The sequence below is a fragment of the Mus musculus genome, chromosome 7, assembly GCF_000001635.26.
Source record: "Mus musculus strain C57BL/6J chromosome 7, GRCm38.p6 C57BL/6J".
NCBI classification, from domain to species: Eukaryota; Metazoa; Chordata; class Mammalia; order Rodentia; family Muridae; genus Mus; species Mus musculus.
This window is the reverse complement of record NC_000073.6, coordinates 30700214-30838338: the sequence shown is the minus strand read 5'-3', so window position 1 is coordinate 30838338 and position 138125 is coordinate 30700214. Positions and strand designations below refer to the sequence as shown.

The window sequence follows — 138125 nt, the reverse complement described above, 5'->3', positions numbered from 1 at the left end:
CGTAGCAACGAATCTGCAGAGACACCCAGTGTCCCTTCCCAGGCTTTCCACTGCTGCTGAGAGCAGTTAGTGAGTGTCCCTTCCCACAATCCTCTTCCACGCACCAAACTGAATCCACCTTTGCTTCCCCTCACTCTCTGTTCACCATTCTGCATCCCGACATGGCTTATGGTCCACAGGATCCAGGTTCTGCTGACTGCCTGGACCTCATTCTCATATCTCTGCCCCATTCAGGCTCCTCATGGACACTCTGGCCTCCCTGACTGCTTTGGACAAACCACGGCTCACTCAGGACTTGCTTTCTCTATCTTGCAGATGTCCCCAGACAGCTTCTAGCTCCTACCTCACATCCTCTAAGATCATCTGAGTGTGAACTGTCCCTCCCGGACTCATGTGTTTGAGTACTTGGTCCTCAGTGAGAAGAGCTGTGTTGGGGGTTGTGGAACATTCAGGATGGAGATCGTGGTTTGTAAAGATATACAACTAGGTTGGCCTCTAAGAATGATGACCCTTACTCTCTTCCAGGCCCTTCACTGCTTCCTGCTGTGATATAAGCAAGTCATAATCTCCTGCAGTCATAAACTGAACCCCCAGTTACCATGTTTCCTTAGCATAAGGGACTGTCTTACTTAGGGTTTTTTATTGCTGTGAAAAGACACCCTGGCCATCATTAACTCTTATAAAGGAAAATGTTTAATTGGGGCTGGCTTACAGTTCAGAGGTTTAGTCCATTGATGTCATGGTGGGAAGCATGGCAGTGTGCAGGCAGACATGATGTCTGGCAGGCAGAGGTAGCTGAGAGTTCTACATCTAGATCCACAGGCAACAGGAAGAGAGCTGTCACACTGGGTGTGGCTTGAGCATCTGAGACCTCAAAGTCCACCCACAATGACACACTGTAGAGAGAATTTTTTATAAGCATCACTAGTCAAGAAAGAAGCTGATGGTCAATGAGCTGAGGCAGGAAATAGGAGGTGGGACACTGGCAGGAAGAGAGGATTCTGGGAAATAGTGAGAGAGTAAAAGGAGATGTCATAGTGTTCATGGAAGCAGATACTTTACTGATGGACACAGACTGTTTATCATCTTTTAGTGTCACAAAATTGCAAAAGAACAAGCCAAACATACACTGACAGACATAGGCTGTTTGTAATCTTTTGGTGTCACAAGATTGCAAAAGAACAAACCAAACATACCCTGATGGACATATTTGTTTGAGCACATGGGAAAGTCCTCCATGAAATAACTGGCAGGTGTCAATCTATTGGGTCAAATAGGTGCATACCCTACCCTCCTTTTACTTTGTTGTTGTTTTTGTTGAGGTAGGCTCTTGCTAGTGTATACCAAGCTGGCCTGGCACTTGCTGTGTAGCCCAGATTCTCAAACTCATAGTAATTCTCCTGTCTCAGGGTCCTATGTGTAGGTGTGCACCACCATGCCTAACTGGAAATTTCCATTTAAAGCTATTAAATTGTGTCCTTCACAGGAGGCGGTCTCAAGTTGCCTTTTAAAAGGGACGTTCTGCAGCTGTGTGGGGAAAGGTCCAGGGGGGAAGCCATAAAACAAAAGTCCACCTAGGAAGTCCCTAAGCAGCACAGGTAAGAGCTAGTGATGACAACCTAATGACCTCAGATGTGCCGCCTAGCAGTCAGACACCGGATGTGGCTCGTAGAGCTGATAGGATCAATGTTAGATAAGAGTGAACAGTGTCTCTGTTCACTCTGGCCCAAACATCAGAAGAATGATGCGGCCATGTCTGTATCATGGAGAAGGATGGGTATCACTCGAGAGATGTCGGAAACAAGGACGTGGCACAGCTGGTGTGGGTAGTGCCTGGAAATCCTGCTTCAGTAAGTGACGCTTCCTGACCGTATCCCATTGGTGGCTTCACAAGAGGAGTGGTCAAGTTGAAGATGGAGTCGCTGTGTGGAAGGCTCAGCTTACAGGTCAGTGGGAGACACATGGCTGGGCACAGGCAGTGGCCTTTAGCTCTTTGACTGGCCGGGACTTCCTTTCTCCGTTCTTTTTCTCCTTTCTCCTTTTCTTCCCTCTGTCCTTCCCTCCCTCCCTTTCAGAAAGGGTCTCACTATGTAGCTCATACTGGCCTGATCCTCTTCAGCCTGAGTGCTTGGATGGCAGACCTGCACTGTCATAGCTAGCTCAGAGTTACTAGCTGTGTCTGACCTTGCTGCAGCTGGTGCTGATAGATGCCCAGTTGAACACTGAAGCCCTGTGTGGACTGCGATCTGAGAGAGCTGCAGGCTCTGATTGGCTGGTAAGAGGGAGCTGTGGACTTTGGTTGGCTGGGAAGAGGGAGCCTTGGACTCTGATTGGCTGCTGCAGCTCATCAAGACTCATCAAGACGAGAAAAGAAGATATGACATGGAGTGGACATAGGGATCACACTTCTAGTTTGCTTTTCTGCAGCCTCCTTCAGTTCTAGAGGGTGGGCAGCCAGTTCAGGTTCCTGGCTCAGCCATAGTGGCCCCTTCTTGCTTCTCAGTGCAGGAAAGCCTGTACCTGCTGCAGGGTCAGTCTAGCTAGTTTAAACCTAGATGTTCTCCTCAACATCTCCCGAGACTTGAGCACCCCTTTCCCAGCTTACCCCAGATAGCTCTTATTGCCACCCAGTCTGTCTGTCTGTCCCCTTGCTCAAGGCCTATCTTGCTCACTCATGTCTCCAGCACTCAAAATGGCCTCCCTTGCAGAAGAAAGGCGGAGCATATCTGATGAGCGGTCAATGGTAGGGAAATACTGTGGGTGTGCTTTTTGCTCTTCTTTATTAGGTTCTTATATCTACCACCCTCCCAACCCTTATCCCACCCTTGTGATGGCTATTCCTGGTTGTCAGCTTGACTATATCTGGGTTGAACTACAATTCAGAATAGGAGGGCACACCTGGGATCTTGAGCCATAGTGGCCATAAAAAACTTAGGCCCAGGCAAGGTAGTGAAAGAACCTAGTGGGGAAACCCCCACTCAATTCCCGATTCGGCATGCTCCCAAGGATCACGAACAAACAGACCATCTTGATGTAAAAACATGAGGCAGTTTAATGGCAGAGCTCCGGGTCAAAACGTATCTCACGCAGGAGACAGTGGTTTCGACCATGAGGCTTGGAAGCTAGGGGTTTTTATAGAAAAGGGGCTGGGGCTGGGGCTGGGGCTGGGGGAGGAATTGGCGCGGTTTCACATGATTGGTTCATTCAAACATCAGCAGCCTGTTAACATTTAACTTAGGTCAGAAAGACGGGAGATAGGGAGGTGCTGGGCCAGTCTGGCATGTCATTCTCTTTATCTCTCTTTATCTTTATGGCCAAGCAGCCTCAGGAATGTCTTAACGACCCTGCCTAGGCATGTCCTGGCCTGTTCTGCTATGTTCTCAGCCCCAGGTTTCAAAGCTCACAAACAACTCTTTGGGCTATTTGACATTAATTACATGAATCACAGGTCTCAAGTTTTATTTTCTTTCATTCCCCTCTTCTTCTACTAAGTAATTCTAATCTTAGAATTTTAGAAGTCTATATCTCTATGTGGAGAATAGAAATCATAACATGGGCCAAAGGTTAAGGACAAAAACAGAATAAGAAGGGATAGTAAACAGAACTAGGCAGGGACCCTTCTAGTGAGGCTTGAGGGTCTGGGCATGATGTAGGTGTACATAGATCAGATCTCTGGTGGAACTGGTGAGATGTCTTTTGTGGTACCCGGCTCGTTCGCTGTAGCCAATTGTGACCAGCCTTCTTTCTGTACCACCTGCAAGCCTTTTAACTTAGCATACAGATTATTATTACAGCAACATGTAGGTTTAAACACATGATTTAAGACAGTGATGGGCATGGGGAAGGAGCACCAAGTCTGCACCAGTCTCTTTTAGAATTCTATTCATCTTTTCTACCTGTCCTGAGCTTTGGAGCCTGTATGCACAATGTAACTTCTAATCAATTCCCAATATCTTGGCCAGTCCCTGATTTACCTGGGCAACAAAGGCAAGTCCATTACCTTGGGAAGACTTCTTCTAGGATCTTCTTGACTATCACATTGGCCATCTCAGTCCTTCAACCGCAAGGCTACTGCCATCCGTGTACCAGCTCAAACTCTCAGGACAAGGCTGATCTGATCCTTCAGATCATTTCAAGTACCAGTTTCTTCTGCCAGAACGTCAGCGCAGTGATGAGTAGGTAAAGTCTTGGGCAGTAGGGTAGAGAGATTGAGGACAGCAGGTGGAGCAAAGATCACTCGTCCAGTCAAAAAAAAGCTCTGATAATGTGTCACAGGAGTGTTGGTCGTCATCCATCAGTCAGGGGGCTTTCAGATAATGCTTTCAAGAGTGTGGGGTGCCACTATAGCTATTTGCTGTCCCAGAGTGAGCTTATCAGCATCCTTGACAAGCAGAGCTATGGCAGCAATAGCTTTCAGGCAAGAAACCACCCACTGGCAACAGGGTCTAACTTCTTGGATAGGTAAGCCACTGGCCTTTTTCAAAGTCCCAAAGTCTGAGTAAGGACACCTCTGGTGACTCCTGATCTCTCTTCCACATAAAGAGTGAAAGGCTTGGTTAGGTCAGGCAAAGGCTGGCCATCAGTAGGGCCTTTTTCATTTCTCTAAAAGCTTTCTGGTGATCTGGGGTCCACACAAACACTTCCCCTTCCTTGGTTAGTGGGTACAACGGGCAGCTAAGGTCACCAACCCAGGTATCTAGAGTCTGTAGAAGCCAGCGGTACCCAAAAATTCTCTTACTTGCCTTGGTGTAATTACAGTCTTTTTCTGGCTTCTTTTAGCCACTGTTTTCCACCTCGAATGGTGTATCTCAAATAGATAACTTGAGTCTGACACAGCTGAGCCTTTTTAGCTGAGGCTCGGTCTTCTGTTTCCCAGGTTTCCTGTATAGATCCTGTCTTTTCTTTCTCTCCTACCACTGTGGCCAAGTTTCTAGTCAAATTTCTTTCTTGTCTACGACCCCTCCTGTTTTCTCTTTCTTCTGCCTCTCGCCTTTTGCCTCTCTCTCTCTCTCTCTCTCTCTCTCTCTCTCTCTCTCTCTCTCTCATAATACGCCTTCTCTGCCTCTTACTGGTTCTACTCTAAATATTTGTCATTCGGGGTATCTCTCTCATCTCAGACCTCTCTAATTTCTTTCATCTCTATTTTCACTGTCTATCCTGAGTCTGCTGGAGCTTTGCTCTTCCTTACAGTCTAAGCTCACCTTTTTCTAGACCTGTATACCCATTTGTCAGAGCCTGGTGATTAGACTTGTAGGTGCTCCTTACCTGGGACAGAAGTTTTAAGTGGGCAGATGTCTCCCTCACTGGTTAGCAGCTTAGGGCGGGGCTGCCCTAGAAGAGAAAACACGTGGGGCAGGGAAGGGAAGGCAGCTCTCACAGTTCTCAGAGTTGGCTACACCGGGCCACTGATATCTCAAGGTGAAAGCACTTTTTCTGTTAACAAGAGACAGGATGCAGAGGAAAGGGAACAAGAAGCAGCCAGGGAACCTGCGGTGCTCTTGGCCGGCCACTCTCACAGTGTCTTCTTTTTCTTCTCGTCTGTCCGTCCCATGGAGGTGGGGTTTGGGGTCAGGGGTGGGGGAGGTCCGCTCATGGCACTGGCTCCTGGGGGCGGGAGGAACCAGCAGGCCCACGGCGGGGGGGGGGGGGCAGGAGACACTGGGGGGGGGGAGAGCAGCAGAGGTGGCATCACAGCCGCTCTACGGAGCCAGGCGGGGCCGGCGCAGGGGCCCCACGGGCCTTGCCCCTCTTCTCTTGCCTGTCCTGCAGGCGGCGAAATGCATGGTGGTGGGGCACCTGCAGAACCCAGAAGTGAGCAGCAGGCGACTGGAAGGTTTGTGAGCTGTTTCACACCAGCTCTAGTCAAGAGCCCTAGCACTGCTCCACCAAAGCGGGAAGTTCCCAGTCCATCACTGCGGCTGCATCACGGAGCTCCTTCAAGCGGCCAGGGACACATGCCGAGTTGTTTTTCTTAACTATCACTGACAAATTCTGTCCTAACGTCAGTCCGAGTCCACAGTCAGAAACAAAGGGTTGACACACACACAGTCTGTCCCATGACGAAAACCACAACAGAACAAGCAGTAACAGAAGGAAAAAAACCCCACCAGTATCTAAGCACACTCGTTCCTTGAACCCACAATCTCAGAACTGTAAAACCAAGACATGAGGTGGGACTCGAACCCACAATCTCAGAACTGTAAAACCAAGACACGAGGTGGGACTTGAACCCACAATCTCAGAACCGTAAAACCAAGGCACGAGGTGGGACTCGAACCCACAATCTCAGAACCGTAAAACCAAGACACGAGGTGGGACTTGAACCCACAATCTCAGAACCGTAAAACCAAGACACGAGGTGGGACTCGAACCCACAATCTCAGAACCATAAAACCAAGACACAAGGTGGGACTCGAACCCACAATCTCAGAACCGTAAAACCAAGACACGAGGTGGGACTTGAACCCACAATCTCAGAACCGTAAAACCAAGGCACGAGGTGGGACTCAAACCCACAATCTCAGAACTGTAAAACCAAGACACGAGGTGGGACTTGAACCCACAATCTCAGAACCGTAAAACCAAGGCACAAGGTGGGACTCGAACCCACAATCTCAGAACCGTAAAACCAAGACACGAGGTGGGACTCGAACCCACAATCTCAGAACCGTAAAACCAAGGCACAAGGTGGGTCTCGAACCCACGATTGATCTCAGAACTGAAAAACTAAGACACAAATTCACTTAGACAACTAGCCACACTTAGACAACAGACACGAACCCACGATCTCAGAACTGTAAAACCAAGACACGAGGTGGGACTCGAACCCACAATCTCAGAACTGAAAAACTAAGACACAAATTCAGCGGTGCCACACTTAGACAACAGACAACATGTAAGATGCACACAAACAAACGTACCTCCAAGGGGTCTTTCGGGGTTCCTGGGTGTCACACAGATCTCACTGGGGACTCCAAATGAAAGAATCTAGTGGGGAAACCCCCACTCAATTCCCGATTCGGCATGCTCCCAAGGATCACGAACAAACAGACCATCTTGATGTAAAAACATGAGGCAGTTTAATGGCAGAGCTCCGGGTCGAAACGTATCTCACGCAGGAGACAGTGGTTTGGACTACAAGGCTTGGAAGCTAGGGGTTTTTATAGAAAAGGGGCTGGGGCTGGGGCTGGGGCTGGGGTTGGGGCTGGGGCTGGGGCTGGGGCTGGGGCTGGGGCTGGGGCTGGGGCTGGGGCTGGGGCTGGGGCTGGGGCTGGAGGAAGAATTGGCGCGGTTTCACATGATTGGTTCATTCAAACATCAGCAGCCTGTTAACATTTAACTTAGGTCAGAAGGGCGGGAGATAGGGAGGTGCTGGGCCAGTCTGGCATGTCATTCTCTTTATCTTTATGGCCAAGGAGCCTCAGGAATGTCTTAACGACCCTGCCCAGGCATGTCCTGGCCTGTTCTACTATGTTCTCAGCCCCAGGTTTCAAAGCTTGCAAACAACTCTTTGGGCTATTTGACATAAATTACATGAATCACAGGTCTCAAGTTTTATTTTCTTTCAGTAGTACATGCCTTTAATTCTAGGAGACAGAGGCAAGCAGATCTCTAATTTCAAGGCCAGTCTGGGACAGAGCAAGTTCCAAATCCAGGCGTGATGGCACACACCTTTATACCTTCTACTGGAGGCCTACCTAAACAACAGAAAGAGGAAGTGTTTGCTCTTTTTCATCTGCTTGCACTTACCTGCTAGCACATCAGTTAGAACCGACTTATTCAGGATTCCAACTTACACAGAAACACCCAGTCTCGTGGGATTGAGCAACTACTAGATTGTTGGACTTCCCATCCACAGCTACCTGTTGTTGGGTTAGTTGACTACAGACTATAAGTCATTCAAATAAATTCCATATATATATATATATATATATATATACACATTCCATAAGTTCTGTGACTCTAGAGAACCCTAATACAATCCTTATCCCTTCCAAACCCCAACAGTAGTAGGATAGACAGAAGGTTAGACAGGAAGGGGGCACAGACCTCTTTAGACGGCTTCCTACTGCTTAGGGATGTCAGGTTCCTGGGGAAAAGCCCAATCTTCATCATCAGAACATCTCCAACTTCTTCTCATCTCTTTGCTCAAACCACTTGACAAACCACAGCAGCAGGAACCGGCAGCAGCCTCCTCTGAGAGTGCACCCTAGGCCCCTCCTGGAGTTCTCCAATTTACACCCTCTCAAAAGTTCCCAGAAGTCCAAACGTAAATGTTCTGCTGCTGGGCAAAAATCACACCTCTCCTAGCTCATGGCATAAATCAGTCACCTGCTGTGAAGCAGCCCCATAGCCCACACCTGGGATTAAAGCAAAAACATATTCACATAACATAACTGGTTTTCATACTATAACTGGGGTTTTTCGTTTGTTTGTTTGTTTTATTTTTTAGGGAACCAAAATTCTCACTTCACACCGCAGCTAATTCTAATGCTCCAGTGAGCGTGGCCACACTACCTAAGTTGTCACCAAGCGGAGAGGTAAGATGCTGCATTCCTGTGATGCAGCAGTGAAGGCCTAAAACCAGTCTCCCCATTCCACACAGAGCCTTCAGTGCAGTTCTGGGTTAGTGACGTCACTTAACACTGCAACCAACCAAATAACCACCATGAGAGACACCCAGAGGGAGGACAGGCTTACCTTGGCTCACAGACTCAGGGAATTACCATACATCATGGTGGGAAGGGCTCTGTGTTTATGGGAACCTGCTGAGGAAGCTCCTCCCTGAAGGTGAGGGCCCTAGAGAAGACACCAAGGCTTATGCCCCCTTCCAGGCCCCCTCAAAGGGCCACAATCTCACTAAATAGCAACAGCAGCTGGGGTCCAAGTTCGGAGGCTGCCACAGACCCTTTTGGTCCCTTGTCTGCGTGGAACGGGTCTCTAGTGCAGGTGGACAAGCAGTCGGCGGGAATTGACAGACAGACTCGACACAAGGGAGTGTGGATCTGAATGTAATTTGTCAAATCGAGCATCAAACTTTTTATACAGAAGAAAATAGGGAAGTTGGGTGACAAGGTACAAAGAGGTTACTGGATTCTTACACAAAACAGAGGAATGCAAACAGGGAAGAACTGGCAGGAACCAACTGGGGTAAAACTCAATGTTAACAACTGGGATAAAAAACAGCTCCACCTAAGGTTCACTTAATCTTAGAAGCCAGGGGCTTGTGCCCTTGCCATAGTTCCTACTCTAGTCTATTGTATAGTTCACCTTCCCCCAGGCCATTGTAAATTCTTGTGTATGGGTGTAACTCAACTATCTATAGTTCTAAGTATCTACTCTGGTTCCTCTTTAGGTCACAAACTTCCTTCTTCCTAGATAATGGTAAATTTCTGTGTAGGGCAGTGACTTAGCTATCCAGGCCCAAGGTTGGATCAAGGACTGCCTAGAAACTAACTTAGCTATATGTCAAAATATCAATCCTTAGGAGCACTTGTAATAAAGCAATATTAAGGGAAAGCACACAGATCCGTTTGCCAACTAAAGCAAGGACATTGGAGCATTCTTTATACAGGATGCCATGATTCCAGGAGACTATAAATTTCTGTGAACTTTTCTCCTCGGGACAGTGCCCAGGTTTTCAGGGCCTGTCACGCTTGTCACTACTGGAGTGGATGTAGCAGGAGGCTGCATTATCGGAGTAGGGGAGTGATGGGGTTGGGGGTGGGTAGGGGGGGTGGGGGTGGGGCAGTGGGGTTGCATTTCACCTATATCAGTGATCCTGGATCCTCAGCACCAAGCCTTTTACCTATCTGTGACTTGGATTTTTGTAACGAAATGGGAATAAAGGACAAAGCGAAAAGTGCAGGCCCTGGGCTACTTTTGCTTGTTCGTCTGTGGGAAAGCGCTCATGCGTGGGCTAGCCCAGAGTTCACTGTCAATGGAGAGACATCTGGATGCCTGGTGCAGGCACGGGTCCTAGATAGAGTTTTAGTTTTCCCTAAGGATGAAAGTCCTTCCAGAGGAGCCTACCTTACCCCACCTCAATACTGACAGGAAGCGTTGACAAGTCCCAAGGATAAACGGGTGCCTGCTGAATATTCCATTGGTCAATCTGTACGGTAGTCTCATGCCATTTTCCCAGGCTGACGTTGATCCCCTGGGCTTACACCAACCTCCTGCCTCAGCTTTCTGAGTATCTGGGAGTTGTACATCGCCACAGTCTGCCCCATCTTATATATGGGACTCGAGCATCTGTGAAGTTTGAGGTCTTCAGGGATTCTTGGGACCAGGCCTTCCGGAACACCAAAGAACAAGTGCATTCACTGTGGCATATACATCATACACATATTTGTGTTCTCACACAGACACATGATTATATGTGCATGTATATGTACACACATGTACAGACAAATCCATGCTCACTCTGGCCTCATGGCAACCCTACTATATAAGTGGATTGTCACCCCCATTCCACAGGGGAGAAACTGAGGCTGGAGAACATGAGCTAGCCTGCCCAAGGTTATGAAGCCACCCAGGTTCCAGCCTCCAAGCTGGATAACTCAGTCTTGGGAATCCGCTTTAGGTTGGGTAACTTGACAGAGCCACCCGAGAGCTGGTAACCAAGCCTCGAGTCCAGCTGCTCTGACTCCTCAACCTGCATATGGTCTGTATGAGAGTGGCCCCCACAGGCTCATAGATTTGAATGCTTGTCCCTGTTTGGTGGAACTGTTTGGGAAGGTTGGGTGGGTGTGGCCTCATTGGAGACTCGTGTCGTGGGTGTGGGCATAGAATCTTGCTAAATTGTCCAGGCTGGTCTCAAACTTAGATCTTGCCACCTCACCCTTCCTAGCAGATGGGATTAGATAGATACAGACCCCAGGTCCCACTACCTTCTGTTCTTAGTCAGGGCTGGGAAACACACCAGGGATCAATATATAAATATTTCTGGGCTGGTGAGATGGCTCAGCTGGTAGAAGTGCTTGATACCAAGACTACCAACCTGAATTAGACCCCTGAGACCCACATAGTGGAGAGTGAGAAAGAACTGAGAAGAGAGAGAGTGTGTGTGTGTGTGTGTGTGTGTGTGTGTGTAAGTATTTTTGGGTCTAAGAGATGGCTCAGGAGGTAAAGGTGCTTGAATCCAAGCTAGACAACCTAGCTTTGATCCCCTAGGACTGACCAAGAGATATGATAAAACAGGGCTGCCTCTGGCAAGTTGACCTCTGACCTCCACAGTACACAGGCACATTCCCTCCATGCTCTCAAATACAAATAAATAAAATCCCCTAATACTATGTAGGCTGGTGGTGTGGCTCTGTGGCTGAGCACTTTTGAAGTACTCAGGAGGCCCCGAGTTCAAGTCCCAGCAATGCAAAATTAAAGAAAACCTCATGTGCAGGGATGGAGAAGTCAGTTTGTAGAATGGCTTCCAGCAGCTGCAGGGAAGATATGTACACTGGATAGGGAGGGGTGGAACCCGTCATAGAGGCGAGAGGTTTCTCGGTTTTAACAGACCAGAGGCTTGTAAAAAAAAAAAAAAAAGAAGAAGAAGAAGAAGAAGAAGAAGAAGAAGAAGAAGAAGAAGGCGGAGAGGCTGACCTGGAAATCAGTAAGAACCCCGCCCCGCCCCGCCCCGCCCCGCCCCACACCTCAATTTGGATTTTTCCTTCTCCACCTGCACCTCCCAATCCTTCCTGGTTTTCCAGGCTTACCAGCTGGACAGGAGCAGACCAGAACACAGGAACAGCAGCCAAGGTTGCCAAGGTGGTAACTGGTAGAAAGGCACCAGCACAAGTTGGAAGGTCACGGGACCTGCTGAGGCTTGACCTCTGTCGAAGTGTTGAGAATCTGGGCCTGTGGTCTCCCTGTATAGGCAACAGTGGGTAGAGAAGGAGGCAGAACTCAGTGGTAGGGGTGGGGTGGGGTGGGATGGGATGGGGTGGGATGGGGGTGGGGGTGTGCTTCTGTCCCAGATATTTTCTTGACAAGAAGTCTGTGGCTGTCTTAGTCAGGGTCTCTATTCCTGCACAAACATCATGACCAAGAAGCAAGCTGGGGAGGAAAGGGTTTATTCGGCTTACACTTCCATGCTGCTGTTCATCACCAAAGGAAGTCAGGACTGGAACTCAGGCAGGTCAGGAAGCAGGAGCTGATGCAGAGGCCATGGAGGGATGTTCCTTATTAGCTTGCCTCCCCTGGCTTGCTCAGCCTGCTCTCTTATAGAACCCAAGACTACCAGCCCAGAGATGGTCCCACCCACAAGGGGCCTTTCCCCCTTGATCACTAACTGAGAAAATGCCTTAGAGTTGGGTCTCATGGAGGCATTTCCTCAACTGAAGCTCCTTTCTCTGTGATAACCCCAGCTTTGTCAAGTTGACACAAAACTAGCCAGTACAGTGGCATTCATTCAAATCCAGAGATGTGAAAAGCTATAGAAAAAAATAGAAGTGAGACAGATGAGAAACCCAAATGTGCTGTCAGTCAAAAGATACAGGGAAGCGGGGAGAGATGGCTCTGGAAAGTTGACCTCTGACCTTCACAGGCACACTGGAACATTCCTTCCATGGCCCTTTCTCCTTATAGCGTATGTAAGCAGTTAAGACTGCTTACTTGAGAGTTACTCTTAGACAAGCCAACCTGCACATCAGGCTCTGAGACAAGCTGAACTAGGTTGAAGAAGCTCAGACCAAGCATCCTGGAAGAAGCAGAGACCAGCTGTGGTGGTTGAATGGGAATGGTTCATATATATTTAAATGTTTAGCCATCAGGAATTGGCGTTATTTGAGAAGGATTTTGAGAAGGATTCGTAGGTATGGCCTTGTTGGAGTAGGTATATCTTTGCTGGAGGAAGTATGTCTCTGGAAAATGGGCTTTGAAGTTTCAGAAGCCAGGCCCAGTATTTCTCTCTGTTTGTGGATCACAACATAGCTCTCAACTACTTTGGTCCATCATAAGTTCCCTATTTGAGGTTCACATCTCCCCAAGAATAGTGTCACACAGCTTAAGTGCACAGCCACTTTCTGTTATACAACATATTTGAAGCCAGCTTTGGCTACAAGAAACTCTGCTTTAAAAAAAAAAAAAGTGTCACGCTAAGTTTAATCCCAGGGAGGCAGATCTCTTGAATCTGAAGCCAGCCTGGTCTACACAGTGAGTTCCAGGACAGCCAGGGCTACACAGAGAAACCCTGTCTTTAAAACCAAGAACCAGATTGTTCATGCCTTTAACTTGAGCACTCAGGAGGCAGAAGAAAGCTGGTCTCTAAGTTCAAGGCCAACCTGGTCTACAGAGTGAAGTCCAGGACAGCTAACGATAAGCAGAAAAAACACTGTCTCAAAAAAAAAAAAAACAAAAACAAAAACAAAACAAAACTGTTGCGGCCGACCAGCAGCTCGCAACGAACGGTTCAAATGAGATGACACTCAGTTATGAAGGAACGGGGAGGGGACCCGATTCCCGCCAAATAATCTCGGAGTCCAGTAGCAGGGTGAGCACGTGTGTGGCTTCAAACAGCAAAGCGGCCCTGTCCAGCAGTGGGCGTGGCAGAACGAATGAGCAGGAAGCTCCACCCCTGAGCAAGCAGGTTTCAGGCTGGGGGAGGGGAGACTACACAAAACAACAAACAAAACAACAACAAAAATTTTTAAAAGAAAGGAAGAAAGAACCAGCACTTGGATTTCTGGGAGCCATCAGTGAGCGCTGTAGAGGGCAGTGTCCTGAGGAAGCAGAGTGGCCAGGTCTCCTCTGAGGAAAGCCTTGTCACCCCAGCACTGGGGCCACTGAGCTAGAAGGCTCAACCTGTTACATAGTAACAGGGAGAGTAGTGTCAGGTTTTTTTTTTGTCATGATTATGACAAGTGCCCTTTGACCTTCCCTTGGATGGACTGTCGAAAGCCCTCTGGCGTGGTTAGTTTTATGTCAACTTAACACAAGCTAGAGTCATTTGGGAAGAGGGGGATCTCAATTGAGAAAATGCCCCCATCAGATTGAATTACAGGCAATTCTACATTTTTTTCAATTAATAATTGTGTGTGGCGCCACCCTTTGGCTGGTGGTTCTGGGTTGGGTAATTAAGCTTATTGAGCAAACTCTGAGGTACCGCTAGTGAGCAACATTCCTCCACAGTGTCTGCTTCAGTTCTTGCCCTGAGTTCCAGGCCTGCCTTCCCTCAATGGTGGACAGTTGAACATAACATGGCATAAGCCCTTTTCTCTCCAACTTGCTTTTGGGCATGGTGTTTTAGCTTTATTAATAGAAACCCTAACTGAGCAACCCGATTCAGAGAAGTATCAAATCCCCCGATGTCATTCTTGGGGACTACCTGTCAGGTATCAGTGTCAGCACAGAGCGTGGGCCGTGAGCAGTAACGGAGATGGTGAGGCTGCCTGACCTGCCTCACAGCCATGCTCACAGGGACCCATGGAGACTTGGGCAGCCAGAGGCTAGCAAGGTTCCTGGTCACGTGGGAAGGATCCGTCTTTGTGAGATTAAGCAAACAAAGAAATGAGTTGATTCAGGGACGTAGCACCCGCGGGTGCTCCTGCTGTTGCTCTGATTCCCGTGGGAACTCTGGCCATGTAGCCGATGGAAGGAAGAGGTGGCCGAGAGAAGGAGGGAGTCGGAGCAGGCAGCGGACGGACGCGGGTTAGGGAGTGTGACATGTGGAACATCCCAGGAACACATGTGATGGCTGGAGCTCCAGCTTCATTTTGGTTGGACCGTGAAGACATGGGCTGCCCTGGGACTCGTCAAGGAACTTTGAAAATCATCCAACTCAAGAGACAGGGTCTTGCTATGTAGCCCAGACCAGCTGCAAACTCGGGATGCTTCAGCCTGCACTCCTGAGTGCTGGGATTACAGGTGTGTGCCATAATGCTTCACATCTACTACCCCCTTCCCAGGCATCTCTGACCCCAGCCCAGGGCAACATCTCTGACCCCATCTTGCCTCCACTGCTTTGACACCTGCCTCTGTGGGCCTGGGCTCATGCCTGGACCAGCACTGAAGCACACAGCAGGTTCACATCCTGCCACCACCTGCTATGTGGGCATTATCGCTTTGATTTTGGAGCCCCAGGCCCCTATATTACACTGTTGTGGATGATTGGATTCCTATATTATGAAATAGTGTCATGTCTCAATTCTGCCCAATTACAGCAGCTAGGGTGCCGCCTAACATGATGATGGGTCTAATTGTGTGTCTCAGAGGCAACGCTGACAGCTGTTTTAGGCCTTGATTTAAATCTCATGCCAGGAAGGACTCCCAGGGCCATAGAACCCGAGGTCCATGCGGCTGTTGGCTCTGGCTTTTGTGCTGAGGGCTTCCTCTGTAAATCCCATGAGCCTGAAAAGTGATGTCTTGCTATAGGTGACACAGTGTTGTCACAGAGGGAAGCATAAGGGGACAGGCAGAAAACAAGGGATTGTTCTGTTTCTCCAGCCTGGCTTTCCAATAAGCTTCTACTTTGAGGTTAAATCTGAGTTTTCATGAATATTTATTTAAAAAATCATGAACACAAAACCACACTAGCAAGGAACAGCAGGTTTCCTCCTTAATTCTCCTGTGCTATGTATGGTGTGAATCTGAAATGTCTCCTGCAGGCTCCTGTTTCTACTGCTGGGTCCCCAGCTGCCTGAGGACTATTTTGAAAGCTATGGAGATTTTAGAAGGTTGGGCCTGGCTAGTATAAGTAGGTTACTAGGGGAAGGCCTTTGGAAGTTTTAAACAACCCACTCTGGTCTGAGGACAGTGAGGGGCTGGGGGCGTGGCTCAGTGGTAGAGCCCCTGCCTAGAATTCCCCCGTGAGGGGGCTGGGGCATGGCTAGAATTCAAATGACTCTAGAACCCATCTCTAATACTAGAAAAAGAAAGACAAAAGGGAGGGACAGAGGGAGAAAGGAAGAATGGGGAAGGAGTGGAGAAGGCAACATGTTCTTGCCCTTGTTTTCTCACGTATATGTTTTGGGGGATTTTTCTTTAATATATATAAGTGTTTTGTCTGCATACAGCATGTATGATCAGTGTAAATGGAGGTCAGAAGAGACCGTCCAATTTCCTGAAACTAGACATTGTGAGCCGCCATGCCGTGTGGATGCTGGGAACTGAACTCAGGTCCTCTGCAAGAGCAACCAATGCTCCTAACCACTGAGACATCTCTCCAGCCCTGTGGAGGCCTTGGGAAGACTGGCTAACTCGTAGGTAACTAAACAGGTCAGAGGAGAGGACATAGAGAAACCAAGGGGTGGGAGAGAAGAGGAGGAGGAAGGGGAGGATGCAGAGCGTGCAGCTCTTCTGAGAGCAGCCACAGGGGACCCCTTACAGAGAGTGAACCTCCCTGCCTGTCATCTGTAGCCTAGCTGGCCTTAGCCTGTAGAGTAGTTAGGATTCAGGCCTATGTATGGCCCCACTCCTAACTTTCACCTTCTAGGAAGGTGTCAGAGGCTTGAGGGAAGCACCAGGGGCCCTGACCCTGATGCCTCATGCCTCCAGCCTCACTGGATGGCCCTGGATGTGCAGTGCAGTTAGGATTCCCATGCTCGCTTGCAGAAGGAAAGGAAAGTTCATAAAATCTGATCTGACCCAAAGTTCCCAGTGCAGAGACTTGGATGGCAGCCCGCAGCAGGCCAACTGTGCACCAAAAAACAAGACACAAGCTAGGGAAAGCCAGTCTGTCTCAACAAGGCCGAAGGAAACTTGGGGTGGACACCAGGAGACCACAAAGAAGTTAGACAAGGGAGGAATCACAGGAAACGGGAAGCCTCGTTCTGAGAATGACATTGACCTTCTAGACATTGCTCTGAAGAAGCCAATCAGAAGACAGAAAAGGAGCTGACAGGGGTAGGGGGTGAGGGTGGGAGCGGGTGGAGAGGCAGGTGGGAGGATAGGAGGGGGGCAGTGTCTCAGGGTTTGGGGGCAGGGAGACAGGAAGTAGGGTCAGAAAAATCTGTCAAAATCGGAATAGAACAGATCTCCAGGGAGAGGACAGAGCCGCAGCACCCCCCCGCCCCCCACCCCCACCCCCCCTTTGGGTTTGAGAGGAAATACTGCTCAGTTACTGACCTGCCTCTTTCTCTCTGGTCATGTGACCCATGCTAGTATAAGATCTTCCCACCAACCAAGTTCCTTATGATTTTTGGCTCCCCCTCCTTTTTCTGTATGAAATTGGCTGCAATAATTGCTAAAACTCCTCTTGCACCAGGAACCCCCAAGAAACATTCTCTCTGAAACCAGGCAAGGCAAGCCAGTGTGGTGTGTGCACGCAGGGGAGAGGATCTGAGGAGCAGCTGTGGGGTGAGGAGGAGGCTGCAGGATGTCTGTCAGAACACAGACCCGGAGGCTGAGGGTGGAGGTGGGTGTAAGGAACCATAGACCTTGAAATGAAAAGGACCGGGAGAGAGTGACTATTCGTTTGTAGCAAGAGTTACTAACCAAGTGGAAACAAAGTCACCTCCTGTAGAGGAGGAGTCCTGGATACAGTCAAAGCACCAAGCTTAAGCCAGCCACCTGTGCTCTCTGGGCTGTGTATCTAAAATTTGGAGGTTGGGGGGGACAAGCCATAGAGCAAGGAACTGGCTACCCTAGCTCCCCGGTTTTGGTAGGTTCCACAGCACTGGACCAGAGGAGAACCAGGTAGAAGAAACCCCTGAACTTGCCCAAGGAGGTAAGCTGACAGGTTGGGAGGCTGGGGAGGTGGCAGGGGGTGGGCACCTGAAGCTGAGGAGAGCGAGGGTTAGCAGGGTTGGTTTGCCTTCTGGAAGTTTCCTTTTTCTCCCGAGACACACACCTACCTGATCTTTCCCAGCTTCTATGGCTGCCTTCCCCTCTCTCCCACCAGGCTTTAGCCCCCAGCCACAGTCAGCAGCAAGAAAGGGAACCGATCACAGCTACTTCCTATTACCTGTGAGGCTACAGAGGAAAGGGGCCCTAGAAAGCAGAGGGGAAATTCCCGTGGGAAGTCAACTTGGTCTCCCCCAGAGACACAGGATGGCAAACGTAATAACTGCAGCTTAATATCCCGCCCAAGGCTAAGTCAATAATTGCTCTGGGCAGTTCTGGCAGGTGGCTTGAGCAAGCGGTGGTGAAGAGCAGACAGCTTTGGACTGAGGACAGGAGAGAACCAGAGAGGATGTGAGCAGTCAGAACTCTCCGGAAAGAGGGTCTGCAGGCTGTGTGCACTGCAGGTGGGGAGCTCTTGACCCTACACCTTTCCCCCCATCTTCCAGAATGACCCCAGACTGGCACAGTTCCTTGATCCTCACGGCCTACATCCTCATCTTTCTTACTGGGCTCCCTGCCAACCTGCTGGCCCTGCGGGCCTTCATGGGCCGGGTTCGCCAGCCTCAGCCTGCCCCTGTGCACATCCTCCTGCTTAATCTGACCCTGGCGGACTTGCTCCTGTTGCTGCTGCTGCCCTTCCGGATCGTGGAAGCAGCATCCAACTTCCGCTGGTACCTACCAAAGATCGTGTGCGCGCTGACAGGCTTCGGCTTCTACAGCAGCATCTACTGCAGCACGTGGCTGCTGGCGGGCATCAGCATGGAACGCTACCTGGGAGTGGCCTTCCCGGTGCAGTACAAGTTATCCCGCCGGCCACTGTATGGAGTGATCGCTGCTCTGGTGGCCTGGATCATGTCCTTTGGCCACTGCACCATCGTCATCATCGTTCAGTACCTGAACTCAACTGAGCAGGTGGGCACTGAGAACCAAATAACCTGCTACGAGAACTTCACCCAAGAGCAGCTGGATGTGGTACTGCCCGTACGACTGGAGCTGTGCCTGGTCCTGTTTTTCGTTCCCATGGCAGTCACCATCTTCTGTTATTGGCGCTTCGTGTGGATCATGCTCACGCAGCCCCACGTTGGGGCTCAGAGGCGACGCCGGGCAGTGGGCCTGGCTGTTGTGACGCTTCTTAATTTCCTGGTGTGCTTTGGACCCTACAACATGTCCCACCTGGTGGGGTTCTACCTGAGGCAGAGCCCCTCGTGGCGGGTGGAGGCTGTGGTGTTCAGTTCCCTCAATGCCAGCCTGGATCCATTATTGTTCTACTTCTCCTCCTCCGTGGTGCGCAGAGCTTTTGGGAAAGGTTTGCTACTGATCCGCAATCCTGCCTCCTCTATGCTGGGCAGGGGAGCCAAAGAGACAGTGGAGGGGACCAAGATGGACAGGGGTGGAAGTCAAGCAGAAGGGGTACAGAGTTCTGAATTTGTCACCGAGTAGAGAGTCCCCCGGATCTTCCCGAGCATTTGGGTCACCCAGAAGTTGGTCTGGTTAGCAGAGCTCCTGAGACTTGGTAAAAGATAAAAGATTAAGAAAGAAAGAAAGAAAGAAAGAAAGAAAGAAAGAAAGAAAGAAAGAAAGAAAGAAAGAAAGAAAGACACCTCCACCCATCTGCCACTGCCCTCTCAGCTCAGCAGAACCACTTGACTGAATTTTCCTGCCCAGAGAAGCATAGCTCCAGGATACAAGAAGGAATGGCTACACCCTTACACTGTATTTTCACAGTGGGGTCAGGGGCTCAGAAGCAAGGTGACTAATAGGGGTGCAGTAATAAAAGTAATTTTTTTCCTCGAGCTTGGAAATGCCACCTAGAGACAGTGATCTGGCTGGTGATGCTGGAAAGAAGCCAATGGAAAAGATGGGGGGAGATGGGGGGAAGAAGAGGAATGCCGGGAAAGCTCTAAGCCACAGCCTTGAGGCAGGGGCTGAGGGCGGGCAACACACAGGGCTCCCATCTCTGGTGATCTTGGCCTTTCTATATCCGATTGAGCTGTCCTTTGTACATGTGCTCCGCTGATTTTCATATTTTGGTCTTGTCTCCACTGTTATGCCGGGATCTGGGTCACATGCTTATCCTCTGTGTCACCAGTCACTGGGTCTAGGAGATGTCTTGGTACCCGTCTGTCTGACATTGACAATGACCTGAAAGGAAGGATTAAAAAGAAAATCTGGTTTGGCAGGTAAAAATAAAGATTATGAAAGTCTGAAGCAAATGTTCACGGGTTTTGGCAGATACCTTCAAATGACAATACCGTGAGGGCCAAGGGGGTGAGGGCGCTGATAAGGTCCTGTTGGATATGGGTGAGTCCCACCTGGGACTGCTGATCCACCAGGCAGCTTTGAACCTGTTCCTTCCTGCTCAGAACCCACAGCTCTCTTGTATCAAGCCTCTCTCTCCAGAATGCAGATGGCTGCAGGCTTTTGCCTGCCCTGTGCCCTCTCCCCCTTCTTCATCCACCTGCCTAACTCATTTCCCCGCAAGGAGCCCAGTGACCTTCCTCCCTAAGGCAATTAATTCTCTAACATGCCCAGCACTGCAGAAGTTGAGACAGGAGGTTTGTGAGTTTGAAGCCAGCTACGGGCTACACAGGAAGACCCTGTCCTTTTAAAAAGTAAGTTAACTCAAAATCGTCAGAAAAGAAAAATTGTTGAGACAGAGTCTTCTGTAAGTGGCCGAGGTTGGCTTTGAATTCCCTGTGTAGCCAGGAGTGATCTTTAACTCATCCCCCTGTCTCTACCCTGCCCCCAAGGGTAGAATATAGGCACACCACCTTGACTGTCCTGGAAATAATATATTAAACCCAAGGGCCAATGAAATTGGTTCAGCTGGTAAAAGCACTCAGTTGTATAAATCTAACGACCTGATTTTGATTCTTGGAACCCACAATAGGTAGGATGTGTTGATGTTCACCTATAATCCAAGCTCTGCTGAAGCAATGGGCGGTAGAGACAGCGGCCAAGCTAAGCCTGGGCTACGAACATGGCAGAGACGAGAGATCTACCTACTCTTTACAAAGTGGAAGGAGAAAACAGACTCCAAAGTTGTCCTCTGACCTCCACATGCATCTCTATGGCACACATACACACAGGCACAAGCGCACACATGCATACACACACAATAAACTAAAAGCGTATTTATTTTTGAGGCAGGGTCTTACTGTGTAGCCTTAGCTAGTCATAAGTTCATTATATAGACCAGGTTGACCTCAGATTTGCGGAAACCCACCTATCTCTACCTCTTGAGGGCTGGGGTTAAATCATGACTTGTTAAAAGAAAATAATTTAAAAGCCAAGTATAGGCTGATGTGGCAGGAGAGAAACTCAGGCAGTGTTCTAGCTCTCAGTGAGTCTGAGGCATGGTAGCTTGGCAAATGAGCTCATCTGGGAGCGGTCGAAATGACTGGGTGGGTAAAGGCACTTAACTGCCAAAGCTGACGACCTGAGTTGGATCCCCAAAACCCACACCTTGGAAGGAGAGAACTGACTTGCACAGGTTGTTTTCTGACCTCCTCCTGTGTCCCATGGAATGTGTATACACAGTCAAGTGCACATGTAAACATACAAAACCAACCAGCATAAAATAATTTTAAAGCCCATTTGGTTTGGGCAGCATTAAAAGAAAGAATAAAAGTTAAATTGGCAACAGCACAGCACTGTCACTTAGGTCTGATCTGTAGCCTGCTCGGAACTGAGAGGCAATTAATTGTAAGCACAGTAACTCAGGGATTCAAGCGCCGTAAAATCGGGTAGGATGCTGAGGGCCGGAACATGCTTCAGAGTGTTAAACACACAACCTGCACAGATCAGAGTTTGGATCCATAGCACTCACACTCAAAGGTCAGCTATGTGGTACGCAGTTGTGATCCCAACACTCCTGGTGCTGTTTCCAGTCAGAGATGGGAAGATCCCCTGGGAGCTCGTGAGTGAGCAACTATCCTGCAGATAGGACAGGAGAGAGCTTGCCTGGACAACATGGAAGATGAGAACACACTCATGCTGCCACACGCACTGGGGCACACCCGTCTCCTAACATCTCAGTGACAAAGGGAGGCACAGCCCTTCCAGTGTTCTCGCTGGGGAACCAAGGAGTTTATTGGGCTTCCTTACAGAGCTAAATTACAAGGGTGTGGGTGCTGCCCCCCCCACCCCCCAGCAAGCTGTCCCTGAAACGTTTTATCCAGCTTACCTACAGTCACATAGATGGAGATTCCCTCTCCTCACCACCATCCCCAACACTCTGCAATATAGTCTGGCCCCTTCCTAAGACCTCACTCAATTAAAGCAGGGTTGCATACAACCAGTGGTAGAGAGAGGCTGGGTACTCAGGCCAGAGTCCCTCCATGAAGGGTATGGACAGTCAGGAAGGCCAGCTGGGATGACCCTTTGACAAGGGTGCTCCTTAAGGAGGCAGTTGCTTGCCACAGAGGTTTGGCCCTTGTAACATCCAGATCGCTACACACAGAGCAAGTGTATAGCATCTAAAAGCATGAAAGTTAACAGCACTGGGAGCTCGCTGATAATATGGATAGAATTAACTGTGAGGCACTGGGATAGAGAAGGGGCTGGAGAAGGTTTCGGTAAAGATCACCAGGTTAGGAGATCAAATCTGAGGCCACAACCCACAATGCCTGCTCTTTGCACCAGAGTGGTCTAGCCATTTGGCCACGTGGCTGGGACATGATAATACCTGTTTTATGGAAGACGCTGTTCAGCGTGGCCCCACAGGGTAAAGCAAAGAGCATGACAAGAAGTCATGTCTCCAGCAGTTCAAACACATTAACTGCCTCAGGAAGACGGTCACTCCCAATTTCCACGAATGTTGGAGGAAGAGACAGCAAACACACACACACATGGACACGGACACGGACACTGAGTAATCAGACTTCCGATAGGCACTGAGCCAGCTAATTGCTGGACCTCCAGCCCTGCCTGCCATCCCTGGGTCTTTAGCAACCACATCCACATTTTGCTAACTGTGAACTATTTTTTGTTGCTAGGACAAAACATAAAAAAGGTCGGTCCCCAGCTCTGGGAAAAAAAAAAAGACAAAAAAAAAAAAAGGAAGCCTTTGGAAGATGGCTCAGTGGTGAGAGTCTTTGCCGTGCAAGCATAAGGATCTGAGTTCGAATCCCCAGCAGATGCATAACATGCCAGGCATGGCTAAGTGTGCTTGAAGGACAGAGGCAAACCAATCCTGAGAGTTCGTTAGCCAGGCAGCCTAACCAAAATGGTGGACTTCTGGTTCAATGAAAGTCAGTCTCTTGGCAATAAGATGGACAGAGGAGGACACCCAAAGTCTTTCTCTGGCCTCTCTGTGTATACACCACACACATACACACACACACACACACACACACACACACACACACACACACACACTCAGAGAAGAGTTTACTTTGGCTCCTGAATTGAGGGAAATAGTCCATCCCAGTGGGGACACAAGGCAGTGGGAGCATGAAGTGGCTGGTCACATGACATCGATAGTCTGGAAGCAGAGAGAGAGATGAATGGTGGAGCTTAGCTAATTCCATTTTTATTCAGCCCTTGATCCTTCAGACCATAGAATGGTGCTCCTCGCCTCCCCTCCCCCACTCACAGTGCGCCTTCTGGAAACACAGACACTCCATGTCAAGTTAACAATGAAATCTTACCATCAGTCACACTAACTATGTACAAAATGGAGTCACTTTGCTCTCAGCAGAGGCCCAAGGAAAATCAAAGAGAGTTAAGTCTGAGATAGTACGGAGGAGCTGTAGACATTCATTCACAAGGAATTAGCATTCATGATCACTCTCAGTATTGTCAGCCCAAGAACTCTGGAAAATAGGGACTTATTTGAGCAACAAGTATGGATCGATTACCCCAGAAATACCTAGTAACTCAAGTGTCAACCAGCCATGGTGGCCTGTACCAGTAGTCCCAGGACTTGGGAGGAAGCCAGGGTAAGGACTTGGATATGGCTCCACGGGTCAAGTGCTTGCTGGGCAAACATGAGGACCTGGCTTTAGATCCCCAGAGCCCACATAACAGCTGGGTGTGGTGGCACACATCTGTAACTCCAGCACCAGAGAAGGGGTCCTGGGGGCATGCTGGCCAGGCTGGCCCAAGCACCAGACCTTAGGTTTAATGAAAGACCACATCTCAAAAACTAATGTGTGTGTGTGGGGGGGGGGGGCTGGAGACTCATGTTAGTGGCAAAGAACATAGACTTCTTTTCCCAGTGCCTACATGGTGGCTCACAAAATCCTGTAACAGCCCCAGGAGATAGAGCCCCCTCTTCTGCTTCTGTAGACACTGCATGCACCTAGTGCAGATTTATACATGCAGACAGAACACCCACATACATAAAAATTAAAGTAAATAATTGTTTAAATTAAAAATAAAACTAATGTGAAGAACCATTGATGAGGTCACCCAGTGTTGACCTCTAGCCTACACATGCACTCACACAAATGAGGGGTTTGTTTCCCTCTACACAGGGACACACACGTGCACATACCTCACACATTAAAAAAATAAAGAGCAAAAGAGAAAGAGGGGGAGTCTGAGAGAGACACAGAGAGAGGCAAAGAGAGAGAGACCAATGGAGACTCACAGAGATAGAGACAGGCAGAAAGACGCCAAGAGACAGAAAGAGAGAGAGAGAATGAGAAAAACACATACATACAGGGAGGGAGGGAGAGGGTGGGGGAGAGGGAGAGGGGGAGGGGAGGGGGAGGGGGGAGAGGGAGGGAGAGAGAGAGAGAGAGAGAGAGAGAGAGAGGGAGAGGGAGAGGGAGAGAGAGAGAATATGCACTTACTAGAATATGCACGCTTAGAGGCACAACACTGAGCCTTGGTTGTCCCCTGCATTACTCTGGGGTTATCTGGGAGCTGTGGCCAGCTGCCACAAGGAAGAATCACACAGCATACATAGCCTAAGAAAAGTCAAAATTCATAACTGGAGTCAAGTTTCTACTGAGTATATTGCTTTCATATCAATTTTGTTTGTTTTTTAAAGATTTATTTATTATATGTGAGTAGTCTGTAGCTGTCTTCAGACACACCAGAAGAGGGCATCAGATCTCATTATGGATGGTTGTGAGCCACCATGTGGTTGCTGCGATTTGAACGCAGGACCTTCGGAAGAGCAGTCAGTGTTCTTTACCTGCTGAGCCATCTCTCCAGCCCCAACACCAATTTTGTAAAGTCTAAAAATATCATTGATTTGGGTCATCTCAGATCCGGGACCTTCATAGAAGCTAGACACTTAGCTGAGGGGATGGAGATCCTGAGGACACAAAAACAAGGCTCCTGTGCTACCTGGAGGCTTCTGTAGTCAGGGAAGAGAGTAATTAAAACCTATTTAAAGGCAGAGAGATGATAGTTTGATGTCTAAGAGAATACACTTACAGAAGATGGAGTTCAGTGCCCCAGCACCCATGTCTGGTGGGCACAGTCACCTGACACTCCAGCTCCAGGGGATCTGACGCCCTCTTCTGGCCTCCTTGAGCACCTGCACACACGTGCGCATATCCACACACAGACACACACAATTAATTAAAAGTAAAATAAAATCTTAAGAAAAAAAAAAGACTCAAGAACCAAAAATAGTTAACAAGTAGGTCTGTGTATTGGGGCTGCAGAGGGGAGGGGAGGTTGGAGGGAAGGAAAGGCCCCAGTTTGCAGCTCTTGTCAGTTTCTGGGTCCTATAAACACTTCACCCCTGGGGCCAGTTTTTGCCAAAGTTAGGAAACTGAGCATGATTTTGTTAAGGGCTGCTGATGAGCAACTCATGCACACTAACCCGGCAATCACACCCCTACAGAGGAAACTTCCTCAATCCCTAGCAACAGGCCGCAGAGGGTCTGGCAGAGGGTTTTCAACACAATAAGCATTAGTTCGGCCTTGCCGCCTGTGCCTCCTCCAAGAGCATCTGGGTGGCTGTAGAATTCTGGGGCTCTGTCTGTATCCCCTTCCCTGCTACAGGATGACAGATGGGTAAACAGAAATATTAGTGCCTGGTTAATGAGTAACACAGACAGCAGCTGCCAGCAGGAAACAGAAGTGGAGGGAGCTGGAGGCAGACCTGCAGGAGTTGGGTAGGGGTGGGGGGGGTGGAGAGGAGAAGTGGGGTATCACTGAGCCCCGGCTTCCCCTTTGAGATGCCACCATACCCCAAGCTCCAAAACCTCTGACCACAGCAGAGTTTGTGTACACAAGATGTGGGCATTTTGGTCCATGTCTGTGGTTGCAGACAGTTGGGGGATGGTAACGGTCCAGAAGAAAGGATATTCCACTGGCTGTGGCCTCCCTGCCTCTCAGCCCCGGGCCTCTGAACGTTTTCCCTCCTTGGCCTTGCTTCTTACCTCCTGGGGTTAAAAAGACTTTTGCCCTGTTTTCTTTTCCTTCTCGTTATTTTCCTATAGTTACAGGAAGTGAGGCCATTTCTCATCTACAAATTGCACATCTAACCAGGAAATTGGGGCAAAGATCGCAGAGCCACCAGTAGCCTGCATCCAGTTACCCACTTGGCAATGGGTGGAGCGTCTGGTCTGCTGAGGCAGAAGACTTGATGGGGGTGGGACACTGTTCCGGACCCTATCAGCTGTGGTCTTGCAGCTTACCCAAGGAGAGGCTATCCTCAGCACCAGGGTAATCTCAAACTCCCTCTCTCTACGCCCTGCCACCCCCTGCCATCTGTCATCCTGAGTGGTGACGAGCCTCAAGGAAACAGCAACTTCAATACACAGGTCCCAAGCTTAGCTGTGTTCACTGTACATGTGTGCTGCTGTGTGCCGTTTCTATGGTGTCATGACAGACACAGGTTCATCCACAAACTCTGGCCAGGGCCAGTACGTGTCAGGTCTGATCTCCATGCTAGCGACCACGCAGTGGATAAAAAGCCTGGGGTCCTTTTTACAGGTGGCTTGCACTCAGTGGGAAGGCAGACAGACAGCAAATACCTCACCTCAGGGGACACGGAGGGGAGGGGCCCAGGAGAAGAAGCTATGATGATCCTTGTGTTAGAAGATGCTATGAGGGCTGGAAAGATGGCTCAGCGAGTAAAAGCACTGACTACTCTTCCAGAGGTCCTGAGTTCAAATCCCAACAACCACATGGTGGCTCACAGCCATCTCAATGAGATCTGACGCCCTCTTCTGGTGTGTCTGAAAACAGCTACAGACTACTTACATATAATAATAAATAAATCTTTTTTAAAAAAGATGATGGTATGATGATTGCTGTTAATGTGTATGCAACCCCCCCCCCCCGAATGAACAAAAGTATGAAGACAAGATTTTTGAAAAAGAGGAGGTGACTTTGGAGGCAAAGGCAGGTGATGGCCTGCGGCGGAGTGGCCTGGGGTGGAGTGGCCTGGGGTGCACTGGAAGATCTTGTCTCAAAAAAAAAAAAAAAAAAAAAAAAAGAAAAGAAAGGAAGGGAGGGAGGGACGGAGGAGAAAGACAAAAGAAGGGGGAAGAGGATATGGACATAGAAGGAAATGCAGGGAAAGAGTCCAGGGAAGGAGGAAAACCTAAAAGCCTGGAGCATACTGTGAGGTCTTGCCACAAAAGCAAGAGAGCAGGAAAACAGACAGAAGACACTCAGAGGGGATGCCGAACACTGTGAAGACAGGAAAAGCGAATCCAAGGTGGGAAATGGCTTCTCTGGGCACAGTGGGCAGCTACTTTTAAACAAGACGGTTGAGAATGATGTGGAAGAATCTCACCAGTGGAGAACCGGAAAAGTTAGGCTCCAAGGAAAGAGTCTAAGACCAACCCGCCGCCGTCTGAGCGAGGTGAGCGAGTGCCTTGTGGGCCGGGCCGAGTATGGCGTTAGATCTGCAACAACCAAGGTGCCAGCGATTGTCAGATGTCAGAGGGTCTCTAAGGATTATGACAACAAGCACGTGAACCACCACACCTGACCTTTCTTGTTAGTTTTAGAAAACATAGGTAAGGACTGGAGAAGTTGCTCAGTGCCTGTTGCTCTCACAGAGGACTTAGGTTCCGTTTCCTGCGCCCACACAGCAGCTCAGAATCACCTGTAGCTCTAACTGCAAGGGGATTCATCGCCCTCTTCTGGCCTTTGAGAGAAACTGCACACACACAGATTCCCTATACTAAGCACACTAACAAGTCAAACTGCTGTGAAATATTACCATCCTTAGCCCTATGCAACATGGCAATTTCCCTCTTTCTAGTGGCAGTCGCTTCTGCTTCTGACTCCTTTGAAGGAAATATTAACTTACCCTATCTTTAAGAAATGTGCTGGCTTTATTATAATTCTTAATATCATCTTAATAGCCATCATTCTTAACTTTTAATATCGGATTTGATCTCTTAGCTACATGCTGGTGATAATGATTTAACTTTTTTTTTTCTTACATAATGAACACGGTGTGGGTGCATGGTCCTTCCAGCCTGCATCTTCCCAATATGTCATAAAAATGTCAGAATGACATCCTGTGTTCACATTATCCTGACTGCATTAGGTCCACTCAGAAGGAAGCACTACAATCAACTGCAGGTCCTTTTTCTGCCCTACACATTTCCCCTTTGTGTTTCTCCCTCCACCCCTAGAATAAACAATTCCCTGGGGTTTTTTGTTTTGTTTCATTTTTGTTTTTTAAGATTTATTTATTTATTTGAGTACACTGTCACTGTCTTCAGACACCAGGAGAGGGCATTGAATCCATTACAGATGGTTGTGAGCCACCATGTGGTTGCTGGGAATTGAGCTCAGGACCTCTGGAAAAGCAGTCAGTGCTCTTGACCGATGAGCCATCTCTCCGGCCCCAATTCCTTGGTTTTTTTATTTGCATCATTTTCTACAGACTTTGCACTAATTTCTTTTTTTTTTTTTTTTTTTTTTTTTTTTGGTTTTTTGAGACAGGGTTTCTCTGTGTAGCCCTGGCTGTCCTGGCACTCACTTTGTAGACCAGGCTGGCCTCGAACTCAGAAATCCGCCTGCCTCTGCCTCCCGAGTGCTGGGATTAAAGGCGTGCGCCACCACGCCCGGCAGACTTTGCACTAATTTCAATCTCTAACTCTTTGGCAGTTGTATAATCTCTCATGGCCTTAGGGATATCACCAAGGTATCAATTTCATATTCTTCATTGTTTTGTTTTGTTTTGTTTTTTAACAGGGCGTCTTAGTTAGGATTCCATTGCTGTGAGGAGACACCATGACCACAGCTACTCTTATAAAGGAAAACATTTGATTGAGGCTGGCTTACAGGTTCAGAGGTTCAGTCCGTTATCATCATGGCAGGAAGAGAGTGACACCAAGCCTGGCTTGAGCATCTGAAACCTCAAAGCCAGTGATGATTCCTCCAACAAGGCCACACCCACTCCAATAGTGTCACTCCCTATAAGCCTATAGCAGGGGTGGGGGGCATTCAAGCAGCCACAGAGGGTCTCACTAAGAAGCCCTGGCTGTCCTGGAGCTCACTATGCAGACCAGGATGGCCTTACACTCACACAAAGATCTGCCTGCTTCTGCCTCCCAAGTCCTGGGACTAAAGGCAAGCACCACCACTATGCCAGCTGGGTATCATATTCTTAAAGACATCTCTAGACCAGCTGGGCAGTGGTGGCACACGCCTTTAATCCCAGCACTCAGGAGGCAGAGGCAGGCGGATTTCTGAGTTCGAGGCCAGCCTGTTCTACAAAGTGAGTTCCAGGACAGCCAGGGCTATACAGAGAAACCCTGTCTCAAAAAAAAAAAAAAAAAAAAACCCACGTGCCAGAAGGAAAGAAACCAAGTCGAGTATGTTGTCTTCAGGTGACACATACCCCCTCCCCACACATCCACAAATACATAAAAATGAAAAATATTTAAACCAAAAAATAAATAAATAAATAAGTGTGGTAGTTGACAGGATTCAGTTCCTGATAGCTAAGTTGATCACTTTTGTAAGCTGATGACAAGTGCCCGGAGAGATCTACTCAGAGAAAGAATGCTTGGCATTTCAGCCCATCACATGAAGGACAGCATGGTGGACAGCTCAGGTCTGCCCACAGGCATGGGAGAGCGAAGTGGACCACAGCTTAGGGCCAGGCCTGAGCTATTTATTTCTGATACTCAAGCCCCACCTCCTTCTAGCACCAGAACCTCCCCAAACTGTGCCACCCACAGGGGAACAAGCATCACAATACGGGGAGCCATCTCAAGCTGCAACAGCAGGCCCTGCGACCCTGCCAGCTGTGGGGTAAAGGGCCCCCTCACTTCCTAACCATGGGGGCCTCTGTGTGAGGCAGGTGATGTCCACCAACGTGAATAAGCATGAAGGCAAGAATGAAGCCGGGCAATGGTGGCAAACACCTCTAATCCCAGCACTCAGGAGGCAGAGGCAGACGGAGCTCTAAATTTGAGGCCAGCCTGGTCTATGGAGCAAGTTCTAGGACAGCCAAGGCTATACAGAGAAACCCTGTCTCAAAAACAAAACAAAAACAAGCAAAAAAAGCAAGCTTGGCAGAGAGGGAGGTGGTGTGGTCTCCCCACACACCTTTCTAAATGCTTTTCTGTAGTCTTTTCTTAGCCCATTCTTGAAGGGTGTTAATGGCACCAGTGAGACCCTCTGGGCATCTTCTACAACATTGCAGGGTAAATGGAGGCTATAAACCTGAGAATTAGGCTTCCACATAGCATGATTTGACCGAACTGTGGAGATGGGGAAGCTCTGATGTGCTTGAGATTTTTCTTCTTGGGCCAATCAATTTTTCCAAAAAAAAAAAAAAAAAAAAAAGAACCCTTGAATTTGCTATGGGGGAAAGTTGGGCTTCTAACAACTAGGAGTCAAAACACTAACAAACAAACAAACAAAAACAACCCAGGAGCGTCAATATCCAGCTTTCTCCCCACCCCCTCCCTACTCACATGACACGCCCCCTTCCAACTGTTCCACAGCCAGCTGTGCCGCCCTCCGTTGCTTGGTGCGAGCAATCAGCCTCACATCCCACAAAGCGGGGAGAGTTCTGTGTGTCTGGATGCCTGGACTGGCCCGTTTTAACTGTCAACTTGACAACGTACAATTACTTAAGAAGTGAGCCTCTGGGCTGGAGAGGTGGTTCAGCGGTTAAGAGCACTGACTGCTCTTCCAGAGGTCTTGTGTTCAATTCCCAGCAACCATATGGCGGCTCACAACCATCTGTAATGGGATCCGACGCCCTGTTCTGGTGTGTCTGAAGATAGCTACAGTAAATCTTGGGAGGAAGAGGAGGAGGAGAAGGAGGAGGAGGAGGAGGAGGAGGAGGAGGAGGAGGAGGAGGAGGAGGAGGAGTGAGTGGAGGAGTTAGCTAGATCATGGTGGCCTGTGGGCGTGTCTGCAGTGGGAGCGACTCTATTGATTGATGATTGGCCCAGACCTCGGTAGGCTAAACCATCTCAGGGTTGAGCCTTGAACTGCATAAAAGTGAAAAGATACTGAGATACCCCAGTTCACCTTCTGTTGTAATAAAGTCATGACCAAAAGCAACATGGGGAGGAAAGGATTCATTCACAATTTACAGCACATCATTTGGAAAGTCAGGGCAGGAACCTGGAGGCAGGAGCTGAGGCTGAGCCCATGGAGGAATATGGCTTTCTGGCTTGCTCCCCATATCTTCCTCAGCCTGCCTTCTTATACCCCTTGGACTACCAGCCCAGGGTGACCCCGCCCACAGTAGACTGGTCCTCCAGCACCAATTAGCAATTTTAAAAAAGAGTCTACCAGATGTGGCACTGGTTCAGTCTGATGGAGGCAATTCCTCAGGTGAGGCCCCCTCTTCCCAGGCTGACTCTGGGAAGTTGACCTCAGAAGCTGACCATGATATAAGCATAAGCAAAGATGTGTGGTCTGTCTTTGCTGTGGATTGAATGTGCTCAGCTGCTTCAGTTCCTGCCTTGACTTCCCTAAAATGATGGGCTGTACCTTAGATTTCCACGCCAAACAAACCCTCTCCTCTCCTATGCGGTTTAACAGACATGGAGCTTGAGTAATGTGTTACCTTTGTGTCATTGTTGCTCGGATGGGAGCCGTGTCCTGGTTACCACCCTTAAATCTCATCTCTTTTTTTTCCCTGTTTATTTATTCATTCATTCATCTATTCATTCATTCACTTTACATACTGATTGCAGCCCTCTCCGCCCAGTCCCCGCCTCACGCAGGCCCTCCTCCATCCCCTTCTCCTCTGGAAAGAGGTAGGACCCCCTGGGTACCAACCCACTCTGGCTTATTAAGTCACTGCAGGACCAGGCACAGCCTCTCCCACTGAGGCCAGACAAGGCAGCCTAGTTAGGGGAACAGGATCCACAGGCAACAGTCATGGTAAGCCCCGGCTCCAGTTGTTGGGGAACCTGTATGAACACCAAGCTGCATAGCTACCTATGTGCAGGGTTAGGGGGAGGTCCATCTCTAATAGAACCACTTCCTCAAGCCAAGTTAATGCCTACTAAACCCTCTGCACGGTTCCCAAACAGCGCCCCCTGCTGGGCATTGGGTGTTCGACGCCATGAGTACACCTGGCATACAAACCACAGCTGATTGTCTAGAGACTCCATGGCCACAGCCAGCTCCCGGGCCTCCTGTGGAATTCACAGTGGCCTCTTGGTCAGTGCTTGGCTTTTCCCACTATTAGCTTACAGTCCAAGGGTCTCTAGTCAGCCATGCCCATTACCAGTTACCGCTCAGTCAGAAGTTTTCCAGCTTCCAGCTTTCCCGTGCTGCGTATCTTCTTACATCCTCCCTCAATTTATGAGTACCTATTTCTAAGCAGTTTACTGTCATTAGATGCCAGTTTCAGGGGCTGAAGAGATGGCTCAGTGGTTAAGAGCACTGATTGTTCTTCCAAAGGTCCTGAGTTCAAATCCCAGAAACCACATGGTGGCTCACAATCATCCATAATGAGAGCTGATGCCCTCTTCTGGTGTGTCTGAAGACAGCTACAGTGTACTTACATATAATTATAAATAAATCTTAAAAAAAAAAAAAGAACAAGTCCTAGGTTCTGGTTTCAGGGGCAATGAAAGGAAATACATGGGGCTGGAGAGATGTCACATCATCTTAGAGGGCTTGCTGCTCTGGCAGAGGACCAAGTTCAAGAGAGGACCAAGTTCAGCTCCCAGGCCCCACATCAGACAACTCACAACTGCCTGTAACTCCAGCTGCAGGGGATCTAGCACCCCTTCTGGCCAGTGCAGTCACCTACACACATGTGGCAAATACTCAGGCAACATGGAGAGACACAAACATAAAAAATAGACCTATAAAAATGAATCATGCATTGAATATAATTTTTATAATAATTTTATTATACTTTATTTATTGTGGGGTGATACATGCTACAGAGTACAAGGTGGGGTGGGGGTCACCATGTCTTGAAGAGGTAGGATGTGTGGCCTTGTTGGAAGGGGTATGGAGAGTTTAAGGACATTTGGAGTCTCTCTACCTAGTTCTAGCCCTCAGCATCCTGCTTCTCCCAGATGGACTCGTAGTCCTCAGAAACCGTAAGCCCAAATAAACCCTGGCTTCTCTAAGTCACCCCCACCAGAAAAGCAACATACTACAGACACTGTTCTGGGCTGGCCAGAGTCAGTCAGGCCCTCTGCCAGTCACTCATCCCCAAAGCTCTGAGAGACCCTCCTCCACACCTTACCAAGAGTGGCATGGGGTTGAGCTTGTTGGCTGTGTTCTAAAAAGTTCCTTCTTTCTATGTTTATCGTGTATCTCTGTGAACTGAGCTCAGCTCTGAGAAGAAAAAGCCACACCCGTCTTAAAGACTGGTTAGAACTTCCTGTGGAGGTTGTGGAGGGTTGGAATGTTGCAGACCCAGAGCCAAATTATGGGCTATCTCTACCTTTAAAAGCCACTCGTTGCCCAACTCTGCCAGATGTAATATCCTTTGTGCTGCGTGACACTTAGTATATAGTTCTGGCTGGTCTAGATTTATAGCCCAGACTAGCCTCCAAGTCAGAGTTCCACCTGCTTCGCTGTCCCTCGTGCTGGGATTAAAGGCTCATGCCACCATGCCTGGCCAAGTCTTAACATGTCTGTGCCTATGAAGTGAGACCTTTTGCAATGTAACTTAGCAGATCCCTGGCTTCTGCCAGGTTAAGAATGCCTCCAGACAGTATCTTAGGCCCACAACACAGGGCGTCTCTGTGTTGCTACCCTGCCTACCTGACACTTCCAGCAATATATTCAATAGCTATCTTGATTTATGACTTTCTTTAGTTATGTAACTGAAAAAGCTGTGACCGCATTGGACCATGGAATCTGGGGCAAGCTAGATCTGTGTTTCTAGGCCACAGCCATTGCTAAGCTCACTTCCTTAAGGGGGCAGGGTGTGTGTATCCACCCTTCCAGCAGGGCTCCAGGAGGCACTCGGCTCTTCCCACGGAAGCAGTCTGTAGAGGATGTTTGCACAGCTTTCCACACCCGTCACTGGGCTAAGAGTCTTCAATGAAGCCCGGCACTGCCCCAGCCACCAGTGAAAGCTGTTCTCCAGCCTTTAGTTCTCCAATTGTCATATCAACAGGTGTTTTCAGAGAGAGAGAGAGAGAGAGAGAGAGAGAGAGGAAATTAACACTAATCATATAGAACCCAGTGTGTCCTGAGGTGCCACTTCAGAATGTATTTGATAAAGAGCTGTTTAGAAGTGGGGAGTGATGCTGTAGTTGGGAGGTTAAAGCAGGAGGCAAGAAAATTCAAGGCTAACCTGAGCCACATAAGAAAGCTCTGACTCTATTTATAGTGTGAGTGTGATGTGTGTTCATGCCTGTCTGTCTCCTCTTCTGGTCGTCAAAGAAGTCTTTCTTTTTTTAAGATTTTTTTTCTTTTTTGCTGGTGGGGGTGGGGGGGGGTGCTGGAGAGATGGCTCAGAAGTTAAGAGCACTGTCTGCTCTTCCAGAGGACCCTGAGTTCAATTCACAGCAACCATATGGTGGCTCACAACCATCTGTAATGGGATCTCATGCCCTCTTCTGGTTTATCTGCAGCACTCAGGTACATAAAATACATAAATAAATCTTTTTTTAAAAGTTTTTTTTTTTAACTGTACATGAGTCTTTGCCTGCATGTATGTCTGTGTACCACACACATGCAGTTTCCAAAGAGACCAGAAGAGGGTGTCAGATCCCTGGAACTGGAGTTACAGAGGTTGTGAGCTGTCATATGGGTGCTGGAAACCAGGTCCGTCCTGTCTCTTGCGAGAGCAGCTGATGCACTTAGCCACTGAGCCATCTCTCCAGGCCCTGGTGCTCTTTACATTTTTGTTATAAGGTAAGAACAGTGGTGCTTCCTACCACACCCAGCAGCACCCGGAGGCTGAGGAAGGAATGATACATTTGAGGCCAACCTGGCTATATAGATTGTTCCAGAACACCCTTGGCTGCACAGCTACATCCTGTCTCAAAATAATGTATATCAAAACTTTAGGGGCTGGTGAGATGGCTCAGTGGGTAAGAGCACCCGACTGCTCTTCCGAAGGTCCAGAGTTCAAATCCCAGCAACCACATGGTGGCTCACAACCATCCGTAACAAGATCTGACTCCCTCTTCTGGTGTGTCTGAAGACAGCTACAGTGTACTTACATATAATAATAAATAAAAATCTTTAAAAAAAAACTTTAATTTTTGAAAATTTAAAATACACAAATGTTAGACTACGGTGTGGCGAGCCTTTGTGTATCTGCCATACAGCTTCCATAATTAGCAACTTAGCTCAGTGTCTTCACCATTCCAGATGATTATGACACAAATCAGTTTGTCACTAGATCTGTAAGTTGTATTATTATAAACTCTTAAGGTTAAAGACATTTTAAAACTATAATAACTCTTAAAATTAATAATATCACTGTGTGTGTATGTGTGTGTGTCTGTCTGTCTATGTGTCTGTGTGTCTGTGTATATGTATATGCTATAGGAGAGTCAACCCAGGCCCACCCACATACAGGATAGGTGCTCTATCACTGAGCCACATCCCAGCCCCTCACTGGGGGATTCTAGGCAGGGGCTCTACCACTGAGTCACACCCCTGCCTCTCACTGGAGGATTCTAGGCAGGGGCTCTACCACTGAGTCACACCCCCAGCCCCCTCAGACTTAAGCTGCTAAAGCCTCTAAGCTGCACATTCTTAGACTTTGACATATGCCCGAAATACTTGTGAGCCTGAGTACATAGCACACATGCACACAAGCACATGCTCGTAATTATAAATAAAAATTGTCTCATATGGAGGTTCACAAGAGGCATGATGTCAAATACACGGTGGGAACAGGCAATTCTGCAAGGCTAATAATCTAGAAATGATTTTTAATGAAATCAAAGGTAGTTTGCAGCTGGGTGGTAGTGGCAAATGCCTACAATCCTAGTACTTGGGAGGCAGAGACAGGTAGCTCTCTCTGGGTTCCAGGCTAGCCTGGTCTATAGAGTGAGTTCCAGGACAGCTACAGTGTACTCTAATATATAAAATAAATAAGCCTGGGGAAAAAAAGGTACAGAAGATCTTTATGCAATTGAATGTTCTTATTGATTTTTATAGACCAAAGCCAAGAGGAAGATGGATCAGTGATGGACTAGTAGCCCTGAATAGGACTGTTACTTAGTTACAAAGACCTCTTACCTTTGATTGAAGCTTAAACCCTTTGTTAGGACCCTGAGTGTGGACTTGAGTGTGGGTCACTGTGAGGTAAAATAAGGTAGAAAAAGTCTCTCTCTCTCTCTCTCTCTCTCTCTCTCTCTCACACACACACACACACACACATACACTCGATGAAGACTGGAACAAACCAAACTGCTTGTAAAATGGAGCCCCTCGGGGCAAGAAACAGTCTGAAAGACTCCCATGTTACGACACATGGGCTCATTTAGGGCAGGGCACTGCCTGATCTCAGCACACCACTGAGTCCAGCAAGGTCACACAGCACATAAAAGTGCTTGTCACACAAAACTGACAACTTGCTTTGATCTCTGATGCTGGCATTGGGAAGAGAAAGCCGGTCCCCAAAGCTCCAGAGCTGTCCTCTTGACCGTACATGCACACTATGATGCTCTCCAATGCACACGTGCACACAGAACTCCTGAAGGACCTGCGGCTTTTTGTAATCCTAAAGCGTACAGCTTGAGCGGCTATCCTTGGGGTGTCTTAGGATGCTAACAAGACAAGGGTGCGTGACATTGTATGTAGAACGGCATGCAGTGGTGAGCTAGTGAGCAAGAACTCTCAGCCATGCAAAAGCCAGAAAGTCTTCAGGATGTGATGCAACGGCTCTGTCTTTACCTTTGAGCTGCTGAGCTTTCTCCCTGTTCTGCAGGCCTTCTCCCTGGGAACTGACTGCATCATTTGCTAATACACCGTTCTTCCTTTTGAAATATCCGCTTGTCTTTGTCGGAGTCCTTTGCAATTGGCACATTAAACCCTCCTAGTGAGGACTCACTCCAAGCACTCAAAGATTATTAATAAGGAAAAAATTCTTTAATAATAGCCATGTGGCTGGTTCTCACTAATGCCCAAAGAGGAACCACCCCCGATAGAAAGTTGTTACCATTTATATAGGCATCTGCAGGTGGCTTTTTTTAAGTCCCCACCCCAAGTTATGATCTGAACAATTAGGCAGGGATCCTTTAAAATATATTATTATTATTATTATTATTATTATTATTATTATTAGATGTATATGGATGTTTTGCCTGTATGTATGTCAGTGCATCATGTGCATGCAGTACTTGGGGAGGCCAGAAGAGGGCACCAGATCTCTGAAACTGGAATTACAGATGGTTGTGAGCAGCCATAAGGTGCTGAGAACTGAACCTGGGTCCTCTGCAAGAGCATCATCCAGTGCTTTTAACCATTGAGCTATTTCTTCAGCCCCAACTAGACAGATTTTACTGAAGCCAAAAATACAAGGTTTTTGTTTGTTGTCACAAGTGGGCAAATAGGAGGAGTCACAGGACAGAGGCCTGTCGCCGTTACCTTTGACACAGACCAGAACTGTTTTTCCAGGCAGCGGCTAGCCTGGCAGATTTATGCTTTTCCTGATAAGAGGATTAATGAGCATCCTTGTCAAGCAAATCTCAAAAGAAACATACTCTCAGTGAAGCTAAGCTCTAGCTATGGTAGGACTCCAGGCCTCTGTTCCCTAACTTAGAGTTTCTAAGAAGGCTGGTTAGCACATGGCTTATTTTGAGTTGGATCTGAGGCAGAGCCTCAGCCCCCCTTCAGCTTGTAATTTACTATTTCTTAAGCAAGTGAATTAGTAAATCCTCTATGACATTGACTTACCAGGTTTATTTTTTTTTCCTTCTCTCTATCCTGGCACATAAGAAACTGGAACCCCCCTATGCCTTTAGAGCTGTTAAGGCCAGAGTGTCCGCCCTTGGCAGCTCTAAGGAGCTGGGCTCAGCCACAGTCAAGAAGCCAACTAAATAGATGAGTAACAGAAATTGCAGTAAAAATTTCTGGTTTCTTTGGAGACTCAGTTGTGCCGTGTGATGTTTTTCTGGAAACTGTCTTATGAGAGGATGTTTTTTCTGAAGCAGACACATGGTGTATTTCTGGAACCTGTCTGGGAAAAGGGCATGTGATGTTTTGCTAGCGCAGACACGTGAGAGAACTCATGATGTTAGGAAAGGGTATAAATATAACCCAACAGACAGTGGTCGAGGCTGTGACATTGGCTCACCTTGCCACTCTTTGCTGATCATCTTTTGTCGTGACTTCATAGAGAGAGAGAAACGTACCATTTGTGTGATGTTCTGGCAGCTTCCTCCCGCTTCTGCGAGTACCCGGGCTGATTGTCAGACCCTCTCCGTTTCTCCTGCCATTGCTGATTTGTGAGTGGTGTTTGCAAGTGGATTGAGCTACCACTGCTGCTGATTCGTGTGAACTGACAAGGGAAACAGAATCACCCGAAAAGAACTATCTCTAAACAGCCCACATCCTCCTTTGCCCTCCTAACCGCTCCTTTCCACTGCCTCTGGTGGGTGGTGGGCTAGAAGGGAGGTTAAAGCATTTAAGCACACTTATTAAAGTAGGTTTTGAAACATCTAAGCCTACAATAATTAGAAGTGGAGAAAGATTTATTCAACATGGCTGCCTTGAGAGGAAGAGAAACTGAAAAAGCCCAGTATAATCCTCTGTCCCGGTCTACCTTAGGGGTCTGACCTGAGGGCAAGGGATGCTTGTTTGTTTGTTTGTTCTGTGTTTTTTGTTGTTTTGTTTTTCCAAGACAGAGTTTCTGTGTATAACCACCCTAGCTGTCCTAGAACTTGCTCTGTAAAACAGGCTGATCTCAAACTCACAGAGATCTGCCTGCCTCTGACTCCCAAGTGCTGGGAGGCGCTGGCCACCATGCCCAGTGAGGTCAAGGCTTGAGAAGAGAGTCATTCTCTGCTCTCTCTTGCAAAGTGTGCTGACAACTGTGTGGAGTCTCTCCAGGAGACAAGCTCCTCCTCTGGCAGCCCCGGTTTTTTCCTTCTAGCAGGAGGCTCCTGGGAAAATGGGGGCTTCTTGTGAACCAGCTTTCCAACAGCTTGATAACTGAAGGGAGGGTCCCAGGCGTCCCTCTTTAGAGCACATTCAGGCCTGCTACATCTGGACAGTTACATCCTCAGATGCCCACCAAACCCCGATTTCCACTGATATCTCTCATGGACCAGCCAGGAAACAAGATCATCACTTCTGATTTCTGAAACATTCAGCTCTGGGGGCACCTGGAAGGAATCACTCCCATTTGCAGGCACAGATCGGGCTATTACACACTATCACGGGGCCTGCTGCTGGAAACTCCGACAGCAGGATAATCTGATCAGGAGCTGAGGTTAGAAATGAGCTCTCAGCAGATAGATGCAAGAAGCTCAAGCACCAGGACTCGACAGCATCTCTGCCTGGCCGGCGGTGATCACAGCTCCCTGGAGAGGGCTGATAACTTCAGCCTGGCTGGAATTTCTGTCTCTCCCCTAATGGCTTTCCTCCCTTAGCAGCTGCTCCTTGGCTTTGTCTCCTAAGTCAGTCTCTCATCACCCACAGGGCCAGTGAGCTGGGGTTCAAGGCAGGGAGGGTACCATTTGGTTTCTTGGGAAACTTGGGGGTGTCTTTGAGCTCTACAGCGGCCTCAGATAGGCTCAGACTCCAGAGTGAGGGTGCAGTGGTCACACAAAGCCTTCCAGAGTCAGTAGCCTCTTGGTTTTTGTCCCATAATTTGAAGAAGAAAATGTACAGACCACAGTGAGTGAGTTTTAGGGGGAAATGTATTTAGATTCATGGGTGGGAGCTTAAGAGACAGCGGGAGCCAAGGTCCTATGGGACACAAATAGGTCCCAGGAAATTGGCTTCTGTTGAGGTGTGATCGGGGAGCTTTTGTTTTTAAAACTGTATTTGTTTTGATTTTATGTGTATTTTGCCTGCATAAAGGTCTGGGTAGTACAGGAGTACATACCTGCAGAGGCCAGAAGAAGGGTTAGGACGCTTTGGAAGTGGCATTGCAGAGAACTGTGAGCCACCATGTAGGTCCTGGGAACTGAGTAACACGTGTGTGGGGGCTTTCTATTATCTATCCATCTACTTACCTACCTATCTCTCTACCTATCTACCATCTATCTACCTAATTATCTATCTATCTATCTATCTATCTATCTATCTATCTATCTATCTATCTATCTATCTAATGTGTCTATGTATTTATCTACCTATCTATCTTTTCTTTTCTTTTCTTTTCTTTTCTTTTCTTTTCTTTTCTTTTCTTTTCTTTAGACAGGGGTGCACTACCACCCCTAGCCCTGGGTTGAGTTTTTATTACTTTTACTACTCAGGGTCTACTCAAGTGATTAGGTTAGGCTTTCTGTCAATGGAAATTTAAGTTATCTACTTTGGTTCTATCAAGAGCTATCTCTGTGGAAATACACATTTTGGATTCAGAATTGATTGATGCTACTCAGGGAATAGATCAGCAGCCTAACATAAGAATGAGGAAGAAAACAAAAACAAAATTAAAAAAGAAACTATGAATCTCAACAACAACAAAACAAAAACAGGCCAGCGGCTGGAGAGATGGTTTTGCAGCTAAGAGCACTAACTGCCCTTACAGAAGACCTGGGTTTGGTTCCCAGCACCCGTAAGGAAGCTCACAACCATCTGTAACTCTAGTTCTAGAGGATCTGACGCCCTCTTCTGGTCTCCACAGGTACTGCACACACATGGTACGCAGACACCTGGGAAACTCTCCGGGTTGGTAACTACTGTCCTGATCTGTGTCTTTTTTTTTTCTTTTCTTTTTTTTTTTAGAATTTTTTTTATTAGGAATTTTCCTCGTTTACATTTTCAATGCTATCCCAAAGGTCCCCCATACCCACCCCCCCAACCCCCTACCCACCCACTCCCCCTTTTTGGCCCTGGCGTTCCCCTGTACTGGGGCATATAAAGTTTGCAAGTCCAATGGGCCTCTCTTTGCAGTGATGGCCGACTAGGCCATCTCTGATCTGTGTCTTAACTCTCCTTCTTTTTCTGGTTCCAAGCTTCAATGCAGATTCATCAGGAGGACTTGTTAAAACAGATTGCTGAGCCCCACCCTGAGTTTCCAATTTAGTGGATCTGGGATGGAGCCAATGGAATTAAATTTCTTGCAGTTCCCAGGAGATCTGTTGCTACTGGTCCTGGTAAAACAGGGATTCTGAGGCTGTGTTTGCTAAAGACACTCCCTGTGCAAGGAGGCTGCAGATGTGTGGTGGGGTAAGGCAGAATAAGGGCTCAGGGGGTGAGGTTTCCTCTGCATCTGTCACAGATCCTGCTCAAATCTGAGCTTGGTCTAGTTAGTCACTTGAGTGTGTTTAGGTCTGGATACCCTCTTAGCTGAAGGTCAGGTCCAGTCTCTAACATTAGTCTTGGATTCGAGGGCCAGGATCCTGGGAGAGACTCTCCAGCTGCAGGGCAGATCAAGGTGGCCTCTCACCAGATGTGCAGAGCAGGGCATTGCTCTCAGTGTCTGCTTATACACTGTCCCTGTACGTCATGGGGTTCTAGGACTGTGTCTGTTTGTCTTGAGTGAGTGATGTCACTGGGTCTGGTTATCAGGTGTTGCCTTGGGTGTAGTGGGGTTCCTTGACTAAACTGTTTTTTACATGTCTAAAGGGCATTTTTTACTATGTTTATTATACACTCATACACACAAAACAAATACATCTAAAATATATATATATAAAGATGGATTGTTCAACTCCAGCTGGTAATTCTCTGCTTCAAAGGAGAAAGCAGCAAGGTGAGCAACTAACACGCTTCTGAGATTCACAGAGACGTCACAGCCAGCTGTCTTAGTTTGCATTCTATTGCTGAGATAGAATGGCACAACTGGAAGTAATCGAAGGGGCAAAGGGTTTGTTTGGTTTACACGATACAGTCCGTCAGCAGAGGAAGACAAGGAAGGAACCTGAAGGCTGGAGCTGAAGCAGAGACCATGGAGGGATGCCCCTTACTGGCTTACTTCTCGTGGTTTTCTCATACAACCCATGACCATCTGCCTAAGGATGGCACAGCCCAAAGTGGACTGGGCTCTCCCACATCAGTCATCAATGAAGAAAGTGCCCCATGGGCATTATGATGGAGACATCATCTCAGCTGAGGCTCCTTTTTCTTTTTCTTTTCTTTGTTGTTGTTGTTGTTGTTGTTTTTGGTTTTTCGAGACAGGGTTTCTCTGTGTAGCCCTGGCTGTCCTGGAACTCACTCTGTAGACCAGGCTGGCCTCGAACTCAGAAATCCACCCGCCTCTGCCTCCCGAGTGCTGAGATTAAAGGCGTGCGCCACCACGCCCGGCGAGGCTCCCTTTTCATGCATGACTCTAGATTGTGTCAGATTGACAAAGCACCAAACAACTGTCACCCGTGGGCTGTTACAGTGCTCCAGGAGCTGGAGAGATGGGTAGCAACACTGTCACATAAGCCCGAGGACCTGAATGTAGGTCCCAGCGTGTAGAAAGCTGGATCTGGTGGTCTGCGAGTGTAAACCCAGCACTGCAGGATAGAAACAGGAGGATCCCTGGGGCTTGCTGGCTGCTGGCTAGCTCCAGGTCAGTAAGATACCTTGTCTCAAAGGAATAAGATGGAGAACGATAGGGCCAGGCACTGGACTCTCTCCTCAGGCCGCCATGAATATCCATAGATGTACATGACTCCTGCACTTACACATAAATATGCCCACACTCACATATATTCCCTCTGTGACTCTCTCTCTCTCTCTCTCTCTCTCTCTCTCTCTCTCTCTCTCTCTCACACACACACACACACACACACACACACATACACACACACACACACACACACACCAAAACTAATATCCTGTTCCAACTGGAATACCATCCAGCTATCTCTGATCTTTGCTTCAGTCTAGAGAAACTAGTCCCTTCTTGCCTTTCTGCCTGGTCTGTCTCTCTGAGTCACTCTCTCTTGCAGTCACCTTAGAATTCAGGAACAATAGATCTTGATGGTTAAACATCTTGTGATGAGTCAGAAGTTCCCTAAAGCAGTAGCAACTTTCCCCTTTGTGAGGAAGCTGCATGTGGTCATTCTGAAGTCATAGACAATAGTTTGACAAAGATGCTCAACTCTGCAAGCCTCTGCCTAGCTCCCTTCTTCTTCTTCTTCTTCTTCTTCTTCTTCTTCTTCTTCTTCTTCTTCTTCTTCTTCTTCTTCTTCTTCTTCTTCTTCTTCTTCTTTTCTTCTTCTTCTTCTTCTTCTTTTTGGTTTTTTGAGACAGGGTTTCTCTGTATAGCCCTGGCTGTCCTGGAACTCACTTTGTAGACCAAGCTGGCCTCGAATTCAGAAATCTGCCTGCTTCTGCCTCTGCCTCTGCCTCCCGAGTGCTGGGATTAAAGGTGTGAGCCACAATGCCTGGCTTCCTTCTGGTCCTTCTTGATAGAGCCACCAAGCTCTTGTTTGCTCATTGAAAATGTGGCAGGGGATGTGTGGTCTTCCAAGTCCTTCCTAATACAGCTACAAGGACAACCTCCTCTACTACACCACCAATTTTTTTTACATCTAGTATTATGGTGTGTTAGGATTCTCCAGTGTCAGACTTCTGCCTGAGGAGTCCAGGAACAGATTTGGTGAGGCATTGGGACCACAGACTCTAAACTACTGTTTTTTCACAATGACACTTTTTTTTTTTTAAAGATTTATTTATTATTATATGTAAGTACACTGTAGCTGTCTTCAGACACACCAGAAGGGGGAGTCAGATCTTGTTACGGATGGTTGTGAGCCACCATGTGGTTGCTGGGATTTGAACTCTGGACCTTCGGAAGAGCAGTCGGGTGCTCTTACCCACTGAGCCATCTCACCAGCCCCACAGTGACACTTTTTGTTGTTGTTGCTGTTGTTGCTTGGTCTTTGTTTTCCTCTGTGTGTCTCTGGCTGTCCTGGAACTCACTCTGTAGACCAGGCTGGCTTCGAACTCAGAGATCCATCTGCCTCGGTCTCCCGAGTGCTTGGATTAAAGGTGTGAGACACCATGGCTTGGCCACAGTAATGTTGCTGCCTGCAGTATCAACTTCAGTCACCTCCATTCTTTAACCACAGACATATGGAAATGAATATGAATCAATAATCAAACAATTGTATTGTGACTGGAAGCTCAAGATATGTCTCTCAGGGTTATTGAACTCCTGTTTTTGAACTCCTGTTTTATGATTTTTTCCATTTTCTCTGTACCTTTTTTCCTTGTCCCTCCCTCTCCCTCTCCCCCTCTCCCTCCCCCTCCCCCTCCCTCTCTCTCTCTCTCTCTCTCTCTCTCTCTCTCTCTGGTGATTTGAATAGGTGTGGCCCCATAGACTCGTGTGCTTGAATGCTTGGCCCAGAGAGTAGCACTATTAGGAGGTGTGGCCTTGTTGGAGTAGGTGTGGCCTTGTTGGAGTAGGTGTGGCCTTGTGGAAGAGGTATGTTAACTGTGAAGGTAGGTTTTGAGGTCTCATATGCTCAAGCCAGGCCTAGTGTAGCATTCACTTCTGATGCCTGTGGATCAAGATGTAAAACTCTTGGCTCCTTCTGTAGCACCATGTCTGCCTGCATGCGTAACACCATGCTTCCTGCCATGATGGTAATGGACTAATCCTCTGAAACTATAGCACAGAGAACACAGGATGCCCCAGTCACAGCTGCCTAAGGGCTGATAACCATAGCCCAGGGGGAAGAGTTGTGTCCCCAGAAAAAGCAACCTTGACTCCTGTGAGACACTGGCTCCATCTTTAGACACACCTTGCCAAGTTTGTTCCTGGACAAGGACTAAAGTTCCTTTGTCATTTCATCAGAGCCTCTAAGAAAGCCTTGAGCAGTCTGACCCTTTACCCATGCACATGGGTTAGTCGGTCTGATTCCCCATGCCTGCACATGTGTTATTCATCTCATCTACAAGCACATGAAAGCAGGTATCAAGTTTTCTCAGCAGATGTATGCATGGATGCAGGGATGGATGGATGATTGGTTGGATGGATGGATGGATGGATGGATGGATGGATGGATAGATAGATAGATAGATAGATAGATAGATAGATAGATAGATAGATACAGGGATGGATGGACAGATGGATGAATGGATGTATGGATGGATGGATAAATAGATGCAGAGATGGATGCATGTATCGATAGATGTACAGACAGGTAGAAGCAGTAGGGTACATACGTGAATATCTACACGGATGCACAGATGCATGAATGAATGCATGTGTAGGTAGATGCAAGGATGGGTGCCTGGATAGGTGGGTGAGTGTGGGGGTGAATGAACTCATCTTTGGGGGCAGCCCTCTGGTTAAGTGGGAGCTGGAGAGCACAAATAGTTAAGTCTCTACTATGAGCTTGGAATCAGGCTGTTTACTTCATTTAATTTTCATACAAGAATTGCCAGAATTCTCATTTATTCCTTCACTAATTTTAGAGATATGTACAAAAGCCTAGAAAGGGCCAGAGTCACATCACTGTCTTTTGTATTTGTAAGTTGCCAGAGAGAGTGGAGGAGAGAGAGAGAGAGAGAACAGAGAGAAAGGAAGGGATTTCAAGTGGGTCATGTGATTTACGCTGGGTCCTGAACCTTGGGTTCCAGACAATTCTATTATACTACACTGCCACAAAAGCATCTAGATTCTCAGAAGGCAGTTGGGGAAGGTGTCTACAAGTTAGGGAGGAAGTTTGAATTCATGGCTCATGGGCGTCTTACCAAGACACACATATCTTCAGCATTTCCGAGGCTGTACAACACTTAAGGCATCTCTTGATCACCTGGTTTTGAAACCAAATCCCCCAAATCAAATTAACAAATTGTTTCTCTTTGAGCCATTCTCCCTTCCAAGGGAAAGCTTGTGTTTCTTTATTTTATTCTATTTTATTTTAGAGAAAAGACTTCCCTATATAGCCACAGCTGGCCTGGAACTTGCTATGTAAACCAGGCTGGCTTCCAACTCACGGAGCTCCACCTACCTCTGCTCCCTGAAGGCTGGGACTAAAGTCGTGCCCTCCCCCATCCCCCGCCCAAGTCAAAGTCTGAAAAACGGAGGCTGGGGAAACCGCTCAGTCTGTAAAGAGCCAGCCACACAAGCGCAAGGATGTGAGTTGAAATCCCCAGCACCCGGTTGGAAGTTGGGCTTGTTTGCACATGTCTATAACCCCCCCGCACTAGGGGTGGAATAAGAAAGGATGAGCGGATCCCTGACCGAGTTTAGTGAGAGAATTGGCCTCAAAAATTAACCTGAGAGCCAGAATGGAAGACACCAAGGTCACTCTCTGGTCTATAGGCGCTCGCGCATGCGCGCACTTCAGCCCAGCACCCTGACTTTTTAAAATTTTTTTGTAAAGCTTGAATAACCCCGCCCCCCCCCCCCCCCGATCTTCTAGTTGACTCAGGTTGCTACCCTTCACCAGGGATTTTAGAAGCCACTTGGCTAAACAATAAAGTAATCTCTCCCCTTCCCAACTCTCGCCGCTATGCACGCACATTCCAGACAGACCTATGCTGCTTGGTATTCTTGAAAAGACCAAGTTGTTTAAGGATCTGGACACCATCTGATCTGGCTCAAACCAATCGAAGCTGCCAGTCTCTTTACTTGGGCCTGCACAGGTGCCTTGTGGTCAAAGAGTCAAAAGCCTCACCCACAGGTGACGCTAACACACCGTTCTCTGAACAGGGGAGCTATGAAGAGCCTGGGAATTGCACGTGCAGATCGTTGATGACGTCACATCCCTCACCTCCAATCACCATCCCTCACACCTAAGAGCGCCTGGTTTCTTCACCTCTTAAACGCTCCCATCCCTTGTTGTCGGACAGGTGGTTCTGTGGCAGGTAACTAACTCGTGAACAAGCTCTAGAAACTTGACGCAGGAGATTAGCTCACTGTGCAAGATGGACTCCGTACCTTCCCATTTCCCTTACCACTTCCCATCTACCTCCTTACCAACCTCAAAGAACTCAGGGTTCTCCCTACCAGCCTTAGAACTCCTGAGCCAGGTAGGATAAGGACAGAAACACAGATTCAGGAGCCACTTGAGTGGAAAACACTTTATTGGGGGAACTGAGGCAAGGAAGATTTGTCGTAGGATGGACTTCAGATTCCATGCTTGCCTCCTCTTCTACTGGGCTCAGCCTAGGTCCTAGGTCTTAAAGAGAATGGTCACTGGGAATCAGGAGCGGCACTTCTCAGTCCTTTCACCTGGAGGGCAAGGGGTGGGGGTTGAGATTGTGGACCCCCTCACCCCGGGTTGGAACCCCCATAATGGAGCCAGGGTTGGGTGGGGCTTTGATGGGAAAGGGTTCTCAGCCTGGTCTAGGTTTCCGTTGCCATCTGAATATAGTAGCTAAGATGGTTCTGAGACGGGGGCGGCGGGGGGGAAGGGGGTTCATCCTCCATTCATCGTCGTCTCCCGCCCCCTTTCCGCTCCCCTCTCCCCTCCCCCCATCCCCCACTTCTTCTCTCACCCCATTCTCCCTAACCTCGGAATATATACCATTCTTACCTTAGGGAAGAAGTCCCAGTTAATGAAAGGAAATGCATTTTTGAACATCTAAAAGAAGGGGAGGGGTTCAGGTAAGCACTCAGTGAATGAGCGGGAACCAGTAAAAAACGCAGCGAGTGAACAAGGATCAGTAAACACTTCTGACTGAGTATGGGGATCAGTGAACATGCGTCAGATGAGCAAGGACCAGTAAGTACTGAATGAACAGGAATCAGCCGTCACACAGGGTGCTCACCAGTGTGGTACAGTGCTATTAGCTTATCACCACGGGAAGCGCCCACGTTCTGGAAGCCTCATTCTGTGTGGGCTTGGTACTAGTTGCTGTGCAAACATGCTTTTATTTAGGCGTGACAGCAACCTCTTCAGGAAACCATTGTCTCCATGCTCACTATGCAGATGAAGACACCAAGGCTCACAGAACCAGAGCCGTTTGTGAGGGATCACACAGACAGCACAGTCAAGAGGTACACATGCTAGGTCTCGCTAGGTCAATGATTCAGCTTTCCTGATTTAGAGAATCCTCAGTCTTTTCTTGAGGACCTTAACTATGTACCCCAGGCTGGCCTTGAACTCACAATCCTCCCGCCCCAGGCACTCGAATGCCGGAATTACAGGCATGCTTCACCACACCTGGCTCTCAGTTACAGCCCAACACTTACATCAGTGATGACGTGCCAGTTCAGGAAGTTTTCTGACTGAAAGGCCTGTGGGGAGTGGGGGAAGAGAGACCAGAAGCTAGTTAGTTCTAGAGGACACCCGAGCATTGCCCAGCCCTCTGGAAAAGGTGAAGATGGTCCCAGAAACTTCACAAGCTGTCTCTGTGAGGTGGGGCAAGGCATGGGGTTCCTCGAGGACACTCACAGACTGTAGCCTCTTAAAGTTCAGGAACTCATTGTTAAGGCCCTAGGCAAAAAAAAAAAAAAATAAAAAATAAAAAAATAAAAAAATAAAAAATAAAAGGCAGGGAGGCAGGGAGTTAGAGAAGCCACCAGGAGGACAGAGGCAGGACACCACACACATATTCACTCACACACACACATGCACACGGAAGAATGGAAAAACAGGTGTTTACCTCTGTTGCGGTAGGGTAATTATTGTAGCTGCTATCTTCCTGAAAAGGGTGACAGAGACAAAGGAGCCTGTGAGTGGTGAGCCCTTCTCCCTAAGACCCTTCCTTCCTCTCCTCTTCCTCTGCCAACTGCCCCTCAAGAGGCACCTGTACATTATCTCTCACTGGGACCCCAGTGCCAGCTCCATTCTGGTCCGGGACACCCAGTTGCTGATTCGTGGGTAGGAAAGGTGGGAAGAGATCCCAGCTAACAAAACCACCTGGTATTGTTTGGCTGTTGATTTTCTGTGTGCCAAAACACCCATGCTTGTTGACGAAGCCCAGGGTACTAGCATGAACTAAGCCCCTAAGGTAAGCTGTCAGCCTCTTGTAGGCTGTGGCTAGTTTACCACGTGGCTCACTGGCCACCAATGCTAAAGTCTTCTATTTGGTAAATATAACTTTCTCCATCCCTAAAGCCCTCTGTCCCTCCATCTTATGGACTCCTTTACTCCCTCCTCTGCACCACAGAGGTCACCAGCATGTGGCCCTCTGGGCAGGGTCCTAGTGCTCAGAGCTCAGCATTTTTGACATATTTGTCTTAAATTTGGATTAAACATAGGCAAGAGGGGTCTGAAGGGATGGTTCACAGGTTAAGAACACCCACTGTCCTTGTAGAGGACCCCAGTTTGGTTTCCAGCACCTGCATTAGGGGCCTCACCACCCCCTTTAACTCCAGCTCTGATGTTAAGCACATTGTTTAGGCCCCCATCGCCTCTGGCATGTCTGTGCACACACACGGACACATTGCACATGCTTAATTAAAACTAAAATCTTTAAAAAACAAACAAACAAACAAAAAAGCCTTTTTAAAAAAGGGCAGGTTTCACTACATAGCCCAAATGAACCTCAATCTCCTAATCCCCCAGTCTCAGCTTCCCAAGTGCTGGGGTCACAATGGTGCTACACTACACCCAGCTAATTCCTGATAAGTACAAATTCATGCAACAGGCTGGCCAAAGCCCCCAGCTCATTTGAGATCCAAGCAGACCCTGCTTTTCCCAAGGCCACCTGCTCGAATCCAGTTGACACCAAGCCCCTTGTCTTAGACGTTTAAAGCCAGGAAGAGCATTCCTCTGTTCCCTTAGGACAGCTGAGGAGCAGAGGGACTACAGGGGTCCTCTCTGTCTAGGGGCTGGGATGCTAAGGAATCTGGGCCAGCAGGGAGCCTCCCGCCATCCGAAAGCTACTCAGAGGATTAGAAAGGAAGGAAAGCTGGATTAGGGGGATCCCAGTGACCTACCTCAGCTTCCGGCTCCCCCCCCCCAACCATTCCGTTCTTCCCAGAGTAGTCTTTCCCCTCCTTTTGCACCAAGCTACATCCCTACACTCTCCCCTTCCTCCTTTCCTCCCTCCTCAAGACCCCAGCTTCTCCTCTAGCTGCCAAAGCACAGCCAACAAATAAGAGTCACTTCTCCACAGAATGGATGGGCAACACTGAGGGGGCAGCCGGGGTCTAAAAAAGGCCGGCACTTGTGTGATTACCGGGTATATCGTGGGATGCCCCAGGGCTGCTCCCTGGACCGCATGCAATGCCAGAAGAGAGAGGAGAGCCACGACGGGAAGAATTGGGATCTTCATGGTGTCCGGTTTGGGCTGCTCTGAGGCGGGGCCTCCCTGATGGCCCTTTATATTAGCAAGGGGTGGCTATGAGAGGGAGCAGGGTTCCCACCCTAGTGACTCATCCCCGGATCATGTCGCCCACCCCTGGGGCTCCGGGAGGGGGAGGCAGACACTGTTCCCAGTATATCTTTGATTTCTCAATTCCCATTACTCCCCAAGCTCTTGCAAGGTGAGGCCACCATGGGTCTTGTTCATGCATAGGGTAATGGGATGGAATCAGGTTGAGCCTGTCCCTGCAAGACCTGGCATCCAAGCAAGCCCTCCTTCCTCTCTTTTTCCCTCTCAGTCACTCTGAGTCCCCCACCCTGCCAAATCCATCTAAAGCCGCCAGGCTGGTGTGTTCCATGCTGCAGGCTCCACCTGCCTCTCCGGCTTGCTACTTTTTCTCTCCCTGTACAAACCACACTGGATAGCTTGGACTCCTTACCCGGCATGCTACCCCCACCCCACCCCCCGGGCATCTGGCCAAGTCTCTCATCTTCCCGCTCCCCTCAATTCCTTCCATTCTTTTCTTGCAGTTTTTTTGTAGTAGGGTCTCAGGTAGCCCCGGCCGATTCACTGTATAGACAAGGATAACCTTGAATGCCCGATCCTCCTCCTCCTCTGAGGCGACTCACGTACATCACCACAACTGGCCAAACTGTTCCTTTATCCCTAAAATGCCAATTGCTCATCTCCAGTTCACAGTACTCAACCTTGTTGCTTCTATTATCCCTAATTTCTCATTTATTTCCTTGATAAGTCTCATACATATATATGTGTGTGTAGTGTGTGTGTTTATGGATGGGGAGAGCGCGCGCGCACACACACACACACACATCTCCAAGGCTTTCTAAGCAAGCTGGCCTCAAACTCACTATGTAGCCAAGGATGGCCTTGGACTTTTGAGCCTCCTGCCTCTACCTCATGCTGGCAACCTTGTACTACTACATCTGGTTTATGTGATGGTGGGACTCAAACCCAGGGTCTTGTGCGTGTTAGGCAAACACTCTATCAACTGAGCTATATCCCCAGATGGAGAACTGTATATTTATTAACCCTCTTTCTATCCACCAGCACCATGCCCTACACACACTGCAATGGAGATTAGGAGCACTAGAACTGCACCCAACCATACCCGGGCCTAGCTCTGCACTTTCCTCTCTCGGTCCCGGATCCTGACCCTGCCTATTATCTAGCTCCTGCCCTGGGATTCCACATAAATGACTGAAGAAGACAAGGAGAGGGGAACCACAAGAAGCAGAAGCAAATGTCCCAGAGACTCCCACCCTCGGAGGAGGGTCAGAACTGTCATGACCTCTGAGCACTTGCTCCATGTCCCTGAACAATCCCACTTCACACCCCACCCTTAACATGTGAGTGTGAGCACCCCAAAGTGACAAAAGAGCACAATGATGCAACCTTCTCTGCAATGAGTTCCAGATGGCCCAACCGGTGTCACAGGCAGGTGCTAGAACAGAGACAAGCAAGCACCGTCCTGGCAGAGTCCCTTATCTGAGGGTTGGGTTCCTTACCCCAACCTGAGGCAGCGCACACAGTTGGCAGGCCTAGGGTGGGAGGGATCTTTGTGAGCCCCAGAGACTGGTACCGCAGTCCCCTGCTGCCCCCATATCCCAGTGCCCTCTTCAGCCTCACGAAGCCTTGCCCAAAGGCACAGATCGTCTTCCACTTTGCCAAAACCATGGGAGAACACAGCCTTGAGGAACACCCTCTTTCCATAATGACCATGTGACTGTGCACATCAGGTGCATCCGATGCTCCTGGAGGGGACAAGAAAGAGAATAAATGGAGCTGGGTGGAGCTCCTCCCCTAGGGTTTTCTGAAGTTTTTGCAAGCAGGTCTGTTCATTCTGTTTAACTAATTAGCAGCGCCTTGCTGAAGCTCACACGAGAGCCTTCACATTGGGATAGAGTAAACAGAGCCACAGGAGGAATTGATGAACCAGACCACAGAGAGCAGACATTATGCAAATCAGCTCCATTTAGACATGCTAATGGCGGAATCCAATTTCAACCCACACACTCCCACCAGAGCACAGGGCCAATACCAACCCCACACTGGCATCCCCGCCTGGCTCTGGGCTCAGCTCTGTGGTGGGGCTTTTGTAGCATATTGACGCCTCCGTGATCTTTTTTTTTTTTCTACATAATGGTGCCAATAACATTGCCTGCTCTGACTTTGCAGCAAGCCTTGTGCTAAATATTATGACTCCGTGATCTCATGGAATTATCAGAAGTCCTGGGAGATAGGCACGATAATTACTCACATTCTGTGGGCGGGGAAGCCATGGCAAATATGGAGGTTAAATAAATTAACAGAGGTGTGTGTGTGTGTGTGTGTGTGTGTGTGTGTGTGTGTGTGTGTGTGTAGGCCAGCATGAAAGTCCTGGAATCCTGAGACCTGAGGTGGATCTCTGGTAGCCATTGCTCTGCTGTGCAATAATATCCCTCAGAGAGCTTTAGCATTTGGTATGAGTTAGACCCTTGACCTGAGAACACAGGGCAGACTCAATAGCCCCCTTAGCCAGAAGTGCTCAGCAAACAAAAGAAGGACCTAGCCAGGCACAGCTGAATGGCTATCATCCCAGGTACTCCAGAAGCTGGGGCAGGAGGGTGAGGCTCAAGGTCTATCTGGGTTACTGTGTGAGTTCAAGGCCAGCCTGAGCAACTTAGATCTTGACTCGAAATAAAAAATAACAGAGGGCTGAGGATGTCTCTCAGTGGTAGAGCAGGTGCCTGGAATCCACCGGCAAGGGAGTTCGAGTGTGGCTTGTAGGAAGAGCATGCACAGGCTCTGAGTTCAATCCCCAGCACTGGGCAGTGCACATTGGGGAGGGAGGACTGATCCTGTATTTGGCAACTGTGTGTCAGACAGTGAACCTGCAGTTAATTACCTCAGTTTCCAGATATCCCACACAGGAAACCCATCTTCCCACACCAAGTATGTCTTTGAAGGTAATATTCTAGCTGGGTGTGGTGGTCATAGAGGCCCAGAGAGCTGGGGACCAGCCTAGGCTACATAACAAGATCCTATCTCAGAAAACAAACAAGCAAAGCATTTAATCAAACAAAGACAGTCCTCTGGTCCAGACCTCACATCTGTGGCTGTAGTGTGTAAAGACAAAACCCCTCTAAACACAAGGGCATCCACTCAGGTGCTCAACCGAAAGGATGCTGCTCCTTTCCAGAGGTAAAAGCTGGCTGCATTGGCCTGGTGACTTGTCCTCATGTATCACCTTCCAGAGCTTCTTCTGAACGCTGTGTTCATTTTATGGTGCTGGGGGGTTGGACCTAGGGCTCCATACATGCTCAGCAAGGCTCTATTGCTGAGCTACATACATCCTCAGCTCTCTTTCACTATTATTTTTTAAATTTTACAGATATTTTAGTGTGTGTGAGAGGAGGTGTGTATGTGTTATATGTGGTATGTGTGGTGTGTTTGGGGAGTGTATGTGAGTATGTGGTGTGTGTGGATGGTGTATATGTGTGTGTATGATATATGTGTGGTGTGTGTGTGGTATGTGTATGTGGTATGTGTGTATGATGTATGTGTGGTATGTGCATGGTGTATGTGGTGTGTATGTGTAGTGTGTGTGTGTGATGTGTGTAGGTCAGAAGACAACTTTCAGGAGCCAGTTCTAGTTTCTCCCAGCCGAGCCATCTTGTCGACTCTTTTTGCTTTTGAGCCGGGGTTTCATTCAGGTTCCTAGACCAGGGGCTGGAGAGATGGTGTGGTCAGTAAACTGTTTGTCATGCAAGGGTCCCTAGTACTGATATAGGTAGCTGCCTAGCAGTGTGGATTCCTGGGCTTGCTATTTCTGGGCTCAGTAGAGTCAGCCAGCCTAGCCTATTTAATAAGCCAGTGAGAGACCCTGTCTCAAAGTCAAAGTGGATGGCTCCTGAGGAATGGCACCAAGATTGTCTTCCGGCCATCACTCAGTCATGAGCATAAGTATTGCATCCATACATGAACTAATTCTCTCTCTCTCTCTCTCTCTCTCTCTCTCTCTCTCTCTCTCTCTCTCTCACACACACACACACACACACACACACCCCGACACACACACCCCGACACACACATGATTCCCAGGCACACACACACACACACACACGATTCCCAGGCACACACACACACACACCGACACACACACACTCACACACACACACACACACACACACACACACACACACTTCCCAGGCTGACTTTGAACTTTCCATCCAAGCAGCTGGAAAGCTGGTTCAGCACGCAGATAAACTTCCAAGAGTGACTCGACTTTTATGTTGAGTGCTGGTCTCAGCGTCCCTCTCCATACCCCTGCCTTCCTCTGCCCACACTGCCTTGGTGACTCTGTGTTCCCCAAGTGTCCAGTGTCCCATAGAGTGGGGAGAGGGGTGGGTAGTTTCCAGTAGGGGAGGTCATGACAGTTCATTAATCAGGGAGGGAGTCTCCCAGGATTCCATTCTGCTTTGAATGCATAGAGTGATGGGGATCCCACTGACTCTCACCCCATCTCTAGGTCTAGTTATTACTGCTGAGTACACCGGTAAACCCCTATTTTCTCACTACCTGCCCCCACCCCTCTCCAAATGTGACAGAACTTGAATGTAGGTAGGAGGCAAGGCCCAGCCCTGGTTGCTACATCATGACATGCACTGGGACAGAAGCCAGCCTCTTCAGTATTGGGGTTGCATGATTAAAGGAATGGGCACCAGATACTCAAGGGACATTGGGGACAGATGGGGGAATCCATGGAGAAAGACGGGAGCCTGGGGTTTCAAGAGAGGGTGTGGGCAGTTAGATTGAGAACTCGGAAGGAGAGTCCCCACTCTCTCAGTGCAGATGATTACCACACTCCCGGAAAGACAGCAGCAGCACACAGGCCCTCCTCTCACTCTGGAGGTTGTTTGCCTACACTTCTCCCAGGAAGACTTCCTGATCTGTCCCACCACCGAACTCCAATCCCTCCTCTCATTAGGTAATCCATAAATATTTCCTGAGCTTTAGGTCTTGGAGGAGGCAGAGAGCCACCTGGCAAGCAAGCCTGGGAGATTGTAACAGTTGTTGCAAGGGAAAGACTAACTAGGGCGGAGCCTGAGAACCAAGACCTGCAAAGAAACAGAGAAAGAAAGATGTCACCTATGGAGGGTGGAGAGGGATTGAACTGGACCTGGTCCCTGAGGCAGGAGCATTCTGAGTTCAAATTCTGTACTACAGAGCAATGTAGGCAGGCAACTCGACTGAGAACCTATCTCACAATAAAAAGGAATGAATGATTCAGTGGGTAAAGGCACTTACCAACAAGGATAAACTCTTCATTTGAACCCCAGGATCCACCTAGTAGGAGAGACCTCACTCTAGAAGTTATTCCTTGACCTACACACACACACACACACACACACACACACACACACACGCTTGTGCACAAACATACACACATTCTAAAAGTATCTTCTAGTTCCAGGTTAGCTAGGAGGAAGAGACCACAGCCCATTATTGGAGGGCCCCTTACACCAGACAACCTCAGGTTAAACTCGAAAGGACCAGGAACATCCCCTTAAGAGTCTGGTGCCAGCCAGGCGTGGTGGCACATGCCTTTAATCCTAGCACTTGGGAGGCAGAGGCAGGAGGATTTCTGAGTTCGAGGCCAGCCTGGTCTACAGAGTGAGTTCCAGGACAGCCAAAGCTACACAGAGAAACCCTGTTTCGAAAAACCAAAAAAAAAAAAAAAAAAGTCTGGTGCCATCTTGATCCTAGTTACTTGGTTCCAGGGGACTGGCCCCAGGAGACCTGGGTTCCCATTCCATTTCACACAGCAGAATGCACCTGTCCCACTGTCCCTAAGTGAGACCGGGGCTTCTCCCGGGGCAGCCTCTCCTCTGCCCCCATGTGGCTGTGGTGAGGTATGGCAAGGCCCTCAATACAGTAGAGTAGATGAACAACCAGAGCCTCAATTTAAAAAACAAATTAAGGGGAAGGCGGAGCAAAGGAGTGGACCAGAATTTCTGATCTGAAGAAGTAGCCTTGATCAGGTGGCTTGCTTGAGTCAGGTTAGGGCCAGGTTTCACTGATTCACAACTTGAGGCCTTGGCTACAAAGACAGCAGCCAAGGGCTTAGCGAACTTGCAAAGGGCACAGGACACACTCGATTTGGCAGGATTTCTTGTCTTTCTTTTACTTCCTGTTCCCCCTCATGGATATTGGGGGCGTGGGGTGTGGGAGGACTGTGATAGGGGCTCCCCAGCCTGTGCCCAGAGCCGGTGCCTCATGCAACGGTTCACTAACGGGAAAGTTTCCTGCCTTCTTCCTCAGGGTCATAACAGCTGTTACATGACAAGGTAGCTTTGGCTCCCCCTTCCTTTGCCAGCTTCCTAAACACTGCCACCGTCTGCTTGTCCCCATCCAAACATTAATGTATGACATGCCCGGCTCTGTCCTGCCTGGTCCCATGCATCCCTGACGGTCTGTTGGTCTCTGTGCATCTCCACCTCCAGAACTGGTGTGTCATTTTGAACAGCCTCCTGACTCCAATCTCCTGTTTTGAGCAATTGTCCTTTCAGGCAGGCCATCAAGACATCTAGAGCTACTAAGCGTGATACTGTAATTCATGTTAGGCAAAGATTGTTTTTGCAGACGGAGAAACTTGCAGGAAGCCATCAGCTAGCTGATCCTGTGATACCCAAACCTAAGCCCAGGTCTCCTCTCTCTCCAGCCAGTCGCATCTCTCATTTCATGCTCAGGTTCTCCCAGCCACCAACCCACATTTCCACTCCCCCTGCATCCAGGTCAGCAGGGTCGTATTGAATAAGGAGTCAAGAGAGTCTCAGGGAAACAAAGAGTCATGTTTTATTTCCACAGAGAAACTGGAGAGTAGGAAGCTCCAGATGCCTCGTTCCAGGGACTTGCGGTCACGTACGGAAGAAGAGGTGAAGATCTGGCTGGTTATACAATGAAACTGATTAGTCGCCAAGACACCACAATCGAATGGGGAGAATGAGGACAGATAAACCAGGTCCCCAGGCGAGATGACAGGCTTGTCATGCCCAGGTAGGTCAGCTGCATCAGAGAGGACTCTGGGTAAGGACAGTCAAACTCCCTGAAGACCTGTGTGCATTCGTGAGGAGTCCGCAGTGACTAGAAGGAATGTTCTAGAAGAAAAAGAAAGCAGGAGAAAAAAAATGAGAGGACCCAACCATTCCTACACTGATGGAGAACAAAGCCTTTCATGAAGATTCCTGGCTCCAGGGGTCCCTTAGAGTCCTCCCTGTCGGCCTTCAGACCCCTCACTCTTACTCCTATATAAAATAGATGCTATGGGCCCACTGAGGTACTGAATAACCACTTTCCAGGCCAGGCATGACGGTAAGCACCCATCCCACCAGCCTCCAGGAGGCTGAGGCAAGAGGATTAGACCACGCTGAGCTACACAAAAAGACCCTGCCTCCAAAATACAAAACAAGATATCAACAAGAAAAACAGACTTCCTTCTTGGGGCCTTACTTCAACCCACCTCTGAACCTTCGCCTTCTGTCTGTTAGTGCCGTTGACCAGCCTTCTCCTTGGTTCTAAACCTTAAAGTTTCCTCTCTGTTCTTCAACCACCATTCACTCATATACAGCCCCTGGGACGTTTTCTTTGTTTATTTGGGTTTGTTTTTTGTTTGGGGGGTGGTTTTATTTTTTTTCCCTGAGACAGGGTTTCTCTGTATAGCTCTTTCTTTCCTAGAACTTGCTCTGTAGACCAGGCTGGCTTCAAACTCAGAGATGCACCTGCCTCTGCCTCTCAAGTGCTGGGATTAAAGGCCTCGGCCACCGCTGCTGCCTGCCTCCTAGGCCTTTTTCTAAGGAGTCTTTCTCCACCCCCCACAAAGCAGGTGCTCTTCCTAATCACTCTTCAGTATGCACCCCAAGGACACCAGCCTTCCAGTGCTGCTCACTGAGGGCCAAGGGAATCCTCAGCTCCCAGAGGTGGCTCCTTCTGCTCCTGGCGCTCAGCCTTGACACTTACCTACCAAAACTTCAGCCACTTCAGCAGGCCAGGTTGTGCCCGGGAAGCCTGCAGGACAAGGAGAATGGCTGAGTGAGCACCATACTGTCACCACCACCCTCAGCAGCCTGGATGGAGGGGGTGTTGCCTCAAGCTGCATCCTTAACCCCGCCCCCTATGCACACCCTGGTACTCACCGAGGAAGATGAAGGTGTGACTCCCGCCTGGGAAGGGAAGATCAAAGGAGATCACAGGAAGCCATGGTGGTCCTCTCTAGGCTACCCCTTGGCCTCAGGCTCCCCAAGATCCCCCATGATAAGCCAACATTATCAGCAAAGCCCTTCCCGCTGGCTGTAGAGATTCAGTCTATGGCCTTTCTGTCCTGAGCACCCATTTTATCCAGGATGATATTGAATCCCCCAAACACACAATGGAATAGAGGAGTGGGAGAGGAAACCTCTCCTGCTTGTGGGACGGATGGAGGTCAGCCACACACAGAAGCCAGGTGAGGCCTATGGTGTCGTTTGTTTGCTTGCTTGCTTTTGTCTTTGTTTTCGAGGTGCCGAGAGAAGTGGAGCACAGAGTCTCACACGCACTAGGAAGCATCCTACCACTGAGCTGCATCCTTGGCCTTTATATTTTGAGACAGTAAGTGCCCAGGCTAGATGTGCACCATAGCCCAGGCAGTCCCTGAACTTCTCGTCATCCCCCTGCCTCAGTCACCATCCCCACCCCAGCCCAGGTTGCTGGGATGGTAGGCTATGTGTGGCCTCGATGCAGCTTCTCTTATCTCAGAGGAGAAATGGAAAGCGGTCCCTGGCCTGGCTGTCCTTGTCAGCCATGCTGGTATCTAACATATTCCTGTCTGGCATTATAATATCACCTTGTTTATTTTTTGGCTGGTTGGTTGGCAGGCTGATGGGTTTGCAAATGCTAGGACCAGAGCCCAGGGCTTTCCTCTGTGAAACAGGTACTCTGCCTTGAAGCCACACCCCTAACTCCTAAGGCTGTATATTTCTTTTTTTATTTCTTTTAAAAAACTTTTTTTTTTTTAAAGAAAAAGCTGTTTTGTGTATGTATGTATTTGGGCCTCGGAATACATGTGGAGGTCAGAAGACAACATAGCAGAGTCAGCTTTCTCCTTTCACCATGTGGGTCCAGGGGTTTGGTCTCGGGCTATGAGGCTTGGCAGCAAGCCCCTTTACCCTCTGAACCACCTCACACCCCTAAGACAGCCAAATCTGCAACTCCACAAAACAAACCTCTCAAGTCTCTTTTCCTCCCTTCTCTAATTCCTCGGAGGAGCAAGGAGGCCTTCAGTTCCCCACCAACCAAAAGTCCCAAAGCTTAGCTTCTAGGATGCGCTGGGATGCTATCCTCTACTCCAGCTGCTGCCCCACAACTGCAAGCAAGAGCAATGCCCCGAGGCAAGCCTCCTGTGTGGCCTAGGTCTCTCTCCTGCACCTACTTCCTAGCTGCTGGGGGTCTGTCTGGGGCACCCCACCCACTGGTGTCCTCCTTACACAGTGTGATGGAGGGAAGAGAGAAGCGGCTCTCTGCTCCAAGCAGAGACACCCTCCCAACCCCACCCCCACCCCCACCCTGAGAAAACAGAGTTTTCTCAAAATTCACCTTGGCAGTGGTCTTGGTATAGTATTGCCAGTTGTAAGTAGGATTCACCTGCTGGTTATTGTAGTAGTTCTGTAGGAACAAAGGGGCATGAGGTGTAGAGGAGAAGGGGAAATGTCATTTCATCATCTAATAAGCCTCCACTTCTGTGCCCAGACAGCTGGTTTCTTAGAAGCCATGCTTTGCCCCCTCTGTGTAGCGGGGGCTTTCTTTCCTGTTACCCAACAGGGTTAACTGGTGCCCAGATTCCTCTTCCCCTCCTCCTCCTCCTCCCCCTCCTCCTCCTCCTCCCCCTCCTCCTCCTCCTCCCCCTCCTCCTCCTCCTCCTCCTCCTCCTCCTCCTCCTCCTCCTCCTCCTCTGCAATCCATCCCAGCTCCTCCAGCGTGACATGGGAGGTAAGGACAAGAGACCCCGAGGAATAAAGGTGGCATTTAAGTTGGGGGTCAGGGAAGGAGCTCTTGCCTTGGATGAGTCAGCTGAAAGATCTTGTCTTGCTTCAGGCTTAGAAAACTGTCAGTGGGAGAGAAGGAAGAGAATTTCAGCTTAGCCAACTGTGAGAATGGGGTGGTAAGAGACCCAGGCCCTTCCAGGGGAGCCCTTGGACAAAGAAACTCACCTGGTCAGCTCCACCTGCCCTCTTCTGCAGAGATGACAGATCTGAACCCTAAAAGGGAGTCAGAAGCCATGATCAGTGTCCACAGTCCTCTAGGCCTTGCCAACCTTCCAGAGCCCGCACACTGCACCGCCTCAGCTCTGCCTCCTCTCAGGGCTCTGCCTGTCCCACCCCACCCCTGTAATGGTCCCAGCTCAGTCCAGTAAGCCTGGAGGAAGCCAATGGCCCAGACAGATATAGGACACAGGTTTCCACACTCGGGGGTTGGGGGAGCAATGGTGGAGGGCCCAGTTGGGCAACAGCGCCACCTCCACACAGGCTGCAGGGTTGGAAGCTCTGAGTGTTGACTGGTGCTAGAATAACAAAGGCAACCCACAGGGGTCCCTTAGCCCAGCCAGCTATGAACCTACAGCAGCCCCTGCTGCTCCCTGTAGGCCTTTTAATCCTGCTAAGCAGATGCTGTTCTCCATGAGGTAGCAGGAACTCAGTGATAGGATGGTTCCCAGCGCAGGGAAGACAGGCACGGCAACATTTAAAGAAGTCTGCAGTGCACGCCTACAGCTCCTTCATATCTGATGGAGGCCATAGGATCAAACCTACTCTAGGCAGAGGCTCTACCACTGAGCCACACCCCAGCCCCTCACTGGGGGATTCTAGGCAGAGGCTCTACTACTAAGCCATCTTTCCAGTCCCCTGATACTGAGTCTTAGCCCTACCACCAGCTCTGGTACTGAGGTCATAAACTGGCCACTCAAAGCCCTCTAGACCCTTTTGTTTGGTCTTCTTTAAAAAAAAAAAAAGAAAATTAGTTGCGAATGATTTAAAATCAGATTTCTAATTTTTCTTGAAAAAAAAATTACAATGCAGTCACTCTGGTCCTACCTATGTGCATAAGGAACTCAGACAATCTCTCCTCAGTTTTGGTTCCCAAAGGCCACTAACCACGCAACGCTGAGGTGTGGCTTTCTCCGTGACCCGGTGGACCTGCTCCTCATACCCAAGACCCAGCTGTTCAGGCCTCTAGACCTGCCTGAACTTGACTTTACCTTCCTTATTCCCCTCCACTCTCCGCCCCTGTAGCCCCCTTGCCATCCCTTGAGAGTTGACCCCAAGTCCTTCCATCTTGTGGTCCCCCCGCCCCACTTTCCCTCGGTACCCACCCAGCTGTGGCTGTCTCCACGCCAGGCCACACCCAGCAGGATAAGCAGCAGAGCAGAGGCCGTGACTGGTTTCATGGTTGTGCTCTCGTACAGTGAGTGCCTCAGCCTCCTACCCTGGGATTTTATCCTAGGGAGACCCCTCCCACCACCCCAGTCCTCTTTCCTTCCATGACTCATAGCTTCCCGCGCGCGCACACGCTCTCTCACTCCCACTCCACCCAACTCAGGATTGCACAATCCCAGGAGAGGGAAGGGAAGGTGTCCTCCGTCATCAGGGACAGGAAGAAAATCAGCAAGCTACCTGTCAAGGGCTGCCAACCCTAAGTCCCTAGAGCCAAGATGCCATATCCCAAAAGTTCTACCCAACCCCCTCACCTCAATCTGTTTCCAGTTGAAGAAAGGAGTGCTGCGTTTGAAATTCTGGAAGGAGAAGGAGAGATGAGAGAGTACCCATGGTGCCAAAACTCAGTAAAGAAATGGTAACACACTGGGCAGGATGCCAGGTAGCTGCAGGGAGGGCCAGGTGCGGCTTGGGTTTGGATGAATACAAACATTTGGGAAATTGAGGGTGCTTAAGTTTGAGATGCTGTCGGGGATAAAAATATGATAAGATGGCCTATCTCAAAGATGAAGAGAGTCATCAGGTGTGTTGATATAATGAGATGGCCTATCTCAAAGATGAAGAGAGTTACCAGGTGTGGCGGTACACACCCAGGATCCTTGCACTCAGAAGGCCAAGGCAAGAGGACTGTGGGTTCCAAGCTAGCCTGTGTTACATAGAGAATTCAAGGCTAGCTTGGGCTAGCTAGCAAGTTCAAAGCCAGCTAGGGATCTATAGTGAGATCCTGTCTCAAAAATGTGAAATAACAGCCACAGATGTTGGTTAGTAATAGAGCACTCGCTTAGCATGTACTTAGCATGTGCTTAGCATGTGCTTAGCAAGTGCTCTCTGTTCCACCTGCAGCACTGAAGAAATAAAACATAAACCCCCACTCCCAAAAAAAGAGTGACAATGTTTGTGGTAGGTGGGCTACATGTCTTTGAGGGAGACATTGGGGCAAGGGGACCATGATGGCCAGGATCCCGGGTCTTCGGAAAGTGGGAGTTCTCCTACCTCCCACAGTTTGCGGAAGTAGAGTAAAGCCCGAGTGCTGGGAGATGGGGCATGACCCTGTGAACAAAAGACAGGCAACAGGTTATCATGGAGCCTGCCACTGCCCACCTAAAGTCTCAGCTCCTCCTACTGCTGCCTTTCAGCCTTCAGAGATACCTTGTAACTAATGTGTGAAAGCCATGCTGGGAATCCCCGGAGACACCAGAACCTGGAACCAGAGACTGGCTAGAGGTCTGTGCTGTGTGGGCCCACGCCCAGCTCTGCCTTCTCCCAGTCCCTCTCCTTGACACAACACAACTGTCACAAACCCCTCAGGACCCAGGGCTACCAGTCACCAACACATCTCCCCACCCTGTTCTAGGACAACAGTGGAGGTGAAAAAAGGAGCAGAGACTAGCAGTATGGGGCAGCTACAATTTATTTCCAGGGAGAAGGGTAAGAGTTAGGGGTGATGGAATGGTGGGTCTCTCATGGAGCTGGTAGCTCCTCATCTGGAGGTCATGGTTTGTGAGATCTCCCCTTGTCCTGAGCAGAGAAATAGGCTCTAAGAGGAAGCTCGTGCCGTGGGTATCTCTGGGAGCAATGGCCAGGGGTTGGCTAGCAGGGACCCTGCTCTCAAAATCTGCACGGATCTTTTAAGATGCTATCTATTCTCCACACAAACCAGATGTTCCAGCTTGGGCTAGAGCCCCTCCCCTCACTCCTCCCATTGGCTAAAGTGCTCAGCTTCCACATCCCTTCCTCTGGGAAAGACTGGAGCTGGGTGCCGATTCTGCCCAGCACTCCTTTCTCCTGGACTGATTGCTGGAAGGCCAGTTCCTATGAATCCTACCTCCCTAGCATTCCCACATGGGCACAAATGCTTGGTCATGTGTGCAGCCCCTAGTATAGTGCAAGCCTGTACCCTGGCCTCCTCTGGAGTCCTGAGTCCCCACCCCCACCCATCTCCAAAGACTTTAGAAGGAGACTTATCCCACCAGAAGCTGGTTTCTTAAAAAACAGACCTCTCACCGGGCAGTGGTGTCACACGCCTTTAATCCCAGCACTCGGGAGGCAGAGGCAGGCGGATTTCTGAGTTTGAGGCCAGCCTGGTCTACAGAGTGAGTTCCAGGACAGCCAGGACTACACAAAGAAACCGTGTCTCAAAAAAACCAACAAACAGTCAAACCTCTAATCCAGGCACGGTGCATGCCTGGAATCCAAGCATTCAAGAGGCTGAGGCAGGAAACTCTCAGGTTTGAGGTAATTCTGGGCTACCTAATAAGTTCAAAGCTAACTGGAGCTACATTGGAAGGCTCTGTCTCAAAGTTAAGTGATAAAGGACTTTAAAAAAAAATAATTTTGTTCATTTAAACCAGAAACGCACTGCTGTGGGGAAATCTGCATCTCTCATTCCTTGCCTCAGCCCTCAGAGGTCAAAACTGTCTAGGCAGTTCTCCCCCCATCTCACAATGCCTACTTTTCCATAAAGACCTTAAGTCCTGGAAGGCTCAATGGACAGGGTCAGAGCAGCCACTGGAGAACAAGAACCCATAGCACAGAGTAAAGCCACTCTATCCCATGGAAAGGAGGACCTAGACTGGCCAAATATTTCAAGATAAGCCAGGCACCTAAATTATTAAGTGCTGATTTTTAAACTTTAGCAGGTACTTCATATTCTCTTTTAAATGTGTCTTGGTGACTCTTGAGAAGGCCACCCCATCACTTGGGTGTGTGCTGTCAACCCCCAAGTTTTCTGAGCCCAGTATCTCAGGTCTGTCAATCCAGCTACTAAGGAGACTGAGGCAGGAGGACATTGAGTTCAAGGACTGCCCGACAACTTACTGAATCCCTGTCTCAAAAAGTGAAAAAGAATGCTAGGGATACAGCTCAGTAGTACTCACCTGCCTAGAATCCCCCAGGGAGGGGCTGGGGGCGTGGCTCAGTGGTAGAGCCCCTGCCTAGAATCCCCCAGTGAGGGGCTGGGGGTGTGGTTCAGTGGTAGAGCCTCTGCCTAAAATCCCCCAGTGAGGGGCTGGGGGTGTGACTCAGTGGTAGAGCCCTGCCTAGAATCCCCCAGTGGGGGGCCTGGGGGCGTGGCTCAGTGGTAGAGCCCCTGCCTAGAATCCCCCAGTGAGGGGCTGGGGGCGTGGCTCAGTGGTAGAGCCCCTGCCTAGAATCCCCCAGTGAGGGGCTGGGGGTGTGGCTCAGTGGTAGAGCCCTGCCTAGAATCCCCCAGTGGGGGGGCTGGGGGCGTGGCTCAGTGGTAGAGCACCTACCTAGAATCCCCCAGTGAGGGGATGGACCAGTGGTAGAGAATCTGCCTAGAATCCTTCAGTGAGTGGTTGGAGGCGTGGCTTACAGGTAGAGCTGCTTATGTAGCCCTGGTGACACTCTAGGTTCAGTCCCCAGCTCTATACAAAAGGGATTAGGCAGACTGAGTAGGCATGATGGTAGGGAATTTACTGAGTGAGGACATATGAAGTTTGACAAATCCAGAGAGAAACAAGGAAAATGCACAGGGGAGCTGCTGTCACCAGATGGGTGACAGGTGTTGGAAGTGTCCCTGCTCATGTATAATCCTCCCAGCTAGGGCAGTGAAATTCTTTCTCCTTCTTGCACCCCACCCTTCCTTTTCACAGTGGATGCCCCTGGCCAGAATGGTTTGGCATCGTGATAGTTTGATGCGAATTGAGAGGATAAAGGGCAAAGAAAAGCCCAAACTCCCCTGGCAGAAAACCATGACTGTGGATGACAGAGGTACCTGTTTGGACCACTTTTTTTTTTTTAAAGCAAGGTTGGAGTTTGCTTTCACTTTAAAAATGTTTACATGTGTGCCTCTGTGTGTGTGTGTGTGTGTGTGTGTGTGTGTGTGTGTGTGTGTGTGTGTGTATAACTATATCTGTCTCTTTCTCTGTGTGTTGGGAGGAGGCCAGAAGAGGGCATTAGATCCCCTGGCATTAGATTTACAGACAGTTGTGAGCTGCCTGATGTTGGTGCTGGGAACTCTTTCATCTGCAAGATCAGCATATATCTGAAACACAGAGCCATTTCTCCAGCCCTATCTTTGGTTTAAAAAATTAACTTTTTCCAATGCTTGAGATTGAATCTAGGGCCACTAGAGAGCCTGATAAAGTGGTCTACTGCTGAGCCACACCCCCAGCCCCTCATTAGGGAATTCTAGGCAGGATCTCTACCTAGAGTTTCAACTCGGGCATTCACTGGTGGGTTTTAATTCTGAGATATCCTCTTCTTAAATCACCCAAACAGGCTATAAACTCCCTCTGTAGTCCAGGATGGCCTTGAATTTGCCAACCATACTGCCTTTTCTTCCAAAATTACCAGAATAATAAGCCTGCACTCTTGCAGGTCTGAGGAGCGACTCGACTGAGGTTGAGGGTCTGCCTGTTCTTTATGTTGAAATATTTACAACTTCCATCCCACCCACACATGCCCAGCTCCCAGGAATCTATGAATTTACACCCTCTTTCCAGATCTCCATTGGCTCCCACGTGTGGACTCATTTTGTTTGAGCATTTACTTAAATACCATTTTAGTGGCTATCATGACTCTCCCCCTGCCTCACCATGAAGATGTCTGGCCCCCCACTCTCTTGTTCTCTGCTCTCAAGTCAGCAGGTCATGGCCTTGTGGCCCTTACCTTGTTTATGGCATCCCAGTTAATGAAGCGCGTCTTGGACTTAAGATTCTGCAGAGAAAATAATAAGATATATTTAAGTCAGATCATTAAAAAAAATGTTTGGTTTGGTTTTCGTTTTGTTCTCTTTTTTTCGGGCCAGAAAGGGTCAAGGGCTGGGCTGGAGAGGTCACTAAGTGGGTAAGAATCCTGGATGCTGTTACAGGGGACCTGAATTCTATTCCAAGCACCCACATGGTGGTTCACAGAGTCTGTAACTCCAGTTCCAGGAGATCTGATGCCCTCTGCTGGCCTCTGCTGGCCTCTGCTGGCACTGGGCACACACACAATGTGCACACATCTATGCCAGCAGAGCATTCATATGCAAAAATAAAAACAAATGTCAAGGCCGAGGGTGTGGCTTTCTCGCAGGATGCGGAGGAGTGAGGATAAGGGGTGCTTCTCCAAAGGGAGCAGAGAAGCTTCCAGAACTCACCTCCCAGAAATTGTCAATGTTGAAGGGCAAGGTAGATGCATCCGAGTTCTAAGGAATGGACGAGAGAGGGCGCGAGGTGAGCAAGAGGCAGAGGCAGGAGATGTGGGTGTCAGGAGGGATAATGATAAAGTATGCCTGACACCCCGGTCCCAACCCAGGGTAGAGGAAGACATCCACTCACCATAGTGTTGAGTCCATTGACAGCTTCTTTTTGTATATTGCCACCATTGGACCCATGCCCCTGCATAGAGGGAAGGGAGAGACATGTTCAAGACTCATGTCCACTGTCAGACAAATCCTGTCAGTCTATCCCAGACCCACCCACTGCACCACTGGCCCCTCATCTCTCCTCTCCATAACTCTTTCTTATCTCTCTCCCACACCTGCATTCTCAGCTCAAAAAGATGAGTAACTTCAACCATGTGGCTGACTTAGACTCTTGAGACGTGTTTGGAGTCATCCTCTCCCCAGATTTACAGGGATTAACAGTGATCCACCGTCATGCCTGACTGTCACCTTCACATCCTTGCCTCCGCTTTATTCTGCCTGCCCCACACAAAGACCAATGAAGTTGATGATAGATGACATGTGGCCCTACTGTGTGCCCAGCACCACACCTTATCTTGCCATAGGACCTGTTTGAGATGACTGCATTTTAACAGAAGTGGTTAGCAGGATGTATCAGGCTCTGTCTACCTGTCTGGACCCTGGGCCTTGGTTTGTTTACAGTGTACAGTGGTTAAGGAAGCAGAGGAAGAAGTCGGGGTTCCCAGATACAAAGGGCCAAAGGACTTGCCTGAAAATACATAGATAATAAGGGGCAGACCTGACCTTTAACCCCCATCTTTATGCCCAAAGTTCAGCAACTTTCCACTTCTCAATACTTACCTATTAAGCACATTTATATGCACATATGTGTATGTGTGTGTGTATATACATACATACACATGTATGTATATTCTCTTGATCTCTCGGGGGGGGTGTCATTACTGGGAATTGAATCTAGATCCTCACATATGTTGTACAGGGGCTCTACCTCTGAGCCACGCCCCCAGCCCTTCACTGGAAGATTCTAGGCAGGGACTCTACCACTGAGCCACACCCCCAGGTCCTCACTGGGAGATACTAGGCAACTGCTCTACTTCTAAGCCATGTTCCAGTTCTTTTTCACTTTTTAAGGTAAGATTTCTCTGAGTTGTCCAGGCTGGCCATGAACACACACTATAGACCAGGCAGTCCTTGAACTTGTAATCCTCCTGCCTCATCCAGAAATGTGACTCCAAGTGTCACTTCCAGGCCCGGATCTCTGTCCTTCTGTTACTTCTGTCTCATTTCCCACTTGCCATCAGGATGGCTCTGAGGTAGATCCCAGTCACCATTTTGGCTTCCTGGTAGTCACCCGGCAGTTTAAGAGCAGCTTACAAGGAGAGATAAGTCCTTTTGTCTCTTGGCATTCTCTCTTACTCTCCACAATCCCTTCTGCTAAGCTGTCCTGGCTGTCCCTTGCTCACCTGGTAGTCATGGGAGCCTCCAAGGAGATGACTGCTTTCTTTACTTTCCTAGGAAAACATAATGTGCAGAAGTCAGGGGGTGGGGCAGAGAGGGTAGGACAGAGGGGTGTGTGGATATAAAGGCAGCTCCTTCTGTCCCCCAGCTCTTCTTTTCCACCTGTCACATGTGGGACCGCTGACTGCTAACTTACGCTTATGAATCTATCGCTTGCTGATAATAGTCTCTTCCCCAGAGCACAGCGAGAAGCACCATTGCTACTAAGTCATCAGAGCCCTCCCCTGGCCAGGCTGCTGGGCTCAACTGACACAGACTAGAAACTCCAGCTGGGCGGGTCTCTTAACTGGGCAGAAAGGGAGTGGCAGCGGGTGAGAAAGGACACACTGTTGCCGCTTAGCCAGCTCCTGGGTTAGAGATCAGCGGCTCCATTGTCTTTTCTCATTCCCAGAGCTAGCTGTAGACCTGGCCAGGATGTGGGGACACCTGCCCTGTCAGTAGTGCTACTGAAGATTAGTGACAGGCAGAGCGGCTCCTCCCCTGGGACCTCTAGGACTTCCCTGTTGTCTGCTGAAGTACCAAAAAAAAAAAAAGGAAGAAAAGGTGAAAAAAGGAAAAATGGCAGAGGCCATAGAAGAAAACTGGTGCTGTTGCTGATGGTCTTCTTGCTGTTGTTTGGTTTGGTTTGGTTGTTCTGTTTTTTGAGACAAGGTTTCTCTGTGTAGCCCTGGCTGCCTTGGAATATACTTTGTACACTAGGCTGAGCTTGAATTCACGGAGATCTACCTGTCTCTGCCTCCCAAGTGCTGGGAGGTGTGCGCCACAAAGCCTAACAGGCTCTCTGTGTTCTTAAAGCTGATTTAAAAATAAATAAATAGGGAACAAGAGTTAACAAGCTAAAAGAGCTGCTCCTAAAACCTGGGCACCCATAAAACTTAGCAGCCTAATATTCAAGTTCTTCGGAGAGCTGCTTCTGCTTAGCATCCTGCATCCCCTCCCCCAACACACCCTATTTTCTCCCAGTCTTATCTTGCTCCCTGCCCAGTGACCCCTGCTGCCACCAGGGCCCAGCCCTGCAGCCTCAGCATCTCCAGGGAAGGGATGAGAAACTCAGAATTCCAGCCCCACCCCAGATCTGCTGGCTCAACCTGCATTTTGCACAAGACCTCTAGGTGTGGACCCGGGTGTCATACTTACTCAACCCGCATCGTCACTGCGGGTACTGACCCTAGTACCCAGATTTCCAGAATAACTAGGAAGGTGTGTGTGTGCACTCTTAAGAGTTCAGTGGGTTCCGGTCCCTGGCCAGGGATGGGACATTTGAAATAGGCTAATAAAATACTGACAGTGGGCAGAGTGGTGCAGACCTGTAACTCTGGCAATCACAAGGCTGAGGCAGGAGCATCAAAAGTCTGAGGTTAGCCTGGGGTAGAGCCTATCTCCAAAATAAATAAATAAAATCAGACTGGTTTACACATGGATTCTTCACAGCCTCATCTGGGTATATAGCAAAGCATAATGCATAATAAGACTTTGCTATCAAAGTTAAAGGCCAGCCTGAGGCACCTAGTGAACCCTTATCTGAAGATAAAAACTGAAAAGAAGCTGGGCTTGGTGATTTATGCCTGTAATCTCAGCACTTTTAAGGCTTAGGCAATAGGATTGCTATGGGTTTAAGGGCAGCCTGGACTGATCCTGTTATTGAGAACTTGCCTTGAGAGAAAGAGAGGGGGAGGGGGATTTTAGTTCCATGGTAGAACACTTGCCTAAAATCCATCCAGCATTTAGAAGCTAGAGTAGGGTAGGGGGCAGGCTGCTCAGTGGTAGAACCCCTGCCTAGAATCCAACAGTGAGGAGCTGGGGGCGTGGCTCAGTGGTAGAGCCCCTGCCTAGAATCCCCCAGTGAGGGGCTGGGGGCGTGGCTCAGTGGTAGAACCCCTGCCTAGAATCCCCCAGTGAGGGGCTGGGGTGTGGCTCAGTGGTAGAGTGGCTGCCTAGCATGACCAAGGCTCAGTGTATCATGCGTGTGTGTGTGTGTGTGTGTGTGTGTGTGTGTGTGTGTGTGTGTGTGTGTGTGTATGTGTGTGCGCACACACATACACACACACACACAAGCATCAGAAATGAAGCAATGCTGTCCTGCTATCCACTGTGTCTTTGGAGACTTGAGGTTTTAGAGGTTTCTGTTTGGTAGCTTCCTTGTCAAGTTTGGATTCCCTCCCAGGTTGCCTGAAGGTGAGCATCAGTAATGATGCTGAGCAGAGTGGGCTCCTGGGTGGGGCCATACTACAGTGGTGAAAGGCTGCCGCTGTGCCTGTGAATTTGTCCGTCTCTCACCTGACTCCCAGATCCTCCGGCCATGCGCACATCATTCCCTGGGTTGTTACACTGTAGGAGAAAGATTTTTTTTCTCAGTCTCCTGCTGCTCTGCAGTCCCAGCCCCACTATGGCAGCATTGTCTTCAGCACTTCTTGGAAACAATGTTACCATGTGCAGGCAAGCTCCATCCCTGACAGCTCTTCCAGTATCTCCAGTGTCCACTCACCTCGGGTTTGTTTCCACCACCACTTCCACCACTTCCACCACTTCCACCCCTGCTGCCGGTTCCCTGCAAGGAAATAATGTCCATAAAGCATATGCAAAGAGACCCAGGAGCTCCCAGCCGTGTCCCCAGCCTCCATCCTTCCCTGACTTTGGCCAACTGGTTGTGAGAGGCAGTTGAACTTCAGCAATAGAAGGCCAGGCCTGGCCCAGGCTTTGAAAATACACAGTGACTGAGCTGTTAACTCTCTCTCTCTCTCTCTCTCTCTCTCTCCCTCTCCCTCTCCCTCTCCCTCTCCCTCTCCCTCTCTCTCTCTCTCCCTCTCTCTCACGAGTGCACACACACACACACACACACACACACACACACACCTATAAGAAGCTGCTATTGAGGCTGAAGAGATGCCTCAGAGGTTAAGAGCATCTTATTCATGTTCTTTGAGAGGACCCGAGTTCAGTAGCCAGGACACATGGGAGGTTCAAATCTTTGTGAACTCCACCTCTAGGGGATCTACCAGTCTGGCCTCTGTGGGCACCTGCATGTATGACCTACATACACATATATACCACATAAAAAAAAAAATTAAAGCAGCTGCCCCTAGGGGGCAGGCTGGGCTTGTCCACCCTCGCCCTTCCTTTTGAACCTTTGCTTACAAAAAAAAAAAAAAAAAAAAAAAAAAAAAGGTAAATGGGACCCTAGGGTTCTTACCCTGGAGACCGAATAGCCTTCATCAAAATTAGATGTTTCTATGTCCTGAATGGGGAGAAAGGGTGGTCTCAGACTCTTCACATAAAACCACCCGCAACTGGCCTTTATTTATTTGGGTTTGTTTGTTGGTGGTGATTTTTTGGTTCTCATGTAACCCAGGATAACCTTGAATTCATTATGTAGCCATGGATGGCCTTAACTCCTGATCCTGCCTCTACCTGCAGGAGCTAGGGTTGCAAGAGTATGTCACCACACTTGGCTTATGTGGAACTGAGGATGGAACATGGACTTAGTACACCCCAGACAAGCACTCTCCACCGCTGGGCACCAGCACCAGCCTCCTCCTTTGGGTGGCACAATTCTCAGACCCCTAAGGAAACTCGTGTGGCCTCCAAGTTTGAACTCTGTCTGTCTCTGCCTCTGCCTGTCTCTGTCTCTCTGTCTCTCTCTGTGTCTCTCCTTGTCTCTGTCTCTCTCTCTCTCAGCTCCTCTCTAAGGTGCCTCTCCTGGGGCTCTCACTCATCACATGGGAACCTCACGCGTGCACAGTTAGTTACTAGCATTGTCTACACCGCAGCTATCCTTAAGTCTCCATGATAACAACCTTCCCCTATTCTCCTGGAAGCACCCCAAACGAGTGGGGGTTTTCTTATTTGCTTTGTTTAAGACATAGCTATGTAGCTCTGGCTGCCCTCATATTCATAGCAATCCTCCTGCTTCGGCTTCCCCTGTGCTGGAGATTACAATATTATCCTATGCCCACCTGCCTTCTTCCCTCCCCTCCACCTCGGCTCTGCTCAGCAAGCAGTAAAGGTTAGGTCCGGGCCAGAGCTTTCCCACCATGGCAGTGTGCACAGTCGGTGCCCCTGCGTAAGGAGCCCTGTAATTAGGGCGGGGAAAGTCGGGGGCGGGGGGCTGAAGGAGTTGCGGATGACCACTGTCACTGAAGCCATCCACTCGAGGGCTGTGACAGCTTTAAGGGAAACCTCAGTGCCAGTGTCCCCACCACCGGAACTGTGATCCCATTCTAAGAAAGAAACTTACCCGGGACCCAGAACCGCTGTTGCCGCTGTTGCCACTGTTGCTGTTGCCGCTGTTGCCACTGTTGCTGTTGCCACTGTTGCTGCCGCTGCTACTGCTACTGCTGCCATTGTTGTCGCTGTTGCCTTGGCCACCGCCTCTACCGCTGCTGCCCTGACCATTACTGCCATGACTGCCTTGGCTACCACGACTGCCATCATTGCTGCTTCCCTAAGGGCCAGAAGAACAGAGCAATATCTAAGGACAGAGACTCCACAATTGTCTTCCTTGTCCCCTTACAGGGCCCTGCATAGCTTCCCCCACCCTCACCCCCACCCTCAGAAAGCATTGTATCCCGCCTTCCCAGAGCCAAACCAGAGACAGCACTCCTCTTACCCCAGAGTTACTGAAGCTTTCATGGGAGCCAGAAGGTGGGGGGTTGGTACACTGTGGATGGAAGGGGATGTCATGAGGGACGAGATGTCAAAACGACCTCCACAGGCCAGGCTTCTCTTGCTGCCTGTGGCTTGGCTTTCTTGCCCCTTTCCAGTTCCCTCCCTCTTCCCTGGCTTGTGACCTCCACTCTCCCCCCCTTCCTCCTCCCCTTCTATTCATCCCTGCCACTGTGTCCCGTGCACACTTCTTCTTACCCCTGAGTTCTGGTTGTTGCCTCTCACTGTCCCGTAGCCAGGCTGAGCCACAGCTCCCTGCATGGAGGCAGAGACCAGAGACCGAGTTTAGGATCCAGAAATAAGGAGGGGTGGAGAGAACAGGGTTGAGGGATGGGTCTGGGTAGTGACTTTACCTGGGCATTGGTTTCATAGTTGAGTGGTCCGCCATTGCCACCCTGACCCACAGAGCCACCCAGAGAGTTAGTCCCATAGTTGCCTCCTGAGGCCCAGGGTGTCCCTTGAGGACCAGGATTGCCCTGGACTCCAGCACCACCTTGAGAGCCATATGCGCCATGACCTCCAGATGTCCCCTGCAAAGACAATACACCAGTCCTTAGTCTGACAACCATGAGAGAGGGAATCAGAACCATCAGGGAGAGAAGGAAGGGGGAGGGGGGACCATGCAGGAAAGAGAAGATTCATGACAACAATAGAAACTATCTCTTCACCCTCTGATCCATCTCCAGGTTCTTGACCCAGCCACCCCCACCCCCTGTCCGCACACCCGGCTTCCCAGCCACTCACCCAGGACCCAGCGTTGTGGACAGCATCTACCCCTTGGCGAATGATATCCTCAGCCTGTCTGCCAATCTCATTCCCAGCGTTCCCCAGAGATCTTGCTGCTTCCCCAAGCCGGTGCTCAAAAACATCGCCTCTGCTCCCCATCAATGTGGAGCCACCTTCCTCTCCGTGCCCCTGGCCTAGGGCATTCTGGATTCCAGAGCTGGCTGCTTCTTTAGCCCCTTGGCCCACAGCCTCTCCAATTCCATGGCTAATGGCATCTCCTGCTCCATGGGCAGCACTTGCCCCTGTGCCCTCCCCTCCACTGTGCAGCGGGTTAGCTGCCCCACCACCCAGACATAGGGCCAGCAGGAGGCAGGCCAGAGAGCCCTGTAGCTTCATCTCTGCCCAGCTCCCTCTCTCCTCTGAGGATGTCTGCAGCCCAGTCTATTTGTTCCCTTCTTTCTTCCTCTGGGCTGAGACCTTTTCCTTTCCTTCCTTGCTTCCTTATTCTCCTTCCCCAGGACCCACAGCCTTCTCTCTCTGTTCCCAGACTTCCCTGCTTTCCAGAGTCTTTCTTCTTGCCACTACCCCTTATACTGTAGGTTGGGAAAAGGTAACAGGGCTGGGCCGCTTAAGATCCCTCCTCCAGTGACTCAGGGCCTATCCACAGATAGGGTAATGAAGCTTAATTGTGAGCGAGAGCTTGTGTTGAAACAGAGAGAGCTCTCCGGAGCAGGCCATCGGGAGGGAGGGGAAAGAATAAGATGAGACGGATGCAAAAGTGTTCCAGTTGCCTAACCTCAGGAATTTGGGGCACAGGGTGGGGACAGGAGCATCTAAGGAGATAGGTGTTGTTGTCTTTTGGAGGCGGCAGGGTGGGGGTACTTAGGAAGCAGGGCTCACAAACAGGTGAGACCCCAAGGGTATAAAGAGAGCAAAGCCACAGGATAGAGGACCCATCCCGGGTAAGCCAGCATGCACAGGGGCACGAAGACTGGAAAGAGGTGACCATTTCCAGCTCCCATCTTTCTCCTGGCATGCCTCTACCTGCAGGTGCCTGTCCTCTCACACATCCACAGTGCAGTCAGACACTGGGAATTCTAGGGCTGTGGTTAAGTTCTGAGGTTCTGGGTACCCTGGTGTTGAAGGAGTGGCATACCTCTGTTAGTGACAAGGAAGGGTTCAGGCACTGAGAGTTCAGGAGCCCAGGGTGCGGAGCAGGGGAATTGGGAGGGTCAGTCACCCCCAGGGCAAGAGTAGGCGGGAAGACCAGGGGAGGGAGAAGCTGACCTAGACACCCATCCTGTTTACCTGCATGGAAAGACATGTGTGCCTGTAAGAGCTCACAGCCACTGTACTGCTGCTTGCTCACTGCCCGAAGCCTTCCAGGGGCCAGGGCAGCCCTGGTGAGGAAAGAGGGATCAGTACAAAATATCTCTCTCTCTCTCTCTCTCTCTCTCTCTCTCTCTCTCTCTCTCTCTCTCTCTCACACACACACACACACACACACACACACACACACACACACACACACACACACACCGGTACTCGTGGCCCTCACCACTGGTCACAGTTCCAATGGGGAAACCCAAGCATCCTCCCCATATCTTGTCCCTGTTCGACAAGTGTGACTGCTTCTCTGTTCCCAGGAGCCCCAGGCCCTCCCACTTGGAACCGACTTGTAACACTGGGCTTCATCACCTAGTTAGGAGGGGCCAGTTTCCATCTACCTTTCTCAACGTCTCTCAGTCAGTCTCTCCCCACCCCAACACCCGCACCCCAACTTGTAACATCTAACACTTCTCTGCATATAAACACCATTCCTGACTGTCCCCCACTTCCACCTCCCTGCTGTTCCATTGCTGGTGTTTTAGTGATGGTAATAATAATAGTAATAATAATAACAATATTATCATCATCATCATTATTATTGTCATCAAGCTCCAGTTTGTCAAAGGCTTTCTATATGCCCAGGTTCCTAGCTTCCACATAGAATCATCTAATCCTAAAAGAAGACTCTTTATTATCCCCATTTAGAGATGTAGACACTGTGGCTCAGAGAACACAGACTGCCTGTAGCTGAACTAAGAGCCGAGCCCAGGCCCACCTCTGGCAGAGCCCAAGCGCCTGAGCCTTATCTGTCACTTCAGAGTGTCACACCAACCCTGGCTTGTCTAGATAGAACTAATTTTGGTTTTGCTCTGGAGCAATGTAGGAAGAGAGGGTGCAGGAGGAAATCTGGGTCCCCAGGCTGAGTACCAGAGCCTCTAGTCCCTGATCCCACTCATGGGTTGGGTAGAAGAGGAACTCAGGACAGTGCTCACTGACTTAAAAGCTCTTTCGTGGTTAATCTGGCCAGGCTTCACTTCCTGGTCCTGCAGCCTGCCCTGACCCATCTCCGTTGGTACTTACTTCCTATATACCAGCTTACTTTTAGGCTATTATTAGAGCCCAACATGGTGGCAACACATCTCAGCACTTAGAAAGTTGAGTCAGGAGAATCACTAGTTCAAGACCAGCCCAGGCTACATAACAAGACCCAATCTCAAACAAACAACAATGACAAAGAATGCTATAGGAAAACATTTTAGGAGTTGGCAAGATGGCTTAGCAGGTAAAGGCACTTGCCACGAAGGCTAACCATCTGAATTTGATCCTCTGACCTCACATGGAGGATTGAAAAGTGGTCCTCTGACTTCCACACATGCACCATGGTGCACACACACAGGCGAGATAGAGACACACAATGATGATGGTGATAATGATGTAAAAAATAAACAAAATACTTTATATCACTCGTAAAATAAGAAACAATGATCATCTCTCCTAGGAACATATTACCAGAAAAAAAAAAAAAAAAAAACAGAGAAAAGTAAACAATAGCATTTTTCGTAGCTGGCTGCAGTTCCTGGGGTGTGTGTGTGTGTGTGTGTGTGTGTGTGTGTGTGTGTGTGTGTGATAAAGGAAGGTTAGCTAGAGAAAGGTTAGGAGTGTTTGATGCTCTTCCAGAGGACCTCAGTTCAGTTCCCAGCACTCATTTCAAGTAGCTCAAAAGCACCTTTAACTCCAGCTTCAGGGGAGGAATGGTAGCTTGTCTATTCCTCAGCAGATAGCTCCATCTTAGCGGTTTACACAGGGTTAGCACTGCTGAATTCAGGGCATATTAATAGTAACAATAACAAAACGATGGGAGACGAGAGGTAGGGCTTGTGCTCAATTGACAGGAGTAACGGGGTAGAAACAATCAAATTACATTGTATTTTTTCAGGACCAATGGAAACTCTGTTTACCCAAAGTCTGGCGATTAAACAAAAGCCAGCATTCAGGAACTTGTGAAGTTGGTTCCTCTCTACCAAAGGAGCCACTTCCTTACCGCTGGCAGAAGGGACAAATGGCTGTCTGTGGTGCCTACTAGTACACCAAAGCACATGCTGGCCACCAGGCTCCCTTGATATCTCAAGTACCTAGTTCTTCTCACCTTCCCCTCCCCCAAACTTTCTCCAGCTCAGGAGCTTCCCCTCCCCCAGCTACTCAGGCTCCCTATAGCCCTGCTATTTCGGCTATGAGCTTTCTTCTGCCCTGTCTTACTTGCCCCCACACACTTTCTCTTGGTCCCACCATGTCTCCCCTCCCCACGCTGCTCCTGCAAACCAGAGTCAGCTGCTGTGGACTCTCTCTTCTCTTTATTACCCCACTGAAACTTATCAAGTGGTGGTCAGAACTGTAAAGAAAAGTACAATTGGAGTGTGTCAATAGAGAAGATAAAGCTGGTGTTTTCAGCCTTAAGTCGGGGAGAGTTCCTTCAGGTCAACTGGTAGGCAGACATCTACAGGAAGAAAACACACCATCACAGGGTAGAGAGTCTTCAAACAGGCAACATGCCACGGCCCAGGACAGGAGCCTGCTTACGCTACTCAAAGACCACAGTGGCTGGAGCAGGCAGGAAACGAGAGGTGCTAACTTAGAAAGCAGAGGAAGACAAGGAATTTGGGGATTGTGGTGAAGACTTTGGCTTTGGAGACAGCTGCTCACAGAGCTGCTTTAGGAAGCCCTCTGGGGTGGGGAATGCATAGAGACCATATAGTAGACATCAGGGGAAAGGGGAGACTGGCAGAGTATAGCAGGAAGATAGCCTTGGGTCAGGAGTCCTACTCCCTGCCACATCCTGTTCCTCTACAGGAACCTTCAGTATTATTCACTCCTGGAACTGTGATCCTTCTGTCTCTTCAGTAAAGACAGGCAGATGTGGAGCTCCGCTTCAGCAAGCACAGGAAGGGCTTTAAACAGTGCACCGCGGGCCCCAGAGAGGGCACCCTGAAGCAGCAGAACTTGGTGACCTGATGAGATGTAGTCTTGGTAATTGTTACTGTTCTTGATGATTTTTAAATTTTTGTTTTGATTTATTTGTTTTTAAAGCATTTAGTGTGTGTGTGTGTGTGTGTGTGTGTGTGTGTGTGTGTGTGTGTACATGAAGAGCTCAGAGGACACTGTGGGGGAGTTGTTTCTCTCCTTCCACCATGTGGGTCCTGGGGATTGATTTTAGGTCATCAGATTTGGCAACAAGAGTCTTTACCTGCTGAGCCATCTCACTGGTCCCAATTTTGTATTTTGAAACATGGTATTATAACATAGTCCAGGCTGGCCTGGAACTCACTACATAGAACAGGTTAGCCTCAAACTCATACTTTTTCTTCTTCCTTAGCTCTATAATCCTTAAAGCCATGGTTTCAGACAGGTGACACCACACCCTGGCTTATATTTGTATGGTACACACACACACACACACACACACACACACACACACACACACTGCCCCACTTTGCTTCAGGTCACAGGAAGGCAGGCTGCCTGTCAGGTAGCCATGACTAGCAGGAAAGGGCTCCCATCTGCTAGCTGGGTGGCCTTAGGCCACTCTCTCCCTCTTCTCCATCATCTGTGAGAGGATAATGATAGTGCCTGCCTCCTGGTACTTGTGAAGGCATAATGAATCATATCTATAAAGCGCTTAGCACAGACCCAGGAAGGACCCATAAAAGGTGGCAGTGAGCAGGGAGGTCCCACCCAAATTCCTCGTCCTGTTCTTAGGCATACGCAGAAACTGGCTCTTCCTCTGTTGCTCCCTGGCCTGGCTCCACCCTTCCCAGCAGAGTGTTTCTTGCTCACTCTCATTCCATGGCCTGGCCCCAGTTAGCTCATGTGTCAGACATTTGGGTCTGGCCTTGACCTCACCACTGAATCTCCGAGGGGGGTGGTGAGTGTCATACAAATAACATTTGTGGTATAGTTACAAATTGCCACAGGCACCATGAAGGACAAAATCAGAGTATCAGGAGAGAGAATGACAACTGGGGGGCGTGGTCAAGACAGCTGTGGACAATCCAGCAGAGGGCAGCAAATTGGGCTCTCTCCCAGGCAAGAGGGGCTTGGGAGTTGGAACCCTCAGGGCTATTCTGTAAACAAACAGGTGAGAGAAATAGTCAATGTGAAAGAGGGGTGGGGGAGGGAGGGAGGGAGGGAGGGAGGGAGGGAGGGAGGGAGGAAGGAAGGAAGGAAGGAAGGAAGGAAGGAAGGAAGGAAGGAAGGAAGGAAGAAAGAAAGGAAGACTGTCAAGATAGCTCAGTGTGAATAAGGGGGCTAACTGCCAAGCTTCAGTTCAATCCCAGGCCCCCAAGCGGCAAAGGGAATCATCTCTGGCAAAGTTGTCCTCTGCCGCCTTCTATACCCAGATCAAGGCAGCAGTGTACATGTGCATGGGCACACACACACACACACACACACACACACACACACACAAAACACAACACACACACACACATACACACACACACACACACATACATACATACATAGATACATACATAGATACATAAATGTAGTTTTTAAAATAGCCATTGCAAGCTTTTACTTGGTAAAAGAGCACTTGAATACTGCCTTTGGGAAGCAGGAGCTGTCGGGCACCTCCCAGAAGGGCCTGGCCCATCACCATCAGTCCAGCACAGAGTGGTCATCGAGTGTCTGGCATATTTCTGCTTACCAAAGTGCATCTCACAGATCTCTGCGGCATGTTTTGAAATGGACTAAAAGAAATATATAGCTGATGGCACATGCCTGCAATTCCAGCAATCAGGATATAGAAGTAGGACAATAGGAGTTTCTGTTGTGGTTACAGTGATCCACGTTGATTTGAGACGAGGTTGGACTACATAGATAGCACCAATGGCCTTGAGCTTGCCCTGATTGATGATCCTGCCCCTGGCTCCTGAGCACGGGTAGGTATGATAGGTATGTACCACTAGATCCAGCAAGAATTAAGAGCTTAAGGCAATGCGGTCTAAATGGGGAGAGCCTATTAGAAGAAGAATGAGGGGAGGAGGAGAGGGGAGGGGAGGACAAAGAAGTGGAGAAGCAGCAACGGAGCTGCTTAAGGCATGTGCTCTTAATCCCAGCACTCGGGAGGCAGAGGCAGGCAGATCTCTGTGAGTTCCAGGGCAGCCTGGTGACCTGACTTTGATTCTGAGGCCCACATGGTGGAATGAGAGAACAGACACCCGTAAGTTGTCCTCTGACCTCCACACAAGTGCAGTGTAGCATGCACATGCCCACACACAAACACATGCAAACATAAATACGTGCATGTTTTCCTTTTTGTTTTGTGAAGATTGTTCTGAGACTAGATGGCCCGGTGTGTGCTCAAGCAAGTTTAAGACAGTAATGGGGGGATCTGAGGGATGAGGTCACCACTGCTGCAAAATCTTTTCATCCTCTTGTCTGAAACATTTTCAAAATCTTTCAGATGTTATACATGATAATACCCAAAAAAATAAAATAAAATAAAAGACAATGTCTCCCTGGCTGGCCTGGAAACAAACTATGTAGACCAGGCTGACCTCAAACTCAAGAGATCTGCCTGTCTCTGCCTCCAGGGTACTGAGATTAAAGGCTTAAGCCACCTCTACAAAAAACAGAGGGGAAAGGGGCCTTAACTATCTGGGATATTGCCTCTATTGTGCAAATGTAGGCTTCTCTGTGTACTACGGTGTTGTTTTGTCCTTAAGGGGGTGTTTCCTGCTGGCCCATCTCTCTGTAACTAAGTTACAGCCTAGGCTTTTCATGGTCTAAGGTCTGCCCCCCACCGTCCCCCCCCCCCCCCCACCGCAAAGCCAAATTCCCTGGTGCAAACACTCTGTCTCAGCCTCTGCCCAGTGGGTGGAGCTGAGGAACTGGAAACAGACTGCAGCCTTTGCCTGTACACACCTCCTCTGATTGACACTAGAGAAGGCAATCCTATAGGCAGCTTCCCCTGGACTCTGCCACTGTGGTTGAGACTTGGGAACAGCAGGGAGACCATGAGAAGTGTGAGGTAGCATCCTATGTGGTGTTGAATAGTGCTCAGGTGCAGGCCTATCGCTTCTGGTGAAAAGTGCCCAGTGTGCCCTTGCCCCAAGGAATCCCCCTGCACCCAACAGGGGTAACACAGGCTTTTGTGCTTCATTGTGAGACAAACAGGTTCGAGGCTTTGGGCAATCCCTGTGGTTGGCACACGCTGGCTGCCTTTGTCATCCCTCTGTGCCTGAGCAGTTCAGGGACCTAAAGCCTTCTGAGTCGCTCTCCCATACGTTAGAGACTCTCTCACCTGAGCCTCTTTCCACTCTCTGCTTTCCCTGAGAAACCCTTCCACTTGTCCGGCGCTCTCCCCCAGTTGGCTGCCTCACCCTCTCCAGCTAAACAGAAGGCTTGAAGCTCCCAGACTGTTCCTTTCCGTCCACTGACTGACCACTGTTTTCCAATAGCACAAGCCTCCCTCCACGGGAGTCCTTAGTACTTGGGGATAATAACAGATCTTTTACCTAACTGGGTGGTTGGAGGATTCAGTGAGATCATGACTGGAAAGCACCCAGTGTGTCTCCATTGCACAACAGACACAGGCTGCCATTGTTTCCAACCTGGCCACCAAACATACTACCAGTGGTTGTTTCCCTTCCTAGCCAGCTGAGCACAAACACTGCACATTAGCCAAGGGTAGCTTGCCTCTGGGAACTGCCCTCTTCAAGCTAATCATCCTGAAGTCTCCAGCTCTTTCCATCCTATACAGCAAGTTCCTAGATCCTTCCATCAAGTGACAAGAGGACGTACAAGCCTGCCACCCCAGCTCTGCCTATCCCTCTCTAAGAAGCACAGTGAGCCACGATGAAAAGGGAGAGTATGTTCAAGTTTATTCACAAAGCTCAAAGCAGCCCTCTCAAGGGCACCCAGGAAGCTCTCCCCAAGCCCCCGCTCCTCTGGGTCGGTTCAGCTGGTGTGACAACCGGAACATTCTGTTGCCTGGGCATCAGTTTAGGGCATGGTGGCGGCGATACTCTGAAAGAGAGAGGAAAGGTGTTAAATACATGACCACAGGGGCTGAGATCTGGGCTCCTGTTTCACCTCTGAGAAGTGATAGAGAAACCAGCTGTTTACCTTGGAACGATAGGGATCCACCTCCCTCAGGGAGACCAGCTTGGGGTGGGTATTCTACAGAAGAAGCCCTGTGTGTCGCACCTCAGAGAACCCTCTGCTACTCTGAGTTGGAGCTGTGACAAACCCCGGATTCTGGGCTTTAAGTCCAGGGAGAAGTTAACAGCAGTTGCTGTTCAATCATCAAGACCCAAATTTGGATCCTAGCACCTACTTCATGTAACGCACAAATACCTGTAACTCTAGCTGCAAGGGATCCAAAACATAGTGTATACACACACACACACACACACACACACACACACACACACACACACAATTTCAAATGTTTAAAAAAAGAAAAAGACAAAGACAAAGCTAGAGAAAGGACCAGACTTCTACAGGGATTTACAATCTCAGCCTGGCAGGGAACGAGCTGATAAACCAAATTGCCACTACTCAGTGCACCCATGTAAAGCAGCAGGGCAGGGGAGCAGAGGCATTCACAGGAAGGCCAAAAAGAAGGGGAGGCAGCTAGCCATTGGGAATGGGAGGAGAGATGGTGAGGAGCCCAGATGAGCATGGGAGAGACGGTTTCAGTATCCCCACCCTCCCTGGCTCCCAGATGCTTCAGTGCCCCGGAGGTGATTTCTGTCAGCTGATGTTTGTTAATTGGGACTGGAAAGTGCCCAAAAGCTGCAAGTGAGTGACAACAGGCCAGAGCAGAGCTGGGAGAACTGGTTGGATGGTCTCTACAGAGGCTGAGTCTGTCCAACAGGATGCTGACTGCAAGAAGGCTATGGGAAGGGAATTCAAGGGGACTGGGGATTATGCAGCACTCACCCTCCACAGAGCTGGGAAGTTGATAAATGGCTTGTTGACCGAGGCCTGGAATTCAAGGACAAAGCAAGTCACCAACCTTTAACCAACCATTATCCTTGGGAGAACATCAAGTAGCCTCCACTCCCCTCTCCCGGCTCCAAAACCCATGTTACACCCAGAGACTCACCCCAGATACTACTGTAGTGGTTGCGGCCCCTCCGTGCTGGCCTCCGTACCCGCCTTGACCTTGATGAGACCCCTGTTGACAAACCCAGATCATTACTACCACCCCTTGAACCATGAGGGTCTTCCTCATTCCTTTTCACCAGGAACCTGCCCCTTCTAATATGACTGGGTCTGGAGTGGGAACCTAGCTAAACCACAGGGCTCCTCACTCATGATCCTTAGAGACAACCCAGTGCCCCAGCTGCTAAGCTGATTAGGAGAGTTGGACAGAACTCCAGGAAGGATGTTCCTCTTATGAACTCGCCTCACCTAAACTATCTTTAAATTCTGCATTTAGGAAATGTTTCCATCTTGCAGAAGAAGGACTCAAAGGACCCACACAAATACCTAGAACCATCATTCACCCTCAGCCCTGATTTTTAATCACTTGCTACAATGTAGCCTCAAGCCTAACTCAGCTCATTCTTGCTCTTGAGCCCAGAACATCACTCAGCATAGGCCACACCTACCCCATGGCACTCCACCCACAAAGGCTCTTGACCCTCTTCCAGAGTCCACTTGGGTGTCTCATTCAGGGTCCTATTCTCCACTCAGGATTCTCTTTAGTCCCCTCCTCCCCACCCAGACCTCCATGGCTCCTTCCAGGCAGCAGATGTGGCTCTGGACTCTGAGACCTGGATCCATCCTTGGGGTGGTATCCCAGCTTTCTGATCTCAGTGACTCTTCACTCAAGAGTATAGAGAACTGGGAACTGGGCCGTGCAGGAGTCAGCCTGCTACTGGATGGACCATCCCAGGTATCTCCTTGGTGCCTGCTCTGCTGCAGCTTACCTGGTCTCCAGCATCTGTTCCTCTACAAATACGGGCATGAAAGTACTCCAGAACCTCACTCGCCACCCAGTCAGAAAGGCAAAGGAAGAAAGAAAACTCCAGAGCTGCATCTCATGCACTGAGCACTCTCCATTGACCTCAGCAAGTCCCCCTGGCCTCTCTGAGCCTTAGTTTCCTTATCTAAATGTTAGAGTCAGTGCCCTCATCTTGACCACCTCACAGGCTTGCTACAAGGACAGAACACAGCAGAGCCTGTCACCAAAGCTTCTCCCTGACTGTGGGTTTTCTCAGCCACTATCTGTTTGTACAATGTCTGGGATCAGAACTATTTCCTGGTCCCAGGAGAGAGAACAGGTTAGGTTCCCTCATGTAGGATGGGCCCGATAGCAGGACTAGGTCTCTTTCACCTTGTCTCAGGGGAAGCTTTGCAGACAAGATGGTCTAAACCAGCTGGCCACCAGCTCTGTAGTAATGGAGGTGGAGAAGGAAGGTAGGAAACCCAGTGTTATGGCTTCCCAAAGGTTTAGCCTCTTCCCTCCCACAACCCCCTTCTCCCCAGTTTCCCCACCTCTGTTCACCTACATTCAGCAGCTGGTTGGCCTCCTTGCTGGGTTGGTTGACCCCATTATGAACATCTTGCTGCAACCTGTTCATTTCCTGGCCAGCAGCATGGTGGACACCTTGGCCAAGCTTCTCCGCTTCCTTCTCGGCCTGGCCAGCAGCATAGTTGACCCCTTGGCCAGCTTTCTGTGTCTCCTTCCCGGCCTGGTTGACCCCAGTTTGGACCCCATGGGCCACTTTTTCTGCTTCCTTTTGACCCTGGTTGAACCCAGTTTGGACCCCTTGGCCAACTCTCTGTGTCTCCTTCCCGGCCTGGTTGACCCCAGTTTGGACACCGTGGGCCACTTTTTCTGCTTCCTTTTGAGCCTGGTTGACTCCATTCTGTACCCCATGGGCCACTTTTTCTGCTTCCTTTTGAGCCTGGTTGACTCCATTCTGTACCCCATGGGCCACTTTTTCTGCTTCCTTTTGAGCCTGGTTGACTCCATTCTGTACCCCATGGGCCACTTTTTCTGCTTCCTTTTCAGCCTGTTTAATAGTATGGCGGACACCCTGGCCAAACTGCTCCATCTCCTCCCCAGCCTGGCTGACCCCGGGACGAATTACTTTGTCTCCTTCTTGCCAAGTCTGCCCCGCAGCATAATAACCATGCCCGTGACCATGACCAAACTGCTGTGCCTCCTTTGCAGCATGGCTAAGTCCCTGACCAGCCCCTTGCACCAGTCTGCCTCCCTCTCTCCCACCCTGACCAAAAGCATGGTGGGCCCCCTGATCAAATGTCTCTGCCATATCCCTGCCCTGACCAAAAGCATGGTGGGCCCCCTGACCAAACTTGTCTGCCATATTTCCGCCCTGACCAAAAGCATGGTGGGCCCCCTGACCAAACTTGTCTGCCATATTTCCGCCCTGACCAAAAGCATGGTGGGCCCCCTGACCAAACTTGTCTGCCATATTTCCGCCCTGACCAAAAGCATGGTGGGCCCCCTGACCAAACTTGTCTGCCATATTTCCGCCCTGACCAAAAGCATGGTGGGCCCCCTGACCAAACTTGTCTGCCATATTTCCGCCCTGACCAAAAGCATGGTGGGTTTCATGACCTAACTTCTCTGCCACATTCCCACCCTGACCAAAAGCATGGTGGGTTTCATGACCTAACTTGTCTGCCACATTCCCACCCTGACCAAAAGCATGGTGGGTTCCATGACCTAACTTGTCTGCCACATTCCCACCCTGACCAAAAGCATGGTGGGTTTCATGACCTAACTTGTCTGCCACATTCCCACCCTGACCAAAAGCATGGTGGGTTCCATGACCTAGCTTGTCTGCCACATTCCCTCCATGACCTAACTTGTCTGCCACATTCCCACCCTGACCAAAAGCATGGTGGGTTTCATGACCTAACTTGTCTGCCACATTCCCACCCTGACCAAAAGCATGGTGGGTTTCATGACCTAACTTGTCTGCCACATTCCCACCCTGACCAAAAGCATGGTGGGACCCCTGACCAAACTTCCCTGCTTCACTGCCCCCCTGGCTGACCCCATGATGGATGATTTTGTTTGTCTCCTTCCCAACCTGTCCAGCGGCGTGGTTGACCCCATGGGCAAACTTCTCTGCTTCCTTTCCTGCGTGTCCGATGCCACTGTTGATGTCGTGGGCTACTTTGTCCAAGCCATGTTCCACGTTCTTGCCAGCCTGGCTGCCCATGTTGCTGAGTTCACCAAAAATTTTTTCCACTTCCCTTCCAGCTTGAGTGATTCCGTTATTGATGCCTTCAAGGGCCTTGCCCACCTCTCTCTCAGCATTGCTCAGCCCTCGGCTGAACCCTTCTATGACCTTCTCAACGGGATCCTCATGGGCTGCCCGGGCAGGCAGAGTCCCCAGGAGCACTAAGAGGCAGCAGGAGCTGAGCAAACTGACAAGATACATGTTGTTGGGAAGGCAGGGAGGATGCAGAGAGGAGCCAGGGAGCGAGGCCGCTATTTATCCTTCACCTCCCTCCCTCTTCCCCACCCCTCATGACTCAATCCCTCCTGTGAGGCTCTGACTTCGGTTCAGTCAAGGGGGTGTTTCCCAGAGATATTTGGGATTGAGCAATTAAGAGGAGGAGGAGGAGGAGGAGGAAGACAGGATGATTCATGGACAAGATCCTTGCCTCTGCTCTTTAACCTGCTCAGGCCCTCCACCCCAGTAGGGTTCTGCCCTGCCCAGCCCCCTCCTGTTTTCCTCTCTCTCCCACTGGCCATCCTCCTTCCTTTTGAACCCACCTTCAGGCACCCTCCATCCCTAACCACCCTGTCAGTCCTCTTAGAAGGCTTGCTCTACAGGATAACTCTGGAAGAGTGGAAAGCAGACAGGGAGAAGAGGACCCCCCCACCCCCACCCCAAGGAGCTGAAGGAGTTGCCTGGTTTTGTCCTTGGAGTTCCCTCTCCCACCTCTCTCTCTGCTCCAGTTACATGGCCTTTGTCCGAGCTCCTCAGCCCTCCACCCTGCCCCCCATGGCTGTCTGGCAACTTTTCATGTGCCTGGAAGCCAGAGTGTGACCCAGCTGTCTCCACTAACTCCACACCTGGCTCAAATGGCCAGCATGTCAGAAAGCCCTTCCTGACCATGCCCCAGGCAGTGTGGTGTGACAGGTATGACAATTGTGTTCTGTGATGTCACCCTTCTGATTCTATAGACCTTGTTGCAATCTGAAATTGTTTTTAATTTTTAAGTGTGTCTCCCCTCCTAGACTGTTCACTTCTAGCTATCGGGCCCTTTGTTCTGGATACTGCTATGACCCCAGTTCACGAGATATTAACTGAGGCCCAGTAACTATAGTCATAGATGGAGCTCATGGATGGGTTAGAAGCTAAGGAAAGACGACGAGCCTGGACCCACCTCACAGCATGCTGGGGAGAAGGGGTAACTGGGTCCCCAAAGCTACATAGGGTCTCTTGGGGAGGGCCTCAAATTTTGGAACCAGGATCACATGTTCATGACAGAATCCAGGCCTCTCCTCCCAGTCCCTGGGCAAGGGCTGGGGGCTGATTGCCATGAGCTGAGAAAGGACGCAGTGATACCTGAAAAGCCGGTCGAGGCAGCCCTAGGGAGAGGCTTGGAGACCTGGTGGAGCAGAAGCTGCCTCAGACATGTGGGCTGGGGGCCAGGACCTTCTCCTTCCTTCTCTGCTCCCCTGGGGCCTCCAGTGCCCTGACCTGAAGCCCCAAGCATTGTACTGTTGGCTCCGAGTATAGGGGGACGGAGATGCAAGCCCGGCCTGGGGCTAAAGTCTGGCATTAGAAGGAAGGGCAGGTAATGAATCCTCCCCAGTATGTCTACCTGGAGGATAGTCTAGAGGGAGGCAAACAAGAGCCAGTAGGTGGGGAACAGTTGGGTACGGTGTGTGTGTGTGTGTGTGTGTGTGTGTGTGTGTGTATTTAGGTTTTAATGCCAACAGTGAGGCTGAGCGAGGAGAGAGGAGGGAGCAGTGGAACACTCAGGCATGGAGGAATGCGGGTGTGCACAGCGGAGGAGGTAGTTATCTGTGTGGGTGCCCAGGCGTGGCTGAGAACCAGCACGTGTTGTCAACTTCAAACCAGAGCATGAGGTGGTCCCCTCAAAGAAGCAATAGCCACACCCAGAACCAAACATTCCAGAACCAGGGACCCGGGAGCATGGGCCTTCCCAACTCTGACAGCTGACAGCAGAGGTGGCTAACTGGACCACTCTGCAAAGTGACTCTCTTTCCCAGGTTCACACTCCAATGACAAAGGCACTCAGCCAGAAGCATCCCACATCCCTTAATGACGGAGAGTAGAGGCCAGGCAGAGAAGGGAGCCAGGAACATGGAGGTAGGGGTGTCAGAATCCTGGTCCACACCAAGATAGATAGGTTCGGCTTACCCTTTTAAAAAGGTATCCTACCTATTTTTTCTATGTTTTGTTGTGATAGGGTCTCCTGTAGCCCAGAATGGCCTGGAACCCACTATGTACCTGAGGCTGGCCTTGAACTCTTGATCCTCTGGGACTGTAGCAGGCATGCACCAGCACTCTGTATTTTCTCCTCCACCTTTCTCTCCCTCCACTGGCCCCTCTCCTCAGCTTTCTGTCACCATTTGCCAATGGATTCATGACTTCTCACCTTTCTCCTTATCAGAAAAGCCAGTGGAAGAAGCTCAGACTCTAGGATATCATGTCACTTCATGTCACAGTGCTGTATGTTCAAACAGGATGTTCACCCATTCAAGGGTGTCATAGTGAGAGCCTTACCCAGAAGGCCCTACAGAGGGACTGCCTGGGGCTTCCTAGCTCAGCCTAGCATCTACCACAGTTAGAAAAGCAGATGCATCACTAGTATATGTTTCTGTTCCCTGGTATCTGGCAGATCTGCCCATAAAATTGATCTAAACCAGACGTTGGGAGAAGAGCTCGTGACTCTACTTCTCTTGCTATTAATCAGGTTTGTCACTTCTAACATCGGATTTGGGGGGTTATTGATCCTTTGGTTTTTGTTTTTGTTTTGTTTTTTTTTTAATTGTTTAGGCTAGACAATACAAGTCCAGGATGACCTCAAACTCATAGCAATCTACCTGCTTCAGCACCCCAAGTACTAGGATTACAGGCATGAACCACCATGCCCGCCTCTGGGTGGGGGGGTGTTTTGATGTTTCTGACCTTGGTTTTATGAGACAGGATCTCTGCCTGTAGTTTAGGCTAGCACAGACCTCTTCATCTGCCTGCTGCAGCCTCACAGGGGCTGGGATGACATGTATGTGCCACCATACAAAAGAAAACTTTGCCCAATAGCATCTGGGTGGCCCACCGCATACATCCTGCTTTCTCACGCATGCTAGGAGAGCATGTTTGTCACAAGGCTCTTTATATCCTAGACTTTTTTTTTTTTAACTTTTTTTTCATTTTTATTTTTGAGACAGGGTCTCACTTTGTAGGTCTTGCTATCCTAGAACTCACTATGTTGACCAGGTTGGCCTCAAACTCCCGGGATCTGCTTGCCTCTGCCTTCCAAGTGCTAACGGTAAAGACATGTGCCAGAAAACCCAGACCTTTTAAAATGTTTTTATTTTGAGACTAGGTGGCCAGGCTGGCCTTGAACTCACTCTGTAGCCCAGATAGGCATTGATCTATGATCCTCCTACATCAGCCTCCAAGTAGCTGCGATTACAGATCCATGCCTGTCTCTTCCAATTTATATTCAGTTTAGCTCTCCAGGGCCTTGCCAACCGGTCTCATGGCCAGTTCTTGCATGATCTGGTTCTTGCTTTGGCTTTATGAAACAGGCTCTCTATATGTAAACGGAAAGCTTCCATGGGGGCTTGGGGGAGAACAAGGTTATGCCATTGTATGAGTTTTGGGCTTCCACCCTTCTCTCTAGGATAGTGACTCCTTTCTGTAGCTAAGCCTCACACCCCGTTGGTCACAGCTGCGTGTCAACCGGCCCTGCAGGTAAAGGCATCTGTTAGTGAGTCATAAGAGGTCATGTGAGCCCTGGGCTTGAGGGGACATTTTTCACTTGCTTTTTTTTCTAGACACTTCCTGAAAGCCTGCTTTGTAAGCTTCACATGGTGGCTGTAATCCCAGCATCTAGGAGGCTGAGCCAGAGGATCGTAGCAATTTAGAGGCCAGCCTTAGCTACATAGTGTGATCTTGTCTCAAGAAATGCAGAAGAGTGGGCCTGAAGAGGAGGCTCAGTGGGTAGGAATGTGGACTACTCTTGCAGAGGACCCGAGTTTAGTTCCCAGCATCCACAAGGGTCCATCTGTGACTCCAGCTCCAGAGGACTCAGCGCCCCCTTCTGGCCTCCTAAGACACCCAGAATTGCACATGGTGCACAGACATGCAGGCAGGCCAAACACTTGGACACATAAAATAAGTATTGTTTTAAAAGAAGGAGGAGGCTCAGTTTATATCAGATGTTGTTCCAGATGCTGAGACACAGCTGTGGATACTGCACCCCTCCAGGATACACAGTTGGTGAGGGTGACATGCAACAGGACATAGGGAGGTGCTAAACACAGGAAAACTCCAAGGAAAAGAACAGACCACTGTGGGGAGACATGGCTTAGAGGCTGCTTCAAGACTGAGGATGAGAGACTACATAAGAGCTGACAAGCTGGCTCAGCAGGTAATGGGTGATTGCTGCGAAGCCTGAGTAACTGAGTTCAATCCCGGACCGCATGGGATGGAAGGAGAGAGCCAACTCCCACAAGGTGTTCTCTGGCCTCCACACAGAGAGATGGGGGAAGAATAAAATTAAAATAACCCCAGGGAGTGTCTGAATGGAAGAAAACGTGCCTAGCTTGCCCAAGGCCCTGGATTCAATTTCCAGCAAAGAAGGGAAATTAAAGGAAAAACATTGAGGGAGTGTGGGGGGGGGGCGGAGGGGGACCAGGTGTTTTTGTCATGCATATACAGACACACCTGACTTACCTGTGCTTCCTAGATACTGCAGGGAAGGGTTTGTTTGTTCTTAATAATTTTATTTTTTATTCTATTGTATAGCTATTTTGCCCGAATGTATGTCTGTGTGTACCAGGGGCCTGTGGAGGCCAGAACAGGACATCAGATACCCTGGGACTAGAGTTATAGAAGATTGTGAACTGCCAGGTAGGGGCTGAGAATCGAACCCAGGTCCTCTGAAAGAGCATTAAACAGTCTTAACCACTGAGCCGTCTCTCCAGTTCCTTGTTTGTTTGGATACAGGCTATCACTGTGTAGTCCAGGCTAGCCTATGTAGTCCAGGCTAGCTCCAAGTTGGCCTCCTGCATCAGAACCCCAGGTACTTATGTACTTGATCTTTTTTATAAATTGAACATCAGTGCCACCCCAGTGTCAGATGCTCCTGCTCCTGCCCCAGCTCTTCAACAGCACAGACGGCCGGGAGCAGTTGTCAGCAGTCGTATGGTTTAAGGTATGTGTGGGCAGGAGTGGGGTTCCATGGCAGAGCACATGATTAGCCTATGTGAAAACCTGGATTCAATCCCCAGGACCCTCCTACACCAGCCAAGGGTAAGAAGCAAGCTGTGCACATCACATAGGTTACATGTTTAATATAACAGAAAATTTACTAGGCATAATGGCTAAGTGCTCCATGACTCAACCTCAAGCTAAAACTTAAAAATAAAAAAGGTATTGTTATTTTTACTCTATTTTATTTACACATGTGTTTTAAATGTTTAGTGCAAGTATGTGGGGCATAGATCTGGAAAGGCAGAGAAAAATCTAAACCCTGGAAATCTCAAAAATTGAGATTAGAATCTTATCCTGAGGCCAGCATGAGTGGAGATAACTCCTTCCCTGTTTCCGTTCCTGCCTCAGAGCACGTAACCCATAACCCTGAGACCTCCAATCAGGCAGTCACAGGTAGACAGTCATATAGCACAGCACCTGAAATTCGTCCCCAAGGAAACGAGGCATCTCTGGAGCCAATGACCTTTCCCCGTCCCTGCATAGTCTCAAGCCCTTCTCCAAAACTGTATCTATAAAACCCCTGGTTCGACGGAATAAACTGTGTAGGTTCAAGGCCACCCCAAATGAAGAAATATGAACAAGCTGAGATCATCTCTGAGAGCCGCTTCATTAAAGATAGCCAGAGAAGGCCTTTGCCTAAGAGTCATAGCACTAAGATTCTTGGAGAAGCAACCCCCGCAACCCGGAAGAAGACAGTAGAAGACACGGAACCACAATATTCTTCCCTGACCCTGCTTCACCCCTCCCGTCCTGGTGGGCAGGGGCGTCTGATGCCCTGGAGGGGAAAGGCAGACTGCAGACCCCACCTACTCCAGACGTCAGAATCCAGACACCCTCATGAGGAAAGACAGGATCTGGGACCACACAGGTCCTGAGGGAGGCCAGATGAAGCTGTCGGCAGTCCTGGAGCTGGAGTCACGTAGGGTTGTGATCCACTCCACAGCAGTATTGGAATCTGAACTCGTGTTATCTACAGGAACAGCAAAGCATCAGGAACCCCCAGGCAGAACCTGAACACTGTGGGGAGGGGGGAGGGGAGGCAGGGGGGTGGGGGACCTGCAGTTCATCTGGCCGAAATACTTGCATCATTTCCGTGGCCTAAAATGGAAGCCATAATATTGGGAAAGTATTTTTATTTGAAAGTTTAATTAGCTAAAGAATGTTTAAAAGCTGCAAATTATAAAGTATAAAATGAAAACTAGTGGAAATTTACTTTCCTTAATTAAAAAAAAAAATGGGCAAGGCAAATGTGCTCTATTGATGGACTGAGTAAGTTCTGAGTTACAGAGTTGAAGACAGTTCAGCTAGGTGGTCCATGCTTGACAAGCTCTGGATTCAGTCCCCAAGACCCACAAAGGAAATGGAAGGAAGGAGCTTTACTCTTCTGACCCCCCCACACACACACACACATACACACACAGGATAGATTAATGTCATTTAAAATGTTTTAAATGTCTCACACTTGAAGTCAGTGGGACATAAACATAAACATAGCTCCACCCTTCTGGAGTTTGTAGCTATCCTTATTGAGGCTGGATCTCTTCTCTTGCTCCTGCAGTACTTGTATACTCCAGGCTAGCTGGCCCACAGGCCTTTTTAGAACTACAGATGAATGCTACCACATCAGACTATGCGTGTGTGTGCACTCCCGTGTGCACACCCATGTGCACACCCGTGTGAGTGTACTAATTCTATTTTTATTTTTGTTGTTCTTTATTATTTATATATTACTTTTATGGTTTTCAATTTTATTTTGATATTTTTGAGAACTCCCAATATGCATAAAATGTTTTGTTCACATCCATCCATCCCTACCTGACCTCCCGCTCCTCCCAGATCCCCTCTACCTCCCAACCTCTACCAATTTCATGAAAAAAAATGTAAAGCTTTTATCTTACATGTGAGTAGTTTTGTCTATACCAGTGTGTACCACAGGGCTGCAGTACATAAAAAGGTGAGAAGAGGGCAGTAGATTCCCTGGATCTGTAGTTATAGATGGTTGAAAACCACAATGTGGGTACTGGGAACTGAAGCCCACTCAGCTGTAAGCACTCGGCTGTAAGCACTCAGCTGTAAGTACTGCAAGAGCTCTTGATGGCCTCTTCTGCAGTCCAGTGTCCTCCTCTATGTATTTGTTTATTTTTAAGCTCACACAGGTTTGTACTGCTATAAGACTCACATGAGTGGGGTCACAGAGTAGTGTTTGCTTTACAATCCTAGCCTAGAACCAACTCTTGCTTCACCGGGAGCCTTCAACTGTCTGCAGCTCCTGAGCCCCTCCCCCACCCGTGAGAATGTTGCCGGCCTTGATCTTGGCTGGGAACCAGGTCCACTGTGAGGTCTGCAGTACAGCTGTCCTATCATGTTCAGGAGAAACTTTTTTGTTGCTGTCCTACCAGACCTGTGGATCTTACAATATTTCCTTCCTCTCCTACACCTTGGTGAGAAGAGCTACTGTTAAATCTAGAAAAACCAGGCAGCCAAGGGGAGATCTGCAAGGGGCTTTCTCAGCATTTCCACACACAGGGGAGTAAAGGGAAACTCCTCAGAGATCCAGGAACAGCAAGGAGCAGGTGGACTGAGGGGGGAGGAAGAGAGATGGCAGCCATGAGCTTCTGTGTGAACCTAGTGGGTTCCACTCTAGATACCAGAAGGTGGCCTTGAAATCCTATGTAGGACTCTCTAAGGACTCTAGAGCTGGGGAGGGGAGGCTAAGGCTCCTCCCTGCACACCACTCCCTCTGTGATGTCACTGGGCAATGTGACATCATCAGAAGCTCAAGAGCCACTGGGACCTTGGGAGCTTCACACCTCAGTAACACCACGGAGGGGGGCCAAGGCAGCCAGGCCATGAGATCTTAGGCCATGTCGAGACGTGACGTGGTCCTTACCAATGTTACTGTTGTCCAGCTACGGCGGGACCGATGCCCATGCCCATGCCCATGCCCATGTCCATGCCCATGCCCTGGTAAGGAGAGTTGTTGGGGGTGGCCCTGTTAAGAGGAGGAAAATGTGGTCTGGGAGTCTCTCCACCCTCCCCCAGGGTACTTAGAGTCCTGAGACCCTCCCCCACCAGCATGCTCTCTACTGGGTGCTCCTGCAGGCACAGGCCAGGGTGGGCCCTTCAGGCCTCTCTCCTCTGGGATCCTTCCTCGCCCCAGAGAGCTTCTGCTTGGGATGGGGTTGGGGTTGGGAGCTCTGCCCTCAGGACTGCCTGACCTTTGGGTTCTATCAGTGGAGAGGGGAGAAGCAGAGGCCAGGAGGAGGCAGGGAGGCTGGAGAGGGAGAGGAAACCAGGAGCATTTGGAACAGGTCTAGGTGGGTGTGCCCCCCCACATTTCATTGATGTCCCTGCTGGCCAGGGACAAGGGGGCTTGGTAGGCAGGTCCTCCCTGGGCTGTAGGGAGCAAGGGTGCTTGCAGCCCTCCATGGCAAGGCTGCTCCCTTTACAGGCAAGGGAGGCATGTGTTCACTGAGTCTCACAGCCACCAGGTGAGGCCTGGGTGTTTCACTGTCCCCATTCTGTGGAGGCCAGCAAAGATCATGAGAGGCCCAACCACTTCCCAGGCTCCCAACCAAGGAAGAAATGGTGGAGCTGGGACTCTCCTAGGGCCTCAGTCTCTGTACAACCTGCTGCCAGCTGCTGGGCAAACCCAGCCAGAGGCTGTTTCAGGTGCTGAAGCCAGAGGAAGCCAGGGCTTCTGGGAGGGCAACCCCCAACTGACCGTGGTGTTCTCACTTCCCGTAAGTGGGTAGGCTTGTAAGCACCCTCCCTGGAAGACAGAGCAACAGAGGGTGACCAGCAGGGACTTGCCCTGTGCCCACCAGCCTCAGTCCCCTGTGTAAAGTGGGTGTGTGGTGGGTGCAGGGAGGGAAGGCCTTACTGTGCTCTGCATGGCTTCTGAGTGAGGGCAGGTCCCCACTTGGAGCTCTAGATGAATACATCCCTCTCCCCCCTTGGCTTCCAAAGGCTTCCAGGCATTTACGTGGCTGTCAGTGTGTCTCGGCACAACGTGGAGGCAGGGGACAATTGAGGAGAGTGGTTTTCTCCACATGGGAGGAGACACAAGTCTGTCCTGACCTACACACACACACACACACACACACACACACACACACACACACACACACACTCCCCATTGGGTGGAAGGAGAGAACAGACTCTTGCAAGTTCTCCTATGACCACACACATACACACACGAACTCAAGCACAATATCTATACACACAATACATAATCCCTTACATAAACACCCACGCATACACATATACAACCAGTCAATCCATCAACCGATAATATTTTAAAATCCTGAGGGGCTGGGGATGTGGCCCAATTGCAGAAAAGTGTTTAGTATGCCTAAGGCTCTGGGTTCAAACTCCAGGATTGAAAGAAAAAAAGACAAGAAAAGGCAGGTGAAGCAGAAAGGAGGCTGCTCATATTTGTATCTTCCCTGGGCTCCTGGATATTGCATGAGTGCACAGGTTGTTGGGTTGTCCTGTATAATCCAGTCATGTGGTCTAGGCTGACCAAAACCTCAGCGCCACACTCCTGCTTCCAGCTTTCCTGGAGCTCAGATTTTAGACATGCACCTTATCGCCACCGTTTGTTTCTTGGTTTTGTTTTTGTTTTGTTTTAGATAGTACCTAATTATAAATCCCTGCTGGCCATGAACTCATTGTGTTGAACAGGCTGGCCTCAGTCTCACAGAGACCTGCCTCCTGGGTGCTGGCACTAAAGGCATGTGCCTGGCAAATCATGTATTTTTTACGTTAAGGTGCATGTAGGCTGGGGTGTGGCTCTAAAGCAGAACACAAGGTCAGTGCATGTGAGAACCTGGATTCAGTCTCCAATGCATGCCTCTGCCAAGAAAATTAAAAAAAAAAAAATCCATGTTCTTGGGATTTTTAGTACTAAACCTCTTACATATTTAATACACTATAGCATAATATAGGGTCAGGGAGCAAAGTGTTGAAACCGGACCTGGAACCTAGGTCATTTTAGACAGGTGTGCTACAGATTTCTCTGTGTGTCTATGTGTGTATCTACATATGTATATGCATATGTATCTGTATTGTAACCCTTAGTATACATGCATCTCTCTGTATGTGTGTATTTATCTGTTTCTGTGTGTGTGTATGAGCGCACATGTGTCTATACGGCATACGGCAGGTGTCTGCAGAGGCAGACAAGCTAAAGGTTAGGAGACACCTGATGTAAGTGTTGAGAGTAGAAGTCAGTTCTCTATATGAGCATGTTCTTAGCCATCTGACAATCTCTCCAGTCTGGTTGGTTTTAAATTTTATGTCTGAGTGCTTGCCTGTATGTATGTGTGGAACCTGTGCGTACGGGTGCCTGCAGAGGCCAGAAGAGGGCATCAGATCCTCTGGAACTGGAGTTACACAATGTTGTGAACTTCTACGTGGGTGCTGGGATCTGAACTCGAGTCCTCTGTGAGAGCAACAAATGCTCTTAACTACTGAGTGACTTTCCTGTCCCTCACTCTGAGGATTTAATCTCTGGATTCTTAGTGCTTGGAGGCTTGGGGGTGCGAGTGTGTAACAGCACACATACATAGGCCATAATGACCAGTCAGGAGCTTCTGCTGTCTGTAAAGGTGCAGGGACCTGAACTCAGGTTGTCAACTTTGCACCGCAAGGGGGTTTTGCAGGTGAGTTAACTGGAGCCTGCACCAGTTCACAAATCTTGCCTTCAACCACAGGCATTAAGTGAGCTACCTAAGGCTGTCACTGAGAGGGTAGATCTCAGGGGCCATGCAGCATGAGACACTGGATACATTCTAAAAGTATGTGGGATTTTTGAGGATGTTGAAGATTAAATTCAGAGCTCTCCTGCCTGCTGGGCAAGCCCTCTACCATTGAGCTGTGTTTCTAGTCCCTTAAAGTTTTAGAATAAACGTTCAAAAAATTACTTTATCTTATATAAAAGGCAATAACATCACCATTGAAATTCTCTACACAAAAAATTTTAATTCATTTTACCACATATTCTATGATATTTTTATTTATGGAATCAGTTTTTTTCTTTTAATTTTTAACTTTATTAGTGTTTGTGTGTGTGCCTGCAAACTCCAGTCAGGTCAGTGTGTAGGTCTGGGCCACTCATGAGTCATCCTGTCTCTTCTTCTACAAAGTGAGGCAGGCTCTCTTGTTTCTGCAGCATTGGGGGAGGGAGCATCCCTTTGCTTTAACGGTATCAACTATGCTCCAATGGATGGCCCAGGCCCCTTATGCATAGCCCAAATTGAGTCAGTGGAGTAGCAAAAGGAAACAAGCCTAGCTGACCCATGAGAGTCTGGCCTTAGAGAACCAAGCCATCACACCTGGCTTTTAAATATATCCTATGTTTACTGAAAGCATGAGAGACTCCATACTTGATCATTTTCAACACTCTCTCCTCCCTGCCAACTACTTGGGAGTTTGCCTTGTTTCCTTTTGCTACTCCACTGACTCAATTTGGGCCATGCATAAGGGGCCTGGGCCATCCATTGGAGCATAGTTGATACCGTTAAAGCAAAGGGATGCTCCCTCCCCCAGAAGTCACCAGCTATCCATAGCTCCCCAGGCAGAGGTGGGTGCGTGTAAGCCTCTACCCTCCATAGTGGAAGGCTGAGCGGCATGACCTTGTGCAGTTCTGATGCAGGCAGCGACAGCTGCTGAGTCTCCTCCCACATCGCAGGCTTTTATAGACCATATTTCTGCCTCCCCTTCTGCCATGATAAGGACCACTTCAGTTACAGACAGCACTTGAGAGGATCCCAAGCCATCAAGGGGAGACCTGGGAGAGGCTTTCTCAGCATTTCCACACACAGGGGAGAGCAAGGGAAATGCCTCAGAGATCCAGGAACAGCATAGAGCAGGTGGACCATGGTTGGGAGGAAGAGAGATGGCAGCCATGAGCTTCTGTGTGAACCTAGTGGGTTCCACTCTAGATGCCAGAGGGTGGCCTTGAAATCCTCAGTGTGGGACTCTCAAAAGCTTCTGGAGAGTGGGCTGAGGTCTTTGCCCTGCACACCACTCTCTATGTGATGTCATTGATCAATGTGACATCATCAGAAGCTCAAGAGCCACTGGGACCTTGGGAGCTTCACACCTCAGTAACACCACGGAGGGGGGCCAAGGCAGCCAGGCCATGAGATCTTAGGCCATGTCGAGACGTGACGTGGTCCTTACCAATGTTACTGTTGTCCAGCTACGGCGGGACCGATGCCCATGCCCATGCCCATGTCCATGCCCATGCCCTGGTAAGGAGAGTTGTTGGGGGTGGCCCTGTTAAGAGGAGGAAAATGTGGTCTGGGAGTCTCTCCACCCTCCCCCAGGGTACTTAGAGTCCTGAGACCCTCCCCCACCAGCATGCTCTCTACTGGGTGCTCCTGCAGGCACAGGCCAGGGTGGGCCCTTCAGGCCTCTCTCCTCTGGGATCCTTCCTCGCCCCAGAGAGCTTCTGCTTGGGATGGGGTTGGGGTTGGGAGCTCTGCCCTCAGGACTGCCTGACCTTTGGGTTCTATCAGTGGAGAGGGGAGAAGCAGAGGCCAGGAGGAGGCAGGGAGGCTGGAGAGGGAGAGGAAACCAGGAGCATTTGGAACAGGTCTAGGTGGGTGTGCCCCCCACATTTCATTGATGTCCCTGCTGGCCAGGGACAAGGGGGCTTGGTAGGCAGGTCCTCCCTGGGCTGTAGGGAGCAAGGGTACTTGCAGCCCTCCATGGCAAGGCTGCTCCCTTTACAGGCAAGGGAGGCATGTGTTCACTGAGTCTCACAGCCACCAGGTGAGGCCTGGGTGTTTCACTGTCCCCATTCTGTGGAGGCCAGCAAAGATCATGAGAGGCCAAACCACTTCCCAGGCTCCCAACCAAGGAAGAAATGGTGGAGCTGGGACTCTCCTAGGGCCTCAGTCTCTGTACAACCTGCTGCCAGCTGCTGGGCAAACCCAGCCAGAGGCTGTTTCAGGTGCTGAAGGTAAGGAAAGGAAGTGGGTAAGAGTCAAGGAGGGATTGATGTCACAACATGTGTGGAATGTTTCATCTGTATTTCACAGTATAAGAAACTAGCACAAAAAATAGACCCTCATGTTACCGCTAAACACACAGACATACAGACACACACGCATACACGCACACATGCATGCTGAAACAGAAGTTCACATACCTTACCCTCAGGGCTCTTGCTTGTTCTCTGGCTCAGAGGGTTTGGAAAAGAACCAACCCATAGTTGGCCCCTAGGGGCTCAAAGCCCACTGGTTTCTGTATGGTAAAGACTGCTTTTTCACACTTTGTGTGCGTGTGAAGATAAAGGTCACAGGACAATTTATGGAAGTTGTTTTTGTTTCTACCATGTGGTGTCCAGGATTGACACTCAGGTCACACGCCTCTGGGACAAGCACCCACTGAGGTGTCTCACCATCCCCACGTCTTATGTGAGGGACCCAGTTCACCACCTCCCTTCTGAACTCTCTGCTCTCTCTCTACAGTGATCAGACCACCTCCACCCAAGGTTGAGGATCCACCACCCACGGTTGAAGAACAGCCACCGCCACCGCCGCCGCCACCTCCACCTCCACCACCACCTCCTCCTCCTCCTCCACCCCAGATAGAGCCAGACAAGTTTGAAGAGGCTCCCCCTCCCCCTCCCCCTCCTCCTCCTCCTCCCCCTCCCCCTCCCCCACCACTCCAAAAGCCAGCTAGAGAGCTGACAGTGGGTATCAATGGGTGAGTATGTCAGACCCCAGGTGATGCTGGAGCCAGCCAGCCCCAAAGGCTGACACTGTGGCCTCCTTGGATCACTATGGGCTGGGGACATCTTCCTTCCTTCTCACTGGGCAGGCCAGTCCTCAGAGAACTCCCTTCTAGGAGACAACGATCAGATAGAGAATTGGAAGTAGTTCAAGTGCAGGCTGGGCCACAGAAGGCCTCTGGAAAGAGGCCTGAAAGACAGGCTGACAAGGCAGCCAGCTGTCTCTCTACAGGGGCAAATTTTTGAGGTAGTGGGACAAGTAATGACTCTGACTTGAAAGAGACATGCTTACTACATTCAAAGACAGCCAGGAAATCTTCACAGCTGTAAGAACAAATTAGGGGTAAGGGAAGGGGGAGAGGGAGTCCTTTAAGACCTGAAGCACCATGGAAAGGAATATAGATCTTGTTTACCTGAGAGAGGGAGGTGGTTTTCACATGGAGACATACGGCCCTTCCCTGGGAACACCCAGCTATAGGAGTGAGCATGAGGGACATTATTAGGAAGGCATGGCAGTGTGCCTGTCACACTAGCAGCAAGGGAGGCTAAAACAGGATAAAACTGAGGATGCCAGGCTTCACAGCAAGCGCCTTTACCTACTGAGCTGTCTTACCAGCTCCAAGTGTTCACCCCTTAATAACCCCCAATGGTTCAAAGTTCAACATGAACTTTGGTAGGGCACTGACACCATGACATCTCTGTCACTCTGGTTCTCACACCCATTCCCTTTGCTTTGTGTTCCTGATTGGACAGATTTGGACGCATTGGTCGTCTGGTGCTGCGAGTCTGCATGGAGAAGGGCATTAGGGTGGTAGCAGTGAATGACCCATTCATTGATCCAGAATACATGGTGAGCAGATGGAGGGGGCGGGGACAGACGGACAGACCAGCAAAAGTGGCACTTGTGTTGGGGAGACGCTTCCAAGAGCTATCTAGAAGTCTCCTGGCTGCAATGCAGAACCTCCTAAACCTCTTGCCCACAGTGGGAACTGTCTAGGTCTGCTCACTCTGCGACCTACTACCAGGACCCCACTCTGTCTACTGCAGGTTTACATGTTCAAATATGACTCCACACATGGTAGATACAAAGGAAACGTGGAACATAAGAATGGACAACTAGTTGTGGACAACCTTGAGATCAACACGTACCAGTGGTAAGGACAGAATGTGACACCATGGCTCTACCATATTTGCATGCCTCTAGGTACTGTTTAGAGAGAGGGTCTCAGAAAGGTCTCTGGCCTCTAAAACACTTAAGGACACTCATCTTTAAGACTGCCATGGTTCTTACATGTTTTGTATTTAACACATGTCCGCATGTGTTCTCTGCGGCATGTGGGTTCACTGTGCCACATCCTCTGCTTTCTCTGAGTCACCAGCCACCTCTCTATGGCAACTGAGCCAGTTGCTACCCAGGAGCCTCTGAGGCCTTTTGATTCTCCACTGAGCCAAGGTTCTCTTCTACCCTCCCCCCTCCCAATGCTCCTGCCCCAGCTCTCAGGGTCCCCGGTGTGATAAGCATCCCACCCTGCATTCTCTGTCTCATCTGCCACACCTGGTTATCACCTCTGGGGGCGCTGGGCTGCACCTCTTACACCCCAGCAAGGCTGACTTCCTCACTAGGAAGTTCTGTTGATGGTAAGCCCCACTGTTAACAGACTCAGAATCTGTGTATTTGGCAGTAACATGCTAGGTGTGGGGTGTACATGTGTAATTCCTGCACTTGGGAAGCCACAGGAGGATTACCTCAAGTCCTAGGTCAGCCTGCAGCTACACAGAAACAAAACAGCATAAACCAGTAACACCTTACCGTCACTTTGCAAACAGAGAAGCACCCAACCCTCTGTAGCCCCAGGCAAGGTCTTCTGGCTCCTTCTCAGGCAAGACACTCTCAGCTTCCCTTTTAACTTGCTGAAGATGAGGTGTGACAGAGTTTGGAGGAAGGCTGAAGGCAGGACTGGGGAATCAGGGAGAATAGAGGCTGTTTGCCTTGAGTCTGAAATCGTAGCCCCAAAAGCAATTCCAGTCACCCCTATCCTTCTGCCCCTGCCTGGGTGTCACCCTTCTTCGCCTCCACACAGCACCCCATTCCACACTGCTAGAGACCAGTGGCAGCCATACTTTCAATTCTGAATGTTTATAAAATATATGTGTCAAGCCAAGTAAAAAGTAAACAGCAAGGGATGAAGAGATAGATAGGTAGATCGTTCACAGGTAGATCACAAAGGATGGAGAGATCGATAGGTAATAGATAGGTAATAGATAGATCACAGGTAGGTAAGGAAGACAGATGGGTGGGTGGTGGGTAGATGGTTGAATGGATAGATGGAAGGATGGAAGGTGATGGATGGATGAATAGATGGGTGGGTGGGTGGGTGGGTGGGTGGGTGGGTGGGTGGGTGGATGGATGGATGGATGGATGGATGGATGGATGGATGGATAGATAGATAGATAGATAGATAGATAGATAGATAGATAGATAGATAGATAGATAGATGGGGATACTATAATAAGAGTTAGTTCCCAGGCAGAGCTGGTAAGGCTTCCAAGTAAAAGAACAAATAGCAACAGACCCTGATGAGAGAGGCATCATTGCAGTCAGGGGCTCACGATATCCAGCAGACACTGGCTATAGAAGCCAAGGTTTCAGTTGGTATTCCTGACTGAGCTTTCTCTCATGGCTGAGCTTACAAGCTCTCCCACTGGCAACACTGCATACCACAGGATAAACAGTAGTAACCTACACTCTTGGGGACTCTGTGTTTACCTATGATAAGCCATCCCTCCTCTGTCACAGAGGTGGGAGAGGCCAGTCCACCTGAGGACAAGGGGTCTTGAAAACCACTTGACATAAACCTGCTTGGGTTTGAAGGGAGGCCAGCCTGACTTCCAGAGTCAGCTTCTCAGCAAGCCCCAACAAGCACATAACAACTTGCCAACATCATACACAACACAGTTGCCTTCCCCATCAGTGCAACCGAATGAATAAATCTTCACAACAAACCTGTAGGTCGGAGGGGTCATGCCAAACTCAAGTTCTATTGCAGGAATTGCCGAAGTACTCTCAACCTGAAAGACAGAAAGTAGGTGCATCAGATAAAAGCTCCTTGGGCCAGATGACCGATGTGGGCTGACTGAGCAGAGGGAGAAAACGGTCTTGTGGCTAGAAGGGTGGGAAAGCCTCTGCATTCATTCATTCATTCCCACACTATTCCTAATGGAGGACAGAACCCAGGCCTAGGTTCGCACACTGCCTTCACCACTGCCTGACACTGGCTTCTCTGAAGCATGAACACAGTAGTAAGTATGCTGGTGTTCCGGTGGTTATCAGTTTTCTACAGCCAAAAAACCTCAGACAGAAGGCAGCGCAGGGCACATGTGTAGAATGACTAAAAGAAAGACACTGAGACTAGGAGTGAAGTTCTGTAGTAGAATACCTTCCACTGCAGGTGAGGCCCTGGCATCAGTCCTCAGCATCACAAAAAAAATTAAATAAATACTCATTAATTGGGGTTGAAGAGACAGCTTATCAGTTATGACCACAAATGGCTTTCAGAGGACCCCCAAGTTCAATTTCTAGCATTCACAGGTGGCATACCTATGGTATGAAACTAGCCTGAAGTAGAGCCAAGCAATCCTAGGAACAAATCTTCCAGTGACATGAGGGACAAGCCCAGACGGCAGTCACAGAGACTGCTTGCTGGACGCAGGTAGAAAACAAGGATAGGTATCTGACAAGTTTCCAGCACAAATATTTGTCAGTACATCAAGGCAAAGCTGGTCGTGATGGTGTTTGTGTAGTCCCAGTGCTAAGGAGGCTGAGGCAGGGAGATTGTGGAGATTGCAGACCAGTAGGGGTCAAACAGGAGACACTTATCACCAGCCAACAAACAAAAATCAAATGAAAACATAGGCTGAGACAGGAACAGAAAGCCTTTCTCTGGCTTTTCTACTGCCCATGATTGGTCCCTGATATTCACAGGTGCTTCAGCTGTAAGCCTCCCCTGAGTTGTCACCTGATGTGTCTGTCTTTGGGGACTTCCCAACAAGGGTTCAGTGGTGATAAGAGCCTAAAAGGGCTCAGGTGAGATGGTCAGAGCTGGGGGCCAAAGGGCAGCATTGGCAGCCTCACCATCTTAGGAATCCAAGCTCTGAGCATGTGCTGTAAATGGTTCTGGTTCTAGTCAGACACTTGTGGGCATGGTTCCTGAGAGCCTCAGTTGAAGGTGTGAAAGTCTGTTTAGACACAGCAGGGTATAGCACACAAGAAAGGGAGTGTGGCTGACAGGGGCTTGCAGGACGGCACCAACCTGGATCAGGTAGGTATATGGAGTTTAGGGATCAGATATTAGCAGATCACATACCAAGACCTCTGGCTAGCCTGAGATCCAAGCAAGGGAAACTGACATAGCCTTCCCACCACTCCACAGCAAAGACCCTAAAGAAATCCCCTGGAGCTCTATAGGGAATCCCTACGTGGTGGAGTGTACAGGCGTCTATCTGTCCATCGAGGCAGCTTCGGTAAGTAGGGGAGAGTGCCCAGGGCTGCCTGGGAAGGGGGCAGTGGTGCTTGGAGACCCTAACCTTGTGCTCTATCACTAGGCACATATTTCATCTGGTGCCAGGCGTGTGGTGGTCACTGCACCCTCCCCCGATGCACCCATGTTTGTCATGGGAGTGAACGAGAAGGACTATAACCCTGGCTCTATGACCATTGTCAGGTACCCCAGATGACGGCCATCCTCCAGCATGTGGGTGGCAGCAGCAGGCATGCCAGGATGTAGCACTCTCCCCACCTCAATCCTTTAATGTCTTTTACATCAACTTGTTCCTGCTCAGCAGTTCCTACGTCTTAAGTCATCATGTTAACTTCACCCTAAAACTACTAGGCATGTTCAGTATCTGAGGACATGCCTAGGCAGTATTTCCCAGTGACACCTCCAATGGCTCCTCCTTATGGCATCCCCAGGGAGCCCTCCCACACCCATTCTCACATCTCACAGAGTCAGACCTGGTAAAGTAAGAGTAGTGGAGAAGGGGTGGCTCTGCCACTCATCTGGCATGCTATGGCCGTTTCAGCAATGCATCCTGTACCACCAACTGCCTGGCTCCTCTCGCCAAGGTTATTCATGAAAACTTCGGGATCGTGGAAGGGCTAATGGTGAGTCGGGGCAGGAAGGATGGCAGGGAACCAACCCCTTCTTCCCAGGCCTTGGGGCAAGGCAAGGAGCAAGCAGGGAGAGCAGCTCAGGAAGGAAGGAAGCCCATAGTGGAGACACCGTTTGGAGTACTTTAACAAGGTTGTAGCTGTGGTGGTTGCCCTGGTTGCCTCCATATACCTCAGCCACGTTCTCAAGTCCTAGAAGAAAGAAGAATGAGTGGTTAGGAGGAAGGAGGCTTCATCTTGGGTCTCTTGTTCCCCAAGACCACAGTCCATTCCTACACAGCCACTCAGAAGACAGTGGATGGGCCATCAAAGAAGGACTGGCGAGGTGGCCGCGGCGCTCACCAAAACATCATCCCATCGTCCACTGGGGCTGCCAAGGCTGTAGGCAAAGTCATCCCAGAGCTCAAAGGGTATGTAGATACAAGCCAGGAACCAGGGTGGACACACACCCTAGGAAAACCTCACTGGCCCCAAGGCATGGGGACAATGGGAGTAGAAGACCTTTGGCTCTGACTCCCACCCTTACTCTGGAATTCTCCAGGAAGCTAACAGGAATGGCATTCCGGGTGCCAACCCCAAACGTGTCAGTTGTGGACCTGACCTGCCGCCTGGCCAAGCCTGCTTCTTACTCGGCTATCACGGAGGCTGTGAAAGCTGCAGCCAAGGGACCTTTGGCTGGCATCCTTGCTTACACAGAGGACCAGGTAGGGACTGAGGAAACCTTGGGGGGGTGCTCTGGGGAGGGACTTGGGAAATCCCACTCACCAGGAAGCTATTCTGCATGGGCCAAGCTGCAGACCAGCTGTCCAGGTGTTTCACACCCAAGGAGTTGCAGGCCAGCCAGGACTACACAATGAGACCCTATCTCAAACACAGCTTTCCCTGCAAGCCTGGGAAAGTGGGCCTTCCTGCCTCGGTGTCTTGACCAGATGTTTCTTTGATCTAACGATGCTGCTTTTCTGCACCATGGTGACTGGAAGTCACTTGTGTAACCCATAGCACATACTGTCCAAGAAAACAGCGAACTAAGAGCTAAAATGGAGCTTTCGCTAATAATTTTATATATTCACCATTGCTCTGTTCAGACACACCAGAAGAGAGGGCATCAGACCCCATTACAGATGGTTGTGAGCCACTGTGTGGTTGATGGGAATTGAACTCGGGACCTCTGGATGAGCACTCAGTGCTCTTAACCACTGAGCCATCTCTCCGGCCCCAGAAGGCTCTTAATACACTCCTGAACAAAAGACAGCAGTTCTCATTTTCTGGATTCACACCCAGGGGCCAGGCCAGGTCAGACACCTTTACTGAACAGACTATCTTAGGTGTGGAGGCACAGGCACTCAGGTGATAGAAGCAGTAGACTTCTATGAATGTGAGGGCAGCCCTCTATATAGTGAGTTCCAGAGCTATATAGCAAACCCTGTATCAAAAAAAAAAAAAAAAAAAAAAAAGTCACCTCCACCTTAGTGAAGTTCCCTGGCATTTGGCTTTTACAGGTCCACTCTCAAATGCCAAGATGTCATTTGAATGGGTCAGATCAAATCAGCCCCAATGCCAACCCACCCCCAACCCCCTGTGTTCCTAAGGGCTACAGCCCCCAAGATCTGTGTCTGTAGCTCCTTCCCTCTGCTCCCAAGACCCAGCCTCGTGCCAGTCATCGCTTCATGTAACGTTTAATGCAACCTCATTAGGGTATTGTGATCTGTATCCTCTTCCCCCGTGTGGGTACATGCAGATGCACGGGGCACATGTACCGGTACACCAGGTACAGGTGATAAACATGTCTTCCTCCATTGCACTCCACTTGTTACCGAGGCAAGATGTAAGGTAGCTTGACAACTAACTAATCTAGCTAGTCATCTTGTTCCAAGGAGCCTCAGTCTGGAGCTGGACTGCTGGGCCTATAAGTGTCCATCAACCGCCCAGCCTCTATATGGATTCTGCGGATCCAAACACAGAAAGCTCACGCTTATGTGACAAGCACTTTTATCCACTGAGCTCCCCTGCTGTGTCCCTGAGACAAAGGTTCCACCTGCCTTGATCACATTCTGTCACCAACACAAAAGGTCTCTGTCCAGTATACCAGATGAGTGACTGACAATGTGGTTTGAGAGTCTGGGTTCCTGGAGATCTTTGCTCGACTACATTTATCTTTGAAATTGTCACGCAGGTGGTCTCCACGGACTTTAACGGCAATCCCCATTCTTCCATCTTTGATGCTAAGGCTGGAATTGCCCTCAATGACAACTTCGTGAAGCTTGTTGCCTGGTAAAGGGGAAAGATGCCAGAGGATAGTGGGGGAGGCTGACAAGAGGGCGAGCGCGCGAGTGCGTACACGTACACACACACACACACACACACACACACACACACACACACACACACACGCCTGGTAAAGGGGAAAGATGCCAGAGGATAGTGGGGGAGGCTGACAAGAGGGCGAGCGCGCGAGTGCGTACACGTACACACACACACACACACACACACACACACACACACACACACACACACACACACACGCCTGGTAAAGGGGATAGATGCCAGAGGATAGTGGGGGAGGCTGACAAGAGGGCGAGCGCGCGAGTGCGTACACGTATACACACACACACACACACACTGACGCCTCCTTCCTCGCCTCCTCAGGTACGACAACGAATATGGCTACAGTAACCGAGTGGTCGACCTCCTCCGCTACATGTTTAGCCGAGAGAAGTAACACAAAAGGCCCCTCCTTGCTCCCCTGCGCACCTCGCGTTCCTGACTTCGGCTTCCACTCAAAGGCGCCGCCACCGGGTCAACAATGAAATAAAAACGAGAATGCGCACAGCTTTGCCCTCTTGTCTCTGCGCCGATCACCTTGCGTTCAGGGCGGGGTTCAAAGTTCTCGGATGAGCGAGAAGAGGTGGCGCTTGGCTCCGAGCCGAGTGGGAGAGGGAAAGCGCTGTCTGAACACAAGGTCTTCAACGGTGTAAGCAAGGCTCTGGAAGTCCCTGCAACACAGCCGGAGCTGGGCGCTCTGACGTCACTGCACGCGACGTACCAGGCCGGACTACAGTTCCCATAAGGCCGCGCGCGGGCCACGGCAAAGCAGGTGGGCGCCAGGCCCCGGTGCCGGCGAGGCCGACTAGAGGAGACGCTGCGCCTGGCGAGTCCCGCATTTGCGGGACCGGGCGGCTGGCGTCATGACCCTGTTCCACTTCGGGAACTGCTTCGCCCTCGCCTACTTTCCCTATTTCATCACGTACAAATGCAGCGGCCTGTGAGTGCAGGGCGGGCGCGGGGTGGAGAGGGTGCGGGACCCGGGCCGACCCCTCACCGCCGGCTTCTTCAGGTCTGAATACAACGCCTTCTGGAAATGCGTCCAGGCCGGGGTCACCTACCTCTTTGTGCAGCTATGCAAGGTGAGGGACTCCCGGACTCCACGTGTCTGGCCTCCAGGCATTCCAGATCTCAGGGGCCTGACTCTGCAGCTGTCACCTTCCATAGGACCACCCTCGAGACAACGCTTAGGGACTATGCCCGAATACCTTAGAAGGGATGCAAGGCCAGAAAGGCCCTGATGCAACTTTTTCTTACAACTGTTGTAAAATGAGAAAACCTCTTAGTGCGATATTTCACCCACAGGGTGTCGCAGGGTGCTGCCTAGGCATTTTTAGACATCAGATTCCCCCGTGAACTTCTAGACTTTTAGAAACCAGGCCACTTGCCCTCTATCTCCCAAGATCACGTGATCTTGCCACTTACACCTAGAATGACCCCTAGAACCCAGCGTCATATCCTCTACTTGCACACTTACTTTCCACAGTATCCACATAGTTTTTTGTTTGTTTGTTTCGGTTTTTAATCTCCCTCACCTTCCAGTGACCTTTCTACTTTCTGATCTCAGATGTTGTTCTTGGCCACTTTCTTCCCCACCTGGGAAGGTGGCATCTATGACTTCATTGGGGTAAGTTGAACAAGGGAAGGGCAAGGAAGAGTGCAGGAGTCGGTTCACCTGGTCCCCGTGTTTACTCGAGCCTCTACCTGACCCACAGGAATTCATGAAGGCCAGTGTGGATGTGGCAGACCTGATAGGCCTAAACCTTGTCATGTCTCGGAATGCAGGCAAGGGGGAGTACAAGATTATGGTTGCTGCCCTGGGCTGGGCCACTGCTGAACTCATTATGTCCCGGTGTGTGGAGCAAACTGGAGCCCAGACTTCCGGGAATGGACAGCTGGGTCCCACAGGGGTGCTGAGGGGAGGTGATCAGAGGCTGGGTGCTGGGGGTGGGGGAGTCTGGGTACTAGAGACTGCCTCCTTTTGCCTTCCTCAGATGCATCCCCCTCTGGGTGGGAGCCCGAGGCATTGAATTTGACTGGAAATATATCCAGATGAGCATTGACTCCAACATCAGTCTGGTATGCAGTCTAGCCCTAGCCTACCTTTATGTTGTTAGCCATACTTCTCCCAAAAACTTGGCTCCAACTTCCCAGTCCCTTCCTGCCTCCCTGCAGGTCCACTACATCGTTGCATCAGCTCAGGTCTGGATGATAACACGCTATGACCTGTACCACACCTTCCGGCCTGCTGTTCTCCTCCTGATGTTCCTTAGTGTCTACAAGGCCTTTGTCATGGAGTGAGCTGGGTGGGGTATGAGGCTGGGTTCAAATGGGGGTGTGTTTTCTCTCTCCTTTTCCTCATTGTGATGTTTCCCCACAGGACCTTCGTCCACCTCTTCTCCTTGGGTAGTTGGACAGCACTGCTCGCCCGGGCAGTAGTAACAGGACTGCTGGCCCTCAGCACCTTGGCCCTGTATGTTGCTGTTGTCAATGTACACTCCTAGCTTGACATCTCAGGTGTTGGCGAACCTTTTCATTTCCTCTCTCCAGATTTCAGTGAAGTAAACAGTGTTTGGAAAGGTTTTTGTTATGTCCATCTCTCTCTCTCAGAAACCGAATCCTCGGACTTAGGTCTCACAGAGTCTGTCTGGCTTCAGAACCAGATAAATAAGCTGGAATGTTGGCCAGTCTTCCTGGTTTCCCCATGAGAACCTGGGGGCTTGGTAATCATTGAACAAGCTAAGGAATGAACACACTAGAGTTCAGGAGGGGGCTTTGGGGTAGAGGGGCATTCTTCCTCAACTTACAGCTTGGTTTGAGCCCTCTTCCATGGTGAGTCTTCCCAAAACTGGTTACCTCCAACTTTGCAACCCCCCATTTCTCCACTCTAGTCCATCCACCATGTAACAGCTAGGGGGCTTCATATAAAACTTGTCTACTACTTAGGTCACCGTCTTCCACTTGCAACTCTCTGTGGAGTTTCCTAGTGAAGGTGACAGTAGGCTGTGCCATTTGCCCTTCATAATTTGGAGCTGCTCCTCTGAACGATTTCCCTAGTCAAATTCCTGCCATCGTTCAAGCCACAAGGCCACTCGGAAGAGTTCCTCGGTTCTGAGCTTCTGCATGCTTCAACTAGTCTTGCAGCCTTCAGATTAAATCCTGGCCTAAGTCTCTCAGTATGTGTGTGGGGGTTGGGGGATGGGAGATTCTAGGTCAGCTAGTCAAATAGCTGTAGTTGAGCCTACCAACTTAGATACTGTCCTGGATGCTTACTCCACCACTGTGGTTGTGCCCTTCTTTGTTCCACTAGGCTAGGCTTTTGCCCTATCCACTCCCTGAGAAGGATGTGTCAGATCCAAGACCTTGATGGAAAGCCTACTGTCTTAGGGCACTTCTCAGCCTTGGTCCCAGTGTCATCATGCTTCCCACCCCACTGGGGAGGAGGACAGTTGCCACTTCCCTCTTTCACTGGGCTCTTAAGCCTTAGACATAGGAAAGGACAGCTCCTTTAGGCTCACTATGATAGTCTGTTTACAGAAGGCACAATTTCTATCGGATGGACCTTCCTCCTTCCCCACTTTCCTAAGTGCCAAGTATCCTCAACAGCCTTGACTTCGTGTGGACAGGAGGTAGACGGTGCACACTATGGAGCACTATTGGGACCTCCATCTCATAGCCTGTCTGTCCCTTCGTGGAACTAACCAGGGTGCTGATGGAGAAGCCTAGGCTGTGGTTAGAGGTCTGGGTGGGATATAGGGTTTATTGAGACACAGAAACTATTTTGCCCAGCCTATAGGTGGGGAGGCTTAGGGGAGGATATATCAGCTGAGATCTAACAGACCAGGTTAGTGGGACAAGCAGAGAAAAGGAAGTGCCCAGGCTGGTGTAAGGGCCTGGCTTCTGGCAAGCATCAGACTGTTCCAGTTTAACCGGGCTTGAGACATAGTCCAGTAGCAGCAGCTAAAGCTGACAGTCGATACATTGACCCGGACAGTGGGGCTTCTACCAGAGTTGGTTGGGGGTTTTGGAAGCTGTCCATGGTGGTGTGGAAGGACAGGAACTACAAGGCTATAGTGGAATAGTCCCTCAGCTGGGGTGGGAAGATAGCCTGAAGCCAAGTATTGAGGTGATTGGTTTTGTTGGTCAGTAGGAGGTGAGTGGGAGATGACAGGTCAGTAAGGGGGCAAGCGTCCATGGCACCACTCATTTGGGGTTTGGCAGCTCCCAAGAGCCTTCTTGCCTCTCCTAGGGAGATCTACCCTGACGACAGTGAGACTGGCCAGCAAATGGGAGCAGGTCGAGAGTGATGAGTAGACCAGTGAGGGTCATGTTAGTCCAGCAGGAGACTGGAGACAGATGTGGGCATAATGGCCATGAAACCGAAGCCCTCAGGGCTTGAAGGGTTAGGGTTGGGGGTAGACAACGGGAAGGCAAATCCTAGGCCCAGCCTGGGAGGCTCCAGAGAGAAAGGGAGAGAAACGTTACCAGGAAAGGGAGTGGTCAGAGGGAAGGGCATTGCCAGCAACTAGAGCCCTCAGCAGCCAGGGCTTTATGGGGGAACCTCCATAATTTGTAAGTACACAAGGGCACAGGCACCAGCAATAGAATCAGCAAGAACTCTGTGGATTGTGGCAACCGCTGCTTGGTGTGGAAGTCTGGACCCCTGCGCCAGCTTTCAAGAGGCCCTGCAGACACTGCAGCCCTGAACGTCAATCCCTTTGTGGGAGGTCAAGCGTACTGTTAAACACTTCAGACTGTGCAGGCAACATGGCCTGGCTTTATTACTGCCCAGTAGAACATGAGGGGTTTGTAACAGACAACCTTCTTGTCCAGATGGAGTCCTTGAGATGGACACACCTCCACAGGAACTGCCAACCGCTTAATTTAGCCCCTCCCATCCTGGGAGCAGTTCCTGGGGTGCAACTGCTCCAAGAGGGTGTGGAACTATGGGGTGAGGGGTGAAGGATAGATTCCCTCCAATGGAGTCAACAGGCTGCAGAAGTGGGTACAGTTCCAGAGGGCTGGGAATCGAGTACATCGATGTTTTGATGGACACCCATGAGTCCCAGCTGATAGTGGATGGAGAGATGATTATCCCTCTAATAGTAGAGTTCCTGGTCCCACCAGCCTGGAAGAGAGAAGAGAGACAAAACCGCATGCTGGGATGCACAAGCAAAAACTAGGTTACAAGCAGAAGGGCTTTGACTTAGAGGGCCAAAGGCTTGAAGTCCTATGTGGAGGGTCAGAGGTCAGAAAGCTCTTCTAAAGAACCATTCAGTCCCCACCCCTCAGACCCTCCCCCCACCCCACACCCCCACCTCCAGCCTCCACACTCACTCCCTGGGCAACAGCGAACTCCAAGTTTCCGGATCTCATCATAGACAAAGATGAGAAGGCCGAAGGGCATGGGGACCAGCCACCACTGGAACCTAAAGGGCAGGAGAAGGGAAGGCAGGGTCAAGGCTGTCCCCAGGTCAGCATGCTGCATCCCCCATCCCTTTGCTGGCTCCTCACAGCTCCTCACCGGATGGGCATGAAGTTGAAGATGTTAGGCATCCCTGGGCAGTAGCACAGGAAGCAGCCAATGCAGACCTGGAACACGATGGCGATCACCAGGATCTTGTTCCTGTGGGAGAGGGAGGCTCAGACAGTCTGGGGACAGAGACAAACCCACCATCTGGAGTTGGAGAACAGGAGGAACTTGGGGAGGTCAAATGTCACAGTAGGGGGAAGGTGCCAAACACATGACTCTGGAATGGCCGTCCTTAGGAGCAGGAGCTGGGCCTCTTAGCCTCAGCCCCGGGGTTAAGATATGGAACAGCCCTGATGTCCAGCTAAGGCCATATTTCCATGGTTTGTAACCAGCTCACAACATGTGGTGCTGGCATTTGCTGATGTGGAGCTGGTAGGATCTGGAACTGGGGACTAGGGAGCAGAGTTGGGTCAGCTGGGGACACCTGAAGAATCCCTGCTGGAAAACAGAGAGGCGCCGTGTCTTGCGGATGAGGACATCTGCGATCTGGCACATCTCGATGCTGATGAAGAACACGGTGTAACAGGTGTACTGCTGGTACAGGCGCTGACCAAATGTCTGCAGGCCGGGAGGGGACAGAGGCAGCCTGAGCCTAGGTGAAGAGCCCCTGCCACCCATTGCACACTGAGGTCCCTGAACCACATTGCACACTCCCTCTCCAATCACAGGCTGGGCTGCAGGACCCCAGCATTTAGAGGGGCTTAGGTAGCTGTGCCTGAACAGACCGGTTGTATTAGTCAAGGTGAATATACAAACCATCCCACTGACCATGGGGTTGTCTCAGGAAAGAATTTCCTGAAGACCATTAGGAGCCAGGGAAGGGGAATTGGATCTTCAGAGAAAAGTGATGGGGACCAAGGAGTAGCAGAGAAAGGGACACAGGCAACAGAGGATGCATGTCCCACAAGGGGGTTAACTGCTATGTATGCTGTTCCTTCAGCAACACTTGCACAAGTGCGTGTGTGAGAGAGAGAGAGAGAGGGGGCACGTGTCATGCACGCATGTGTAACTATGTAGTCCTGACTTGCCTAGAACTCAACTATATAAAGAACAGGATGGCCTGGAACTCACAGAGATCTATAACTCCTCTTAATATCTGTAGGGGTCACCTGGGCTCCGGGTAGCCATTGTACCATCTCTCACCCATCCAGCAAAACATCAGAGTGGCAGGTGTCAGACTCCCCAGGAGGCCCCATCCCCAGAGTTTCTGACCACAGGCCTGACATGGGGCCTGAGAATTTGCATTTCAAATGAATTTTTAGATGGTGTGAATTTGGAACAGGCTGGGAAGGAAGGCAGAGGCAGGCCTTAAAGCTTGTAGGACTCATATGCTCCAGGCTCTGCATTCTTGCTCTGTAGCCTGTTACTCTTCAACACAAATTAAACACAGCTGGCCGCACTTCCCTTTAAGCCGTCAGTGAAACAGGTGCCACACACCAGAATTCTGTGTGAATGACATTACTAGGAAATTGACAGAAGAGGGCCATTTGAATCTGAGATGAAATGGTCTGTCAGGATAGCAAGAGAGTCACCTCTATCTGAAAGCCTCAGAAGCAGAAGATGAAGCTAAGAGTGGTGAGAAAAAGTGTCCCAGCAACCACCGAGGCAGGGTGGGAGTGCCTGACACTCTAGCTGGACTGACAACAACGGTGCTTGTCGCTGGGTAGGAGGAAGTGGGAGCTCACCCATTCCTGGCCGTAGCTGTCTTGAAGATCTTGTAGATGGTGGTCCTCCCATTGTGGCCGCAGTCCTACACACAACAGAGGGAACCAGCCCTCCTGCGCCATGGCCGTGAAGTAGTCAGCAAAGCCGGCAAATGACTGAATGGCACCTGGGGAAGGTGAGACACAGGAGTGTAGGGACAGAGGTGGAGACAGATACACAAAACCAAGCACACACAGAGCACAGGGACACAGGACAGAAATACAAGAAAGACACAGACAAAGTGCATGCAGACAAGAACAGAGAGAATCCCAGAAGACCAAGACACTGACCAGGAAACAGCAAGGTCAGAGTTTTACACTCAGACTAGAGTTACACATGGATACTCAGGGACATGCAGCCGCCAAGCCCCAGAGCCCCACCCAGGAGGACCACAGCAGGAGAGGACCCCAATCTTGGTTCACAGGGCTTACCAATCTGGAAATAGGAATAAGCAGCCAGGGGTTCGTTGACCAACCGGTCACGCTTAGGGTTCCGTGGGCGCAGGTGCATGATGTCGCTCTCAGCCTTCTCGTACGCCAGGGACACAGATGGAAACTGGCCAGGAGCAGAAGGAAGTAGGGCTGAGGGTAGCCTGGGCCACTGACTCCTTCATCCTGAAGCCAACCTTGCCCCCCCACACCCCCCTACCTCTAGGTAAACACAAGAGGGAGGCCCTGCAGTGGCCACACACCCACACTGGCCCAACAACCTGGGCCGCTTGACCCATGTGTGCAGGCTGTATGTCTGGGTCACATGTGTCCTAGTGTCCATCTCCCTACCAATGTCGGCCTTTCGTTTGTGTTGTTTTGTTTAAGACAGGGTCTCATGTAGCTTAGGCTGGCCTTGAACTCCCCATCTCCCTACCTTCTTCCAAGTGTCCTTAGGGCTAGGATTACTGGTGCACATCACCACACTGGGCAAATGTCTGCTTTAACCCCACAAGCTTTGGCCCTTTGGCTGGCTCCCTCTTCTCCCTCTCCCCTTTATCATTCTTCCTCTTTCTCTGTATTTTTGTCCTCTGGTGCTTGTGGTATTCGAGTCTGGGGGGTTCTCTCTTTCCTGCTGTTATGCCTTTCATTTCCCTTCTCTCTCCCTTGCCCCTCACCCACCTTTCTTTCTGAGGGCTTTGTCTCTGAACTCACTGTGTAGCCAAGGAGAACCTCTAACTCCATGGTCCTCCTGTCTCTGCATCCCAAGTGCTAGAATCACAGGCACATGCCATGACACCAAGCCTTACTCTATTTCTTTGATCAGGTCTCTTGATTCATACTCTCTCTCTCTCTCTCTCTCACCACAACTCGAGGGTGTGCGTGTGCATGCATGCATGTGTGTGCGTGAGTGCGTGCGTGCGTGCGTGCGTGCGTGTGTGTGTGTGTGTGTGTGTGTGTGTGTGTGTACATTCTCAAGCACGCCGCTCTGTCTCCTCCCCGCTCCTGTCTGTAATGAGTGAAGGGACAGTCACTGCTGGGTGGTGGCAGACTGGACTGATCAGGTGCACCAGCCCTAGGGAACAGGTTGCCAGCTGGGACCACTAATTAGCTGATGGACCTGGGACAAGCCGCTCAGCTTGTTTGTGCCTCAGTCAGATGATCAGCAAGATGGCAGAATCCCAAGAAGACCTGTCCTGAGGGCAGTGATGGGGACATTAAGTAAATTAGCTGAGTTATTGTGGGCCCAGCTAAATCAGCACTGTGTGAATAGTTGAACACATGTTAAGAAGGGGCCCGTGTCTGCTGCCTTCGGGGCTGCATCTCAAGGGGGTCTGCTGTCTGTGTCTGCTGTGGGATATCTGTCTGTTACCCATTTGTAACTAGATACCCATGTCTGCAAACATCTCTATTTATTCTTGTTTTGTTTGTTTGTTTGTTTGTTTGAGCAGGGTTCACTATGTAGCCCAGGCTGGACTCAAACTTGAGATTCTCCTATCCCTGCCTCTCTTGTGCTAAGATTACAGGCATGCACCTAATTGCTATCTGTTTGTCTGAGTGCCCATGATTCTTCTGAGTCCATGGTTCTCTTCCTGTCTACCTACCTGCCAACCTCTGCGTCTATTTCTGAATGCCTATCGATCTAAACATAATTATAGAGATCTTGGTCCTTTGTGTCCCTCCATGAGTGTGGAGGGCACAATGGGATGGGGACCCAGGCATCAGACGGGAGACTCACGATATCTGTGCAGAGTTCTATGAAGAGAATGGTGATACACCCAAGGGGTAGGGGCACACTGACAGTGATATAGATAAGGTAGGGTGTCAGTTCTGGAATGTTCTTGGTCAGTGTATATGCAATGGATTTCTTCAGGTTGTCAAAGATCAGTCGGCCTGTGGGGGCAAAGCAGGTACCTCAGCCTCCTCCCAACCAGGTTTCCCCTAAACCCCCATGGCCTGCCCCCTCCCTAGCAGGGCACAGACCCTGCTCCACGCCTGTCACAATGGAAGCAAAGTTGTCATCCAGCAAGATCATGTCAGCAGCATTTTTAGCAGCATCCGAGCCAGCAATGCCCATGGCTACACCAATGTCAGCTTTCTTCAGGGCTGGGGAGTCATTCACACCATCCCCTGTTACAGCCACAATGGCACCCTGCAGGCAGTAGGTCAGACAAATCCATGGTTAGAAAGACAGCCCCCCCGCCCCAGGGACAGCCCAGCCCATCTGCCACCCTCCTCAGCAGGGTCTCACCAGTCGCTGACAACTCTCCACAATCACCAGCTTCTGCTGAGGACTGGTTCGAGCAAACACCATCTCAGGGTGGGTGCGTAGCGCCTCCACCAGCTCAGACGGGTCCATGTCCTTCAGCTGCATACCATTGATCACGCAGGCCCGGGCATCCCTACAGGAGGAAGAGGGTCTTGCTGGGGTCTCAGTCAGTGTGGGTTGCAGGGGGAACTTGGGGGGGGGGGGCTGATGGGTTGCTTACTTCCTATTAACCTGGTCCACCGGCATCCGGAGGCGGGCGGCGATGTCTTCCACTGTCTCGCTGCCCTCTGAGATGATACCCACGCTGGCTGCGATGGCCTTGGCCGTGATGGGATGGTCACCGGTCACCATGATCACCTGTGCAAAGGCCAGCACACCCTTCACCCCTTCAGATCAGAGCAATGTCCCCATTCTCCCTGGTAGCTGTCTGTTGACATAATCATTATTTGGCAAGCGTGACCATCTGCTGTGCCTAGCACAAAAGATGCAACTGTCCCAGTCTTTACACAGTTGATGTTCCAGTGTGGGAAGATAAAAGTATACAAGATAAGCAAGTGAACTAACTGTATAGCACATTAAGAGGAGGGAAATAAGCTGAGGGAGGGAAGCAGTGGCTTAACTGTGCACAAGAAAACCTCACTAAAGAGGTGACATATGACCCAAGACCTGAAAGAGCTGGCCATGTGGAGACTTGTAGGAAGAACATTGCTGGCAGAAGGGAGAGTCAGTCCTGAGGCAAGAATATGCCTGACTTGCTAAAGATACAGTGCCCTAGAGACGGGTAAAAACCAGGTAGACAGCTTAGTGGCCTGCCCCATGCTGCTAGTTGGAGTCCCCTGGTCGAAATTGAGCAAGTAAGCCCAGACGTGGCCAATCAAGGTGTTCTATGCCCCAGCCACCAAAGCTGGTTTGGGGATGAAGATGGGACCCAATGGAGCAGGGCAGGTGGGAGTTTTAAATTAAAGTGGAGGCACATCGGCATTTGTGCGTGCTCAGACTGAAGCACTTCTTGAGATGGAAGCCAGGAGAGACAGAAAAAGCTCAGACATGAAAACAGCAACTCCCTAGCTACACTGCGGCCCTGCAAACAGCTTAGCCGGGAAGCATCCTTCCCCATAAGTCCTGTATTGTGAACCAATGTAGTTTCAATTCGTGACAGTTACAGGTGGTTTTCTGTCATCTGCTGTCCTCATACCCGGATGCCTGCCGTGCGGCATTTGAGCACAGCATCAGGAACGGTGGCCCGGGGAGGGTCAATCATGGATACAAGTCCCGCAAAGCAGAGGCCACTACTCGGAAAGTTCATGGCCTCCACATCAAAGGCATAGCCAGGTGGGTAGTCCTTCTCATTCAGGTAGAGCTGGCAGAAACCTGACCAGAAAAACAGGGAAATGAGAGGAGGCTGGGCAGATAGTGGGCTAACGGGGCCAGTCGGGTCAGGAATTGTGAAATAATCAGGTCCCTGGATGCCAGATCTTGAATCCATCCTCGGCCACCTTATGAGGTGCATCCCCACTGGGCAGATGAGGAGACTGAGGTTTAGAGCCAGGTATGGCCTGTAATCTGAGTTCTTGGGAGGTAGAGGTAGGAGGATCAGGAACTCCAGGCCAACCTGAGCTACATTCTATTGTTGGGAGGAAGGAAGGAAGATGGAGTGAGGATGGAAGAATGGAGGGAGGAGGGAAGGGTGGAGGGAGGGGAGGAGGGAGGGAGGGAGGATGGAAGGAGGGAGGGAAGGAGGGAAGGAGGGAAGGAGGGAAGGAGGGAGGGAAGATGGAGGGTGGAGGCAAGGAGGGAGGAAGTAAGGGAGGAGGGAGGGAGGGAGGAGAGAGGGAGGGAGGAGGGAACAAGGTAGGCAGGCAAGCTCAGGGAGGAAACATTTCTTTCACAGCTAAGAGAAAGGCAAAATTGAACAATGGGTCTTTGCCTCCCATAGTTTCCAGGGGTTCAGGAAGTTTGAGTGAAGGCATAAAGGAGGGTAATGGTAGCCCATTCCATGAATCCTGCACTTGGGCGGCAGAAACAGGCAGGTCTCTGGGTCATCCTGGTCTACAGAGTGAGTTCTGGACAGCCGGATTGCATAGTAAAAATGGCTCAGAAAAATCAAGGCAAGGGTCTGGGGATTGTCCATCATGGAGACAGAGAAAGTGAAAGATCAAAAGGTCAAGAGGACATAGGATAGTAAAATAAAGGCAAAGGCCGGAAAAAGAGAGGACAGGTCAGGACTGACACAGAAAGGAAAATCAAGAGGGGATGGCCTGCCCCTGGGCCAGAGGTGGGAGAAGTTAGGATTAGCAATCACGACACACTAGCACACACGAGGGCAAAAGGCCATGAGCTCCATCCTCAGGACCTCACGAAAACAGAAAAAAAACCCTGACCTTTTGGTCAGGTCCAGGCCAAGAAGTTTGGAGGGGTCCGTGCCCACCCTTCTTGATACATAGCCCAGTCCATGGCAGCTCTCACCAAGAACACGTTCGCCTAGGCCTCCCAGGCTGAGGTAGGCTGTCTGGAAGGCCTCACGCCATTGCTCGTCCAGAGGCAGCTCCTGGCCCTTGATGAGGATGGAGCTGCAACGCTCCAGCACGCGCTCAGGGGCGCCCTTCATCACCAGCAGGTGCCGGGAGTCGCGTGGATCCTCCAGGGTATGAATGGACAGCTGTAGGAGGAGGGAGAGGCGGAGCTACGAGCTGGATCAAGCTTGGAGGGTCGATAGGCGTGATCAAGTGTGACGGGAGTGGTTACACGAGGGGCGGGGCCTGAGGGTGTAGGGTCCTGCCTAAAGCAGAATTGGTTCTCGGCTCTGCCTAGGGGGTGTAAGTGGGTCTTGATTGGGTGGGAACTCGCATGTGGGCGTGCCTAGTCGCACATGGGCGGAGTTGTGAGAGGGATGGACCAAGAATTGAGGCTCCTCCTCAAGAGATAAACTGCGCACAGTGGGTGTGGCCCGTTATGGATGAGGTTCAGAGCGCCACGCACCTGGAACTTGTTGATGGAGTTGAAGGGGATCTCGCAAACTTTGGGGAAGCGGTCCCTGTAACCCATGGCGTTGCCCAACGTCAGCTCCGAAAACTTGAGCAGCGCAGTCTCTGACGCGTCTCCGATCACGATGCGCTGTGAGCAGGTCCAGTGTGAGGATTGAAACCGGAGATTCCAGACATCACCCTCTGGAATGCCCCGTCTCTTACCTTGGGCACCGGCACCGCGTCCTGGCCGGACTTGAAGGCAGCGCGGTTGCACAGGGTGAGCACGCGGCACAGCGCTCGCCATGTCTCCGACGACTGATCGAACGTTTGCCCTGGAGACCAGATGTCCAGGCTGGGACCTTGAGGGAATGGATCTCCCAAACCACAGCTGAGCCCTTCCTACTGCATCCAGGCTGAGCTGGGTCCCCTTCCCAGGCATGGAGAGTATGAATAGTACACCATTTCCTTTTTGTATCCCAAGACGGAGCTTTCTCCAAACATCATATAGAGTGCCACCTAAAGACCAGATTCCCTTCACAGACCTGTCCCTCACAGGACCCAGGACCTGCTATTTCTCGCTAATGGAAAGCATGTCTCAGGCTCCCCATGAGACCACCAAGTCCTTGCCCTTTCCCCTCCCACCACCACACCTGACTGGTCTTCTGTGGTGTCCGCCGTGTGGATATGGTTGTCAAACCATAGATGAGACACCGTCATGCGGTTCTGAGTGAGAGTTCCTGTCTTGTCTGAGCAGATGACTGATGTAGAACCTAGGGTCTCAACTGCTTCTAAGTTTTTAACCACGCAGTTTTTACTGGCCAACCTCTTTGCTGTCAGTGACAGGCAGACCTGCGGATAGATGGAGGGACACGGGCATGACCGGGCCCTGCCACCAGTCCCACATCTCCTTCCTGTACTACAGCCACCACACTTTCAATGCAGGAAAGATTCCTCTTACCAGAAAAAAGACAAAAGAGACTTGTTCTCTCCAAGCTGTTTGCAGCCCGTGCCTTCCCCAGTCTCCCCAGAGACTCCCTCTGAGGTTTCCCAGCTCACATCAACACAATGAAAATTTAAAAATGAACTTCTGAGCCTCACTCCTCTGGGTGGGGCTTGAGTTTGGGCTGACTTCCCACAGTAGCCCAACATCTTCCCACATCTTCCTTGGTCCAGGACCCTGTTTATTCACCCGTGGGCTCTGGTGTATGACACGGGGCCAGCCCAGAGCATCCTGATAAATGTTCACTGAATGGATGGATGATGTAGGGTGGGGGAGGGGAATGAATGGACAGGTAGTAGGGACGTCTGGTGGGATGACTGAACAAGCAGCTCTCTGCTCCCTGCACCCCCCCCCACCCCTTCTCCCTTACTCACTGTGACAGTTGCCAGCAGCCCCTCAGGCACATAGGCTACCACAATGGCCATGAAGAAGACCATGGCCCGAAGGAAGGTATAGCCAATACACATGGCCACCACAAAGAATGTGGCACCGAAGAGGATGGCCAGGCCGGCAATGATGTCCACAAAATGTTCAATCTCGATTGCAATCGGAGTCTTCTCGTTTTCCACACCCGAGGCCAGCGAGGCGATGCGCCCAATGATGGTGCGATCGCCGGTGCTCACCACCAAACCCTGAGCTGTTCCTGCAGTGGCAACAAGGGGAGAAAGAGCTCAGGGTGAGGTGGGCAGCACCAGAAAGGTGCTCTGTGATAGGGAGGCTTGTGGCACACATCACACAGAACAGAAAAGGCGCTATTATGGAAAGTATGGGGTCTGTGTGGCTTCAGGACAGGCTAACGATGCTTCACAGACCCTCCAGACACATGGTGGAGAAGAAGGCGATGTTGCGGGTCTCAAGGGGACTCTCATGTGTACACTCGGGCGAGCGGGTCTGCGGTTCAGACTCTCCAGTGAGCGAGGAGTTGTCCACCTTGCAGCCCTGGGCTGACAGAATGCGGATGTCTGCTGGCACGCGGTCCCCGCCTTTCATCTCCACCAGGTCGCCCACCACAAGCTGATCCGCGTTGATCTGGAACTTGTCCCCGTCTCGGATCACAGTGGCTTGCTGTGGGGCAGGGACAGGGATGATAGTAGAAGTTGCTTAGTGTCGTGGAGATATGGGGAAGTGAAAATTGGGAAGAACTGGAGCCTTTGCAGGGGACATGGAAGCCATCAATCAGGATAGAGTTGGGCTGATGGGACGGGGCCCCTAAAGATGGCAGGAGATGATGGCAGGAGATGGCTCAAGGTGTCTTGAAGATGGAATCTGAATAGAGGGGTAGCAGACTGAAGCGCCCACCTGGGGTACAAGATTCTTGAAGCTGGCGATGATATTTGTGCTCTTGAACTCCTGGTAGTAGCCAAAACAGCCAGTGACCACAACCACAGCAATGAGTGCCACCGCCAGGTACAGCTGCAGTGAGACACACCGGCTTTGTGCATAGGAGTTAGGAGCTCCCCCTCCCCCGTGGCCACTGTTCTGCTTCAGAGTCTCCTGGAGTTCTTGGGGTCACCTCCAGAATGTCCTCAATCTACTGGGAAGCCTCATGCACTTTCCTGCAGCTCAAGCCCTGGTCCCCACAGTCTACAAATGCCTTCACTTGCCTTGCATCTTCTGTCTCTTGTATCCACATTCCTAATCCCCATGTTCCCCATATGGTCCCTTGTTCCACGATTCTTTTTTTTTTTTTTTTTTTTTTTTGGTTTTTGGAGACAGGGTTTCTCTGGCTGTCCTAGAACTCACTTTGTAGACCAGGCTGGCCTCAAACTCAGAAATCCGCCTGCTTCTGCAGATTCCAAGTGCTGGGATTAAAGGCGTGTGTCACCACTGCCCGGCTGTTTCAGAGTTTCTTGATCAACTCCAGCCTCCCCTGAGTTGTGTCTGCCATGTTTGTTTGTGTTTCTATGCTCCATGCTTAATATTGTTTTTTTTTTCCTAATCCATATGCCCCCCTGTGACAGAGCAGGACTAGTAGCTACATTGTAGCTTCTTTTTTTTTTCCTTCTACCATCCTTTCAACCTCTAACACTAGATGGGAGAGAGAGAAAAAAAGATACAGGGGAAAGGGGGCATCATTATCATTAGACAACTTCCTGATGATTAGGGGCACTGAGTTCCTTGGGGTAAGTTTGATCTTTGAGGTCAGGACATCTAGTTTCTTCTTATTGTTGTTTCTTGTTTGCATATTATTTAACAAACTGCAACGAACAGCATCCAATCCAACCAACAACCCACCACAACACTGCCTCTCAGGTCCAAGCATTTATACACCCTCTGAAAAGTCCCCCCGAATTCCAAACATCACCCAACAACAGATACTTTCTGCTGTTGGCAAAATCATGCCCCTGCTAGAGCGTGAGGCAAATTGTAGTCAGCTGCTGTGCACAGTCGTAAGCAGCCCCATATCCCACACCTGGGTTTAAAATGAAAACACATTCTTATAATATTTCTGCAACTTTAAAGAAACCAAAATTCTCACTTCACTGTGCCCTTGAACCCACTAGACCCTGTGTCATCTGAGCTGCTGTGTCTACGCTGCAGACCTAGCATGCCATCATTGGTATTTCCATGTTCCCAAAGGCCAAGTGTGTGTACCTCTGACTACCAAAGCCATATCACTTGACCTAGGGTTTTTCAAGCCCCTTTCTGATGTCACACATATCACCCATGTTCTCTGTCTGGCCCTGACACACATCAAATCCTCCGTACATCTCCCTTCCCTCCATCAGCGCTTTTATATCTACTGGCTGTGTGCTGTGTCTGGTGTTAAGTGTCCCCTATGTGTGTCTCATGCCCTTGGTCTATCCTGGGTCCTCATTTCTTTCTCTTCTGGGATCCATAGCTTAGATCTTGCAGTTCTGTTTCCTACCCACCCAAGAGTCACCCTCAGTGCCCCTTGTGACCTACGTCCTCAGGTCTATCCCATAGCGCAATGTCACCCAATGTCATCCATCTTCCAGGATCCAAGTCTCAGAACTGCATCTTTGTGTTTCTGTTCCCACATTCTACATCCCATCTGCTTAAGTCCTGGACTCAGTGTCCTCGTTCCCTGAGCTCCCTGTGTCCCAGGCCTGCCCACAAGGCCCTCCAACTCACATTATCATCAGTGGTCAGGTCACCCTCGCTGGCCTGGATGGCAAAGGCAATGAGGCAGATAGCAGCAGCCACCCACATGAGGCACTGCAGACCACCTGCCAGCTGACGGGCAAACTTCACATACTCGGGAGTGCCCCGAGGTGGCCGGAGCGCATTGGGTCCATCCCTCAGCAGCAGCTCAGCTGCCAGGCTCGCCTTCAGGCCCTGGGAACAGGCAGGAGCTGTCACGGTGGAGGCTACAGGGCCTTGCCTTCACCTATCTGCTTTGGTCTCCCTCACCTTTCCTTTCTTTTTGCTCTCCTTCCCTCCCACCCCCTCCTCTCATCTTCTTCTCCTTTCTCTCTTTCCACTGTCTCCCTCCATCTTTCTCTTCCTTTCCCATTCTCTTTACCTCTCCTTCTATCTCTAACTTCTCTCCCTCTCTCCCTCCCTCTCCCCTTCCTCGTTTCTCTGCATAGTCTCTTCTCTTTGCCATGTCTCCTTTCCTCTTTCTCCTCTATTGCTCCATCTATTCCCCCCTCCCCCCACACCCATCACTCTCTGGTGATTCTCACACCTTTCTCTCTCTCTGTTCCTCTTTCCTGTCCATCATCACTATACCCGCCCACTCCTAGCTCACCTTGGTGGCGCTGGTCTGATACTTCTGCTCCAGCTCAGACACTGATAGCTGGTGGTCGTTCTGGGGAGTGATGGAACAAGTCACTCACTGTCTGGCTCTCACAGCCCCACCCTGCCCACTGCCTGGCTCCCAGACCCCACCTCAATCCTGCCCAGGCCCCGCCCCCATGCTCACAATCTCCATCTCCTTCTTCATGTTCTCCAGCTTCTCCTTCTTCTTGCCTCCCCCACCTCCTGCCTTCTTCTTGCTCATCTTGGCAGTCATGTCCCCACCAGGGCCAGACCCCAGTTCCACTGAGTACAGTTCATAATTCTCCTGGGGTTGGGATGGAACAAAAGAGATGTCAGCTGCCACTGGGACTTCTGCCCCCCACCTCCAGCCGCAAAATCCCCCAGATGCCACTCACTGCCTTCCCCATGGTGCCTGGTGCTCTGCCCTCCTTGGCCTACAGAGCCTACTTGGGTCTGGACCAGGCTTGATATACCCAGGTTGGGTGGGGGTGGAGCAGAACCAGCTGATTGCAGCTGATTATGAGGCTCCTTGAGGTAACCTTCAGGCTTGAACAGCTCAGACACTTTCTAATGAGCTGTTCCAACCTGTTCAAAGCCCATTGCCACCTGTCACTCAGATCAGGAACCCCTGGGCTCTAACAGCCACATATCAACAAGAAGAGAAGCAAACACGGAGCTCTCGATTCTTGCTGGCAATGTGGCAAGGGGCTCTCATACATTCACTCACTGAACCTTCCAGAAACCCTCTGAGGCGAGGAGTCCCCATTACAGGTGGGAAAATCGAAGCTCATTCTCCATCCTAGTCTAGTACAGGGTGGAGTCAGGACCAGACAGATCACCTGCACACAGTGTCCTCTTGTGAGTCCTAAAGTATGAGCGCCATCACCTATGACATCATAGCATATCTACCGTTCCCACCATGCAGAGACAGGAAAGTAAGGCTTGTGGGGATTCCACAGGGTTCCACTAGCATGTTTAACTGCTAGCTGCTTGACCACAGCTCCCAACCTGTCCCCTATCCCTACCCCAATCTGCTCAGGTAAACAGTGGTGCACGTTGGGGAAAGGCTATACCTAAGGGCCCTTGCCTGAGCTGGGTGCCGGGTGTCAAGGCATGTGAGAGACCCCTCCATGATCCCAGGAAGGGATCCCTTGAGGCAGCAGTGGGAAAGCGGTAGGACTTTGATATGGTTTTTTCACTGGCCTCCCATAGTGGGCATATCTCCAAGGGCATGTGTAGGTGCAATTGATAAGATAATCACCTTAGTAATGTCCTCCTTGGGAGCAGGTCACCTAGGGAAGTAAAGGGTAGGCAGCCTGAGCTCCCCAACACTCAGCTGAGGATCCCAACCCTACTTCCGGAACCCCAAGAAGAGACAGGCACAGTGACAGCCACTGCAATGAAACCCCAGGAACACAGACACAGTGAAACCCAGGAACACAGACACAATGAAACCCCAGGAACGCAGATACAATGAAACCCCAGGAACACAGATACAATGAAACCCCAGGAACACAGATACAATGAAACCCCAGGAACACAGATACAATGAAACCCCAGGAACACAGATAAACCTCATCTGAGCAGAGCATGCAAAAGTGAATGTGGTTCCTCAACTCCCAAGCTTTCACCTCCTCACGACCCCACATGAGCCTCCCTGACTCGGTCCCTGAGCAGGATCCCTCAGTAAGTTCTATGCTTTGTGCAGACTGATGTCCTCCATGCCCTGAGACCTTGGCATAGGCAACACCATTTGTCTGGGTCCCTTTCCCAGAGATCTGTATGGCACTTTCTCATCTCCTTCCAGTCTCCTGCAAATGTCACCTTCTCTGAGAGTTCTCCCTGAAGCCCTGCAGCACCACCGCAGTCCCCTAGCCACACTTCCTGTTCCAATCTGGCATTGTATTTTATTCATTTGGTCATCTAACTCCATGTGGAGGAAAGCTGGGACTTGGTTGCCTTTGGTAACCGACACACCGTCACTGAGTGTGGACAGACTTTGGCTCAATGATGGGTGTGAGCACCGATTTACAAGCCTGGGGCACCAGGCAGGCGCTCTGGAAAGTCCTACCCTTTGGGAAAGTCTTAGATGCAACTCTGTGTCTTCAAACCCCAACCCCAGCCATCTAGCCTCTGCCCCAAACGTGCTTAGGGCCTGGGGAAGCTGTGGGAGGTGAGAGGTTGTGTCCACAAGCAAAGTCACAGATTGGGAGACCAACACTATCAGTGGCAACAGATGGCTGACTAAAGATACTTTGGGAACCTTTGCTAACATAGAGTGACCCCCGTTGGCCTCTACCTCAGTGGCTTTCTCTTCTCTCTCAAGACTTAGTGTTATTATGCTATTGTAAATTTTTTCACAGTCTCAAGTTTTTATTCAGTGGGTCTGTGTGTCTAGAAGAAGGTGTGGGGACTCTTGGAGGTGAAGCATGGCTTGTGCTGGCGCCGCAACACATGGTGGGACAGTGGGAATTTGATCTTGGAGTGGAACTGCTTGACAGCTGGCCGATGGCATTTGCCAGTTGCAATCTCTTTCACCTTCGTGAACTGGATGGAGTGGGCATGGGCACAGTGTCGGGCACCCATGTCTAGGTAGCACTGTGTGACTGCACCAGCAGTGGTCAGGTCCCGATACTCCTGGTACATGTTGTGTGTGCCACTGCGGGAGTCATAGTGCAGCCAAATGCCAAAGTTCTTCACGCGCAGGGGTGACTTCTCAAACACCTTCCCGCAGTACACAATCTCCCCGGATGACTTCTTCATTTTCTTCAGCTGCAACACAAAGTACCAGAAGTGGGACTTGGCCACCACATGGTTGGGTGCAAAGATTCGCATACGGTACAGTGGTGGTGTGTGACATGTTGGGGCTGGCAAGCAGCGTCCCACCACCTTACACTCCCAAAGTGTGCCTGAGGCCTTCATGGCATTGCATGCTCATTCAACACCAATCACAAAAGGAAGCTATTGTAAATTTTAATATGATTAGCTAATTTAACATTGATTAATGTTTAAGTATTTCAGACCTATATGTTACAGAAACAGTAAAATGAGCATTCAACTTGTCCTTCATCCAATTTAGCAACTTGGCACATTTGTTCTACTTAAATAGACCAATGGAGGAAAAGAGAGAGAGAGAGAGAGAGAGAGAGAGAGAGAGAGAGAGAGAGCAGGGGAGAGAGGGAGAGAAATAGAGAGATCCAAATTAATAGAATGATGGATTGCTCAACCAATCAAGAGATTTATATTTTGTTCTGACTGAATTATTAGAACACTTATAGATAGGAACTTTTGTTTGTTTGGAGTTTGTGGGTCTCTCCTGTAGTCCATAATAACTTTGAATTCCTAACCCTCCTGCCTCCATCTCCCAAAAGCTGAGGTTACAGCCATTCCTGGTGAGAAACAAGACACTTTCTAACTGTATTTAGGCAGCTGCTGCCTATGAATATGGTCATTTTTTAACATAAATAATCATATGGACAATTTCAAAAAATTAACAGAAATAAGTTACTTTTATCTAAGTATGAGAATGCATTTGAATTCCATAGTTTTCCCCCTGAAGTCCTTGCAGTCTGGGATGTGGTCCCGATGTCACTTTACATGAATTGGTGTGTCCCTTGAGCTCCTGAAAAGAACCTATTTTGGGATGCCTTGGACCGGAATCCACAGTCACACCAAAACCTCAATACATATAACCACTGCCTGAGCCTATGTCCACAGCCACTGCCCGAGCCTGAGTTCACATACCTATTAACTGAGCCTAAGTCCACAATGCAGTCATTGCCTGAGCCTGAATCTACACAACTATCATCTAAACCTGAATCTGTGCAGCTCCTAAATGCCTAAACCTGAGCCCACATGGTCACTGCCTGATGTTGTAGCTAGATAGCCAATGTCCAAACAAACACAATTTCTTCCAACACTCCCAACCTCCTACACCCAACCACTGAAAGACAATGCCTGCTACAGACAGCTTGAATTTACGATGACGTTATGGCCTTGTTCATCGCAACTGTACAATGGCCAGACATACTGAAGATCAGTTTCACCAGCTTCTCAGACTATGCAGCCTTCAGACGGTACTCAAATTCTGCATCTTTGGGACAAGTGTCTTGATTGATCAAATTATTCTTTTTATCATGTGTATGAGCAACACTAAGGCCGTCTCTAGGTGGTGAACACATAGGCCTCTACCTACAGGCTGGATGTGAAGTGAGCTGAAGTATCAGGATATGTCTGGTAGCTTATATGGACTGTAGCCCATGGTGTGGACACAGAGGTGCTGTACAATGCCACTTCAGGCTGATGGGAAACTTCTGGCACAGTTCAAGGGAAAAGCCTTCTTGAATGGCAGGTGTTCAGGATGCAGCCCCTACAGTGGGCAGCACTGCATGTCTCACTGAGCCTAAGGCACACTGACTTGTTTGAGGACAGTGGTCAGAATTGAATATATTATTCTGTCCCTATAAAAGAAGGGTCAGAGGAGAGATAACTAAATAGAACGAGACTATTAAGCAGATTATATGTAAATCTGACAGAGTTTCCTGTATTTATATATATCTAAGGACTGATAAAACTCACACTCCTGCTGCTTTCTTCCTTAGACTGTTTTCTACTTCAGGATTGAGGACCTCTGCTTCTCAAGTGTTCACTTCAGGGCTGAGGATGGCATTTACTGGTAGAGCCTTGCCTAGAATCCCCCAGTGAGGAGCTGAAGGCATGACTCAGTGGCAAAGCCCCTGCCTAGAATCCCCCAGTGAGCGGCTGGGGGCGTGGCTCAGTGGTAGCGCCCCTGCCTAGAATCCCCCAGTGAACAGCTGGGGGCATAGCTCAGTGGTAAAGCCCCTGCCCAGAATCCCCCAGTGAGGGGCTAGGGGCATGTCTCAGTGGTTGAGCCCTGCCTAGAATCCCCCAGTGAGGGGCTGGAGTGTGTGGTTCAACACCAAGTATTTACAATGCTCTGGATTTCATTCTTGATAACACCGTAACACACACACATGCACACACACACACCAACATACTGGAGAGATGACTCAGTGGTTAAGAGCACATACTGCTCTTGCAGAGGTTTCAAGTTCCCAGCACCCATATTGGCCAGTTCACAGGCACCTGTAACTCCAACTGCAGAGGATCCAACACTCTCTTCTGGCCTCTTTGGGTAACTATCCACATGTAGGGTATACATGTGTGTATATTCATGTGTGCATATATGCAAGCAGATCAATAAATAAAACATAAATCTTTTTTATAACAAAATGATCATTCCAAGACCATTCTTGACCTAGGGTGGATCAAAGACTTCCCTCAGCTTCCGCACCCACAGCCCATATTACTATTCTGTCTGTCTGTCTGTCTGATTATCTCACTCCCCCTTTCATTCTCTTCTCCTTCCTCATTTTTGCTTTCTCCCTCCTGATCCCAGCTGTTAAGTTTGAATCTGAAATCCACCCTTTGTTGAATACTTGTGTGCTGTATGTTTGGTCCTTAGTTGCTGGCACTGTTTGAAGAGGTTCTACAAATGTCAGGAGGCCTAGCGGAGGAGGTAGGTAACTTGTGGTATGTCTCTGAAGGTTATAGCTGCCTCCAGATCTCTTCCTCACAGGTGCTTTCTGCTTCTGTCCCAAAGTCAGCAGCCCCCTCCTCACCCCCCACCACACACCCTACCTCACCCCACCTCCATGACATTCTGCCCAGCCTATGGGGCCAAGCGGCTAAGGACTGGATCCTCTGACCAAAAGAAATCAAAAGAAATCAAAAGAAATCTTTCAGTAGCTTCTGTCATGTATCTGGTCACAGCAACACGAAAGTAACGTTCCAGGACTTGCCATTCTCCACCTCAGCCCTGAGCTGATTCATTCCCACTTTGTGCTCCCATGGAAGACAGGATCCAGATATCTCAGTATGCACTGTGTGTTCTGCATTGCTGGGCTGGCCCCAGGGAATGTTTGCTAAGTGAGTGCATAGTGACCTTGACTTTCAGTGTGTGTTTGAGACACTGATAAGATAGTGGGGCCAGCGGTGCCCTTCACTCCCTACTGCAGCAGACACAGGAAGTTGAGGCAGACACAGGCGGGCAAGGACCTTACGTTTTATTCTTTTTCAGGATGGTCTCAGGCGTAGGTAGGTGGTGGGTGAAAGAACAGAGGGCAAGGTTTGCCCCCCCCAAGCTTGCTAATCTGTCAGTCAAGGTCCCTGAATCCTGTTCCTGTCCTACCTTCAACCAGATTGGAAAGGTCCTGGGCCGTGCCCTCCACTTCCTTAGATAACTGTTGGGCTGCCCTTGCTTTACAGTCTCAAGGTCATTACATGTAGCTCAGTCTTGTGTTACTTTGTGGGTTCTCTTCTTTCCTTCTGCTTTCTTTTTTTTTTTTTGCTTTTTTTGGTTTTTTTGTTTTGTTTTGTTTTGTTTTGTTTTGTTTTGTTTTGTTTTTTTGGTTTTTCGAGACAGGGTTTCTCTGTGTAGCCCTGGCTGTCCTGGAACTCACTTTGTAGACCAGGCTGGCCTCGAACTCAGAAATCCGCCTGCCTCTGCCTCCCGAGTGCTGGGATTAAAGGCATGCGCCACCACGCCCGGCTTCCTTCTGCTTTCTAAACCCTAGACATCTTCTATACCCCCTTTCCACCCTTTCAACCCCCTACCGCTAGATAAGAGAGAAAAGGACACTGGAAAGGGGGTGATGTTATCATTAGACTACTTCCTGCTGATTAGGGACATTGAGTTCTTTGGGGTATCTTGTTCGCCATCAGGATATCTAATTTCTTCTTGTTGTCTCTTTGCATAAACAATGTGACAAACTGCAACCAACCAGCAACCCACGACTCTCTGGGGCCCTAGTATCCTTATGCCTTCTGAAAAGTCCCCAGAATTCCAAACATCATACGATCACAAAAACTATCTGCTGCTGGCAAAAGTCACAGCCCTGCTAGAGCACAAGGCAAGACATAGCCAGCCTCTATGGACAGCCTGAAGCAGCGCCATAGCCCACATCCGGGAGTGAAAGGAACCAGATTCCCATGATGCTTCTGTGTAACCAGAGGGAGCGTGTGAATGTCAGAGTCAGAATACTGCATGCTCAGAGCCCTACTCTGGCTTCACCTCTCCAGCCCAAAGCCAAGTCCTCACACAGTACCCAAGACCCAATGACATGGCCCTTTTGCCCCTGCCTCTAGGTCTCCTCTTCCTATCCTACAACCACCTCAGCCTTCCAGATGCTGTTCCCACACAGAACACTAGCTGTGCCTCACAGTTGCCATGGAAGCAGGAAAAGGCCCCCCATTCCCTGTCATTGTTTATTTAAAGGTCCTGGTACCCTCAGGTACCATCTTTACAAAATATAGATTCTGCTAGGGAAATGTGCCTGTAACCCCTACACATGGGAGGCTGAAGCAGGAAGGTCTTGAGTTCAAGTCTAACCTGAACTCAACAGGTTAGAAACACAATCTCAAAAATAAAATTGAAGTTAGGTGTAGCAGCTCATGCCTTTAATTCCAGCACTCTGGAGGCAGGCAGATAGATCTAAGTTCAAGGCCAGCCTGGTCTATAACAGTGAGTTCCAGGATAGCCAGAGTTACATAGTGAGACTCTGTCTCAAAAACAAAAAAATTTTTAAAAATGAATTTTGTGTTTGTTTTTTCATTCATTCATTCATTCATTCATGTGTATGTTTGTATGCACGACACAGCACAGGTGTGGAGATGGTCAGAGGACATCTTGTGGAATATGATTCTCTCTTCCCATACTGTAGGTTCCAGGAATCAAACTCAGACCATCAGCCTTGACCACAGCACCTTGACCCACTGAGCCAACTTGTTAGCCCATGTTTATCTTAAATAATGTATTGTGGTTTGAATCCGGGATGTCCTCCCACAGGTCCATATTTTGAACACTTGGCCCTCAACTTGTAGCATTGTCTTGAAGACCGTGGAACGTTTAGGAAATGGAGTCTGGCCAAGAGAAGTGAGAGACTTGGGTGTCTTAGTTAAGGTTTTACTGCTGCGAACAGACACCTTGACCAAGGCAAGACTTATAAAGGGCACTGGAAAGGGGGTGACGTTATCATTAGACTACTTCCTGCTGATTAGGGGCATTGAGTTCTTTGGGGTATCTTGTTCACCATCAGAATATCTAATTTCTTCTTGTTGTCTCTTTGCAAAAACAATGTGACAAACTGCAACCAACGAGCAACCCACGACTCTCTGGGGCCGTTAATTGGGGGCTGGCTTACAGAGTCAGAGGTTCAGTCCATCATCATCAAGGTGGGAAAATGGCTGTATCCAGGCAGGCATGGTGCAGAAGGAGCTGAGAGTTCTACATCATCTGAAGGCTGCTAGTGGAAGACTGACTTCCAGGCAGCTAGGATGAGGGCCTTAAAGCCCACATCCACAATGACACACCTACTCCAACAAGGCCACACCTTTTAATCATGCCATACCCTGAACCCAGCATATACAAACTGCCACATTGGGGTGGAACTATGAAGGGTGTGCCTGGTCCAGGCTTATGCTCTGTTTCCTAGTCTGGGCTGAATGGGCCAACTGCTGCCTCCTACATCCACTGCTGTGGGCAGAGCTGTGCCTGCCTCTGCAGCCTGGAATCTCTCAGAAACTCAGAAATACACCCTTCCAACCCTTCCTCCCATAAACTGCTCTGTCAGACAATCTGTCAGGTTGATGTGATAGTGAAACCATGAACTGGGCCGCTCCGTGCATGGATGCATCTGAAGTCCAGATAAATTCAGAAGCGAGAATAGCCTGAGGTATCTGGGGAGTCCAGAGATGCCATGGCTACCTCCGATGGGGAAGCAGATTTCTCAGGGCCAGAGCTGTCTTGGGAGCTGAATGAAGAATGGAGAGAGATGATCAAGACAGAAGAAAAAAACCGTTTAAGTCGTGAAGAATGGGGTAGGAAAGGAATCTGGAACAGCTTGGGAATTTGTGAGTGGAGCAGAAGGGGAGAAGGCCAGAAGACTAGTGTAGGGACTCTGATAGTCATAACAAGTACATGTTCCTAGAGACCAGGGAACTTTGATATGGAACCACAGGTATATGCCAAGGGAAGTGGTCCTTTCTATAGGCAGACACCCATTTCCCAGGCTTCTGAAGAATGCCACCACCAATCCTTCTAGAGTCACTGTCCTCTGGGGTTTGGGACCTAACACACAGGATATAATTGATTTTAAAATGTGAGTTTCTTGGCAATGGTTCAGAGGGTAAGAGGCTGCTCTTTCAGAGGACCCAGGTTCAGTTCCCAGCATGCACATAATAGCTCACAGCCATCTGTAACCCCCTAGTTTCAGGAGATCCAGCATGGTCTTCTGGCCTCCGTTGGTACCAGGCACATACATCATGCACACACACATTTGCAGACAAAATACTCACACTCATAAAATTAAAATAAATTAATCTTTCTGTATATTTTATTATTGATTTACTTCTGGGCTGAGGGTGCAGCTTAGTTGCTAGAGTGTTTGTGTAGCATGCATGAAGCCCTGGGTTCAGTTCCCAGCACCACAAGACCCAGGTATGGTGGTACACACCTGTAGCCCAAGCTACATACACACACACACACACACACACACACACACACTTCATAAGAGTTCTTTTACATCTAATGTAACTCAATAATAATTCTTTAAAGATTTATTTCATTTTTAAATCTGTATGTGTCTGAGTGGGAATGTGGATGAATAAGAGCAGGTGCCCACAGAGTCCAGGACAGAGTGTCAGATCCCCTGCAGCTAGAATTATAGGCTATTGTGAGTGACTTGGCATGAGTACTGGGACTGAAGAACTCTCTACAAGAGCACTAGTATTCTTAAACACTGAGCTATCTTGCCAGTCCAAGGTTTCCATGTTTTTATCGTCCCAGAATAAACTAGGCTCTCTCTGGATTTACAGTTTTGCAGCTGATGTTCAACTTTCTTCCACATTTTCTTTTTTGGAGGGTGGGGGGGTTGATGTCCAAGACAGGGTTACTCTATGTAGCCCTGGCTGTCCTGGAACTCTCTCTATAGACCAGGATGGCTTTGAACTCAGAGACCTGCCTGCCTCTGCCTCCCCAGTGCTGGGATTAAAGTCGTGCACCACCACCACCCTGCGTCTTCTACATTTTCTTTTCCTTTCTTTTAGACAAGGTCTCAAACTGGCCACAAACTCTATGTAGCCAAAGATGACCTTGAACCTCTGGCTCTCCACCCTGCAGTCCCAGAGTCCTGGGATTACAGGGTGGGCCACCACATCCAGTTTCTGGGTGCTACCGATGGAGTCCAGAGATGCCTAGACACTAGGCGTGCACTGTAGCTATGGAGCTCCATCCCCACACCCAGATATTTATGGCTCTGTCTTCTTCAGGACACAGGTCAGCTATTAGCTGCCCATCAGGGCTTCCCAGGGCCACTCTGATCTCCTGGTTTCATTGTTTTTCATAACTACCTCTGTCCAGAACCACTATTTAGTACGGTAGCTCCCAACCACAAAGGACAAGCTAAATAGACTTGTAACTCAGTAAAACCAAAGCTTGACCTCCTACATCGCACAAGGTCCCTCACATTTGGCTAGTCACTCCCACACTAGACAGAACAGACACAACTCCTGTCACTGAAGAGTCGTTAGGGTGACGTCAAACATGCCGGTGACTTTGTATTTCATTCTTCCTCCGTGTCTTCTCAGAGTCACATAAGGCTGTTTGTTTTGTTTTGTTTCCTTTGCTTTCAAGACAGGGTCTCATAGGTAGCATTGACTGGTCTGAAATCTGCCACATAGACCAGGCTGGCCCAGACTATCAGAGATCTGCCTGCTTCAGCCTCTTGAGTGCTGGGATTAAAGGCACACACCATCATGTCTTGTTTGAAAAACTAAAATCCCAGGCATTTGATTTTACCACTGAAGACTCAGGAGTCAGATGCTGGGGTGGAAACCTGCGCGCTCAAAGAGGCAGGGAAAAAGTACCCAGCTGATCTTCCTACTCCACTGACGTCCCGGAAGGACAAAGTTCTTTCTCCACTCCATCTTAAATCTCCTTCGACTGAAAGACCCTCCTTTCTCTTAGGTTCACTCCCTGCTGGCTGGTTGCTTGCTCTGCCTCTTGACCTCAGGGTTAACTTTATTTAGCTCTTGGATTAAAACGGTTAAATGGGTGTGTGCTAGGGCTGGGCCACACCGCAACTACTTGTTTACAATCTTGGGGTTCACAATGTGATCAAATATTCTGCAGCAGCCATGGTCAGCTATGGCTTTTTGTTTTTGTTGTTTGCAGAGCTGAGAACTGATCTCAGAGCCTTGCACAGGCTGAGCAAGTGCCTAATTACTGAGCCAAATCCACAACCCCATAGAGGAAAGAGGTGGTTGTTGTTGTTGTTATGTTACTTTAGGGTTTTGCTTGTTTTTGAGGAAATGTCTATAATTCAAGCTGATCTCAAACACATGATCCTCCTGCCTCAGCCTCCTGAGTGCTGGCATTGCATTATAGTTACTTAGGTTTTCTGAGACAGAGTCTAATGATATAACCCAGGCTGACCTAAAACTCATCATCCTCCTGTCTCAGGCACCCAAACACTGGGATTACAGACATGCACTACTGTGGTAATGACCCTCTCGGGCTCATATATTTGAAAACTTGGTCCCCAACTGGCGCCATTTGGGAAGGTGTGGAACCCTTAGGAGGTGGAGCCCCACTGGAGGAAGCATGGCCCTGAAAGCTTATTCTCATTATCTCTTCTTTGCCCCATTCCCTTCCCTCTCCTTCCCCACCCACCCCTACTCCCACTTCTTGCATATGGATAAAAATAGAACCTTTGCTTCCTGCTCTTCCTATACCACACTTTCCCTGTCATGATAGACTCTCCCTGTGCAACCTTAAGGCTGAAACAAACGTTTTATTCCTTAAGTTACTCCTGGTCATTGAGTTGATTGCAGCAAGAAAGATGCTAAACCAGCCACCATGCCTGTCTTCCCTTCACATTAACCAGTAAAGAGCCGTACCCCACCCATCTGAGACTGAGGACTGAGACTGATACTGTTGTCAGTAAAAGTTCGTTCACTCTCTGAAGGGGCGCCAGGGCACCTGGGACCCTTCCATGAGACCCGGTGCCCGGGTGCTCACACCTGCAGCAGGTGAATAGAAGCATAGAAAGCCCAAAAACTTTATTGTTCTTAACATTGTTGCCCAACTGAGGGTTCCCTCAGCACAGGCAGCTGCTGATGTCCAAGATCAGAGGCTCCAAGAATGATTGGAACTCCCTGAATGAGGTGAGCCTTCAGGAGGGTTGTCATACCCTCTGTTTCAAAGACTAATTAATCTAATAGAGCTGGCCATCAAAATGCATCCCACAAGGATGCTGGAGACACCGAAGCCCAAGGCCAGCGTGGAGTTCCTCTGGGCTCGCCTCCAATCTCCAACAGAGTTGGCTTCCCGGGTCTGTGGAGGTGAAGGCAAACAAGCAAGATGGT

The 138125-nt window shown here is 49.7% G+C and overlaps 8 protein-coding genes and 1 long non-coding RNA gene across 39 annotated transcripts in view; 3 read left to right on the top strand and 6 right to left on the bottom strand.

The window, feature by feature from the left end:
* Window positions 1–8023: 8023 nt before the first annotated feature.
* On the bottom strand, window positions 8024–17918 carry Gm32236. 2 transcript variants are annotated; one of them, XR_391241.3, is made up of 3 exons: window positions 17790–17918; window positions 11715–11867; window positions 8024–11523 (listed from the first exon to the last, which is right to left on the bottom strand). It is a non-coding gene; the product is annotated as a predicted gene, 32236 (long non-coding RNA). The 2 variants fall into 2 exon arrangements; XR_881940.2 differs by having other exon boundaries at window positions 8024–10294.
* Window positions 14564–20308, top strand: Ffar2 (free fatty acid receptor 2). 10 transcript variants are annotated; one of them, NM_146187.4, is made up of 3 exons: window positions 14564–14862; window positions 17601–17662; window positions 18052–19982. In NM_146187.4, the coding sequence occupies exon 3, from the start codon at window positions 18226–18228 to the stop codon at window positions 19216–19218; it is 993 nt and encodes a 330-aa protein (NP_666299.1). In that variant the 5' UTR covers window positions 14564–14862; window positions 17601–17662; window positions 18052–18225; the 3' UTR covers window positions 19219–19982. The 10 variants fall into 10 exon arrangements, with proteins under 10 accessions (NP_666299.1, XP_011248856.1, XP_011248851.1 ...); XM_011250549.3 differs by lacking the exon at window positions 14564–14862 and adding an exon at window positions 16672–16839 and having other exon boundaries at window positions 18052–19310; NM_001168509.1 differs by lacking the exon at window positions 14564–14862 and adding an exon at window positions 16691–16839 and having other exon boundaries at window positions 18225–19982.
* Window positions 20309–47249: 26941 nt separating this feature from the next.
* Krtdap (keratinocyte differentiation associated protein) lies at window positions 47250–50434 on the bottom strand. Of its 4 annotated transcripts, none has more exons than NM_001033131.4 (6): window positions 50317–50434; window positions 48796–48834; window positions 48585–48626; window positions 48383–48427; window positions 47724–47771; window positions 47250–47419 (listed from the first exon to the last, which is right to left on the bottom strand). In NM_001033131.4, exons 1-6 carry the CDS (start codon window positions 50410–50412, stop codon window positions 47381–47383), a joined length of 309 nt encoding a protein of 102 aa, NP_001028303.1. In that variant the 5' UTR covers window positions 50413–50434; the 3' UTR covers window positions 47250–47380. The 4 variants fall into 4 exon arrangements, with proteins under 4 accessions (NP_001028303.1, NP_001350939.1, NP_001350940.1 ...); NM_001364010.1 differs by having other exon boundaries at window positions 47250–47366; NM_001364011.1 differs by lacking the exon at window positions 48585–48626.
* Window positions 50435–57272: 6838 nt separating this feature from the next.
* On the bottom strand, window positions 57273–74583 carry Dmkn (dermokine). Of its 5 annotated transcripts, NM_001166173.1 has the most exons (20): window positions 74038–74583; window positions 73647–73823; window positions 73492–73548; window positions 73238–73288; window positions 72866–73072; window positions 71822–71866; window positions 71117–71179; window positions 70909–70959; window positions 68577–68624; window positions 67247–67306; window positions 67066–67113; window positions 66594–66641; window positions 62955–63011; window positions 62216–62260; window positions 60684–60731; window positions 60530–60577; window positions 60070–60138; window positions 58635–58661; window positions 58459–58506; window positions 57273–57599 (listed from the first exon to the last, which is right to left on the bottom strand). In NM_001166173.1, the coding sequence occupies exons 1-19, from the start codon at window positions 74413–74415 to the stop codon at window positions 58459–58461; spliced, it is 1575 nt and encodes a 524-aa protein (NP_001159645.1). In that variant the 5' UTR covers window positions 74416–74583; the 3' UTR covers window positions 57273–57599. The 5 variants fall into 5 exon arrangements, with proteins under 5 accessions (NP_001159645.1, NP_766487.3, NP_001356288.1 ...); NM_172899.4 differs by lacking the exon at window positions 68577–68624; NM_001369359.1 differs by lacking the exon at window positions 71822–71866 and having other exon boundaries at window positions 74038–74581.
* Window positions 74584–82204: 7621 nt separating this feature from the next.
* On the bottom strand, window positions 82205–105665 carry Sbsn (suprabasin). Of its 7 annotated transcripts, XM_006540028.3 has the most exons (9): window positions 105578–105665; window positions 103571–103635; window positions 102377–102523; window positions 100980–101038; window positions 86192–92790; window positions 84870–86161; window positions 83459–83530; window positions 83293–83337; window positions 82205–82374 (listed from the first exon to the last, which is right to left on the bottom strand). In XM_006540028.3, the coding sequence occupies exons 5-9, from the start codon at window positions 86775–86777 to the stop codon at window positions 82351–82353; spliced, it is 2019 nt and encodes a 672-aa protein (XP_006540091.1). In that variant the 5' UTR covers window positions 86778–92790; window positions 100980–101038; window positions 102377–102523; window positions 103571–103635; window positions 105578–105665; the 3' UTR covers window positions 82205–82350. The 7 variants fall into 7 exon arrangements, with proteins under 7 accessions (XP_006540091.1, XP_030098510.1, XP_006540092.1 ...); XM_030242650.1 differs by having other exon boundaries at window positions 84870–92790; XM_006540029.2 differs by lacking the exon at window positions 84870–86161 and having other exon boundaries at window positions 86363–92790.
* On the top strand, window positions 93548–108560 carry Gapdhs (glyceraldehyde-3-phosphate dehydrogenase, spermatogenic). Of its 4 annotated transcripts, none has more exons than XM_011250435.2 (11): window positions 93548–94261; window positions 100304–100541; window positions 101320–101416; window positions 101614–101720; window positions 104997–105087; window positions 105169–105287; window positions 105646–105727; window positions 105992–106143; window positions 106275–106437; window positions 107907–108004; window positions 108380–108560. In XM_011250435.2, exons 1-11 carry the CDS (start codon window positions 94183–94185, stop codon window positions 108450–108452), a joined length of 1299 nt encoding a protein of 432 aa, XP_011248737.1. In that variant the 5' UTR covers window positions 93548–94182; the 3' UTR covers window positions 108453–108560. The 4 variants fall into 4 exon arrangements, with proteins under 4 accessions (XP_011248737.1, NP_001277560.1, NP_032111.1 ...); NM_001290631.1 differs by lacking the exon at window positions 93548–94261 and adding an exon at window positions 94658–94787; NM_008085.2 differs by lacking the exon at window positions 93548–94261 and adding an exon at window positions 98932–99079.
* A 244-nt stretch (window positions 108561–108804) lies between these two features.
* Window positions 108805–110638, top strand: Tmem147 (transmembrane protein 147). Its single transcript, NM_027215.2, has 7 exons — window positions 108805–108995; window positions 109068–109137; window positions 109623–109682; window positions 109771–109907; window positions 110050–110134; window positions 110231–110352; window positions 110436–110638. The coding sequence occupies exons 1-7, from the start codon at window positions 108919–108921 to the stop codon at window positions 110557–110559; spliced, it is 675 nt and encodes a 224-aa protein (NP_081491.2). The 5' UTR covers window positions 108805–108918; the 3' UTR covers window positions 110560–110638.
* Window positions 110639–112804: 2166 nt separating this feature from the next.
* Window positions 112805–126130, bottom strand: Atp4a (ATPase, H+/K+ exchanging, gastric, alpha polypeptide). 2 transcript variants are annotated; one of them, NM_001290627.1, is made up of 22 exons: window positions 126077–126130; window positions 125845–125985; window positions 125671–125730; window positions 125052–125255; window positions 123255–123368; window positions 122768–123020; window positions 122330–122598; window positions 121606–121804; window positions 121178–121287; window positions 120969–121103; window positions 120456–120648; window positions 119185–119360; window positions 118210–118346; window positions 117972–118122; window positions 117704–117872; window positions 117459–117613; window positions 115724–115847; window positions 115274–115419; window positions 114013–114146; window positions 113580–113681; window positions 113393–113484; window positions 112805–113183 (listed from the first exon to the last, which is right to left on the bottom strand). In NM_001290627.1, the coding sequence occupies exons 1-22, from the start codon at window positions 126086–126088 to the stop codon at window positions 113155–113157; spliced, it is 3105 nt and encodes a 1034-aa protein (NP_001277556.1). In that variant the 5' UTR covers window positions 126089–126130; the 3' UTR covers window positions 112805–113154. The 2 variants fall into 2 exon arrangements, with proteins under 2 accessions (NP_001277556.1, NP_061201.2); NM_018731.3 differs by having other exon boundaries at window positions 117999–118122.
* A 1910-nt stretch (window positions 126131–128040) lies between these two features.
* The window catches only part of 2200002J24Rik (RIKEN cDNA 2200002J24 gene), an 11413-nt gene continuing 1328 nt past the window's right edge, over window positions 128041–138125 (bottom strand). For 3 of the 4 annotated variants that reach the window (XM_017312282.1, XM_017312281.1, XM_017312283.1), the window contains one exon: window positions 128041–128453. In XM_017312282.1, the coding sequence (XP_017167771.1) occupies window positions 128076–128453 (378 nt within the window). In that variant the 3' untranslated portion in view covers window positions 128041–128075. Of the gene's footprint in view, window positions 128454–137804; window positions 138094–138125 lie in introns of those variants that run through there. The other variant, NM_026961.2, reaches the window with a different exon arrangement.

What these genes read in the sequence shown, in the direction of transcription:
- Ffar2 (XM_011250554.3), top strand. Translation starts at nt 18,226, where the DNA reads ATGACCCCAGACTGGCACAGTTCCTTGATCCTCACGGCCTACATCCTC.
- Krtdap (NM_001033131.4), bottom strand. Translation starts at nt 50,412, where the DNA reads ATGAAGATCCCAATTCTTCCCGTCGTGGCTCTCCTCTCTCTTCTGGCA. An exon ending in ATTACCCTACCGCAACAGAG is followed by an intron (nt 48,627 to 48,795) that starts GTAAACACCTGT and finishes TTTTTTGCCTAG; the next exon opens with GGCCTTAACAATGAGTTCCT. An exon ending in ACTGGGACTTCTTCCCTAAG is followed by an intron (nt 47,420 to 47,723) that starts GTAAGAATGGTA and finishes CTTGCCCTCCAG; the next exon opens with GTGAAAGGACTGAGAAGTGC.
- Dmkn (NM_001166173.1), bottom strand. Translation starts at nt 74,415, where the DNA reads ATGAAGCTACAGGGCTCTCTGGCCTGCCTCCTGCTGGCCCTATGTCTG. An exon ending in ACTATGAAACCAATGCCCAG is followed by an intron (nt 73,549 to 73,646) that starts GTAAAGTCACTA and finishes GCCTCCATGCAG; the next exon opens with GGAGCTGTGGCTCAGCCTGG. An exon ending in ACTGGGATGCCATAAACAAG is followed by an intron (nt 63,012 to 66,593) that starts GTAAGGGCCACA and finishes TTTTGTTCACAG; the next exon opens with GGTCATGCCCCATCTCCCAG.
- Sbsn (XM_030242650.1), bottom strand. Translation starts at nt 86,777, where the DNA reads ATGTATCTTGTCAGTTTGCTCAGCTCCTGCTGCCTCTTAGTGCTCCTG. An exon ending in AGGCCAACCAGCTGCTGAAT is followed by an intron (nt 83,531 to 84,869) that starts GTAGGTGAACAG and finishes GTTTGTCAACAG; the next exon opens with GGGTCTCATCAAGGTCAAGG. An exon ending in ACTTCCCAGCTCTGTGGAGG is followed by an intron (nt 82,375 to 83,292) that starts GTGAGTGCTGCA and finishes TCTCTCTTTCAG; the next exon opens with AGTATCGCCGCCACCATGCC.
- Gapdhs (XM_006539545.4), top strand. Translation starts at nt 99,654, where the DNA reads ATGAGAGGCCAAACCACTTCCCAGGCTCCCAACCAAGGAAGAAATGGT. An exon ending in TGTCCATCGAGGCAGCTTCG is followed by an intron (nt 105,088 to 105,168) that starts GTAAGTAGGGGA and finishes CTCTATCACTAG; the next exon opens with GCACATATTTCATCTGGTGC. An exon ending in GTCATCCCAGAGCTCAAAGG is followed by an intron (nt 106,144 to 106,274) that starts GTATGTAGATAC and finishes GGAATTCTCCAG; the next exon opens with GAAGCTAACAGGAATGGCAT.
- Tmem147 (NM_027215.2), top strand. Translation starts at nt 108,919, where the DNA reads ATGACCCTGTTCCACTTCGGGAACTGCTTCGCCCTCGCCTACTTTCCC. An exon ending in ACGTACAAATGCAGCGGCCT is followed by an intron (nt 108,996 to 109,067) that starts GTGAGTGCAGGG and finishes CGGCTTCTTCAG; the next exon opens with GTCTGAATACAACGCCTTCT. An exon ending in TCTTTGTGCAGCTATGCAAG is followed by an intron (nt 109,138 to 109,622) that starts GTGAGGGACTCC and finishes TTCTGATCTCAG; the next exon opens with ATGTTGTTCTTGGCCACTTT.
- Atp4a (NM_001290627.1), bottom strand. An exon ending in ACTCCATCAACAAGTTCCAG is followed by an intron (nt 120,649 to 120,968) that starts GTGCGTGGCGCT and finishes CTCCTCCTACAG; the next exon opens with CTGTCCATTCATACCCTGGA. An exon ending in TGGAGAGTTGTCAGCGACTG is followed by an intron (nt 117,873 to 117,971) that starts GTGAGACCCTGC and finishes TACTGCCTGCAG; the next exon opens with GGTGCCATTGTGGCTGTAAC.